This window comes from Brachypodium distachyon, chromosome 3, assembly GCF_000005505.3.
Source record: "Brachypodium distachyon strain Bd21 chromosome 3, Brachypodium_distachyon_v3.0, whole genome shotgun sequence".
NCBI lineage: Eukaryota > Viridiplantae > Streptophyta > Magnoliopsida > Poales > Poaceae > Brachypodium > Brachypodium distachyon.
In genome coordinates, this window is record NC_016133.3 from 41,818,562 (window position 1) to 41,957,619 (window position 139,058).

Sequence of the window (139,058 nt, forward strand, 5' to 3'; positions counted from 1 at the left end):
CAAGGAAGAGCGGCGGAGAGCCAAGCGAGCGCGCGCGAGCTGGCAGCGGCGAGCTTGGTGGCTGAGAACTAGGAACCGCGGCGGCGGAGGAGCTTGAAGCTAGCAGCGACGGCGGAGTGCGCAGAGAGCAAAGGGGCAGAGGAGAACGAGGAAGACGAAGAGTGCGAAGGATTTTTTACCCTTGCCCCTCCCTTCTATTTATACTGACGACGAAGTAATGGGGCGCGGATCCCCCGCGCCCACTATCTCCGTGGCCAACGGGAAGAATGCGCACGACTTGGGGGCAGTTATTCGCATCAAAGCGCATACGCTTGGTTACCGCGCGGCGTGGGACAGAGAATCCCGTCGGATCCGAGAGGATAAGTGTCCGCGTGGGAACCGAAATTCCCCTCTTAATGGCTTTGTCGGCTTTGTTGTCCGATGGAACACTGTGCTCGCCTCAAAAGGCGCACCGGCAGTAAATCGGATCTTATCCTCCCGTTAGTTTAGAGGAGTGCAGAGTCCAAGTCGTAGGTGGTGTCTCTATCGGCAGAAGTAAGTTTTCAACGGTCGGCCATGGAGAAGAAAAGAATCTCGGCTACGGGTTGGATAAGCATGCCGACCCAAAATGTCGGAATGAGCTGATCTCGGCTAGGAGAACTCGGGGCTTTCTCGGCATCCTTCTCGGCTAAGCCCTAGCGGGCTTTGGTGGTTTGTCTATGGAAAACTGTTGAGGCCTGACATTCTTCCTGCTGGACCGCAACAGCTTCGGGGACTAGTGTCGAGGGGATGATCCCGGGTAGGGTCATGACGACACAACTTTAGCCGCGATAACGGAGGCAAAGCCGGCATGGTAAAGTTAAACTAACACTAAGCCGGCATCCTGGATGTATGCCGGCATGACCATATTGTCTTATGAGCTTGCAGGATAAGGACGAGCACCTTAATCTCGGCCCACACCAAGATCTCTCAACGGTCTTATCCTGACCACGCGGCAGAGGGTAAAGCAGCGTCATCATTATCGTGGAAAAGGCAGTCGCCGCTTACGTACCGGTTCCAGGCGACTGCACAAGAGAAGCATCGAAAGAGAATCTCTGACGGCAGCCGGCAGAGGATAGTCGTACTTTCTGCAGGGTGCCAGGGAAAAGTAAAGTTGTCTTGTCTCCTATGGTGCCACCAGGAGGGAACCAAGCCACGTACCCGGCGGGGCCCAAGGAAGTTGACGTTAGGACTCGGCCCACATGTCAGTGTGACATGGGCGGCCTATAAATAGAACCTCACCCCTCTGTAGAAAGGGACGGAGCACTTAAGCATCTAGGGTTTCCCCTTCTTCTTCCTCCTCCTCCTCAAGAATATAGCTCAAGGAGCGCCATTGTAGAGTTTGTCTATCTCGGGTAATACAACAAAGCAGGAGTAGGAGTCTTATCTCGATAAGAGGGCTCTGAACCTAGGTAAATCTGTGCGTGTTTTCCTTCACGTCCTCCCTCCTCCGGTTCCTCCATCGTCCATCGGCCTCAAGTTAAACCATCCTATGGCATCTGGTGTGACACCACCACGACATCGCCCCTGGTTTTACGAGCTGCCCATGGTTTTACGAAATATTAAAATGGGTAAAGTTAGAGAACTGGCACACGCAACCATATTTATGACCGCTAGAAAAAGAAGCTACTAGAATCTGGCGTGTGCCAGTTGCCTCGCACCGTCTGAGTGGGGCGGTGCGGTGTCCGTTTTTTTTGTCATAATCATCTAGACGCTCTGTACAAGTAGATGGGCCATGTAATCACATCCTAAAAAAATAAGACGGTAAAACTGAAACTGTAACATTTTCAGTTCTTTGCATTGTATATGGCTGTTTTGTTAGATATTTGAATTATTTGAATGGTTTCGTGCTTGAACCATATGTTGTCGTGCTTCTATAATTTCAATCGATTTTCTCAGCATGTTCCAAATCATCTGAATGCATAGTAATTGACGTTCTATTGCCGAATTTGAACATTTTGTTGAGCAAATTTTTGTATCTTTACCTTACCTCACTCTTTGTTACTTAGAAAACGCTGTACGTGCTCCTCGCAGGTATAAGTAACGGAAGCCCGCTCAAAATCAATAAAACCCAATAAAATCTCGCATCGCCCTCGCCCCTCGCTCGTTCTCTGTCCCGTCGCCTGACCCCATCTCCGCCTCCACGCGCTGCCGGCGCCTCTTCCCAGAGAGTCGAAGCCCGCCCCCGCCGGAAAGCTTCCGAACCCCGTCGACTAGTGCGGCGTGGGTAAGGTTTTCCTCCGCCTCTTCAGTTCGCCCCCACCCGTCGTGGCCTCGGGACCCCCTTGGGCTGGATCTAGGGTTGCAAGGGGGCGGGTTCTGGAGGCCTCGGCAAGGATGGAGGTTGACGATGTCGCCGTCGACGAACGCACCTTCAAGGCCGACTTCACCGACGCCGGCGTCGACCAGCTACGGTTGCGCATGCGGGAGAAGCTGCGGGAGTTCAAGGACGCCGAAGAATCCCTGGTGGTAAGAGGATGCCACCCGCCCCCCCTTCCCTCCTACTACCCAGTTGCCTTGTTGGTGTGTGCTTATGTCCGTAGTTCTGCGAATAGTGGTATCACGTGTTCTCGCTTGGTTCGATTTCTATCACTTCATCTCTCAGTTGAAGAACTCTCATGACGCTGCTAGATCTCATGCGTTTGCAGCTTGCTTGTTTTCTCGCTTTCTGGGTTTTGGTCTGCGTTGGACTTATCAAGTTAGTATAATAGGACAGCTCAGTTAGTGTAATAGGCCATGGGCACTTAATGAAGTGCAATCATGCAAGAATTTTCTGAACTAAGAAAATTATTTCCAGCCGCCTCAGTCCTCTCATCTGAGGTATTTTTTCAGAAGGCAGTCCTAGACTAGGAAATTTAAATCTCTGTATTTATTTGTTTATGCATCTCTTTCTGCGTGATCCAGGCCTGGTTTATTTATTCAGTACTGCTAGTTCAGGAACACTGGATCATAGTCCCTACTTTCAAGTACTAAACTTAGTGCTAATATGGGCCACCCAAGTGCGATCATGTAGTGACTACCGAATACCGATCTTTGTATTGAGCGTGTGGCATGATGCTGGTGCTTTGCAGTTTGCATTTTTGTTTATCAGCTCATCAGTTCTTTTCTCATTAGGTGAATCTAGTCAATGGTAAATTGTGCTATTTTATCTTTGTATTTAGTGCAAATTACGGTGCACATTGTGTGCTCAAGGGCGGACATAGAGAGAGAATCACCCGTGTCCTCCGTGCAAATTTGTGTCCTGCTAGAATTTGTTTAGGGGGTTCACTCGTGTGAAATGCATGAGCTACAACAATCCTTGTCCCTACTTTCCAGTGCTAAAGTTCGTGCTAATATGCACCACCCAAGTGCGATCATGCAGTGACTACCGATTGCATTTAGAGCTCTGTGTTGAACTTGTAGCATTATGCTGGTGTGTTGCAGCTTGAACCTTGAGCATGTCTGTGCATCAGTTCATCAGTTATTTTCTTGTTAGGTAAATCTATTCACTGGTAAATTGTGCTATTGAATCTTCGTTTCTAGTTCAAATTATGGTACACATTGTGTGCACTGTGCATATACATGGATGGCTGCAGTGGTTCACGGATCTGAGAATGCAGTGCTCCTTCCAAGCACATTTTACCATGTTGCAATATGGATCAGTGGCTTTCTTATTCTAGAACCATGCAAGTATGTAAGCTTCCTTGGTTGCTTGTTAAGTAGCTCAAGTTCTTGCCTTTCCATCTTTTAATTCATATTACCCTAGCAAGTCCACTTCAATATCGCATGATGAAACTTCCTCAAGCCCACAGCTCTCAGATGGGTACCACCCAAGCATGGTTTTTGAGTCGCCGACTAGTCCCCTAGCCGGCGCAGGGATGGCGGCTCGGTGCTGGCTAGAACCAAAATTTCTTCGACTAGACGCGCGACTGGGGACGCCGCGAGCCTCACGACTTGACTTGCAGAGAGGAATTTTGGGGAGGGAGAGAAGGCACCGCATGGGGTGGGAGAATCGATCTGCTCCGCCATTGTTGTGGCCGCATGTGGGGAAAAGAAGGCACGAGGAAGGAGAGAGGAAACTGCTGCTGCTGGATGGCTTCAATCTTCATGGATGGTCAGGATGGTTTCAGGAAATATGGACGGTTTCTTAATGGCCCTTATGGGCCAGACATGCACCTGCTAGGCGCCAAGGCCTTCATCCTCTCCATCGAGCAACAGCACCACAGCAACTGTGCCCTCGAGCTTCCCCTCTGCCGCAACTTCTCCCTTTCCTCTCATGTCCTCTGCTAAACCCCCCTGGTTACTAGGCTCGACTAGGGTCGATTAGTTGAGACTAGTCTCCGACCAATCTCCAAGTCTGTTGAGTGGCGACTCGACTCGACTTGACTTGTCGACTTGAAAACCATGCACCCAAGCAGCACTCTGGCCTGTTGTTTTTTCATTGCTGTGATCGACCTACATACCCTGGCTTTATCACTGCAGCACACTTTTTCCAACACAGTCAGGTAACCACTACCGGCCTAAGTCGCTATCGTGGCGTCTCATTGCCGAAGGGACTATCTGTTGCGACATTGTTCGGTGATGGCATAGGTAACAAAAAGACACTTATTATGGATCGGAGGGAGTAGTAATCATAATGAGCGAAGTATGGTATTCCTATCCACAGAAGCGTCCTGTAGTGATATGTACATCACGCTAATACCACTTTTTTTTTACTATGTAATAATTTGTTTTCACATTGTGAAGCTAAAACATCATGCTTTCTTTCTCCTGTTGCTTTATTACATTGAGATTTTTGTAGAGAGAGCAATAAGTGAACCTCTATTGTTATCTTAAGTGCAGGAATATGTTATTGTGCTGCTCAGAAATGGTAGACGCAAGGATGAGGCCCGTAAGGAGCTCCATATTTTTCTGGGAGTTGATGAAAGTGCATCTTTTGTTTCGTGGTTAGTGCACATCACATGTGATTCACATTTCTCTCTGTGTCAACTATGTCCATGCCCAGTGACCAATCTCAACATGTTTTTCAGTATTTTTTCTGGTATAATCAATTAGAATTAAGTATTTACTTGTGGAGATATATCTATGTGACATTTAGACAGAATGATGCAGACTACATTGCTTTTAGCATTGGATCATTGCGAAATTTGCCAAAAGATGAGATAGTCTATAGAGTATTGTTTCACCCTTTAAAATCTCAACTTCAATACATTTTAGAGTAAATGAGAAGTTCTATGGGAATAATTTTTGTTCTTCTCATTCTCTATCATTTTAATGAAGTTTTAATTATATAGTTCTGTGGGTGATTTCTTTTTGTTTCTCATACAGCCAATTGAATTCGAACTTGTAGTTTAAACGGAGTTATGCTAAATTAAAAAAATCTAATGTTGGCTAAGTACTCAATCTCGTGGTTTGCACAATATGCCCCATTTACTCATATGTTGGATATACATTGCAATTACAAGCTACTTCATATGTTCCATAACATAAGGCATATTAGGTTTCATTAATACAAGATTTGACCAATAATTACTTCGTTAATATATCACTAGATTCGTTTTCAGAACTACTTGCTAATAATTATGATTTCATATCTTATAGACACATAGTAAAAATTTCTTATCAAGGCCTTGTCTTAAGGAAAACTAATTCGCTTTATATTATGGATGGAGGGGGTACTTATTTAGTTTTTGCATCGTTTTTTAGAAGTTGGCTACCTATTATACTGCAGTATGACACTTATCTGCAGTCATGAAAAGGTTGATTATTTCAACCAGTTCCTCTTTCTACCTGAATTATTCTGGTGTGTACTATAGCAACTATGGCAGTGAATAATTTGCCTTTTGAAAGTAGGTGTAGCTGGTATTCATATCATCTTATGGAGTGCATAATTAACACAGTACTGAATGTCCATGTAGGTTGTGGGACCATCTATCTTTAAATTTGCACCTATATGTGAAAACACAAGAAAAACGTGAGGTGGGGAATAAGGATGATGGAACCCCAAAAGAACTATATGGAGGAAATATATCATCAGAGACGCACTTGAGAAGCAATGATCAAACTCATGTTGAACATACAAGTGAATCAAATACGGCCACCAGAAGTCAGAATAAGAGGGAATGGAAGGTTATTGGTCGTGAAGGCAATAGAAACTTTCCACTTCGAAGTGTACTAACGGATATTTTGCATGGAGAAGAGAAAAAGCCGCAAAAGTCTACTGAAATACGTCAGCCTCCATCGTCTAATCAACGGAATGGCAGAAAGCGTGACAGGGAGGACGAACCACAACAAACAAAGGTGCGGATAGCAAATCTTTGTAATGGAACTGTTTTTGTTAACCAAAAGGATTACCTCCAACATTTAGCCCTGTCTATTTGTTCTATACTTTGCCATGCTTTGCTTCCTTTTTACTGTGTGTCCTTTCTCTGCATTTGGTTTACATTGTGAATTTCCAAATATTTTTGCTTCCCTCTCATAAATAGAAGCTTGTTAACACTGGCTTACCAATCTTTTAGGCAGCATCGGCAAGTATAATATAACAGAATTTAAATTCTAAGATTGTGGTTCAAAACAATATGACTGAAGTTCATTTCATTTTCCAACTGTTGTATTGCAAAAATAATTTTCTGGGTAACCAACAAACGAAATGGTTGCTTTCCATGAATATGATTTCATGAACTTTAGTTATTTTTCTACAGTTTTATTTTCCAGTTTGACAACTGATTGAGTGAACCGAGAAAGTCACCAAATAGACAGAAGAAAATCAGTATATTAACCTTAAATATTGCTTATATGTTACCTGGACAAGTAAATTGCTTGTGTTTCCCCAATCGGCATAGCAATGTAAGGCAGCTACCTAATTTCTTGTATAAGACTGGATGCATTCATTCTTAGTGCTTTTCTCCACTTGAAATTAATATGCCATCTGAGAACATTTTATTTATTTTTACCAGAGAGAATTGCCTTCTCGTCCCCTGCTTGGTGCTTCCCGCCGTCTCTTGCAATTTGCTGTTCGAGATGCTGTAAAGGCTGTACAGCCAACCAGCGGCTCTACCGAGACATCTTCTAAGCGCTTACGTTCTGTGGTTTCTACATCCACAGACAACATGCATGGTAGACAGTTAGAAAGATCTGCAGACAGCTTGCCTGACAGGAGATCAGAAAGATCTACAGACAGCCTGCATGACAGGAGATCAGAAAGAACTACCGACAGCCTGAATGACAGGAGATCAGAAAGATCTACAGACAGCCTGAATGAGAAAAGGTCAGACAGAACCAGGATTCTGCAAGTACCCGGAGCCGCTTTAGCTCTTAGAGCTGCCAAGGAGGCTGCGGCAGATTCTTCCAAGGCTAGATCTACCGGAAGTGTATTCAGTCGATTGGGTCAAGGGAATGTTCTGAATCAACCATCCCATTCTCGTGAAGAGAAGAAAGGGCATGAGGATATTGAACCAGCTACAACTGTAGATGGTCATGATTCTGATCATTATGATGATGATGAGATATCTGGAGATCTGGACATAGCTGATGGGGATGCTGAAATGAATGTTGATTCTACGTCTGATTATGATGTGGACATAGATGATGAAATTAGCAGGTACCAAAGTTCTGTTTCACATCGAGGCACCCTCTCTTCAGTTGTGGAGAAGAATTATATATCGACAAAATCCAGTGCTGAACTGGAGACCAACACAATGAGGCCTTCAAGTTTGACTAGTGAGGAGCAACCCCTTTCTTCATCACCAATAAGAGCAAGCAAAACTGCTGCTGCTCCGGTTAATCTCAATCCTGTGGAGCCTCCCAATAATGGAACCCTGAAAGATGTTCATCTTGTGGAGAAGCCAGACACCACACCTGTGAATGCTAATGTTACCTCTCCGGCCATTAATGTCAAAGTAAGTGACCTCATACCTTTAGTAAGCAATTAATCGATGCTAAGTTTCTCCATTTTTAGATACCTGTTCTAAATATTTTATTGAAGTTACGGAAGATCCACTGCAAATAAGCAGTTCCTCAGATCATGTAACTAATCTACATTTTCTGTATTTGAACTTTGAAGCTTGAACAAATGTTAATCAATAATAATAGAATGTATTGTATTTTGAGATGTAAATGAATGGCCATGTGAAAACAGCCACTTCTCTCTTTCTGGATCTCGAATATGACTTCAGTACCATTTTGTTATTCATTTAATCAGAAACATATTAATGTTTGCCCAAATATCCAAGGACATAGTTTTTCTGCTGGATGTTACATGCTAGTGACGGCTTGTACTCACTTGTCATTTGGGCTGAATACAGCAGTACGACTGGTGAATCATCATGTGAAAAAAAATACCATTATATTTCGAAGTCTTGCCAGTACTAGTGCCTACTGGATTGAATTGGACTTGTTTAGCTGTTGTAGAATTACTTTAGCCTAATTCTTTCTCGGTGTGATCAGTAGCAAAGGCCTGTGCTCATTTATCGTCAAATGAAAATTGGGATTTAAAGCCAAAGCTGTTGTTTTATATCTTTGCTTTTGTCTCCTGAATTTTAGACATAGTTTCTTCATTAGCTTTCTCTTGAATATTTTTGAAAATAGATTTTACGTTCTACTTGTTGCTCATGGTATTAATTGTTTCTGTTCTCAGTTCTTTTGGTCATTTGCCTTGAAGTGTATATTTTCACTTTGTGCCAATGTTTATAAATATATTTAGTAATCCTGTGGATGTGCTCTGAGTGTAAAACATTATTCAGGAATTAGGCCATGGAGAAGTCCAAAGGGATTCACAGCGACCTGCAACATCTGGTATGTGACAAAATCATTGAGTTTGATGTGATTTTTTGATACATGGATACATAATTTATTTGTTTTTGCAAATTGGAGATCTGTAAGGCACTTGTTGAAACTTTGTATCACTCATCAGTAGATAATGCTTCACATTTATTATTTGATTTAACATTTGGCTATCCTTGCAGCTGCAAGTTCGTATAGTACTGCACATCCCACTGAGGATGCAGATTCAAGGACCCTCTATGTCAGCAATGTAAACACTGTTGTCTTATCGCTTTTTTTATTTAATGTGCTTAGATTCTTCTATTTATCTGTCTATTTTGTTTGAAGGTTCACTTTGCTGCTACCAAGGACTCACTGTCTCGCCATTTCAACAAGTTTGGTGCAGTGCTGAAAGTAGTCATTGTTACTAATGCAGCAACAGGGCAGCCAACGGGGTTAGTTTGTCTCTTTTGCCAATGATTTCTGAGATAATATAGTTTTTAATGGTTCTGTTAATTATTTACTTATGACATAAAATTAACGTTGGCTGTAGAAAAGCAAGTTTCTAGGTCATGTTGGCATGTCTAGTTCCATTAGCTGCTGTTATGCCATGCCCTTTAATTCAAGATCCACATGGAAAATGTCTTGTCACATGTGTATGTGCATCTCAATTTGATTTATTCACACTGAATTAGTAAAAATGGAAGCAAATCGTAAATAAAAGGAGCATCCTGTAAAAGAAAGTAAACAAAAGGACACTGTAAGTTCATTTGGTATGTGAACTACGCGGCCTGCTTGATAGCATTGAGCAGGTGGTAGCAATATATGCGCCTCGTGTCCTCGTTGGCAAAACTATTAATGCAGGTTTTAAACTCATGTTGAGTTCTAGTTATATCCATGCAGTTTGGAATCCACTATTTAGGTCATAGCTTATGTCAATGTTTGACAAGTATGCATAAGGCCCATTAAATGGCTTTTAGTGGATCTTAGTGGAAGTAGTTCAAGAATCTTAGTGTTCAGTTTCAAGTCATGGTCCTAAGTGGAACATCAGTGCAAGTTGAGGGAGATAAAATAATGCTACTTCAATTCTCTAGTCAGCGATTCCTTGCCAATTTCATGGAAAGAACTCAATGATTTTCTTTAATCTGATACAGGTCCGCTTATGTGGAATTTTTACACACAGAGTCGGCTGAACGAGCTCTGTCATTGAATGGTACATCATTCATGACCCGCCTTCTCAAGGTATGATTGCTACCATCTTTTGAACTATTTTTAGCCTGTCATATACTGTTCTCCTTTGCTATTACTCCCTCCGTTCCACAAAACAACTCATATAGATTTTTTGGGTTTGTTCCACAATATAGCTTGTTTTTCTCTTGGCTCCCGCACCCAGCCAATAATAGTTCACATCCATTTAATACTAATCCAATATGAGTGGTCAGGCACTAGAAACGAGAGCTACTTTGGTCCAAGTGCACAAATCTATATGAGGTGTTTTGTGGAACGGAGGGAGTACTTTGGTTAATATAGAACAGCATCACTGTCTTGGTACTCGAGTAGAAGTAACATAGAGCACAAATCCTTGTAATTGATTCAGTTTGGCTTTCATATAATATATATTTCTGCGTTGGTTTTCCATGGATCTCATCGCATGTTTAGTTTCTATTACTTTGTGGGCTGGCTATTTGGGTTGCCGAAACCTCTGAGAATTGAGTCCACTGCATAGGTGACACTCATTCTGTTTTTTCTTGCATTGTAGGTTGTCAGGCGAAGCTCTCATGAAGCTTCTCACTTTTATGGATGGCCTGGTAGTGGTCGGTCATCAATGTATGCTAGGCATAGTAGGATGGCATACCCAAGGGGTGTTCTCCCTGGTAGTTCTTTTAGAGGGCGTACTCCGATGAAGGCCGGTGCCAGAAGTTTTCAGTGGAAACGTGAGCCTTCGGGCACTGATTCAAATCAGGTGCAAAACCCGACATGAGTGTGGCACTGTCTTCAGCTGAACAGGTGCTTCCACCAGCCACATATGAGATCATATTATAGTTGATCATGGACATGGTAATTGGTGAGAACCAATTGGTGTCTTTCCAATTGTGTAGCATATTTGAATCAGGACAATAGGGCCAATAAGCTAAGATGGTTGCTCCAAAAATGCTGCATAGCAAAAAGGAACCAGAAAACATAAAAAAAAGGAAAAAACAAAAAGGGGAAAGAAATTAGGGTGGAGTTCGATAAACTGGCATGCTGATACTTTATTGGGCTGCCGCAACAAGTTAGCATTTTTCATCTGCAGTCTGTAAGGGGCTTACTCGGATTTCAAATGAGCACAGCGTTTCCGTTGTGCTGGTGGCTGCTTCAATGAGGATTAGTTGCCACCAGACCAAAATGAGGACCAGTTTCCGGACATGATATTCTAGCGCGTAGACTCTCTTTTTGTAAGCCCTAATTGTATAGCAACCTATTTATTTGTACTCTACTCTCTGAACCCTCTCCCAAACAAAAAAATAGAGAAAAGAAAAGCAAGTCTCTGTTATTTCCAGTTGGACCAACTGTATTTATTTCTTAATGTATTGGTACTTTTTAGTTAGACATTCGTTGATGTGCTGAACATTACATTATCTCGAACATCCTTCCCTATCCATAAATGTATTGATTATTGAGCATGTTTACTAGAAAACCATGTTTCAAGGGTTTATAGTCATATTCCTTGTCAATCTTGCAAGGTGCAGTACCCGCCTTGTTTTTGTTGCTGCCAAGTCTGATTTTGTTAATTTATCTCTATGCTGTATGGTGTATGTATAGTGTATAATCTACTAACCTGTCTATGATGATCAGCATGCTGATTTTTGGCATTACCATTCGTTAAAGAGTGTTCGTTTGAGTGTGCTTCAGTGCAAACTGATATAAATGCACAGGAAGTTTCATGACAGATCTAATCTGTCACTAGCGCGGTTACCTCAGCATGCAATCCTTTGTGTGGAATTGGTCTTGTACTCTTGTCCTTGCGTAGGTTGCACCGTATGGGCAGGTTTCTATGTGCTGCACTCTTATATCTGCACTTGCAAGCGCCACAAAATCACCCTGTTTGCAAGTATGGGCACAGCATGCATCTTGCGATATAGTAGTACTAAAATGCAAGCAGAAGGAGCATCCTTGCAGAGCACGCGAAGCTAGTGTTTTAGCCTTTCGGTGCGTTAGCGGCAGCGGCATCAGTCTGCTAGTGGTTTCTCTGCGCAGCCCAGCGTCACCGTTCTGTCATGCGGATCCACAGATGATGTGGTGCTGTTGGCGTTAGGCCGGGGACCTGCTGGCTTTCCTTTGTGGACATCTTAGATTAGGATACTCCAATGGCGCCATTACCGATATGTAATCCCGTGGTCTATTAACACGGCAGCAATGCGTGTATACGTATCTCTACGTAGCTCGTCCCCACGTAAAGGACACAGAATTGTACTCCAAAACGGTCAATGGTAAACGGTCAATTTGAGCATGTGGTAGTAGTAATAAATTCTTGTTCCACACCACAAAATTACCACTAGACGTCTCGCGAACACACTATAGACGCCAACTCCAGTAATAAATTCTTGTTCCACACCACAAGATTACCACCAAATCCTAGATTCCAGCAATTAATTAAGGTTCCAGCCGTCGATAAGAACGGGAACATGGCCTTGTTGCAGCCTTTCTACATCCCTGGAATTATTTTATCTCTGTTCATCCATCCTCTCCTCCGTCCTCGCCAACAACATGACATGGTGATATGCATCAACGCATGTGTCACTGCTCCGTGGATCCATGTTCAAAACAACAATATCTCGTCCGATTTCGCTCGCCTGGGCGGGGGGCCACACTCTTGTGCGAAACAGCGTTAGGTCCGGCTTACGGGATTCTCTGCTGATAGAGATGCCTGGAAGAAGAAAAACGATAATATCACGCTTATATACTACTTACGGAGTAGCTCGTACAAAGCAGCCAGCGGCCACTTGGGCTGTCACGTCGACATATATATTTGGCCCCTCGTCGACTCTCGTCCTTGCGATGAATGGATCGATAAACAACTCGTTTTCTTGCATGCTGTGCTTTGTGGGGGCAACCCACTAATAAGCTTTCGTGCCTAATATATAAATTAGCCAATCTAGATGCGACCCGATCGGTGGATGGAATAAACGGAGCATTAGTCGGCAAGTGCTAGTATCTCTCTCCTGCAGGGGGCAGTGGACGGACGTGTTACTTCCGCTAGAAAAGAAAGGCTTGGATTTCTTCGTGCGATGTGAACCTACGTACGTATCGGGTGCAACTTGTTGTGGCCGGGTCAAAGTAGCTAATTAAGCAGCTGCCAGGGCAGCCAGTCCTGCCACTTTACAACCAGGGACCGGAGAAGGTAAGGAACCAGTACGTAGCCCGTGAAATTGTCAAACTGGCCTTTGTAACGTAGTCACAAATCAAACTACCCTGGTACTCTACTGGGCTAGTACTAATAAATCTAGGAGTAATCGAGAAGAAATTCCTACCTAAGACGATTTCAAGCAAACCGAACGACGGAGCCGTGCTGTGAGGTCGGCCGTCAATGGACGGACGGTAGAGCGTACAGGCGCAGCCGATCGTGCAGCCATGATTGATCCCAATCGACCGACGGATGGATCCGCTGTAGCTTCCTGCCTGCCTGCCCCAGCCGTTAGGTGGCCGGCCTCTGCGCCTACGGCCCTGCCGTCCTCTTTCTCCCCCAATCACGCATATTTTTCTTATGTTTCATAATATAAACTTATAATACCACAACCATCGGCCGTGACGGCAGGAGGTCGGCGATCATTGGCGGTCGAGACAGAAAAAAAAACACGCGGTAAAATCCCACTTTTTAACACGGACCAGCTAAACAAACTAAGCTGGCGTTTATTCTCATATTCTGTGCTCCTCTTTGGTCCACGTGCTTATTTGCGTCCAGTAGGAAGGAGGGCCTAGGCGCTCGACACGTGGACGCATGGGACAGCGAAAGGGCCCGCCCGCAGGGCACGGCAGGGGAGAGAGAAAAAGAAGAAGAAAGAAAGGCAGCAGCAGCTGCGCAAGCTCGTCAGGCCCAGCTCGTGCTAATCCGGACAGCTCAGCGGCGGGGACAGCGACACGGTGTGACCGGGAAAAAGAAGAGGATCCATCCATGGACGGACGGATGCCCACAACCCCGTCCTCAAAATTGTCTAAATATGAATGTATATATATATATGTTTAAAAATGTTTACGATGTCATCCTTAAAATTGTCTAAACATGAATGTATATATTTGTTTAAAAATGTCTGGATACATTTGATAAAAACAGGGTGGCATTTTTTCTGCCCGTCTTGTTTCTTTGTTGGGACCGACGAAGCGGGCGAAGGGGTGCCTGAGTGCGCGGGTCGGGTCGGTCAGATTTGGGCGGCTACGTAGAGGTTTACTTGGTACTGCTGCTAACATGTCACGGCCCAATCACGTGGGTGCGTGGCATGCGGCTGTCGCAGTCGGACACTTCTGCCCCTTCGCATGGGTTACGACACTTCTGCCCGTGGCATGCGGCTGTCGCAGGAGTACCAAGTTTACTCAAACTTGAACAAAATCTACCGCAAGTTATAACAAGTTTACTCAAACTGGAGCAAAGATTATCGTTGACCGGGGCGTTACCCAGAGGCCAGAACCGTCCTAGTAGGAGTACTATTACGTCAGTGCGTGTGCAAACTAGAGGCGTGGCCGCGTCCCAAACCACGGAAACGCACCGCATCATCCACTCGCTCATCACACAACACCACACAACACACGCTGTCCATCTCCTCCCTTCCATCCTAAGAAAGAGACCGCCTCCATCCCCAGGCTGTCAACCAAGACAAGTCCATTAGCCAGGTTACTCTGTTTCCCGATCCATCCATCCACCCGTGTGTGGTGTCTTTCCCTCCCAAACTCGTCATACGAAGAGAGCCAACCGGGCAAAGACCAAAAGGAAGGGGCAACACCGGCATTCCATTCCATCCACGCACGCGACACGCCGTGCCAACGCGGCCAGCACTGGAAATAACCCCGCGGCGGGCTGGCTCCAGCGGCCGACGTCGCTGTCGTCTCCCGAGAAGGAGAAAAGAAGAACGCGTACACCGCCCGCCTCCTTCCCAGGACCATAAAGAGCCCTCCCCCTTCGTCCCCCGCCCTCCATCCCACACAACCCATTCCCCAATCCCCAATCCCCAAACCTCTCTCCCCCCTCGACTCCTTCCCGTCCAGATATCATATTCCCTGCCTCGATCCCGTCCCGGCCGGCCGGCTTCCACAAGCTCCCCAGGCTCTTCGTCGTCGTCGCGCGGCCCGGGTGATCTGTAGAGAGAGCGTCTCGATTTGATTCCATGGCGCAGAGGGACAAGAAGGTGGAGGAGCCGACGGAGGTGCAGCTGCACGCGCCGGCGGAGATCACGCTCTGCGCCAACAGCTGCGGCTTCCCGGGCAACCCGGCCACCAACAACCTCTGCCAGAACTGCTTCCTCGCCTCCTCCTCCTCCTCTTCATCCACTGCCGCGTCTCCGCCGTCGCCTTCTTCCTCGTCCTCTTCGCCTTCGGCGCCGGCGCCGTTCCCGCTCTTCGACAAGCCGAGGCCGGCCCCGTCTTCCTCGGCGCCGGCGGCTGTTGTTGTTGACGGGCCGGGGCCGGCGGCGTCGGCGTCGCGGTCTTCCGTGAACCGGTGCCGCAGCTGCCGGAAGCGCGTGGGGCTGACGGGGTTCCGGTGCCGCTGCGGCGAGATGTTCTGCTGCGCGCACCGCTACTCGGACCGCCACGACTGCAGCTACGACTACAAGTCCGCCGCCAGGGACGCCATCGCCAGGGAGAACCCCGTCGTGCGCGCCGCCAAGATCGTCCGCTTCTGAAACGCCAAACCATCATCGTCGGATCATCCCATATACTATTGCTCCACCCAGAGAGTCCCAGAGAGAAGAAACCACAAATCTTCTGAAGTAAAAAAATCCCCTCTTTTCTTCTTCTTCCCTTTCTTTCCTTTTGAATGAAAAATTAAAGGCGAGCAAACTTGTTGCCGTCCATATTGTTCTTGAGAGTTTGTTTGAAGAAAAGAAGGTGAGAAAAACGAAGGGAGAGGAGGCAAGAAAATTAAAGGTGATACTAGAAGATGATTGGTGGCCGGCCACGACGGAGGAAAAGAAGGAGAAGAATAGTGCGATGATAATGTTGGTGCTGTAGGCGGTGGTTGAGAGGAGAGAAAGAGACGGGGTTGGTGTGTACTGTTTGTTCCACGATCTCTATTTAATTGAATTTCCCTTTTGTATAAAATTATCCCATTCGTCAATCCTTCTCCACTACTATTATTACGATGCTTTAGTAGTAGCTTTCTCCTTTTATTATGTGTTTTCTCTCCATTGGCTGCGATTTGTCATTGACAGCTCGATCATTGACGTCCGGGGCGGGGCGGCTCTATTATGATGGGTGTTGGAATCGCGTGGATTAGTTCCGCCGGCGAAGCTCAATTATTTGGGTGGGTGCACCTGCACCATACACTACGTACAAATCGCAAACGCAATTTGCAAGGCATTCTAAACAGGATTCGGCGTGTTTTTCAGACAAGTCGTACTGGTTCCACAACCAATTCGTCCAAGATTTTCTGTGGCAGAAATCAGAAGATCAATCGAGCAGCCCAGCTGATCATGTCTAGGTCGGCCAGCTGCATCTCGTTCCGTCCGTCCGCAGAGGATCCCGCGTGGACCTTTCCGCCCGGAGGGATCTTTCGCGGAGGGCGGCGGTGGCAGTCGCACCGGGGAGGGGCCCCACTTGCATGCACACACGGCATCGGGTGTCGGCAGCCGGACGATATTTCTATGCGTTAAAAATCTCGTGGCAGCTGCCATCGTGGACGGGCGGCGACGTTGCCCAGGCTGGAACGGAACGGGGGCCGCAGCCGCGGGCTTCTTCTTCGGCTTTCTCGTCGTCAGCTGATGAATTGAAATGCTCCCTCTGCTTTTGTTATTGCTTACCCGGTCGTTAAGTTTACGGGCTACGGCGTCGGCGGCGACAGACAAAACTCGGACAAATTATGATCCGTGGCGTGCGGGAAGGGACTTTGCTTGCTGTTACGGCCACACGGTGGAACTAGAGATTATACTACTACGAGAAGATTGTACACAGGGAAGTGAGATCGAATCTCCGAAAGCGGGATTATCTTTCTGATGATCAGGGGATGTTTGATGGGATGCCGGCGGTACAATGATTGGTGGATTCGTGAGGCGGCAAGCGGGGGGAGTACGCCTTTCGGCGGCCGTGGAAGGGCGGGGCAGATTCTGTGAATTCTGCTGCCGCCGCACAATGCTTGACACACACGGACGGACCGCCGGCCTCGTATTCCTTTCCTCAGGCTTTGAGCCGGCCAGTCGGGGCTCGTGTACCTTTTTCTGTGTCCTGTTTGGGGTTATTGGCTAGGTTCTGGGTGCATATTCTCGTGTACGTTTACGTTTTGGGTCGGGTCGACTCTTGACGTCTACTAGTGGCTCGCGGGTTCGGTTCGGTGCGGAGCAACTTTGGACTCGGTGGAAACCACGCCGCGTTGTGTGTCTGTAGTCTGTAGAAGGAAACCACGTAGCTGGCCACGTAGGCTGCGGAAGTGGAACCAACCACGGAAAGAGAAAGAAGGGTACGCAGCGCAGAGACATGAATTTATGAGTGGAGCTGATGCGGACGACGTGCACTGCAGGAACAGAGAGAGATGGAAGAAATGTTTCAAAAAAAAAAGAGAGATGGAAGAAAGGTTTGCGCAGCGCAGAGATTATGTGATGCTGCTCTGACATGCTTCGCCGTAGAAAGTTTTTTAAAAGACCGATTTGTTTTCTTTCTATTTACGTGGAAACAGTGTTTTTTTTTTAAAATAGCCTATAACTTTGTTCAAACATTTGGATCATAAACTCTAGAACAGCATGGCCACTCTTTTAAAAACAGTGGTAGTCCTAGCCCGTTCTAGCTGTTCCGTCGTTGGTTGGGCTACCGGCCGGAAGTTACACGGCCCAGGAGGCCATCATGGTCGAGAGAGAGCCCAGCAGCGTCCGGAAGCCCAGATCGTCCCACATGTAGTTGGCCAACCCGGGCACACGAGTCAAACGTAAAGAAGCCCAGATCGCCCCACATGTAGTTGTTGCCCGCGAACCCAACAAAAGAGACAGGCCGCCTACGGCCTACCACAGCGCTGGACGGGGATTTCGTGGAAAACGGATGGTGGCCTGGTGGGCATCATCACCGTGCCGCGCCGGATCGAGCGCACGTCTCGTGCTCGCTTCTCTCTCCCTCTGGTCTCAACCCTGTCTTCTCGTATTCTTCACTCTTCACTCTTCAGCACCTCCGAGGCCACCGGAATGGCCGACATCTGCAACTGCAAGTCGAAGGCAAGCCACGGTCTCAACTCCTTTGACTTACTGTAGCGTCAGCGTGCCTTTGGCTCACTGTCAAGCGGGACCCACAGATGGAAGGCCCACGTGTCAGTGACTCAAAGGCACTGCGCCGTACTGCAGAGGATCCACAGCGCTCAAGGTGCCGGTTTTGTTATTAAAAAAAAAGGATGAAAAAAAAATACTATGTCGTCTGATCGGCGTGTACATCGCTAGCCGCGCGGGCCCTCGCCCGTCGTCGCGTCTCAAGCTCTCAGGCTTAGGCGCTAGCTAGCTTGGAAGCACTCCGTACGTGCCCGTGTGGCCCTGCAGGCGTGCGCACGCCCACACGCGGGGTCGCGGGCAAATCGAGATGCGAGAAGCCGAGAATACCACCCATCCATCGTGGACGGCCGGCCGCGCTTTCCTTAGACCGAGGGCGTGCGCGGCATGCAGATGCCCCTGCGGCGGTGGTGCCACGGCGTCAATCGCTAGGCCCGCAGAGCGTGCGCATGCATGCCCTCGGAACGTGGCGCCGGCCCGGGCGCGGTCCTGCGCGCGTAGCGTGGTGCGTGCCCTATCGGCGCGCGCGCGGTCCTCACTCCTCGGACTGGCCGCAGGCCCTTTCTGCAACGCAGTGCACGCGCGCCCCGGCCGTTTGCGTTCGCGGTCACTAGCTTGTCAGCCGGGCACGGCACGGCACGGCGGTCGCGGCACACATGCTTCCGTTCGAGCCGGGGTGATGACCCCGGGACCCAGGTCATGACGACATAATTTTAGTTATATATGTCGGCATCATAAAATTGAAACTAACACTAAGCCCGCATTCCGGCCATATGCCGGCATGACTATATTGTCTTATGAGTTTATATGATAAGGACGAGTACCTTGATCTCGGCGATTGCTGAAATCTCTCGACGGTCTTTTATCCTGACCACGCGATGCAAAGTAAATCAGAGCCGTCATCATCTCAGAAAAGCAGTCAGCGCCTGCGTACCGGCGTCAGGCGACTGCAGAGAGGAAGCACCAAAAGAGAATCTCTGACGGAAGCCGGCAAAGGATAGCGGTACTTTCTGCAGGGTGACAGGAAAAAGTAAAGTTGTCTTGTCACCTGCGGTGCTATCGGGAGGGAACCAAGTCGCGTGCCCGGCAGGGCCCAAAGAAGATGGAGTTAGACTCGGCCCACATGCCAGTGTGACATGGGCAGCATATAAATAGAACCTTACCCCTCTGTAGTAAGGGACGGTGCACCTAGACAACTAGAGTTTCCCCTTCTTCTTCTTCTTCCTCAAGGATACAGCTCAAGGAGCGACATTGTTGAGCTTGTCTATCTCGGCTAATACAACAAAGCAGGAGTAGGAGTCTTGCCTCTGCAAGAGGGCTCCGAACCTGAGTAGATCCATGTGTGCTCGTGTGCTTTGTGCGTGTTTCCCTTCACGTCCTTCTTCCACTGGTTCCTTCTTCGTACATCGGCCCCAAGTTAAGTCATCTTATGGCATCTGCCGTGACACCATCACGACAGTTCAAGCCCCTTTGTCCTGATGAACTGAGGTGCGGTTCAGTTAATTACTCGCTCCACTCCGCGGAGATGCCCGCAATTCTTCTCGCGCAGGGAAATGGGATTTACGAATATTACGGCCACCCATGATCCAGCATTAGCAATTCCGTTTGCATTATAAGGTGGTGTTCGCAAGCAAGCTAGCTAGGCTCCACCTAGCGCTTTCCCGGAGCGTACGATGATACTACTATATCATCATGTTCAGTCCAGTGTAAAGGTATCGACCACATGTGACTCCTGGTTCTTTCCGAATGGCCATAGAGCTTAAAAGTTCAGATTTGGTGGCACTGATTGATCAGCACTCACCGCCATCATGTTTCTGCGCCAAAAGGCCAAAGTTTAATTAATTAATCCTCACACACCAAAAGGTCGCAAATGGTATACAGTGAAGAGATCAGAACAAAAATTTAACTAATGTGGCCTAATCAACACCTTTACCATGCATATGTATGTCCCCCTTTACATGGCCAAGAACCGTTATTCAATTGATGCCTAAACACCAAGCGTCTCCATTACCTCTAAACGATCAGTACAATGCATGGGCTTGCAATGCTAATGGCCGACCGGTAGAGCCATCCATACAAAAAACAAGAATACAATCTCTCCTGCTTTAGGCCTTCTGCATTGGTGGCCTAACATGCATGGCTAGCTGCAAGTGTCTGTGGTCCGTATTGCTTTACACCCTCTGCATTTCACTCGGGAATTGCATATAGTGGGGCTGCGTGAGCAGGTCATGTTCAACCAACGCAGGGAGTAATCAGCCTAATGTGCAATTTGGCTTCTTCCTTTAAGTTGTTTCAGTTACATGGAGACAGAGTAAAAGAGAAATTGTATTGTTCCAACAAAGTTGAACACAAGAGTAAGATATAACAAGTGGAAGTAACTTTGATTCTTTTGCTGTTTTAACTTGTAAGGCTTCCTTTTATGATCAGTTGATTCTTTTCCTGTGACTGGAGTCATTCTGATATTCTCTTTGCGCGAGGATTCTAATCATGTTGGAGCTTTTTGAGTAGTGGATAGCCTCTTACTTGATCTGCTGGGACTAGGAGCAAATCATCAAACATGGTAGGCTGTTCTAAGTTCCTAACAAGTCATGAGCTAGCTGGAGTACTAGATAGAACAATCACTTGAAGATTCTGTCCAGTAAACCTCCACAACAAACAAGGCAGGAAGATTAGTTGCAGAACCATCTGAGACAGACATGCCCAACACTACATTCGGTCATTCAGAGACGAAACGGCGGTCCGCTTTGAAACATGTCACCCACAACCGTGCAATCAAGCATTCCGAATCCCATGGCATGAAGAAGATTTTGCCATTGAACATCAAACTGCATGCGCATGATTGATTTTTTGTTTTTTATGAAAGTATATAAGCAGTTGAGCAGGTACATATCTGCCATGTTTGAGCACGTAATACTACTTTGGCTTGCCTATTTGTAATGGCCCAACTGCTAGAGATATGTCTGTTTCCAGCAACAGAATCCAAGGTGGGAGATCAGCAACAGAACACAATTGGTTGTTCTGCGCCGTAGCAGCACAGAAATTGAGGCGTTTTAAGAAGCATCAGAAATTGTGGCATGATTGGTTTTGAGAATAACTTTGGCCCCTTTTGAGTCGGACATGCTTTTTATTGATCCATGAATAGTGAATACTGCAGCATTTTTATGTAAAAAAAATTCTGAGTGTTTTACTTCCTCCTGTCTTTTGCATCATGTATCATAAGTTGGTATTACAAGAAATTTCAGGTTTGACCATTCAATTTTAGAAAGGATCAACATCTTCAACGGTAAATTTGTAACACTCCAATAAATTAGTATTTCTAGATTCATCACGAAGCAAGCTTTTGTAATGTTTATTTAGTTTTATTTAGAATAATATATTTATTGAAATAGATACTGAAGCCACATCTTGGAGAATTTAAATATACAGGAGTATTAATAAACGGCATATATCTTGACATTGGAGCATTACTTATGTAAAAAATGGTCAACTCCTGGTTTGGCTCTGTGTGATAATTATTAGGTAGGTCACCTCCAGCATGATTTCTCTCATTTCTTATAATACCACCTTAATAATTCCCCTAAATACCCAAATAGAAGTAACCTTCAGAGACGACATTCGTGGATTTTTCCCTCAATTTTTTCGGTTCACATATGAGAGAATTATATGACCTATTGCACGTGTACCTCTAAGGGTAATGCACAGAGATCAGATCAGCAATGGAAGGTTCGTCCAGAATTTTGTTAGATAGTAATATATGAATACGTAGTGGTTGGCTAGTTAACAGTTGGCTGAAATGATCGAATGTATTCTAAACTATACCAACTCTAGTTCATATATAAATCGGCATTTCCATACGTTGGAGTTCATACTCCTAGCATTTGTTCTTTCACTGAGCATTATCATGTTACTGATATCAACCAAATCACACAATGTAATAAATACTTAAGACAAGGAACCCAAAATTGAGCCGAAATCCAGCGAAACTACAAGTCTGTCAGTTTCTGGAAGCACCAAACAGGCACTAAGATTATTAACAGGCGCGCCTTATAGTGTTTTTTTTTGGCATCGTAGGAGGAAAACATGGTAGCCTCATCCAAGGCCAGAAGCTGCAAGCCATGTAATCTTAGCTGTTGCACGCTTTGCAACCACACTACTCCAAAGCAGGGGGTGCAAAGCAGCAGACAGAAGCAACTGAACTTGCACAAGCGGGTAATACTATAATGCAATCCCTATCAATCTATCTACTTAATTATACACTGTGATTGATTAGGTGTCAGCAAAGAATAATCCCAGCTCCATCCCTACCTATGATTCTCACCACATGCGGTTCATCGGGGAGATCATCAAGCAGCAGCTCAGTTCAAAACTGAGAAAAGGCAGGAGCAGCAGGGACCAGTGATGAAGCAAGCAGACCATGCATGCGTGCTCCAACTTAAACAATGGCGTGCATGGGTGCACTGGTGAGTGGTGAGGTAGCAGCAGCATATGGCGAGGCTAGCAATACCAGTGAACTGGCACTTGCTTGGTCTGTCTGTCCTGTATGCCGTACGTACAAGTGTGTTTAGTTAACTGTAGCCCCTCTTTGCGGGCTCTCCATCTGCCGTTCGATCAAGTAATCGAGCTCTCTGTGTGTCAGTGTGTTCCTTCCGGGAAACTGCAGCTGTTGTCTTGATTTCGAACAGGGTTAGTATTTCAGGGTGTTCTTTAAGTTCTTAACTGTAAGACAAGAAAACACTCACTGACTCACTGTTTGGGAGCTTATGCTTCTGAGTACTGGCTTGTCTCTAATTTATTATTCTCTTCGGTTATAGTCAGAAGTTCTTGATGAATGATGACACATAAACAATGAATACGCACTTGAACCTACTCGTAAATTTATACGCAGCCCGGCAGCCGTATTTATATGTCGTTGCGAAAGAACCGTAATACTATCAACTTCGTCGCCGTGAAGACGACAGAGCCGTGGGAGAAAGGAATCGCTTGGAATTATCGCCGGTGACACGGCAAACTGATGCTCTTTGCGCGCTTGTCGCCGTCGCTGCACTTTGTTTGTGATACCCCGTCCGGACCTCAGAATCTAGCTGCCAAGCAAGCAGACAGACTGAGATGAAACAAATGCTCAACAAATCCACATGATCGCAGCAGATTAACACATATCTGTAAGTCAGTAACACTAGAATACTTGAACTCCGTGTAACTTATCACATCAACGACAACGGGCCCTAACAACTCCTTGACCAGAACTGATTAAGCAATCGATCTGACTACTTAGATGGCGACAAGGTCGTTTCCACTCTCATTGTTGATGCATTATTACCAGGTTTAAGTATGCCCATCGACCCTTTCACTGAAATTTGGTCCAGAAAACTGAACCGATCCACTTTGTATTCTTCAGTCTTCACAAGGAGACGCATCACGAAATGCAGATATTCATCGATAATTATCCCATGCTCGCCTCCAAATCCAAATTCCTCTGTCTCTTAACATTGCATCACATGATTGCCGAGTTCGTCTCTAGCGGATCTATTCGATTCCATATTCCCTTTATCACACTTCGATCCACACGTGGAAACCCCCGCCTTTCCCTCCTTGAGCTCCACGCCCACTGCTGCTGCTCTACCTTTGCTGCATAATCAATCAAGCGGCGATGCAATTGTTTATACATAACCATCATCCAACCTGCAGGATTAGTGGATCGGCAACGGTGTCTGCTCGGCTATTTTAATCACCAGCGGCGCAGAGGGGGTTTGTGTGCTTATCTTTTTTTATTTACAGAGTCACGCCAAAAGAAAAGATCACTCACTATGGTTGGTGAGCACAATTACAAGTGCTAATACTAACATTCTTGCAAGGAAACTACTCATGCGTTATGTCTGAGCTGTGGAGTGCAATTGCAGTGAACATACCACTATGCTATAAACTTTGTTACTGTGACTCCCTCTGCTTTCTCAGTTGTACGTTGGTCAAATTTCGATAACCAACCCTAAACTATTTAGATTGTCAATTGGAAGCTTAGAACATTAAGAAAAAAAATCTTCACTGGAGTTTCATTGGAAACAAAACAATTTTTTAGAACAAAGAAACAATCAATTTTTCCCCAATAAAATTAGGAATGGGAAAAACTTGAGACTTCAAAGGCTACAAAAAATTAAAAAAACATAGGAACAACATATGAATCCTTGAGTATATTATTCTTATATAAGAAAAATGCCTAGGGTGCAGTTTGGATCAAAAGGAACAGTTCCTTAGATTCTCCTGAAACTCCGACGAAATGAGCTATTTCATAGGAATTTTGGAGGAAAACAAACGTGCCATCTTATTTGGTACATGATACTTTAATTCTCATGTTTTTTTGTATTCCTAGTTTTTTAGTGTCTGTGTTCCAAGGGGAAAAATCTCTGAGAATTGCTCTCTGCACTAAACAAGCAAAGGGGAGGAAAAAAATCTAAGTTTTCAGAAAGAAAGGAAAGAAAATGATTTAAGCAGAGCAGCATGTCCCTTTTCCCTCCCAAAAGCTTTGCCCTGCCCACCTCCTCCTCTTATATCTCCCCTCCAAACTCTCCTCACCTCTCCATTAGCGCACGCACGCACGCCCTCACTCCTCCCCCGGCGCGCTCCCTATTCTTAGGAGAGAGCCCGAACCAACGTACAAACCCGCGCCCGCGGCCGCCATTGCCGGGGCCAAGCCCATGGACGTCGACCTCGACCGCGTGCGCGCGCTGCGCGTCCTCGGGCGAGGCGCCATGGGCACGGTCTTCCTCGTCTCCGACGCCGGCTCCGGCACCCGGTACGCCCTCAAGGTGTTCGACAAGCGGTCGGGCAAGCCCGGCGCGGACCGGCGCGCGCACTGGGAGGTCTCCCTGCTGTCCCGGCTCGCTCAGAACCCGGCGGCGCACCTCCCGTCGCTGCTGGGCTCCGCCGAGACGCCCGACCTGCTCGCCTGGGCCGTGCCCTACTGCCCCGGCGGCGACCTCAACGAGCTCCGCTACGCCCTCCCCGACCGCGTCTTCTCCCCCGCCGCCATCCGCTTCTACGTCGCCGAGGTCGTCTCCGCGCTCGCCGACCTCCACGCCGCCGGCGTCGTCTACCGCGACCTCAAGCCCGAGAACGTCCTCCTCCGCGCCGACGGCCACGTCACCCTCACCGACTTCGACCTCTCCCGCTTCCTCCCCACCTCGCCTTCATCATCTCCCCCGCCGCCGTCTTCTTCACGCCCGCCCGTGTTCGCCCGCCGCCGCCGCCACGCCGAGAAGCGCGAGCAGCCGCCTTTACCATCCGCGGCCCCGTCCACGACGCCGAAGCAGCAGTTCCAGACCCTGGTCCGGTTCCTCATGAGAAGCGGCAACGGGGCCGGGGGCGCCATGGACAACCTGCTGGGGAAGAAGGCAAAATCGGCGCGCGTGTCGCCCGCAGTGAAGCCCGCGGCGTGCTCCGGAAGGTCGTACTCGTTCGTGGGCACGGAGGAGTACGTGGCGCCGGAGATGATCCGGGGGGAAGGCCACGGGCTGGCCGTGGACTGGTGGGCCGTGGGGATCCTGATCCACGAGATGGCCTACGGCCGGTCGCCGTTCAAGGGGAGGAACCGCAAGGAGACCTTCCGGAACGTGCTGCACATGGATCTCGAGTTCCCGGGCGACGCGCGGCGGCGGACGCCCGAGCTCGCCGACCTCGTGTCGCGGCTCCTGGAGCGGGACCCGGCGAGGAGGCTAGGGTTCGGCGGCGGCGCCGACGAGGTCCGGGCCCACCCGTTCTTCTCCGGGGTGGACTGGGAGATGCTCGCCGAGGTGTCCCGCCCGCCGTACATCCCGCCGCCCGCGGATCATCAGGACGAGGCCGCCGCAGGCGGAGAGGGGTTCGACGTCAGGGATTACTTCACGAAGCTGCACCAGCCCACGCCGCCGGAGTCGGGGAGGAACTCGTCGGATTTCTCCTCGGAGTTCTGACCGGCCGGCTTGTGTTAGCTAATTAACGTGGCAATCTTAGAGTTATGCCCCTCGGTAGATTGCTTGTGTGGCAACGAAGCGGGTCAGGGTTCGCGTTGTACAGAAAGTGGGGATGGTTGTTTGGGGGCGATGCTGTTGTAGTGTTGGGAGAAATGTGCAAACAATTTTGAGAGGTGCACGTTGACGTTCGGTCCAAAGCCCTCTCTGTCTCTCTCAAGATGAATTATTCGCCACGGGATTTCTGATTACTTACTGCTATCGTATGCCATTACCGATTGGAACACAAGCATTTGTGAATTCCATCCGGCTTGGAGGGATTGGTCGATCCGTGCTGTCTCGCGCTGTGAGTTGTTGAGATCCATGTGAAGTGCTCTCTCATGTGATGGTTCTAGATTTTTCAATTCACGCACATGCCCATGCGATTCTTTGAGCGTGCACGGGTGGCCAATGCCATTGAACTGATTCTTTCTCTCCTTCAAGACCATCTTGTGTTTTTTTTTCTTGTCAAAATAGTACTCCATCCATTTCATAATTTTTGTCGAAATATTACATGTTACCTGACCCTTTTTAAAAATAGATACATTCATTTTTTAACAATTTTCAGACAAGAATTACGGAAAGGAGGGAATATGAATTATACGGTCGTTTCTTGTTTATTAGATCGACGGCCATCATCCAATGCCTGAAATACAAATCGATCAAGCCTCGAAAAACAAAGAAAAAGGAATTCGTTGATATAACGATTTTTTGATTGGTGGTGTGTTTGATCGAATGATATTCGAACAGGTTACCTAACTACCTAGCGTCGTCGTACTAATTGGTGGGTACTCTACGTGAGCTTGCACTAGCTAGCGCGCGTGGCACGCTATTACGCAGGTAGGTTTGGTGTGTGGGCTCCTTAACTAAAGCCTTACCAATCCTTTTGAGGCCATCAATTGCTTAGTATACTACGATCTGTATTTTAATCATGGAGTAAGTAGTAACTTGGTACTGCAGTTGAGAGAATTTTGTGAAGAATGTACTAAGGATTAGGAGACACGTGGACTGTTGTTGTTCTCGACAACAATTAGAGTAAGGGGTACCAAATTTCGGTGGCACAAGTACGAGTATAAAAGTAGGGTGTGTACGCCGGCCTTATAGCGAAGGTCGCCGTATACTTGGACAGATTGACACGTCGATATTTTTTGAATAGGTTCGGTCGACACTGCAGGTGCGACTTAGTTTTATGTTAGGAGAGGCTTCGAGAGGGTCGTTAGCCAAAGCGTTCGTGTCGATCGAGACTCTCCGAATCACTTAGCGAGAGGTCGAAAGGGGCCGCCTCGTAGGCTTCCCAAGTAGCGAGGTCGAGATACCCTTAAGACTCTAACCCGATTCCCTCTCCTTCGGGCTCGGGCCGAAGGGGCTTCCCGAAATTCTGAAACTAGAGCTCATCTCAAAGAAACTCTCTAGGCCTCTCCCCCGAGTTTATTCAAGTGGGAGTGAATGGTACATGTCCCTATGGAGATATTTATAGCCTAGGGGTCCATGACAAAAGACCATGGCTACCCTTGGGGGAGAGAGAAAAGTGGGACAAAATGGTAAAATTAGCTTCTTGGTCCATAGCTTTTGTATGCACCATGTGGGAAAAGTGAGTCTTGGTCCATGGTCCATCATGAACTAAGGGCCCCCTCCTCACACCTTTTTGCCCCCTACTCTAGCTCATTTGACCCTTTGACCATGGCATGAGAGGTTTGACTTGTTGACTTGTCTTCCTTTCCCACGTAGGATTGACCGTGCCACGTGGACGTCTTCACTCGTGCTTGGGAAATGTTGACCCAGTCGTCGCCACGTAGGATTTACGGTCCGGCCCATATAGGGGTTTATTTTACTACAACAGTAGCCCCCTTGAGCTGAGCATTGTCTCCGTCCGGCCGAAGGCGTCACGGAGCTGAGCATTGTCTCCGTCCGGCCAAAGCCTTTTCTCCACATGATCGAGCCAAGGTGGGGGCTTGGCGTCGTTGCGAAGTTATGGGGACCAAGGTGCCACCGGTGCTTGCAGGTTATCCCGGGGAATCTTCGTCGGCGGCCGCGTCCTTTGTGCTCTTGTGAAGGTATGGCCAGCTCTCCTTGGGTCGAGCATTGAGCTCTCGGGTGTGGCTGGCCTCGCCGGTTATTTCGTCGAGCACATTTGGTGCGATCTGCGGCTGGCTTCGAGTGACGGAGCTTCGGGGCACCTGGCGCGGCAGGCATGGTTAGGACGCGGGCGACGTGCACGGGGGCGAGCTTGGAGTTGGTCGGCACGGAGCGGGCGCGTGGGCGCGGGCGTCGAGTTCACCGAGGCGCGCGCGGGGCGCGCACGCGGCGCGGGCGGCGTGCCCGGGGGCGAGCTTGGAGTTGGCCGGCATGGAGCGGGCGCGGGGGCACGAGCTTCACGTTCGCCAAGGCACACGCGGGGCGCACAGGGGCGAGCTTGGAGTTGCCCGGCACGGAGCGGGCGCGCGGGCGCGAGCTTTACGTTCGCCGGGGCGCGCGCGCGGGGCTTGCCCTCGGCGCGGGCACGGCGCACGGGAGCGCGTGTGGAGCGGCATAGGCGTGCGGCGCGCGGGCGCGCAGGGAGTGGCGCGGGCGGGCGAGGCTCGCGTGGCAAGACGTGGACGTGCCTGGCACGACGCGCGGGTGCACGAGCGGCGTGCGGCATTACGCCGAACACTTGGAGGGCGTGGCGATAGTTTTCTCCCTTTTTTTTTCTCTTTGCACGCGGGCGGGCCGAGGAACTGGTGGGCTGGAGGCCCGTGGAGCTCGGGCTCCCCTTTCCTTTTTTTCCTTGCGCGCGGGCAGGCCGAGGCCTTCGGCCTGGGCGGCTTGACCTCTCTTCCCGTTTTTTTTGCTAGCTAGTCTCTTTGTGATTTCCCCGTACTTCCTACTAACCGTTGTTGGTTCCTTGTTTGCATAGGTGAGATGGCGGGTCCCGACGCCGAGCCTGCGACCGAGAGGGGGGCGTCCAAGGGCTCCGCGGCGGAGCGTGCGATGAATTGACCGTCGAGGAAGAAGAAAGTCACCTTTCGCCCGCGTGGGGATCCTCCGGTGGTCCTGATGGCTCCGATGGAGGGTGGTTGGGCTCAGGACTACCTTCTCCCGTCTTCGACGAGCCCCGAGGACCTTGTCCAGCTAGAGGAGGCGCGATACTTCCCCAAGGGGGACGGTATTTTGCCCGACGGGGAGGAGTTCAAGCTCGACCACAAGCGGCGTCCAGGGTGCATCGTGGTGTTTTCGGCCTGGTTCCATGCCGGCTTGTGTGTGCCCGTCCACCCCTTCCTGATGGAGTTCTTGGAGACGTACGGCATCGAGTTGTCCCAGCTGCACCCTTCGGCGATTGTGAAGTTGAACCTGTTTCGCTGGCTGTGCGAGACGGCGCTTCACGAGGAGCCTTCAATGAAGCTGCCGTTGTTCTACTTCACCGTGGAGGTGAGGGAGTCGGTCACTCCTGACGGCTTTACCCTGAGCGCCTTCGGTTCGGTGAACCTGAGGCTTCGTTCTGGCTTTGGAGACGACTTCCTTCTCATGCCGGGGAGGAGCACGGTGAAGTTGTTTGACAAGTGGGAGTCCCAGTGGTTTTCCTTCGGGCATCGAAGACGCGTCTTCGACACTCAGGCGATCTTCCTCGACACTCGGGGCCTAGGGGCCTCAAGGAGGTGCCTCACCCAGGCGAGCTTCGGTCGACCGACCTTTGGAAGGTGACCAAGATCAAGGAGGTGTCCGCCGAAAGGAGCTTCCGTGACCTCATGGAGGAGATGGTGAAGGCGGGGCGCTTCATGATGAGGAGCCGTCCAAGGTCCGAGCTTGGGATTCCTCGGGCATTCCGTCCTCCGCATGCCGTCACCACACGTGAGTGCCACTTCCTTTTTCCTTTCGGGCCTTGGTTGTTTTTCCCTTGCGGTGGTACTTAACGACTTTGGCTTGTCTTTTTTTCAGCGACGTTTTCCAAGGAGAGGGCGGCGTTGTGGGCCGCGCAGCTGATAGGTCCGTACGGCGGGCCGGAGCACCGTGGCTACGAGACCAAGTTCAGCGGCGGGGGATGTCATAACATCATCGCGAAGTGCTTTGGGAAGATGGTACCGATGCGACAGAATCCGAAGTTCGGGCGCCTCCTTCGAGTGGGCGATCGCTACTCCCGCTTGGCGACACCGTCGATGCTGGCGGTAGGGTCCAAGTTGCGTGACACCTGCAGGAAGATGAAGACTGGGACGGCGGTGCTGGGCCTGATGGTGCCTGTTGCGCCGGTCCCGAAGATACCTCGTCCGTCGAGTGGATGCAAGATGAAGGCTCCCCCGCTCCTTCTCCTTCTTACGACTACGCCCCGGCGGATTCGGCGGATCCCGTCGTGGGTGAGTCGAGGTCCCCTTTGAGGGTGACCTTGGACCTGCACATGAAGGGGAATATTGGACTTGAGCACGTGCTTCCTCCTTCGAGCCACGAGGTTGAGGCTTGCACTCGCGAGACAGGGCTTCGGCTGCGGAGTGACTCGGTGGTGGAGTTGTCGACCGGAGCCAGCGGTGCAGGCATCCCGGTGTTCTCCATCGGTCGCGAGCGTCCTGAGGAGGATGCTCCTACCTCGGGTGAGTGCTTTTCTCTTTGGCGGTGTCGATCTTCTTTGAAGATTCTGACATGGTTTCCTTGGTTTGCTTTCAGGTGCGAGGGTCGCGGCTCCCGAGGTTCCGAAGGGCGAGCCCCCGACTCAAGCGAGGGGCGGAGAGCTTCCAACCACCGAGGATGGGGTGAGAGACCCTCTCGTGACACTGGAGCTGGTGAGCGTCCATGACATGTCTCCCTCGGTCCTCCGGTTTTGCTTTTGGGATAACTCCGTCTTCTTTGTAGGTGAGGGGTTTGGTCGAGGCCGTGGGCGTCCTTCCTGCCCTCAAGACTCAGGTGGGGGCGCTTTCTACCGCTTTGGACGTGGAGATGTCCAAGTCTACCCTTGCCTTGAGCGAGTTGGCTTCGGAGAGGGTGCGGCGTGAGGCCGTGGAGGCCGAGATTTCCCGCGTTTCGGCGGAGCTCGCGGCCATTTAGACCATGGCTCGGCTTGCTGAGGAGCGCCAGGCGGACGAGCTTGCGAAGACTCGTCGAGTCAAGGAGGACTTGGTGGTGGCCAACCTTGATAGGGAGCACGCTCGAGCGGAGGCTGCTTCCCTCAAGGTGGAGTTGGCTGCAGCGAGTTACAGCCCGATGCTCGCTTCTCGTGCTCGCCCTCCTTCGGATCGTCGTCCTGAGGTGGTTTCGCTTTTGCTTGCTCAGGCCACCGAGATTCCGAAGACGATGATTTGCTTGAGGAGCGTTTCCCAACTGGACCTTCCTCCGTGTCGCACGGTGGATGAGGCGAGTAAGGTGCTTAGTTCCCAGGTGGAGCTCATCGAGCCTACTGTGAAGAAGTGCCTCCTGAGTACCGGTACTCGACTTGTTTCGTCGGCGGTTGCGGCAGTCCAGGACGGCGGTGCCGGGATGAGCGGGCTTGAGGGTGAGATGTCTTATGGGTCGAAGAAGTTCCTAGCGGACCAAGGTGCTCCTCTTCGTGCTCGGGCTCGACGCTTCGTGCGTTGCCTTGAGCCCGCTCTTCAGGAGGGTGATGGTGAGGTGTGAGCCTCGTCGCCCTCGTAGGTGGTGATGTACCTCAGCTGCTTACTTATGCGATGTTGCATATCTCCACTTGACTTAGCCTCATGGCTAGCATGTTTAGGCTTTTAGTCGTAGCGGTTGTAAGGCAGCCTTTTTGTTATGTTTCATGCTTCACTATGTAGTCAACATTATCGGAAATGTTAACTTAGCTCAGCATGTATTTCTCATGTTTCACCATGTAGTTGACATTATCGGAAATGTTAACTTGGCTCAACATGTGTTTCTCGGAATACTACATTTCCTTCTTGTGAAGTATTATATTTTCTCAGTTTATACAGCTCGCGATCGTTCGCTATGATTACACTTTTGTGTCATCAATTGTTGTCACCGTTGGGATACGACTTGGCTTCGGTGCATTAGGCCATGGTTACGAGCCATGGGTCCTAGTACCGTTGTGAGGGTCGCTATCGATATGCCGGTAGTGATCCGGACATTTCGACCTGCCATTAGGGAAATTTCATGCGGAATTTTCCCTATTCGGACTTCAGGAAGCTATGCTTTCCCGCGATTATTATGGAACCTTAACCCGGTTACTATCATACAGGCCCGCGCGCGACGTCTCGCATACGGGTAGCATGGTTCTTCGAGGTAAGTAAGCTCATGCATAACTCGCTTATTTACGGTTCCCCTTAAATGCGTTTTAAGGAGCTTCCGGCCTTTGGGGGACTTGGTTCTACTTGGTGGATGGCCTCGATGCATGCTAGGATCCACCAAGGAACAAGTCGCTAGTAGCAACCTATGTCCGTGGACATTTTTAGAGGATGCTCGGGCCAACGGAGGCCTTTTCGCGTTCCTCGGTGAGCGGCACAGGGGCAGCGGCTCTTTTACGACGATGAGTCGTGTGAGTGTCTCGTGTCACTCTTAATTTGTCCTCAAGGACTTGTTTTATTTATCCTTACTTCCTTGTCTTAAGGTATGACCCGATGCGCACTTACAAGCCTTATGTAGACGTGGCCTCGTTGGCGCTTGTGATCCCTTGAAGTTTCGTAGGGAAGAGGCCAGTTGGGCGCTGATGATCTCCTTTCGGGAGCGGCAAGGATTGCCCTTGAAGGTCCTCCTTAGGCGTAGAAACGTCGGAGCTTGTCGTCGTTCCAGGCATGGACAATATTTTGCCCTTTCATATTCTCGATGTGGTACGCACCATTTCCCAATACTGCGGCGATGCGGTATGATCCTTCTCATTTAGGGTCGAGTTTGCTCTGGAGCTTTGGGTCGACATTCTTTTTCAGTACAAGATCTCTTTGGGAGAAGGCTCGTTCCCGCACCCTTGTGTTGTAGAAGCGTGCGGGCGCTTTGCTCGTAGACGGCGTGCCTCATGAGGGCTTTGTCACGAGCTTATTCCACAAGATCGACGGCCGTCTTGTGATGCTCTTCATTTTTGATGAAGGCAATTGGGGTGGCTTCTTGGAGCCTTTCGACCCGAGGTGAGCGGAACTCGACCTCGGCGGGAAAAACTGCTTCGGCTCCATACACCAAAGAGAATGGTGTTCGGCCCGTGGAACGGCTTACGGAGGTGCGTATGCCCCAAACCACGCTAGCAAGTTCATCTCCCCATGATCCCCTTGCTTTGCTAACTGTGTGCTCTACCCTTCGGCGGAGTCCTTGGAGGATTAGTCCATTTGCCCTTTCGCATGCGCCGTTGCTCTTGGGGTAAGCTACGGATGCGAAGTGCAGCTTGATCTCAAGGCATTCGCAGAATTTGATGAATTCCGCACAGTCGAACTGTTTGCCGTTGTCCACGGTTAGCTCTCGCGGGACACCATATCGGCATATGATGTTTTCCCAGAAAAAGTTTTGAATGGCTTGTGCCGTGATCTTGCCAAGCGACGCTGCTTCTATCCCTTTGGAGAAGTAATCAATCGTCACCATGAGATACTTGCGGCCCCCGTTGCATGCGGAGAAAGGCCCGAGGAGGTCCATTCCCCAGCGTGCAAATGGCCATGTTATCGGGATTTCTTCAGGGAAGTCACGGGTGCATGGATTGACTTAGCCATTTTCTGGCGAGCTTCGCATTTCCACAATATGGTGATTGCGTCTTGCACCATGGTGGGCCAATAGAATCCCTGACGTAAGGTTTTTGCCGCGGTGGCCCTTGGCGCAAGATGGTGGCCGCATATCCCTGAATGGATTTCCAGGAGGAGCTCGGCTCCTCGGTCAGGAGTTATGCACTTAAGCAACGCGGACGCTCCTTTCTTGTATAGGATGCCGTAGAGGAGGATGTACATCTTGGCTTTTGCGAGCGGAGTTTTGGTGCTTGGGCCTTCCGCTTCTTCGTCCACTTCGCCTTTCATGGCGCGGATAATCGGTGTCATCCAAGAGGGTGGAGCGTCGAAGACCATGCTGGTCTTTGAAGCTTCGTCAAGGGCGTCGGCTTCTTCCTTTATGGATGGGGCGCGAATTACTTCGAAGAATGCACCGGGTGGCAGCGGTTCTTTGGAACCGGCCGTTCGGGCTAACCTGTCAGCCAGGTGATTTTCTCCTCGTGGAATGCATCGCACCTCCATGCCCAGGAAATACCGTTCCATTTTGCGAACTTCTTCGATGTATTTCTTCATTCTTTCATCAAGGCATTGATATGACTTGTCCATTTGATTTATCACCAGTTGGGAGTCTCCCTGGACGAGAAGGCGTCGGACTCCCATGGCCTTGGCCAGTCGAAGTCCGAGAAGTAGCGCCTCGTATTCTATCATATTGTTGGTGGCATTGAAGTCAAGATGGGCAGCGTACTCCAAGATCTTTTCTTCGAGGCTGATGAGTATAACTCCAGCCCCCGCACCGTCGAGGCGCTTAGAGCCGTCGAACCTCATTATCCAATGTGGTTCGGGGGGCTCGGTCTTGGATGTGATTTCTTCGAACGGGGCTGGTGGAGCATGCCACTCGGCCACGAAGTCAGCCAGGACTTGGGATTTTATGGCTGTTCTCGCCGTGAGTTCCAACGAGAAATGCGCCAATTCCGTTGCCCATTTGGCGATTCTTCCGGTGGCCTCCTTGTTGCCGAAGACTTCCTTGAGTGGGAAGATAGTTGGCACCATGATGGTGTGGCCCATGAAGTAATGACGGAGCTTTCGAGAGGCCATGAGGAGGGCGTATGCGATCTTCTCGATCTGGGTGTATCGACCCTTTGCTCCTCCCAAAGCTTCGCTCACGTAGTACACCGGGCCTTGTGACCTATCTTCTTCGTTCACGAGTGCTGCGCTTATGGCGACCGGGGTCGCGGCGAGGTATAGGAGCAAAGGTTCCCCCTGTTTTGGGCTCGTGAGAAGTGGAGGGGTCGACAAATAGGTCTTGAGCTCTTTGGGCTTCGTCGATCCACTCAAAGTTGTTGAGGCACCTCAAGGCTTTGAAGAAAGGGAGACCATTTTCGGCTGACCGGGCGACGAATCGTCCTAGGGCCGCCATTCTTTCCGCTAGGCGTTCCACATCTTTGACGGAGTGAGGAGGTTCCATCTCAAGGATGGCCCGAATTTTTTCCGGGTTGGCCTCGATCTCCCGTTGGGAGACAAGGAAGCCTAAGAGTTTCCCTCCTCGAACTCCAAATGCTCACTTTTCCGGATTGAGCTCCACGCCGTACTTGCGGAGATTGTCGAAGGTTTCACGCAGGTCCTTGGAATGAGTTCCTACAATTTGACTTTTGATTGGCCTTCCTTGAGATGCTCCATTTAGGTCGGTAAAGTCGACACACATTCGCCACTTACCGTTGGCCTTCTTCACCAAGACAGGATTGGCTAACCATTCGGGGTGCCAAACTTCTTGAATTAGCCCGGTGTCGGAAAGTTTGGCGATTTCTCGCTTGATGACCTCGCATCGCTCGGTGGAGAGTTTCCGAAGTTTTTGCTTTACGGGAGTTTTGTCGGGCCTTACGGCGAGGCGATGCTCCATGACGTCGCGCGGGACTCCTCCCATGTCAGAAGGCGACCAAGCGAAGAGATCGGAATTCTTGCAAAGTAGGTCGACGAGTTCTTCCTCAAGTTTACTCGGGAGATTGGCTCCGATCTTCACCGTGCGCGTGGCGTCTTCTTGGGAGATGCGTACTTCCTTGAGTTCTCCTTCGGTGAGGGGCTTAGGGATGTAGCGCTCCGGGTGATCGGTTCTGGATGCTCCTGCATTCGAAAGCATGTTGATACTCTTGGATGATTCTTCCTTTTCGGCGCACTTGGTCTCATGGCGGTAGAGGGTCTTCTTGTCGGAAGATTGCTCGCCGCGGACCTCTATCACGCCTTTTGGGCCCGGGATCTTCATACACAAGAAGTTGTGGTGGACGGCGGCGCAGAGACGGTTTAGCGTAGTCCTCCTGAGGATGGCGTTAAAGGAGGCCTCCATGTCCACTACGTCGAAGCGCACAAGCTCGGTTCGATGATTTGTGGCGTCCCTGAAGGTCGTGAGGAGCTCAATTTGTCCGAGCGGCTGAATGGACTTCCCCGGTACAAAGCCGGTGAGAGGATAAAGGGATGGCTGCAATGAGCCGTTCTTGTATCCCCCTTGTGGTTCTGTCAGCTTCTTCAAAGTGCTCAGATATAGGATGTCGGCGGAGCTTCCGCCATCCACCAGAATCTTTTTGAGCTCACAATTGGCGACGATCGCCGTCACGAAGAGGGCGTCGTCGTGCGGGAAGCTTATCCCCTTGGCGTCTCCCTCGGTGAAGGTGATTGGCACGCTTGCCCATTTCGGTGGTGGTGTTGGGGTGAAGGTTTCCACGACATTGACTTCTCGAGTATACTCCTTGCGCTGTCGCTTCGATCCCTGGCCTGTGGTGGAGCCCCGAGTATCACTCCGACGTGATGCGCGGGTTCTTGAAATGGAAGGTTGTCTTCCTTAGGTGCCGGGTCAGCCACGAGGTTGTCTTCCTTGATGAAATCTTTGCGCTCCTGCGTTCGCCGTCGAATCTTCTGCTTGACGGGACGGGCGTCCAGGCGCACCGCGAGTCGATGCTCAATCACCTCCATAGGGACTCCGGGAAGGTCCGACGGCTCCCAAGCGAACACGTCGGCGTTCTCCCGGAGGAAAGTGATGAGGGCGCTTTCCTATTCGGCAGTAAGGTTCGCACCGACGGTGACGGTGCCCTTCTTGTTGCCGGCTTGGAGGGGCAGCTTCTTCACCTTGGTGGCCTCCTCCCGGAACTTCTGGCCCTTGCCGGGGCACGAGCTCGAGCCTGTGCTTCCCCCGGCAAGCTCTTGCGGGGCAGCGCGGGCCTTCTTCGTTGCCGGGTCGTCACCGGGCGAGCCTTCGTCTCCGGCAACGTCCTCATCACCGGCGTCAGCTGCGGCGGCGGCCCTGACGACCTCGCCAACGCACCAGGCTGCGTCCCTGAGGTCGCACCTGATGGAGAGGACTCCGTACACGGACGGCATCTTCATCACGCCGTAGGCGCAATGCGTCGCCGCCATGAACTTGATCAGCGCCGGCTGACCAAGGATCCTGTTGTAGGGCAACGGGGTGTGCGCCACGTCGAACACTATGTGCTCGGTCCTGAACGCTTCCCGGGACCCGAAGGTCATCGGCAGCGTGATGCGCCTTAGGGGACGCACGATCCCGGGGTTCACTCCCCGGAACGGGTCAGTGGGTTTCAGCTGCTCCACCGGCAACTGGAGTTTCTCCACCAACCTGGCGGACAGGAGGTTTAGCCCCGCTCCGTTGTCCACCAGCACCTTGGTCACCGTCAAGTTGCTGATGATCGGTGAGACCACGAAGGGTATGACCCCTGAACCCAACTGCCGCGCTGGAGGCGTTCCCACGATGCGCCATTCCAGTGAGCGCGAGCGGAAAAAGGTTGCACATCTCGACGGGACCTCCCCCGGCGGCCCGTATGGCTGTCGTCGCACGGGGCTCCGACACCGGGGATGCGTGGGCACCCCCTTTTTAGGTTCGGCAGTGGGCTACGGGTATCGCTCCGGCGATCGCCGGCGGGACCAATGCGAGGCGTAAGAACCTACCAAGAACGCATGCACACGCTTTTTACCCAGGTTCGGGCCACCTTGCGGTGTAAGTCCTGCTTGTCTGAGCTTGTATTACTGTGCGATTGGCTGTTTTACAGGTTGCCGGGGGGAGCTCCCGGGTGGTCTCTTTTTGGCTAAGTGTTCTTTGCTACTTCGAGCTACTGCCAGTGTTGCACTACGAGTTGGCTCAACAATCGAACCAACGAATCAACCAAGAAAAATCCAACCAGAAAACGAACCCTTTGACCGTTGGCGAGGGTCCTCCTTTTATAGCCAAGGGGATACCACAGGTGCCACGACGCATGGTTTACAAGTGGCGAGCAAGGAGCTCGGGCAGCTCCTCCTTGGTGCGTTGGCATGCATGCATGAGCGCCAACCCCGCAGCTAGGGGTACAGGGCCTAAAAAATAGGACTGGACAGCCAATGTTCGCCCAACTAGACGGATAACGCCCCTCCTGTCGGTTCATTAAATGCGTCGTGCGCTTCACTCCTTGCCCTGGTGAAACTGCACACTGGGCGCCTGGCACACGCCCACGTGGCCCCTCTGCTCTGCTCGCTCGGCCCCGCCCTCATGGCGGGAACCTGTGCCTGGGAACACCTCCTCCCGGCAAGTGCCTTCCCGGGAGGTGCCCAGGCGGGATTATTCCTCGAAGCCCCGCTAGCCTTGCCGTGCTGGTAGCTTGCCGGGCAGCCTGCACGTTGTTGCCCAGGGTGAGATCCTCCCGGAAACTCAGCGATGCGACCCACACGTCGTGCAACGGTGGTACTCCGGGTGCCACTGGTGCGACAATGGCGGTGGAGTAAACATCCAAAAATTGAAGAGGATTCGACTCCCCGTCGTACAGCCGTATTGTGGGTGGCTTGAACCTTGGCGGAAAAGGCGCGTCTTGGATCTCTCGTGTGAGCGGGTTGCAGGTCGGCCGATTCTTTTGGTTCCTTCGGTGGCGAGGTCCTCCCTCGTCGCTTTCGTCGCTACAGGGGTCGCTTGGAGAATGATCTCGGCGTTTTCTTGGAGGGTCGGAGCGTCGACAGGAATTCCTTTCGCCGCCGGCACGGGCTCCGGATTCCGCCACTTGCTCGTTTCCATGCATGCTGGGGTCTCATTCCTCGCGAGGCGCAGCTTGAGGTGGTACCTGGTGGCCGCCTTGTTCGACCCCGACGGGGGGAGCAAGGGGCGCTTGCGGGGCACTTGCAAAGCGAGGTTGATGTTGAGTGTGTGCGACTTGGAGAGCGCCTTGCGGCAGAAGCCCCCAATAAGGATGATACCAATGAGCTCCTTGGGTGATCGCGGCGAGCGCCAGTGGAGGTAATCCCGGGTTGCAGGGGTCGTAGGCCGGGACTCCTTGGTTTCCTGGCGCGGATCCTCCGACGTCACATTGTTTCCTCTTGTAGGTTCCGAGGGCAGGGTCACCACTGGTTGTAGGGAAGGTGGCGCGAAGCCCATCGAGCGAGGCATGCCGAGTTTCGTATCCCCTGCGGGGACGGCAACCGTAGGCAGCTCGCCGATCCTTGCCACTACGTTGGTGAGTGTCGAGGGACCGCCTACGACGGTTTCGAGCACCTCGGTTCCTTCCGGGACGGCCGGTAGCGGAGGGGCGACCGTGACTTCTGTCGGGGCGACCATGCTTGCGGCGACATCCAGATTGGTGAGGGTTCCTTCTTCCTCGGGAGCCCCCGAGGCACTTGCTTTCTTCATTTGCAACCATGTAGACTTCGCGGCAAGTTGGGGACCCGATGAAGTAGGCATCGTCGGGGCCATTAAATCTTCAATTGCGGCGAGGGTTTCCCACGGTCGGCGCCACTGTTGTTGTTCTCGACAACAATTAGAGTAAGGGGTGCCAAAACTCGATGGCACAAGTACGAGTATAAAAGTAGGGCGTGTACGCCGGCCTTATAGCGAAGGTCGTCGTACACTTGGACAAGTGTACACGTCAATATTTTTTGAATAGGTTCGGTCGACCCTGTGGGTGCGACTTAGTCCTATGTTAGGAGAGGCTTCGAGGGGGTCGTTAACCAAAGCGTTCGGATCGATCGAGACTCCCCGAATCACTTAGCGAGAGGTCGAAAGGGGCCGCCTCGTACTTGGGCCGAAGGAGGCTTCCCAAGTAGCGAGGTCAAGATACTCTTAAGACTCTAACCCGATTCTCTCTCCTTCGGGTTCGGGCCGAACGAGGCTTCCCGAGATCCCGAAACTAGAACTCATTTTAAAGAGACTCTCTAGCCCTTTCCCTTGAGTTAATTCAAATGAGAGTGAATGGTACATGCCCCCATGGGGGGTATTTATAGCCTAGGGTCCATGACAAAAGACCATGGCTATCCTTGGGGGAGAGAGAAAAGTGGGAGCAGAATGGTAAAAGTAGCTTCTTGGTCCGTAACTTTTGCGTGCACCATGTGGCAAAAGTGGGACTTGATCCATGGTCCATCATGGACTAAGAGTCCCTCCTCACACATTTCTTGCCACCTGCTCTAACTCATTTGACCATTTGACCATGGCATGAGAGGTTTGACTTGTTGACTTGTCTTCCTTTGCCACGTAGGATTGACCGTGCCATGTGGGCGTCTTGACTAGTACTTGGAAAATGTTGACCCAGTCGTCGCCACGTAGATTTACGGCCCGGTCCGGACTTTTATTTTACTGCAACATGGGCTAACTAGCTGGCTTTACACGCATATTAAGGGTTTAACCTATACAGCACTCCCTTTTCTTTCTAAAACGTTGTGGCGCAACAGGCCATGTGTCGGTAATCACTGGAAATGAAATAAATAAATCAGTATATAACAATAAACCATCAAACCTTTTTTTTGGCTAGGGCAATGAATCACCATACGTGAAAATGATTTTTTTTCCACGTGGGCACACAACCACACTTTTGAAACTTATTGAAATTAATCACATCTCTCTAATTTACAAAAATCATGATTAGAAAAATCAGGTATTGGGCAGAAATTTGTGCCCAGAATATTTTTTATACGATTATTTAGAGGTACGTGCAGGTATTTCTGTGGGACAATAATTCCACAAGGAATTATTCACGGTGCCCAACATGCTATGGTCAGTATCGAACGGGGACATTTCAGCATAGCATCACTACGTACTGGCTCTACATACACTGAACATTCATCTATCGCTCAGCTGGCTGATGTATTTTGGTCATCATCTTGGAATCTTTTACCTCCAGCTTTGGTTCATTATTTTCATACACGTCGACCTCCGATGTTAACCCATGGAGTCAACATAATATACAGGTCTTACGGCTGCAAGTTTGTGACCCTCAGAGTATCTTTTGATCCTCCTTAGTTCAACCAAATGAACTATTGCTAGTAGGTCTAGTAGGGTCAACATGTTGCACCTCCAGTAGGTCTACGTACATTGAATCTTTATCCTCGAATATGCATTACAATATCATAAAAACAAGAAAAAGAATTCATATCCTGTTTAGAGAGTTCGATCGAAATACCCTTTACTCTGCCTACAGACTTAGTGCAGATTTGGGTCAGCTCTCTTGGAACTTTATGTGTTCTAATCTCATGTTTATCGGATGTTAGTATATGCTTCCGTTTCGGAATACAGAATGTTTTTTTGTCTGCCTGGGCCTGGTATGGTAGTAAGCCCGGCTGAAAGTCGCGGCATTGCACATGCCACATGGTACTTTAGACCGGTCCGGGCTGGTAACGGCAGCCCGTGGACTGTTAAACCGAGTGTTGCATACGCTGGCCAGAAACGAGCCCATCCCGGCCCATAAGATGACCTTCCTAATGGGAGCATATAAAATCCTGCATCGGCAGCCGCAGTAGGGTTTTCCTCTCGCGCCGCCGGAACCAAATCGCAGAAGCAGGTGAGCGAGCAGACGAGGAGGGGAGGGATGGCGGACAAGAAGGGCGGAGCGCCGAGGAAGGAGGAGGTGGTGACGAGGGAGTACACCGTCAACCTCCACAAGCGCCTCCATGGCTGGTATGCTGCGACCTCTGCTCTTGCCACTTCCCCTTCCTGTCACAAGATCTGACGCGATCGAGCCATCCTGATATTTACCCATGCCCTTGCCATTAGTGATTTAGTGATATGATTTTAATTTATGGCGCCACATCGCGCTCGTCGCGTACTTTTTGCTGGAATAATTTTGTGATGTTGCTGCTGGTAGTCTGGTATATTTAAGATTTCCAAGTCTTGTTTAGCCGTGAGCCCTGATGCTAAATAGTGCCGTAGCGTCACTCCATTTGTCCATTTTACTATCAGAATTATAGCTAGCTCCAAGCGCGATTCAATTTCTGTTTTTGTCCCCAGAAAGTTTGCTATGATTAGTTAAAGCGCCTATTTGACATAGCTTAAGAATGTATAACCGGTTGAGTTTAAAAGACCTGTTTGTAGATAAGCTTTAGTGACTGTAATGGTAAACTCAATTTCCCTCATGAGACACTTGTAAGCTGGTTGGACCCGTGGCAAAGCAGGCAAGTTTGATTCTAGATAGTTAAGTTCAAGAAGAAGCTGTTTGCTTGGTGCGGGGTTGCTTAATTTAGGGCTACATTGGGTATCATTGATGGAAGCCAATCCCTTGTATGGAAATTAGTTCAATCTGTAGGTCTTGACTCTCGAGCCTTGTCCTGAACTGTCTTGGTATGAAGATTTGGCTACTTAATGAATTCTATGGATGCTCTATTTTTTAATCAGACAATGTTGTTTCCACTCGGTTTGAATGGAAAATGGGAGTAGCCCTGCTTTGAGAGAGAAAAGGACGCTCTATTTCTCTTACTGAATGTGTACTTAAGGGATTTGTTTTGATTCAGGTGATGCGTGTGGTATTGTTCTTGAAGTGAACTTTGTACTCTTGATTTCTTGTATTCACATAACATGGGTTTAGTCAATTCCTATTTAACCGTGCTATGGTACTCAACTTAAACGCTTCAACCCTGAGTTTTTTTGCCCCTCACAATGATGCCCGTATTTTAGGGAACAATGTTTACTCATATTGTAGCACAACCAGTTCGAATGAGGAATGTCCTGTGTTGAAGTTATACCGGTGCATCTTCACTAATTCTTTTCAAATGTTTGACAGTACATTTAAGAAGAAGGCACCCAACGCCATCAAGGAGCTCAGGAAGTTTGCACAGAAGGCCATGGGCACCACGGACGTCAGGATCGACGTGAAGCTCAACAAGCACATCTGGAGCAGTGGGATCAGAAGCGTGCCCCGCAGGGTTCGCGTGAGGATTTCCCGCAAGAGGAACGACGAGGAGGACGCTAAGGAGGAGCTCTACTCTCTCGTCACCGTTGCCGAGGTGCCTGCTGAGGGTTTGAAGGGGCTGGGAACCAAGGTCATCGACGAAACTGATTAAACTCACTGCTTTGCCTACATCTTTAGAAAGAGTCCTAGTTTTGTACCGCTGCTTCAAGCTTTGTTTTTTTGGTATCCCATAGAAGTTTTGGACCATGGCACATCACAAGCTTTTTGTTCACCTGAATTTCGAATTCCCTGGAATTGCCCGCTGTTCCTGTTGTGTTCATTGCTCGTGTTGTGTTCACTGCTGGCTCTGATCTACAGCTGAGTAAATACTCTCTGTGACAATTTGGAAATATGAGGTTTATGGTTAGTTTGTCGTTTGATAGTTGCCCAAGCACTGTTTCGAAAGGATTACATCTATATGATCGGCCAACGCAAGCTAGTCGCCGTGTTGTCGGTGCGACGGACCTCCAATCTACATTAAGTACAGCCTCACGTCAGGGCTGGCGAGTCCACATCGTCGGCGGCCATCCGAATGGTCTGACGACCCCGGTCAAAAAAAAAATGGTCTGACGACGGCGAGTGATTTCCGTTGGGCCATCGCATTCGCACCTATTCTGCTATTCATGTGTAAAGGCTAGTGGAAACAGCTCACAGGAAAGCGCCCTGAGCGCTGTGCTGGTCGATCAGATTCGTCGGCAGGAAGAGACAATATACAAGTGCTGACAAAATCGTGCATCGGGTCACACCATAGACCAAATCTTTTAGCTTCAAGGGGCCATAGAGTTGCTCATTTCTCTCCTCCTATACTACGAAAAGAACAACATATATAACACATATAGATAGGGATGTACAAGGACGGGATTGCATTTCCACCGTACCATTTTGCTGGAGGCAGTTCTGCTGCTACTACAAAGCAGCTTCTTTCAGGGTGAACACATCGCTAGTGTCGGTCTCCCTACCATTTTATGTATGGTACGGAGTATATAGCTACGTAGGAGGGATTTCCAGGTTTTACACGTTCCGTGAATCAGTGCCGCTCTGACCATACCTCTCTCAGGAGAGTGTACCGCGCGTTCTCCATGGAAGCTCCTCTCAGCTGAGCAGTGAAAGGCGTGACTCCGTTGGACGGTGAAGGTGGAGCGCTCTTGTCGAATAGGGATGCGAGGGGGGAGTCCAGGTCATCCAGATCGTCGTCGCTGGTGTACCCTCTCCTCTGGACCATGGAACCTCTCCTGTCTAGCTTTGCGCCGCCTCCGGTGTCCGAAACTTTCTCTGCTACATCCAGTTGGGAAGGGGGGCGGTACGTAACAGGAGCAGCGATGCATGGGAATGCGCTGGCCGCATCTTTTCCAATGGAACGCTCTAGCAAGCTCTGCATCACAATATCAAGTGTCGTGTTAACCACTACAATACTGATAAAACTCTAGAGTATTTTGGTGAGAGAGAAACAACACCTCAGAATTCAGCTCCTCTAAGACTATGCTAGGAACAGGATCAGGACAGAACTCATCAGGGGTGAAGTTGCATAGGATTCTTGTTACTAGTGGTAGGCCAACCGAAGGGCAGATCTGATAGAGATAAGAGATCAAAAGCTTAATAACAGCTTAAGCCAACAGAAAAAAAGTACAATATTTTGTCAGGACTACGTGAACTGACCTCTTTCCTGATGGAATTTTCAAGAAGCATGTCCTTTGGAAGCATCAGGAGATCACTCAGTTCATTAAGAAGTCGAAAAGATTTTCCTTCAGCTGCACCACTTCTTTCATCGTTGCCATTTCCTATGTCAAGACATTCATCCTCAGAGTCATCATCATCAATGCCCAAGTTATCTGTTAACCATCTCGACCAATTCCCAATCTGCATAGGCATTTATTTCATATAAATTGATTGTTTGAGGTGCAATGGCAGCTCCGCAACACATTCATAATATAGGTAACGCAGAATGCTTTTATCTTTTAGGCAAGCACCATCCTAACGAGTAACAAACAACTTCATAAACATTTAAGAAAAATATTGACAGATAACTTGAAAGGTGAATCAGGTACATACAGAGTTCTTCAGCTGTGCACCTGACCCAAAGCTTAGCTCGCCAGCTGGAATTGGCAGGACTTTTGGGTCGACAATTGGGTCAGATATAGGATCAGTTGGTATCTCACTAGCTGACTCACGAAGGATGGCATTAAACATTGCAACATCTAAACGGGCTACACATTGCTCCATCACCTGATAATAGAAGAACACGTGAATATTAGCAATAACAAAAGATGACCTTTCTTTTTGATGAATTAAGGATTCAATGAGTACCAGTTTTGCTAATACTGGCAAGCAGCCACACTCATGTCCACCAGCACGAAGGGGGCAGATTCTGCTGAATGCGTCATGAAATGCAGCCTTCCACAGGTTAACAGAAAATGTGCCCTGCTGCTGATCACCCAAAGAAGGACCTAACACTTTACCAGCCTTTGGTGTTGATGAACCTTCTGCCCGGGTTTGCATGTGAGGGGTTAGTGCCTGGAAAAAAAACACAATTCACATTGTGGAGAAAGTAGAGCATACTTAAAAACAGTATAGCGTTAAGAGAATCACAGCAAGTATTTCTGAAACACTGGACCAGGATTGCATGCCTAGTTTGGAGAAAGGGATGCTCTCAGTGAAAATGTCAACAAGGTTATGTGGTCTAAAGAAAAATTTACCTGCCACCACACAGTCTCGACAATCCGAGAAAATATCCAAGATTCAATCTTCTCTAATGCAGCCAAAAGTGTACTAGTTTCCTGCCAATCATCTAGTATCTGTATGGCAGCAAGGTTGGTTTGCTTGCCATTGGAGTTGTTGTTCTGGAGCATTGGCATGGATTTCCCATCAAACCATTTTGCACTGTCATTTATGTTTTTAGTTTTCATTGTCGGAGTCGACTGACGTGAGATGCCAAAAGATTTTGCAATTATCTCCCTGAGGACAACTGTATTGGAAAGCCAGAATGTCAACCTACATCAAAAGCAGATTGTTAATGGAGGGAATTTTATTCATAGGCCATATCTCATACGCTAAAGTCAGAATTGAGATGAAATATAGCCATATCCTACCTCGAAGCATCATTACTACAGGACTTCGCAACAAGAACGAGACCAGAAACAGTGTTTTTTGCTACTGAAGCTGTCTTATCTATGGGCCAAAACTTGGACGCATGAATGTACAGCCTTGAAAGACGTCGAGCTGGGGTATGCAGCTTATGTGCTGAGCTTCCATGTTCAGGCATTACAGAGTAAAGAGAAACTTCGAGTGCAGCAACTTCACGAAGTTCCTGTTCCAACTTCTCAAGTTTTGACTGTAGTTCTTCGTTCCTTTGATGTAGCACTGTTTTTTCATCATCAATTATCTTTTCTTCAATATCAACAATGTCATCATCAGTACCAGTACTCTGATCACAGTGTGGAGCTTCATCTAAGACGTCCATCTCTTTGGCCTCTTCAATGCCTCTATCATCAGTGGTTCCTGCCTCGCTAATTATATCATCTGTTTCCTCAGAAAATTCTGATGGAGAGCGAGAAGGAATTTTTACAACATCTGGTCTTCTAACTTCAATAGCTTTAGCGGCATTAACTGCTTTCCTAGGTTTTGGAGATCTGTTCTGAGTGTCGCTCAATGCTTTGTGTTGCAGCTTGTTCTGAACTTGACGACCGGTGTTGCTTTTGGCCATGCGGGGGCTACTTTCTTTTGTCTCTTTTTTCACGAGCTTCTTCGGAACCCCAGAAACTCGTCTCACTCTATTATCTTCATTACCATGAGCCTCTCCTTGTGATGAACGAGAAACTCTGGCTGGTTCATAATCTGGTCCAGCTCCCTTCTCATCTCTCACTTCTCCATTCTCTTTGGCACCCATTTCAGAATACCTCTAACAAATCCAATGCCTGGAGAAATAATAATTATATCATTCTTACTTATTTTGCAAGACAAGCATTGCAAGGTAAGGCTGAAAACATAGACAAAAGTCAAGTCAGAAGAAAACTACATGGTTCAAGAAAGAAATTTGAAAAACAGATCTGGAAAGTTTTCAGCATGCACAAGAAGAACAGTGCCACACTAGTTGATCGATGTCTAGTCCTAGAAGGTGAAGACACAACTTTCTGAACCGAGATGACCACTCTCATTTTCATACAATTGAACTCTTAGTACCTTCAAGGCTTCAACTCCAAGATGTGATGTCAAAATCAAGGTGCCAAAGGACCTCCGCTGATTTAGGCAAACCATCCATCCTATATTCCTTTTTTTTTACTCCATCTATCTTATATTCTTATGTGATTGGCGAAGAAGGTTCACGGTGACAGATTGGCGAAGAAGGTCACGGTTGTCACCGTGAACCTACAAAGGCACATGGGGCCATACTATCAAACCACTGGCGTTCCACTCTGGAGATCCTTAGGTCCAAACAAGTCCATAAAGGTTCAAGTTCCTGAATGGCAAGCATATATTTGTTCTAAACTTATATCAATAAAAAGATGGGAAATTAACCTGCTGAACTACTTTGCATGAAACGGCATAGCAGAGAAAAAGGAGTAACATAAACACCAATCAGCAAATCTTAACCCTTGCCCGAAATTACCAATCACCACGAAGAGCAACTAGGAAGGCAGGGGCAGGGCTTGCCAATAATTGCCGCAAACGGTGAATTCACTAATCAATGACATGGAGAAGGACATCTTAAGGGAAGAAATTGTTGTCAATTCGCCGGACGAAATTCCTTCATAAATGCAGATGGTAGACGAGCACCGACCGAACCGAACAGCCGCTACGGAATTCCTAACATATTCAATTCTGCGACCAACTCGGTCGTATCGTATCACAGCGAAAGCTCCCCGTGGACGAATGAATAGGGAAAAGCAAGCAAGCAAGAGCACGCACCGACAAACAGAAACTCAGGAATGTGGATCCCGAGCTACCCCCAAATCCACACCCCAAGTGCTCAATTCACCACGAAAACGGCAAAACTCCCAGGGGGAACCGTGAGAAAAACGAATCAATGCTGCTCGCGTCAACCAGAAATCCCGGCCACGAACTGACCGGCGGAACTCCAAGCAGAACGACCCCCAAGGGAATCGATGAGCAACTAAAAAGGGGACCAAATCCAGCCCCGGCAGAAACAAACAAATCGAGAGCCGAGAGCCGCCGCGGGTCAAATACGGCCCCGGAGATCCGGTGGAGGCCTCACCGAGCAATCTCCCAGGCTCGGGAGATCAAATCATAGCGCGGGTGCAAGGGAAGAGAAGAGCGGTGCTCACCTCCAGCAGCAGCACTGACCGCCGCAGCGTGGCGCTTTCGCGGTGGAGCTAGCAGAGCGGGTTCAATGCTCGGGCGCTCAGATTCCCGTTCCGGAGCGAGCAGGAACAGCGTCTTCGCGGCAGCTTCTGCTCCGCTTGGGGGTTGGGTTCCTGCGTGTGGAGGTAGCGCGGCCGTCGGCGCCAGAGATGGGACGCGAGGCGAGGCTCGTGGGTGAACTGGCGCTGCCGGCGTGGGTTTGGAGTGGTAGGCGAAGTGGTCGTCGTGGAGACACGGAGAGAGAGTGCGGGGACGGAGTCGCTGCCGCTTATATCGGCCGCCCGTCCAGTGTGTTTTACCTTTTCGGTTTGAACCGTCCAACGCGGCCGAGTGAAACCAAGTAGGAGTACTGTAGTAGTAGCAGCACTGTAGCACCTAATCTAATTTTATTTTATTTTAGATACTCCATTTTCTACTGTAGTATGCAACCATCCAAGTGCATCTTCTTTGCATTCCCCCCCCCCCCCCCCTCTGTTTAGACTTGCTGCATTCCAAAAATATAAACTATTTTGCGCTGAATTTTGTCTGGTGTTTGCTTGTTTTTCTAAATGTTTCGTGATGTTCTTCGAATTCTGCTTGGGTACGGTTTTTATCTATTTTTTTAAAATGAAAACCATTAACGAATAATCTTATATCTATACTTATACCTATCTAAAAAATACGGGCCGTTCCCTACACCATTGTCGCCTGTCAAACTTCGCTCGCCTCGCCCAACGCCCGTCTCACCGATCCCTGACCCGACGGCCGACGCCCCTGTCTCACCGCCGAGCAGGCCGAAATCATACACATACACAGCAGGCAGTACTTAATTGTTGTGCTGAATTCACTTGAGCTTCTATGTACATGGATACTTTCTGTTGGTCTTCACAACAACAGTAGTACATAGTTGATTTTTTTAATCTAGAGTTGAATTTTATGCCTGGATGACTATATGCACTTGTAGGTTTGAAGAATAGGATATCTAGAATATTTATGGTCCAGTCTCACGAGGCTCTTCTTCTGATGTTGCATTTGTGTGGGTGTGAGGACTAATTGTGGATTATTGGCAAAAAAATATTTCTTGAGTTGACAATTTATGTGGCATCGTCACATAGAGCTCATTTTAATATTAAGGATTGGGCTACTGATCGAATAAAATAATTGTATTTTACTTTCTGTTACCAATCACTTCTTTTCATTGGGAGGATTGTGAGGATTAGCAAACAATGATTCTGAAATGTTGAAAGATATTTTGTTTTCTTTTTAAAATTTAGTATCGTGAGCTTATTTCTTCGTGAAAAAGAAGTAGATTTCTTTTTCAAATTTGTATCACTGGCCGGGATCCAAGTCCGAGTTGACAGCCCTCATGGAAAACCCTCCGATCGCCTCATCTCAGGACCCGTGGCACACAATCTGTGAAGATATGAGGGCTCGAAAGAAAGAACTCAATGACGAATGCTATGTGATTTTCAGAAGGTATCGTCATCTTTTGATAGAGTAGAGTATAGAGAAAAAATCTTTAGAAGAAAACTTTTTTAAAATGATGTTTGTTGATTGTCAAAGAAAAACAAAATGAGAAATTATTTATACATCTCTTCGAGTGTATCATTTTATTTTGTTATCCCGTTGCAACGCACGGGCATTTCGGGCAGTATTATCTTAAAGAAATAAAGCATGGAACCATGTAACGGTCAAAAATAAAGGCGTCGAACAATATATATTCTATAGATTTAAAGTGGGGCCTAAAACTACTTCTCTCTCTCTTTTCTAGACAAAGGGCATTGTACTATAACTTCTCTTCTCCCTTTCGTGATCATCACTCACTTTGATACATTCCCATGGCCGGCTCTTTATTCTTCCCAAGCATACGTATATACTTGGATATATACGAGTCTATTTATAGTCTCTTGAAGCAAGGTACACAACCCATACATACATATACCATACTATATGCACCGGCCGGAAAGACATTCTGTCCCAAAACGTGCTCACCAGACTCGCCTACGGCGATCCTTCTACCCATCCCATAGAAGTCGACGGCGTTGTTTAATGACCACATCATCGAACACGACAACTTTGTGCGTACGCATCCGTGGACACACTCGGTGTTGAATGTGGACAGCATGACCGGCATACAATTTTTGGATCCTTGCAATGTTGGCAAGTAGTACCAGTACGTGTTTACTCTGCCTTTTCTTCAAGGGAATCAAGCAGTGTGCAATTCTGTTTACTATATAAATATACTGATGGTACAAGTGTTCGTTAATTGCATGTGAAATTACATCACCTTTGCATGCAAATGCATTCCCTCTTCTTCTTCTTGTCCGTAGACACCTCTGGAGCCCCATGGAAGCAAAGCCGATGGTACGCTGCAGAGTGGGCCAGCCACTGGGCAACACTGCATTTGTGTTCCTCCATGTGTCCACTTGTTATTAGCACTCTTTGTGATCGGGCATCCGGCGCCAGTGAATAATTATATTGCGTGATTCCCCGGCACACAAATAAAGAACAGATCAAATCTGCCGGCGTGCAATTATTTGGCCAAAAATGATCAGGACAAACGAACATATTCTTCACACTAGCACGGAGAGAAAAATACCAAGCAGACACGAAAAAGGAAACCCTTTTTCTCCATTGCGTACATTTTATTTTCCTTTTAATAAAGGGGAGGTGATCGACCGGACTCTGATGCGGCCCAAAAGGGTTCGGCTCGCGGTGACCGGCAGAGGCTGTCGGTGGCCACCGGCCGGTTCCGGTCACCGTGGCGCACTCAGAGAAAATTTGGCTCCACATATGAATGCTCCAGCTACGACGCTGTACTTGGTACTACTGGTATAGTATGCGGCTGATCTAGGACAAGGTTGTGAAGAAACGGAGCCATCCAAAACCAACCTCTCCAATTAAGCACCACCACACTAATAATACGACTACAGAGTCCCATTAAGGATGGCCTAATTGCAACTAATGCTGTTCAAAGTAGACCATGATGGTGCGACACGTGAATCCTTTAGTTTGCAGACAGTTCTTCATGTGTGTACGCCTCGGTGTGTGCTCAATCATCTCAGTTCTTTGGTCTCTGCTCTAAGCGGTCGGTGAGGGGGCCTTTTCAGTCTTCACTCATCACAATCATAGCATGAAAAATATTCATTTCGACATGATCCAAAGAGGCTTTGCGAAAGCATATTCAGAGACACATGGAATTTATAGGGTGAATTTGATATGCATGTGGGATCAAAACAAAGGAAATTTTAAAAGATATTCTTGTTTTTTGGGAGAGAGAGCAATAGTGCCACATATAAGGACATGCCAACAAGAACCCACCGTATTGCTTCCTTGCTTTACCTATACAGCTTGATCCCTATTGCTAGTGCCTGAACCCAAAACGCCATGACCATACACAGCCAGCCACAGAGGTAGGTGAGCTAGGTACTGACCTGGAGTCACGTTGGAGGCACGTCCAGAGGGCGAGCCAAGCACGCCGGCTGAAAAGGCCAAGAGACCACACATGTTTTTGAGCAGATACTACTATATGCCTCCCAGTATTCAGTACTAGTAGAATGCATGAATGATGATGAGAAGAAAACAGTGTCGCATTTGCCTCAATTTAGGGATGAACAGACCTGGGAATAGCTGTTTGAATGTGATCATGATATGCAGCATGAGAATGAAGCCAGCAGCGGCAACGGGAACAGGAAATAAAGGGAAACAATTATGTTGCAGGCACATCGGATGGAACAGCATGGGCCACTATGCTAATGATACCATCCATCCTTTGGCTCCAAGTATATGTTACTTTCATACTACAGGGGAAGTGGGCAGTGAGCCAGTGACTCCCTAACCAGAAATTCTCATCAATTTTTATCCCAATTTTTATTGCACACCTATATTCCTTCCATGTAGAACTACAATTAAAACGATCATCTCAAGATTAGTTGGAAAAGAAATGGAGAGTATTAGCTAGAGTTCTTTGAAAGCTACCGTCAGGTAAGATGTTAATGTCACAACAAAATCGGTTCGTAACCTTTTTGATAAACATTGTAAGCTTGCAACATAAGTTACTGCCAATGTCTAGCTTTGGAAGGTGATGTACCTTATCAGATCGAAACAAGAGGCATCCGGTAAAGAACTAAAGCTCTTTAGAAAGCTTTCAATCTATGCAAAAGTTGAAACCTGTACTCATATGGAGGTAGATATATACAGGCCACCGGAAAAGTTCATACATATCTGGAAAATGAAACATTCTAAAAGAGCACGCATCCAGAGCAGATCTACATCAGGGTGTTACATAAGCTGCCCAAAGGACTAAGGTTTACAGGCTGTAACGTTAAGAAGCAACAAGTTGTAGATGGAGATACATCTTCTTTATTTGGTAGACCAACAATTCCATGAAATCGACTCTCCACAATTGACTGGCAGTACTGTGCATCAGAAGGTACCGACAGTATTTAGACACAGCCATTCAGGTTAAATGTACAAACAAGTGTGGTGTGGCCTTAGTTATATAGCTGCTTGTTACCTGACAGAATGTGAGGTATTGAAATATAGTCCTTACAGTAACCACATTTCAACTTGAGAACTTAATAAGACATTAAATAAAAGGCCACTGCCGCATGTGCATGCTTGTGGTCCATAGCAAATGGAACTAGATCTATCATCTTCACTACTTTGTTTAGCAAAAAGTCAGCAATTCAGGAACATCATACAGGTTAAACATTTTCTGGTGTATTAAAATTTATCTAGTTAAAGTTAAACGCATTTATCATAACTAGTAGGAGACTGACAGTTCAAAGAATCTCGACAACTGAATTCATTTACCAGTTTTGTTGGCAAAATTTCAACGTCATCAAAGATGCCTGTAACTATGACTAAACAGTAAAACAATTTTAATGTCAAATCATAAATAAAAAGGCATGCATTGAAATTCAGGCAGGGTTGCACCAAGAGGCAAGAAATTTATGTTACCAAAGATGCAAGTGCTACAGAGGGCAATCATATAACATGAGCAAGCGCAGCGCATGCCTGGACATCAAAAGCTGCAGTGACAGTATAAAATGCTTTTTATTACTCTTTTCATGGATAGTATACAAGTGTTTTTTGTTGGTAAAGAGGTTGACACTGATCCGATCTAGTAAACCACATGATGCTCATGTGTCAGGATGAATTGCAGTAGAAAGTTGCGCAGCTCTAACAGCGGTTTCCCAGAAGGCGACGGTTTGGCTGGAATTTTGAGAAAGATCGGGGCCACGAACTGCAAAATTTGAAAATGTTCACATGGACACCTAACTGACAGCCAGTAAGATAATGACACTTCATGCATCAAGTGCGAACTGAACCGACCAGATAAAGGCAACACATTTCAGGTAACTAGTAACACAACATATGTTTAGTCAAGGATAGCATGTGCATCTGAAGGGCCCAAAAAGGAGAAGACAGTAGTAACACATATTTTAACATTGCTCGAATGGACAACACCAGCCCGCTAACCATAAGCACAACCAAGGATTCCGTTGGATAAACAATCATGACTCCAGGTTTATGTTTCCAAGGCACCCCAACTTATCCATCCTCTGGCCTGGTGCACCGAAACAATCTGGGCCAAGATACAGCATGGGCCTTTTTTTAAAAAGATTTCTGGCTTCCTTTGGCGCCACCTAACTGGGCCAAATAAATATCAAGACATAGCACAATCTTGTGGTTAGATATTCGCATGGTTTATGAATTATGATGGTTGGGCCAGAACATATACAACATATAGACAGGAAAGCCGCCTGCCTACAGGCTTTGACATTTGGTGAAGATTCCTTCATATACGAGTATGCAACATAGACAGGCCCTAACCAAGAGGCCCAAGACCAAATCGCAACCCAAGGAGAGTTTGATTGGCTTAAATGCAAAACTTCTCTATGTGGAGTATTTTCATATTTTCACAAGTAACCAACCCTGTTGGCAGCTTGTGGAAGAAAACGTATCAGAGACACCTAAACACAACCAGAGAGATCCACTAAATAAATTTCAGCGATATCAGTTTTGCTAATACAGAAACATAGGGTTCCTTTTTTTTAGAGCAAATACATTTTCGACAGGTTCCATTTCATGGGAATGAAACAGGAGTTTCAGGTCAGTGCATGCATTTGCCACCCTTAATAGGATCAAATACTTGGTCACATTTCATCAGCAAGAATTAAGACCGCCACGGTGCCAAAGGACGGCGCATTCCACTGATAAATGGAGAATTCAAGCAAAACACAAGGATACATGATAATTCACCTAGCGCGGCCACGAAACAGGAACATGGATGGATACAGGTCTCAACCGCAGCCCCAACCGTTGGCGGAAGGAACACAACTACAGTACTGAACTACACAAGCCAGACAGAGACAGCCATCTTACTAGCGCCAGAACGGACAGAAAAGTCTAGAGTTCGGGGAGACACCTGACCAGCGAGTTACTCGGCGCCGGCTTCGCCCTCAGCGGCGTGCTCCTACTGGCGCTTCTTGCGCTCGTCCTCGTATGCTAGCCAGCACATGCCGCAGAACCACATGTCCCAGTCCTCTTCCTTCCAGTCCCCAAACCCTGGGCTGCGGCGGCGGTTTCCGGCTGAAGGCTTGGCCTTTGTGCGCTTGGGCCGCTCCTCCTGCCCTAGCGTCGCCCGCCCCCGCCCCGCTCCCTCCCCGCCGCCGCCGCGCGCGCAGCATTCCCCACGCCGGCGCGGCCGTCGAGGTCGCCCGCATCGAAGCTCTCCGGCGGGGCGTGCCGTGTTCGAGATCGGGAAGCGGTGTGCTACTACAGTACTGCTGTCGCCTGTCGTGGAGGTGGGGAACGAGAGGAATGTTTTTTGGTGTTTTTTTTTTCTTGACACAACGGAGAGGAATTCTTTTTTGGTTTTTTTAGAAGCTACGGAGAGGAAGGTCAAGTAGTCAAGAGGCGGAGACGGTGAGACGTCGGCTTCGGGCAGTAAATTGGCATTCCTTCCGTTCCATAAATGTATCTGACGGGTTTTTTAAATAAAAAGAAATTGATACATTCAATTTTGGACAAATTTGAGACAGAAATTATGGAACGGAAGGAGTACGCTAGAGCTAGATGTCAGGTTCGGTTAAGAGTAAAATACATCAGAGGTCCAAATTCTTTCGTAAAAGTTTCGAATTAGTCCTAATTTTTTGAAATTGTAAGTTTGAGTCCCAATTGTTTCATAAGTGATTCAGCACAGGTCCGATGGTGTTCGGACGTGTGACTCCTGCCGACGTGACTATTTGGTCCCACATGTCAGGTGCCAAGTTGGACATTTGTTTGCGAAAACCCCCCTGACTCCTCTTTTCTCTTCCAGTGCCCCTCTCCTCTTATTCCTCTCTCCTCCCCGATGCTCTCCCCCCCTCTGTTTTTTCCTCCCCAACCACTAATTCCGGTGAGCTCCCTCCCCTCGCCGCGGTGGCCCGCCCTCGCGCCCCTTCCTCCCCAATCCCTTGCTCAACGCCGCCGGTGCCCCTGCCCCTGCCAAGCGGCCCCCCCCTCTGCCCGTGGCCATCATCACCGCCGGTTCCCCTGCCCCTGCCAAGCGGCAGCGTTGCCGCCTGGCCCCCTTGCCCATGCCCAACGCCGCCGCTCCTGCCCCAAATCGCATGCGCCGCATGCAACATGCCCAGCGCCGCCATCTCCTCGCCTGCTCCCCCCGCGACATGCCCAGCGCCGCCCCTACTCCATGCCCAGCGCCGCCATCTCCTCGCCTGCTCCCCCCGCGACGTGCCTAGCTAGCGCCGCCCCTACTCCATGCCCAGCGCCGCCATCTCCTCGCCTGCTCCCCCAGCAACATGCCCAGCCGCGCCTCTCTCATTCCCATCCCCAGCGCCACCAGCACCCAAATCAAGGAGACCCCGAGCTCGAGATCCACACCGCTCCTTCCTTCCATGTGCGGCAGCCGGCGGCGAGGGCAAAGAAGAAGAAGATGGCGAGGGGAGGGAGGTCCAGGTGACAACGTCCCCGCACGGCATTTCGTCGAGCAACGCCCATGCGATGGCGGCGCGCGACAGCTTTGATGTGCGCGGCGAGGACCGCGTGCAGGAGGAGCACGTGGAGCGCGTCGGCGCGGCGGGGACGCGGAGCAGCGCGGCGGAGTTGAGGACAGGCCGGAGGGTGTACTCGTCGGCGGGGAGCTCGCCGGAGTTCGTGGCTTGGAGGAGAAGAACAGATGGGGAGAGAGCATCGGGGAGAGAGGAATAAGAGGAGAGGGGCACGGAAAGGAGGCAGGTGGGTTTTTCAAAAAAAAATGTCCAAACTTCGCACCTGACATGTGAGCCAATAGCCACGTCGGTAGGAGACACACGTCCGAACCATCGTAAGACCTGCGCTGAACCACTTATGAAACAATTAGAATTCAAACGTGCAGTTTGAAAGAATTAGGACTAACTTGAAACCTTTACGAAAGAATTAGGGCCTCTGGTGCATTTTATTCTTTGGTTAATGTGATTTTCTTGTTTAAAATGGTTTATGTATTTTGGTAGATACGATTCGTTTTCGGTAATGAACATATAGTTTCAGGTTTTTTGAGGAAAAAACGGTTGTTTACGTCATTCGATTAGAAGGAGTGAAACTGTACAGAGGCGGGCTCCTAAAAGCTTAAGAAGAGGGGAGGGGAGAAAATAAAAGAGAGAAAAAAAAACCCAAGGAAGGGGAGGCTAACTGTCTCCCGTGGTCGAGAGAGATATAGTTTCAGATTAGGTAATGACATTAACCAAAATTAATCAAAGTTGGAGTTTTTGAGCAACACGTAATTGTTTGTCGCATGTTCTAAAACCCAAATACTCTATCCATGTTGGAGTAACACATAAGTTGGAGTACCATGTTGCTGTTGTCTTAACCGCAGTGAGACGGCGCAAACATTTTTATTTTGTAAAGACGGCACAGACTATCCATTCTCTGCGAACAAGAATAATAAGCTGGCTATTAAGCTGGCTCTATACTCTTGACACGTCACCTAAAGTCATCGTAAGTAAGCATTGGTATTATAGGCTGGCTACTAGATGGATCTATTGAATCCTTGGCATTTAATGCTTGCATGTACTTTACCAATGAGAAAACGGATCTGCCGTAAAAAAGTGAGAGAAAGAAAAGAACCACCCGCTTGCAGCCAGCACCGGGCTGCATGCTAGCTTTTCCTTTCCGTGTTCTGTGATACATCCGGACGACTCAGGAACAGCCCGCTTCATTCTCTTTCATCCTTTCTTGCTTCTCCCGATGTGTTTTTGCTGACATGGAATGTGTTGTAGCCTGCTGACTGGGACTATTAAACTTGCTCTCAGTGTGAGGCACGGAAGACACGGCCCCGGCCTTTTGCTGGTGGGCTGGACGGCTGGCCCACTACAAGCAAGAGTGGTCCAAATGTCCATTTACATTTGCTCAGATCTTGAGCTACAAGCCTGAGAAATAGGCTGTCAAAGTTTATCAAAAGCAAAAGCTCTGTCTGTGTACGTGGTGGCTAGCAGAGCAGTACTGTCTTTTTCATGCGTTCATGCCTTCATTCATGGACCGAGCACGGCACATGCAGCATTTAACAACGGAATGCCCCAAACCATGAGCAGTTGAAGTGTGTTTGACTTTCTGTCACCTGTTATCACGAGTTCATAATACTTTCTGCAGGTTTACCACAAGATCAAGGAAGATCGCGATTACTTCATCTTTCTTGTTATTCCTCGAAATCGATTATAGATTAATTCTCGTAACTTTCTATCAGCTGTTACTGATTTGATCATATCTTTTGATCTTTTAAGTCCAATTGAGCTAATTCTCGTTGCGTTGGTTAGATAATTTCAATCCTTTCTTTTGCATACTCATACGTATTTTCTGGTTCATCCAATCAAAAGTTACGGCTGTTTTACCATCACGAACAGAAAGGTGATTTAGGATTTGAACTTTCAGGAAAAGTTTTAATTTGCTTCCGCACAATCATTCACCCCCCTTCTGATTGCCTATCTCGATCTCACAGTTACTATCCAATACAGTAACAAAGTTAACTTCCTTTGACAAGGAAAGGATCATATCAAGTAACAAATCATGGAGACGACAACCAGTTATGATGCCTTCACCTGGGATTTCTATCGGTTGGATCATACTTCTGTTTATAAGCTCGTTGAAGTATCCCTCTCCTACCTCAAATAACCTTTTCCTTGGTTCCTCACAGATAAATCCTTCGGCTACCCACTTCCATATCGAAGTTTTTTTCTCTATCTCAAAATCTTCAGGATAGATGCCTAGATGCAATAAACAAGTCCTCAGATAGCATGGAAGATCATAGTAGCTAAACAGCAAAATCTTCCTTGTGTTATCAACCTGGTTGTTATCTCCATGCCCAAAACCAATAGAGTTATACACCTCGGACCAATCCTCGTTGGGTCTACTGACCCACAAACTAGCTATTGTAATAATAGCTAATGGTACACCACCACATCTCTGTAAAATCTTTTCGGATACTTCAACTGACTGATCATAGGAGTTTCCACCTTTACCAATAGCTAATCTTTTATAGAATCATTCTATTGATTTATCAAGAGACGGCGGCATACGCCGCACACCACAACAACCAAAGAGAGAAGGAGGACAGGTTCATGATCGTGGGCGAACAGGAGAAGACCAAGAGCCTCCGGATGGGGACCGGAAGGCAACGGACGTCGCGCCCAGACGCACGCATGAGGAGATCGAGGAAGATCAGCAGGCAGCGGACGATGCGCCGATCATGAATAGGTCCATGGACATCAAGGCTATGCGGCCGCCTTGACCGCGGCCAGCCACGACGACACGCACTCGTCCAAAGGGGGCGCCGTACAGGGAGATGACGTTCTTCTTTCACCATGGTACGTAAAGATCCATCTACCTTCCTCTCTTTCTCAGGTGCCATGGAGATAACGCAGGCGGGAGGCATGCCCTTGTCTCTGGAGCTTGGCGGCGTGATTTTGCGACCACCTTTTGACGTGGTCGTCGTGACTGCCGTCATGGGCCGTGCGTCCTGTTCTGGCGCCCGCTCGTTGCGGGATGTCGTCTTCATCAATAACTAGCACACGTCCGTCCACAGCGGTGGTACAGTCGTGGACGATGTCTACGTACTACACACCCTGGCAGGGTGTTCTTCACCAACAAGTGCCATCATCAAGGCATGGTAGCCATGCCCATGTGGTGTCCACTAAGACACCGCCCTATATGGCGCCAAACAGGTGCCTTCTCTTGCTGCCTCAAGCACAACAACGCACACACGCTCAACCTGCAAGGGCAGCATGCACGACAAATACATGTTGAAAAGCATGCGTTCTTCTTTCATCATGGTAAGTACGGTTTCCTCTAGCTTTCTCTTATTCTTGTCTACCCAGGTGCCATGGAGGTGCATGCAGGAGGCATGCCATTGTCTCCAGAGCTTAGCAACCACACTCTAACGCCCGCCCGACGCGGGGTGCTGTCTTCATCAATAGCCCGTCAACGGCCGCCTAAGCACCTTCGTGTGCGACGGTGCGGAGTGGGGCGACGTCTACACAGTGCTCGCCCCGGGCGAAGCGCTACCTTGCTGAACAGGGCGTGGTCTCCATCTACAAGCTAGTCAACATCCATCTGAACGCCGCCGCCATTGGCGGCACATTTGTTGGTGATTTCTGCATCATTCGTGTCATCGGGAGGGGCCCGTCGACCTGCAGCTCTCCCCCATTGTCAAACGACACCGCTCATGCCGGCCTTCTACGTGGTGTCTATCAATACACCGCAATACAGGGCGCCCTGCTTACATGTCCTTCATCGACCCGGCGTCGTGACGCCGCCAAACATGGCAGCCTTCTACCTGGTGTCCGTCGAGACACTAAGCCCGTCTTGCCGCATCCTTCATCGACCCGACGTCATTGCTCACAGCGGCCTTCTACATGGTGTCCGTGGAGACATCGCCATACACGGCGCCCGCCTTGGCGCACTTTTCAACAACTTCATGTCATGCATGTCACCACTCGTGGCGGCCTTCTACGTGGTGTCTGCTGAGACACCGCCATACGGGGCGCTCGTCTTGGCGCATCCTTCACAGGTTAGTGTTGGTCCTGGTGGCCTTCTACGTGGTGTCCGCTGAGACATCACTATGTACACGGCGCCCGCCTTAGCGCAGTCTTCACCAACTTGGCATCAATACGATGTCGCTCGTGGCGGTCTTCTACGTGGTGTCCGCTGAGACACCACCATACACGGCGCCCACATTGGCGCACTCTTCACCAACTTCGAATCAGCATGCCGCTACTCATGGCGGCCTCCTACGCGGTGTCCGTCAAGACATCGCTACACGGCGCCCTCTTGGGCGCATCCTTCATTGACTCATGGCGAGGTCTCTTGCACCTCCGACAGCATCTACATCATCGTCTTCAACATCAAGTCTACTCTCTCATCCGCATTGCCGATGGCATTCCGACATCTAAGCATCTTCTCCAACACCGACTAAGCACCGGCGATGCGAATCCACTCCACCGACATGTCCTTGTATCGATGAAGTGCATCACCACACCACATGCTCTTGCTTGGCACCAACGCTAGGTGACGGCAAGACATCCTGTCCGGTCCGACGAGGCGGACATTTTACAGGCCGGGTACTGACGAGGCGAAGGCCACTTCATCAACCTGTCTAGCTGACAAGGCGCGTGTCAGCTAGACACTTCATCATACAGCGACAAGACGGCGTAGCACGCCGTTCAGCACCTGCACGGTCGAACGGTCGTGGCTTAGCATCGACGGAGCGGGGTCGTACCACCCCTCTCTTCCTATTCATCACCACCATCTTCTGCACCAAGCACAAGGAGAAGACAATACTTGAAGACGACACCATTGCAGCAGCTTAATCGGAGTTGGTCTGCAGGATGTAATTAAGCGGGAGCTTTTCGAAGCCCTGTGAACCAAGAAACCGCAATCGCCTATGTCATGTTGGCCGTGTTAGCAGGCCACACGGAGCGCATGATGTATAAGGGAACTTGTAATTTCGTTTCTCCATGATGAGATTAATAAAATACATGCTTTTCTACTTTGTTTTATTTATTTGTGTACATTAGTACACTGGCACGCCCGCACCTTTTTCTTTTTCCTGGAGCGTTTGAGAAAATACACTGTCTGTCTTAGAGTTTCGTTATTTTTCTCGCCAAACAAAGTGGTTTATTGCAGCTGTGTGTTGGCTAACAGGTTAAGGAACAGGAACAGGAAAACGGTGGTGCTGCCACTGCAGAAGTGCAGATACATAGGACAAGATATCACACTCCCTGATCATATGCTGCACAGACTTTTAACTTGATGCAGTCCACTTTTTCGAAGCAGCTGCACTCTGATAGCCAAGAAAACAAATCACTAGTAAAAAAAAGGGAGAAGAAAAGAAACGAAGAGAAAAGAAGGCCAGGGGAGTTTCATTTTCCTCGCCGCTAATTCGTCGGTCACTCACACGAAACGCCAGTACAATTTGTCTTCTTGACTTGTTCTATACCCAAACCTATTAGCAACCCAGGTTAACTCGTATACGAAACACACACACAAGTAGTCGTACACACAACCGTTGGTACGTGCAGACCGTACACACACCTCTATACAGTACGGAGTACGTCGTTACTGCACGGTACACCACGCGGCCGTCGCCAAATCACCGGAAGACTCGTACGTTTACGTGCACTTGCCGAGCGGGCCCCCGCAGAGGCAGCTGTTCCCGGCGAAGGACTCGGCGTCGAGCCGGTCGAACGGCGGGCCCCTCGGGATCTCCCCACAAAGCCGGTTACGGCTAAGATCAAGGTGCCCCACGTACGCCGCCGAGGAGAGCGACCGCGGCACGCCGCCCGTCAGCCGGTTCCGGGACAGGTCAAGCAAGATGAAGTACGAGTCCTTCGTGAACACGTCCGGGATGGGGCCTTCCACGGCGTTCCGGCTCAGGTTGACGATCCCGAGCCCTTTCGTCCTCAGCAATCCCGCCGGGATCCGGCCCGAGATGCCGCCGTTCCCGCCCAGGTACAGCGACGTCAGCACGCCGTTCTTCTTCCCGGAGGTTCCGAGGGTGTCCGGGATCGGGCCGCTGAGCCGGTTCTCGGCGAGGTCGAGGTCGGCGAGCCGGGTTAGTAACCCGACGGAGGACGGGATCGTCCCCGAGAGCCGGTTCCGGCTGAGCAGAGCACGGCTCAGCATCTTCAGGCTCCCGAATTCCGCCGGGATTGACCCCGTGAGCTCGTTGTTCGCGAGGTCGAGGTGCTTTAACGAGCCCAGGTTAGTAATCTCGCTCGGGATGTTGCCGGATAAGAGGTTATCCGCGAGGTTGAGCACCGCGAGGCGGGAGAGGGTTCCGAGAGCCGGGGGGATTTCCCCCGAGAGGCGGTTGCCCGGGAGCTCGAGGACTCGGAGCTCCGGGAGCGATTGGGCCCCCAGGCAGGCCGGGATTGGGCCGGAGATCTGCTTCCAGTCGGCGATGACGAGTGTCGAGAGGCCCGTGAGGATGCAGACGCGGTCGGAGATGTAGCCTGACATGAGGCCGGACGCTGGGATGCCCGAGAGCGCCATGACGGCGTCGAGGGGCGCTTCGCCGCGGAGGATCAGGGAGGTGACCCGGCCCGTGGCTGGGTCGCAGCTCACGCCGTAGTATGTGGAGCAGCAGTTTGTGGTGTGGTTCCACGTGGAGAAGACGCCCAGGTTGTTGGAGTCTGAGAGTGCCGCCCGGATCGAGAGCAGCGCGTCCCGGTCGGACTCCGAGCATGCCGCGGCGGCTGCGGAGACGACGAGCGTCAAGAGAGTGGCGAGTGGGAGGAGGAGCGGCGTTGCCATTGCTTTGGGAGCTCGACCGAGAGTGGAGAGCGGACAGTGGTGAGTGGTGCACGTGAGCTTGCAGAGCTCAGTGTTTAGTAGAGGCTGGCTGGCTGGCTGGGATGATGACCGGTTTGCCCTTTGGTAATAAGCGCGTCCGTCATCATGCGTTCTTGTGTTACAAGTTACTCCAGCTTCGAGACCATACTTGGTTGCAAACTAAAGTCGGGTTCAGAGGAACTGCTCGATCTAGACTTTCAGAATCTTCAAGGGTACAAGCGGTACACGAGATACGTGTGGGTGGGGACGGGGACACGATCGAGTCCCAGCGGGGCACGTGCAGTGCCGGGTGAGGCGCACCCAGAGCGCCTTAAATCTCCTCTCGCCACACACCGTGGGGAGTGTCACTGTGTCAGCGCGTGCCATACTGTTTTTTTTTTAAGGATGCACCAGCAGGTACATTGTCGATTAAAAAAGAAAAACCAGAAAGTTAGTATAATATCATAGGCAAAACAACGTCACAAAAGAATGGCCAAAAATAAGAAAAAAACTACTCGCTGTCTTATCCAACCAATCGTCGCACTAGTCGCAAACAGAAACCCCTGCCCCTAAGGAGTCTCGCGTGCTCCCAAGGCACAAAAGCCATACTGTGTTCTTCGCGGCCCAGAGATCTGGATGGATGCATGAGTACTGGACCGAACCCTATTCAATGCCACGCCACGACGCGGCCCGGGGCCGTTGGATCTCGATGCGCACGGCAGATTGACAGACGGACCCGTATGTTTGCTCGCCGATCGATCACGGGGACCAGCTACAGAAGAGAAGCCAGCGTCTCTTTCGCCAATCTCGACAGGTACCTGAATGTATTCAGCAATTAACGAATAGCACGAGCGATCGAGTGCATGGCACCACCGAGATATGACCATTGGCTAGCACACAGAAGGTTGAGCTAGATACAGTACGACGGTCGGCCCCGTGCACATGCGTGGATGAAAATGCATGGATGGATGGGCTCGATCGATCGCTTCACGTTCTCGTATACGGTCAAGATGGACAACGTTGATCCATGCATTTCTTTGAAAGTCCAGTGTAAAAACTTGAACAACAAGGGACATCGCTGCTGCGTGCTTTGGACACATGGTGGGTCACTCTGTCATGTCATGGCCACGAGCTAGAACGCAGATGCAGTGTAAAGTGACAAGTCTACAGCAATATCTGTATTACGTGTACAGTTCAAAACGCACATTATTGCAACAAACATGACGCACGTTATTGCAACAAACATGGATATTGACATCGTACATGCTAACAATCTAACATGCGTGGATCGTGTACAGGAGTTATATATGCAGGAGTAGCCAGCATATATACACACACTGCTAATATGGATAATTCAACCTCCGCTAATCTAGCACAAAAGAAGGGTAAGACGAAGGATCGAAGAAATCACTCGATTCCGAAAGAAGTAATCCATGCACGCGCGTTCATGTTCTGAACGGTATATCTATCCGTATCTCACGAGTACGTGGCGTGGCCTTGTTATTCGCGAATCGCGATCCACGTGGAGCATGATATGCATGCAAGCATGGCTTAATTCGTGCACCGTAGCTTTAATTAGCCCGGTTCTCGGTCTGTAGTACATGAACACACTTTTAGTCTTTTACTGTCAATAATATATCTGACAAAGATATAACAAGGCCACACACTTTGCTAAAGCTGACGCAATCACGCAAAGAGGTTATGCTAGCTTGGAAATGCACTATTTTCTTTAATGATGTAACCACATGAAAGTGTACCCTATATATGTGATCTTTTCTTGGGGGTTTTGCGGTGCTTTTTTCTGTTCGCTACCCAACCAATGACTGATGCGTGCATGTTAGATTCGAGATCAATCGTATGCTGCAATTAGCCTGACAGGTGACCATGCTCACAGATGTCTAGAAGAAGGATGCATGCTTCGACCGGTCGCTTTGGTACCTAGCTGTGGGATTTGAGATTCCACTGTTACAAAACACAACATAACTGACGGGTCATCAGTGACGGGCCTTCCCCGCCTGTCACTGATGAATCTCATCAGCAACGGGCGTATAAAACCCGTCACTGATGAACCCTCGTCATATCTGAAAAATCGCAAAATTCACCAAAACACAGATTAGTGGGGCTTTACATCTACGCCCGCCACTGATGACCCCTGGAGACCTTTAAAGATTGAAAAAATCATAACTGATTCATAAAAAAATCAGAAAAATGTGATTCTTTTTGCTAAAGTCTTTTTTTTTTGCTTAACATAGTGGAACAATAAGATCATATGGTAACATTTGAAAAAATGATCTACATAGTACAATCTTGTTATTTCTCATAGTTGAACTTTGGGTTTTAAACAAATGTCAAAAAAGTTAATTCTTTGACATGGAGTCCTCTTATGTGTACTAGTTGCTAGGAAAATTCAGAAACTTGAATTTTGACAAATGTTTAAAAAAACTTCACAAAATGAACTATCATGTCTGATGTTTATGTGTTTCAAGTCAAATGACCAAAGTCACAGCCATGTATATAACATAGTTCATGATGATGTATTCATTTTTCGTATATAGGTGCATCTTCTCATGTCAAACAATATTGCCAAAGACATTTGTAAATGTTAGGTTCAAAAAATATGAGTTACCCTTTTTTATATGTTATTATTCATATTTGAGACCATCAATAACGGACTTTTACCTTTAGACCCGCCACTGATGCTCTCTGGATATTTCCTGCTAATAAGCACAGATCCGTGTGCTCTCACCCTATTGGCCTAGCGACGAAGGCATCGGATCCACTGGCCCACCTCTCTTTCTCTTCCCATCCAAGCTCCTCCTGAAACCTTTTTACTCCTCATCTCCCTCGTTCTCCTCCCGATCTGGCGTCTCCATTCTCTCTCGCTTCTCTCCTGCGTGGGCGCCCAAGCCTCCGTCCCAATCCCCCTTCTCCCTCCCTTCTCTCTTCTCCTTCTGCCGCGGGCGCCCAAGCCTCTCCCTTCTCCTCCTGCCGCGGGTGTCCAAGCTACATGCCCCTTCCCTCTCCTCTTGCAGCAGGTGCCCAAGCTACTCGAGAACCTGCAGCAGCGGCGAAGCTTGGCGGTGCCGACGGATCCACCGCCCCTGACCTTGCTCGCGGCCGACCCGGACTTCCTCGACCCCGCCGCCCCCGGATCCGGCGCCCTCGACCGCGCAGCCGCCAGATCCACTTCCCTCGAATCCCGTCGCCGCCGGTACTCTCTCCCTCTCTCTCCCTCTCTCTCTCTCTCTCTCGCTAGTGCAGAAGTGATTTTCTATTGTGTGCATCGATCTGGGACTGATTTGGGTACTTTGTGGACGTACGCCCCTTCTATCTCTCTCTCTGATTTTTGTACGTGTTGATGTGCAACACAATAATCTGATTTCTTTGGTGTAGAAGCAACGGGCAAGAGAAAGGGATTGCAAGAAATTGTGACTTGTTCTTGGTGTAGAAGCAACAGACAAGAAAAAGGGATTGGCGGAAATTGCGACTAGTCCACGTAGCCCGTCTGTGACTGCCGCCGGCCGAGGCCGGTCTTCTCCGGCAGCCGCCGCCGCCGCTGACGTAGGGCACGACGAGCAGGCGTCCACAGGGTGGGATCTGGGGCAGGCCTGGGGCCTGGCCGTGTTTTTTTTTATTTTCTCCGAACTGCATCAGTGGCGGGCGGGTGTGTGTGACCGACAGTGATGTCTAGGTACATCAGTAACAGTCGGGGCGACCGTTTCATCAGTAACACGAAGTTAGTAACGGCGGCCCCGACCGTTACTGATGTTTTTTTTCGACTGTTACTGATAACCCTTTCTGTAGCAGTGTTCGATATGAAATTCATTCATGGATTTGGGGAAAGTGCCACACTGCCACTCTGTAGTTCGAATGGGCAAGAGGTTTTTGACAAATAGAACATCATGCATGAATACGTGGGGTCTGGACTCTGGACCACGAAAGAACACGATGGTCAAATCTGGATCCGGGACCCAGGAATTCTCGACCCTGTACATGTTGGCTGCCGACGTATTTTCGTGACAGCAGTTGCATTTGTTTGAACTAGCGGGGTGACTCGCGCAGTTTGCGCGGCTAGAATTGTATAATGAAAAATGATATCTATATTGATTTATTTATGCAATTCAGATGTATTTTTGTTTGGGTACGATATTTTTTTGAAATATTTGATTTCTTTTACCTACCAAAATATATGAATATATGGTTTTGAATGCTTAGAGTGGTTTTAAGTTTCCACAGGCGATCGACGAATCGATCTGTTGCTCTACGCGAATATCAGGCGCATGACGTAGCTGATTCGTCGGGCTAGAAAAGGACATCAGATTCAGCTACTTCTGGATAAGCTGCTCATTGCGGTAATCAACATATTATTACAGGAACATCTCAAATTGCTTTGCATGTACCTACATGTGACGGATTTAAACAACGTGCGTAAAGAAATTGGACTGTCTATATTATGTTGCGCCAAATTTAGACCCAAACAAATTTAGACTATCCGATAACTTTAGCGAAATCTAGATCACAGAATTTCTGCTACTTTAGTTATATATTAGATAATTAGATTATTTTAAGTTGAGTTAATTTTATAAAACCACATATTTTGTGGCTATGGTATTAGAGAACCACACTTATACTAATTTTTTAATGAAACCACAACTCTATTAGGTAGTGGTTCTTCTCAAATAAACCAAGTCTGCCAGTTTAGTGCGTTTGACAACGTTTTTGACATGTGTGGTTATCTAGTGCAATTTGTATCTATTAGGCGTAGCCACGACGCTCCACATGAATTCTCCCTTATTCCGCCATGTTGCTTCCGTTTCGGCAGCCGGTAGCGAGAGTGTGTCCGACTTCAGTCCCTGGTTGCTATCATGGTTGTGGAATTAGGTGTGTCTACAGTAGATCGGCTTCCGGCTGATGCTACCGGTCGAACAGTGTTGTCGCGGGCATGAATTTGGCGAGGTGTATCTGCGGATGGATGGAAGCCCAAGGTGCTTGGTACCCATGTCTTTTCATCGTATATAGAAAGCATCATGTAATCCATGTTGTTTTATTTTCTTTTTCTTTTTTTGAAAAAGATCCCTCTTCGGCTATTGATTTCCTATTTGCCCTATCTCTTCCGATCAGTATCCCCATAAGTACGATAAAACCTGTTTTACTATTTGCCCTATCTCTTCCGAAGAAGGGTGTTCGAGGTAGCTTCTGGAAACCCATCAAATCACTCATTAACACTGCCTGGAAAGTGGCGACCAGGGGAAAACTAGCTGGTTAAGGCTATAAAGACGAGCCTCACCACAACCACAGGTTCCCTTGCCAGCAACAGCCGCTTGGCAGTGTGTTCTGTGGCTACTATTGCTGTCACATCCTTATGGAGAATGCTAGCATGTTCAAGCCTGAGTGGAAGGGGTCAGTCGCGGCGATGGAAGAATACTGGCGGCCCCGAATGATAATGGGACACCGACCTAAATGGGTCGTGTATAACATTCAAAGAGAGTTCGCCCATCTCATCAACAATGAGGTCATCAAGCCTAGTGGGGACTTCTACGAACGCGTGGAACAAGTGGTGTCTAGGGTTCACCCACAACATTAGGACCTAACTTGAAATGAGATACATTTGTATTCTTTATATGCTTCTATGAAATTTTGACACTTTGTAATCAATGTCGTGAAGTGAGATATTTTTGTATTCTTTATATGCTTTAAATGATGCGCCTTTATATACATTTGTATGGTTTAAATTATGTGATGTGATGTGATGTGCTGTGATGTGATGTGATGCGGCTTTATACGTATTTTTATGTGCTGTGTTGTATATACAATCTGTGATGTGTTGTATATACAATCTGTGATGTGTTGTATATACACTTATGTGTATTTCCTGTGGTTTTAATTAATTTTTTTTAAATACCGAAAATGTATCAGTGTCGGTTGTACATATACATCAGTAACGGTCGCAGAGACCGATACCCATCATCAGTAACACGAAGTTAGTAACGGCGGCCCCGACCGTTACTGATGTTATTTTTCGACCGTTACTGATAAACCTTTCGGAGCGTTGAACGAAGGCAAAGGCCGACAGAGGGTTTTGGAATTTTCCTTCATGAATCGCCTTCCGTCTCGCCCACCAGATCGCCCACAGCGTTGTAAGAATAACCGCCATCTCAGACTTCGGATTGACTCCAAGAGCATGAACAACCAAAGCTTTGCATCAGGCAAAGAGTTCATAATGGCATGTTCAGTAAGTTCGTCGTCCATCAGCGCCCACACGCACTTGGCCATGGTATAGTTTATTAAAGCATGACGCCACGAATCTTCAGCAGCATGACAAATAGGGCAGAGCGAAGATTGCACCATGTTTCTATGGTGCCGCACAGCCTCAGTTGGAATCGAGTTCTTTGAGAGTCTCCAAGCGAAAACCTTCAGTTTTGCTGGAACCGGTTGTTTCCAAAGTAGACTCCATTGCCGCTGATCCCGAGCAGTATCCGATCCTGCAGGACGATGCTCAATCCAATCTTCCCTTCTTCTCTTAGTATGAACAAGCATTCGATACGCCGAGCGAACGGAAAACACCCCCTTCTTCTCGAAGTGCCAGGCCCAAAAGTCAGAACTGGCCATAGAAGGTAGAGGAATGTTGATTCAGCTTCACCATATCCCAACATCTATTCGCATCAATGAGCTCCGAAACAAGAGCAGGCGGGTTAGCAGATTTCTGTGCCACGGGCCGTAGAAGACTATCACGCGGCAGCCAGTTATCTGTCCAAATACAGGTCTCCTGCGCTGAGCCGATCCGCTTAATAAGTCCCAGGTTGAGAACCCTCTTCCCCTCATACACAGCACGCCAAACATGAGGGGGATTGGCAGATAGAGGGGAAATATTCAGGTCTATACCTCAATGCAGTTTTAGAGCAGAACTACCCTGTGCTGAGTGCAAGCGAAGCTACGGGAAGCCCAACTTGCCGCTTCTGCCACTGAGTTTTTTTTTTCATCGGCCTCTCCGCCAAGTGCATTTCTGAAGGCCCATTACACATGGCCCACGAATATAAGGCCCAAACTCTACTCGCGTGTCGCGTGTCGCTTGCATGGTCGATAGGTTTGGTTGGCTCTCGAATACTCCGGAGTCCGGGACCGCTTCCTTCCGCTAATGGCATCCCTTCCCTCCTGCGGCCATTGTTGCGGCTCGAGGCAGTAAACCCCCGTCTGCTTCGTTGCCCCGCCGAAGTCCCTTCTCCTTTCACCCCGCTCTCACTTCTCCCCACCACCCAGGCAAGAGAGGAAAGGCAAATCTTATAGGCCCCTCCGTCCCCGCGCGGTTCCCCCTTCGCTCGCCTCATTGGGAATTTATCGCTTCCCGTAATTCGCTCTGATTCAGCGGTACTATGCAATTTCATTTTTATATCATCTGCTTGTTGTTATTGCTCTGTAGTGTTTCACGGAATGATGGATGTTCTGTAAAGAGGGTGGAGATTCTAGCCGTGTTCTCCCAAATTTGTTTGCTGCATTTGTGAGCAGAGCGGTGGCTGGTCTGGACCAAGTTGGCGCAACTCGTATCGTGCAATTTTCCATTTAGGATCCGGTTCTGAATCATTTCGTGCATCTCTTCGCGGTGGATAAGCTCAGAATGGGATAGCATCTGAATGTTGCCCGATAATCCTTTGCTTTCCATGTCTTTGTTGTTTGAGGGATGCTAATTTAGTTTCCATGTTTTTCGTCAAGATGGCATGGATTAACTTGTCTGGAGCTACCGTAGAATATGGGTGTTGAGTTGTTCAGCAGGCAACCTCTCTAGAAGTCTATATTTAGTTCTTTACTACCGTGCCTTGTCTAGTGTACAACTTTGTTATTCTTAATTTCCTCTGCATATGTTCAGCTACCTTAAATACTTGTCTCGGATAGTGTTTCGGCTGAACATCGTTAGGGTCTCTTTGTGTTAAGATTCTAAAAATGCAGAAAGAGGAAACCGACTAGGATTAAGATGCCATGCGTTGTTCAAATCTACAGTAAGTCAAAACAAAAGAATTTGCAAAAGTAGTTGTTTGGATGCTCCACAGGAAATCGCCAAGAGTGCTGTCCATGCTAAAACTTCTTAGTTCCCAATTTCAATTGTTGCCTATTAGAGTATTCATAACTAGATGCCAACTGGACTAGGATCGACCAACTTCAGTCTTCATGGTAATCTTATTTTAAGGCTGTATTATGTTCCACCAATTCCTATATGGCAGTTATCCATATATGTGCAGGTGAAACTACTTGAACTGGATGCGGCTCTATTCACCTGCAAACTGTTTGAGGCGATCTGCGTCCAGTAGCATGCATTGCTCTTCCAATCAGTTTCATGGAGGAGTCACCCAGAGCATGGCCTTACGGAAGTGCTCCTGGTCAAAGTCAAGCAGTTCTCATTCGAACTCGGGATTAGTCAATTTTTCTCTCAATAGGAATATAAGGTCTTCTGAACCACTCAATCTGAAGTACTTTGTCAGCTTAGTGGGCCGACAATTCCGTTGCGGACTATCAACCAGAGAAGGTGCTCTACGTATAAAGCTTGACATGCTTTCACGTGAAAGAATTTCGGGTATTAGTTGGAATTGGAAAGGCATGCATCAAAAAATAGGAGGTACAGCCGGTGGACTTTGCTTAGGTTTTTCGGTTTCAGGGATAGCAAAAGCTGAGATGCCTGCGGACAGAAAGATCAACTGTGCAGAAACATCAGCGTCATCTACTCACGGGAAGAAAATATACACAGATTACTCTGTCACTGGTGAGACATGAATTGTGCTTGGTTTAGTAATTTGATTGTTAAAGATACTAGCCTTATCATATTTATATTGCTGATGCGTCAGATCAAGCTAACTACTTGTGACTGTTTTACCTGGATTTGCTAGGTATTCCTGGAGATGGAAGATGTTTATTCCGCTCTGTGGTTCATGGGGCATGTGTCAGGTCCGGGAAAGCCATACCTAACGAAGATCTTCAGAGAAAGCTAGCTGATGAATTGAGGTCAATGGTATGTCTGTAATTTTCCTAGGCACGTTGGCTATTCCTGTTATTGCCTTTCATTCTCTACAACAGCTTTATAAATGCACCATTGTACAGGTCGCTGATGAATTTGTCACCAGACGGGAAGAGACTGAGTGGTCAGTTGATACACTGTTGCTGCTATGTTTGTTCTTTCGATTCTAAAATGAAATTTAGTCATGAATGGTTATTATTGACATGTTTTGAACTGTTGCATTTTCCTGTAACTCCAATTGGCAGGTTCATTGAGGGTGATTTTGATACCTATGTTTCCCAGATTAGGCAACCGCATGTTTGGGGAGGTGAGCCAGAATTGTTCATGGCTTCACATGTTCTTCAGTAAGTAATTGGATCTGTTATTCATTTTACTTCCATGGTATCCAATATAGCTACCAGCGATAGAATGTTAAGTTTGGACCATGAAAAGATGGTGACGTCGTTGTTTAAATCAGTGTTGTATAGATGGGCGAGTCATAAGTTTAAAAGGGATAGGCGTTTTGGGAGTCACTGCATGTAGTTTCTTTTGGGTTTGGTCTTTCATTGTGTTCTAGTCAATAGCTAATATCTATATTAGTTAGGTATCCCCATAAGTTAAACAGCTTTACAACAAAAGTACACGTAAAACAAAGAATGGACTCTTTGTTTGTTTGTGTCACTTTTTCCTACTATGCTAATGTCAAATCACTCGCAAACCTCCTATGTTATTAGAGTTTTTGTTCAAAAGGTAGTTTTTGCATTCAGTCATGTTGAATAAATTTCTGATGGTTGTTAAAATTAGATAGCTAAGAAATTCTCATGTTAATTAAAAGATATGGACTACTTTATTTTATGTATGTTCAGTTATCATGTATATAAACAGCTCTGCACATGAAGAAGTAAGAACACCATTACTTTATTCACACAGGATGCCAATAACTGTGTACATGCGTGATGAAGATTCAGGTGGTTTAATAACAATTGCTGAATATGGCCAAGAGTATGGTAAAGAAGATCCAATAAAAGTTTTGTATCATGGTTTTGGCCATTATGATTCTCTACAGATTCCAGCAAATATGGGCCCAAAGACAAAATTGTAGAATTCAAGATACAAATGGTAAGTTCAATATCTCAATTTTCCCCTTCCATTTCATACGGATATATTGTTGGGTTACCGATGATATGCATTTTAAAAAGAATTGCTTATATAGCTTCAATGGGCACCCCAAACTTAGGAGTTCTAACTTATGTGGATATGCAAGATGGCTTTCTTGAAAAATAGTTTGCAGCAAAATACTGTTATCATGTGGAGTACCCCATTTACATTACTCAAAGTTGCCCATAATATTTTACATTATGGTGACAGGCTTGAAGGCTTGAAAGCCACAAATCAAGAATAGTTTCTATATTTAAGATTTTAATCTGTTTTTCCTTAAATAGTCTGGAGCATATGGCATGTCTGTTTATGGCTTAAATTTGTTACCGCTTTAGGGATTTTTGTAGATACTGCTTCCCTGAAAATATTTTGCTTCTTGCCAAACCTTTGCTGGCAGGCACTGGTGGCATTTAACCATGCTCATTGTTCCAATGGCTTTGTCTGTGGGCACCAGGCTCATAGAAGATGATCAGAGATACAGGACACTCGATTCTCTGTATGAATCTGTCGAAAGAACCGAAGTGTTGCAATCCACTATAGCGTCCCCACTTCTTCTGAAATGGACAATAAGGTTAACATCATCCGAGAACATGACTGGATCCTGATGCTGGTTGTTCATGCGCTCACTGCAGATTCTAGGTGCACCTGTTTGGCTGTAACTTCATGTAATCTGCTGAATCCTGGCTGTGCTCATGCGATGGCAATAAAAGGGCCCACTATGGCTTTGTTAGGTTTGTTGGGCCTCTACGGAGGACCCACCTATCAGTCCAGCCAGCCCAACAAGAACGAAAAGCGTTTTCCTTCAGTTTGCTAGATCTCAACTAGGACCGCTACACCCACTCAAAAAAGAGAAATCTGAAGAGCCTGCATTTTACGGCGCGACTTGAATGTTGACAAAACTTGCAAAACAAGCTGCTGCCAGGAAAAAAAAACTTCCAAAGAGAAAACTAGGTCACAGTAAAGCATAAAAGCAGCCTTTCCTGGTTGTCGCCGAGTGGGAGTGGCTGGCTAGCTTGGGCCCTCTTTGTTGTTGCACCGTGGACCTGCGTGCCTACGTAAGCAATTTTTACATGTCAATATGCTAAGAGTAACCGATTAAGTCAGCCAGCAAGAGCTAGTCACCCACTCAGACACACTGAAGATGCAACTGTGTATGAATGTTCTTGCATCTTGTAATGTCAAGCAAACCACTGTATTCAAACGACAACAACAGCAACAATATTTTACACAACGTTGCACGAGCACGATGAACTACAGTACTACTACACAGTACTTCCTTTTTTTTTTGCCTTTTTTTACTAGCAGCTGCCTGTTTTTACTAGCTGCCCCGGTGTCACTTGCCCCACCTTCTCTTCTGGCGCTAGCCCTGTCGCATTGACGCTGTATACCACGCCGGGATTCCCGATGCCGGGTTCACAGGTGCGCCAAGCCGCTGCATCCCTAGCCTGACTGACAACGGGGACTATTTCTCGTTTCTGATTTTTCGAAACAAGACAAGAAACCGTTGCTCAATCCCAATTACTACTCACCTGAATGAATCCGCAGTTTGCAGAGAAATGAAAGCAATCAAAGCTCCGGAAATCTCATCACAGATTCAAAATGAGCAGTAAACGTGGCAATTACTACAGTATTCTCTTAAACGTTGCAAGGAGGAGGACCTAGCAGGACGACATAATCCAATTCAAAAACAGGCCACGCACTCCCACCCCATCATGATGAGCCGGCGCCTCAAATTCAAAAAAATGGATCAGCACTGACACTGCGGGGCCCACCGCACAGCGTCACGAGTGTAGTAAATCACCCGATCCCTCCAGCAGCGCAACAGACAGACAGTACAGGCGCGAGTACTCCATCATCAAACACTAATCCTGGGGATTCTGAAACTGTAATAATCCTTGAGATTTGACCCACATGCAAACACGGCTCGATTGCTAATCACTTTAGCAAAAGCCGCCCCGAGCAAAGGAGGTTCGAAATAATCCAGCACACCCCTTCCAGCGCGGCTCCCCGTGAGCCTCTGCGTTCGAATCTCTCTGCCGGAAATACCCCCCTCTTGCCCCAGAATTACGTGCCAGACCAAGGAAGCGTTGACTAGTACTCCGGAGGGCTATTTCCGTCATTTCGTGTACTAAATCTCACTGGCCCCTAAACCCAGTCCTCTAGCACTCCGCTGTCTTCTTCCCCTCGTCTCCCTTCCATGCGGCAGAGCTAGACTGCAAGACTGTGCGACCTCACGTATACTCCCAAGAAATGGCAGGGCTGTAGTTTAGTGGAGTAGTTCGCGGAGACAGAGAGAGTGAGCGGGACTCCGAGAGAAGAGTGCTTCCTCCGTAGCTCGCAATGGCGGCTGCGATGCGTGTGCTCGCAGCAATGGCGGTGTTGGTGGCGGCATTAGCGTCCGCGGCGAAGGCGCTGAACACGGACGGGCTGGCGCTGCTGGCGCTCAAGTTCGCGGTGTCCGACGACCCCGGCAGCGCGCTGGCCACGTGGCGGGACGGCGACGCGGACCCCTGCAGCTGGTTGGGGGTCACCTGCGCCGACGGCGGCGGGGGCCGGGTCGCCGCCGTGGAGCTCGCGAACCTCTCGCTGGCCGGCTACCTCCCCTCGGAGCTCTCCCTGCTGTCCGAGCTCCAGACGCTCTCGCTCCCCTCCAACCGCCTCTCCGGCCAGATCCCAGCCGCCGCCATCGCCGCGCTGCAGAACCTCGTCACCCTCAACCTCGCGCACAACTTCCTCACCGGCCAGATCCCGCCCGGGATTTCCCGCCTCGCGTCGTTGTCCCGCCTCGATTTGTCCTCCAACCAGCTCAACGGGACTCTCCCGCCGGGGATCGCGGGGCTGCCGCGGCTCTCCGGGGTTCTGAATCTGAGCTATAATCACTTCACCGGCGGGATCCCGCCGGAGTTCGGGGGGATTCCTGTCGCCGTGAGCCTCGACCTCCGCGGGAACGACCTCGCCGGCGAGATCCCGCAGGTGGGGTCCCTCGTCAACCAGGGCCCCACCGCCTTCGACGACAACCCGAGCCTCTGCGGATTTCCGCTCAAGGTCGAGTGCGCCGGCGCGAGGGACGAGCCGAGGATCCCGCAGGCGAACACGAATGGGATGAACCCTGGCGCGGCGGCGGCGGAGGTGGGGAGGAGGCCAGGGAAGAAGCGGTCGTCGTCGCCGACGCTCGCGATCCTCGCTGTGGTCGTGGTGGCGGCCATTGTCGCCGGGCTCGTGCTGCAGTGGCAGTGCCGGAGGCGGTGCGCCGCCGCGGGCAGGGACGAGGAGAAGGAGTCGTCGGCGTCGTCGGCGAAGGAGAAGAAGGTAAGCGGGGCGGCGGGGATGACGCTCGCAGGCAGCGAAGAGCGTCATCACAACGGCGGCAGCGGGGGCGGGGAAGAAGGGGAGCTGTTCGTGGCCGTGGACGAAGGGTTCGGGATGGAGCTGGAGGAGCTGCTCCGGGCGTCGGCGTACGTCGTGGGGAAGAGCCGAGGGGGCATCGTGTACAGGGTCGTCCCCGGCCGCGGCCCCGCCGTGGCCGTCCGCCGCCTGAGCGAGCCCGACGACGGTGAGGGCGAGTCCGGCTGGCGCCGCCGTCGCGCGTTCGAGTCGGAGGCCGCCGCCATCGGCCGCGCGAGACACCCCAACGTCGCCCGCCTCCGCGCATACTACTACGCCCCCGACGAGAAGCTCCTCATCTACGACTACCTCGCCAATGGCTCCCTCCACTCCGCCCTCCACGGTAAGTAAACCAGCTCGTAGCTCATTGCTTGCTAGTACTTATTTCGTTTGGCGTTTGATCTGGAGATAGCGCACTGTTGCTTTGTTTGTTTCAGGGGGGCCGACGGCGTCGCCGACGCCATTGCCATGGTCGATGAGGCTGTCCATCGTGCAGGGGGCGGCAAGGGGTCTGGCATACTTACACGAGTGCAGCCCGCGGCGGTACGTGCACGGCTGCATCAAGTCCTCCAAGATCCTCCTTGACGACGAGCTCCGGGCGCACGTGTCCGGCTTCGGCCTGGCACGCCTCGTCGTGGCGGGGGCGCACAAGGCGCACTCGAAGAAGCTCGCCTGCGCGCTCCGCAACAACGGCAATGGCGCTGTGCCGTACGTGGCGCCGGAGCTGCGGGTTGCAGGCAATGGCGCTAATGGCGCGGCGGCGGCTACGCAGAAGGGGGACGTGTTCGCGTTCGGGGTGGTGCTGCTGGAGGCGGTGACGGGGCGGCAGCCGGCGGAGGGGGAAGGCGGGGCGGAGCTGGAGGCGTGGGTGCGGCGGGCGTTCAAGGAGGAGCGGCCGCTGTCGGAGGTGGTCGACCCGACGCTGCTGGGCGAGGTGCACGCCAAGAAGCAGGTGCTCGCCGTCTTCCATGTCGCGCTCGGATGCACCGAACCCGACCCCGAGATGCGGCCCCGCATGCGCGCCGTCGCCGACAGCCTCGACCGGATCAACAACTGCTAGCCCGGCCGTCCCGTCCATTGATTCGCCAACCGCAGCTGCTGCTCCACCGGATCGATCCAGGGAAGAAGAACGAGGAAAACAAAAGGCTAAGAAGACCGTTTTCATCAGCAAAATCTTTAGCTCCGCAGATTAGAGAAGGTAGAATTAAGCAAGAAGAAACTGATGGTCGTTCGCTGATCTGCACTGTTAGTAACAAGTTAATCTGCTAGTATTCATCTAATCATGTTTTGACTAGCTGCAACCTCTGCAGCCGTGCAAGTGTAATTGACGACCTCTTCTGGACAGCTCTCCAACTGCTTTTCTTTTTCCCTAGCATTGTTCGAAGTTTGCACTTCTCGTTTTAGGGAAAACTGAGAAAGAAAACGCCTTAGGCTTTCTTGGAGTCCGGGAGCTCGGTGAACGGGATGCGTCTCGTGTTTTTCGCTGTGTTACCTTTGGGTGAGTCATTCAGTTGACTCTGAAAAGATGCGACAATGGCAGTATGACACAATGCTGTTGGTTGCCTCCATCTGTGTCACAGTGTCAGTATGCTGTAATATTGGTTTTTAACTTGTGTCCTGCCGTGTGGTGCTTGCACAGCAAGCAGCAGCACGCAAGGGCAGGAGCTGCAGATGGATGCAGAAGATTGGGGCAAGAGGGGGATGGGTTCAGTCTTCAGTGTCGTCTATCTAGTTAAGGCCCCGTTTGGATTGCAGTATTTTCACAGGAAAAACGTAGGAGGTGTGGTTCCTATGGCATCTCTTTTTTTGCTTTCACGGGAATTGCACAGGAATATAAACATCCACTGGCATCTCTTTTTTTCACTCGTAAGTGTAAGACCGAGGCTGCAGGTGCCTTGTGGGCTTGTGACATACAGAACCAGCCCGTACTGAGAGGAGACAGGAAGAGAGGGAGGGGAAGAGATGAAGATGTGCCAATTAATAAAATATGATTGTGATTCTATCAACTTGATTAGGAAATATGTCAATAATCTTAATATATTTTTTCATGTGTTCCAAACTTTCATGACAAGTTTTCTATGCAAATGCAATCATTATCTAATATAGGGAAAATGAAATGATTAATTATACCTTAGTTTATGCTTATGTAGATATATCACCGTGTTTTCAGTTTTCTGTGTTCCAAAACGTTTTTGCAAAACTTTCCTGTATTTTTGATTTATCTGTTTTGCACATGCATTCCTTTCATATACCTGTGTTTTTTTTCTATTCCCGTGTTTTGAATTCCTTTGTTCCAAACGGGGCCTAATAGTACGGTTTCTAAACTTCGTGTTGAAGGGAGAAGGAATCCTTCTCAACAACCTGGTATTCTTGCTGAAGAATGGAATGGAGTGGTCATTGCACCGCAGGGATGGGTTGCTGGGCATATCATTGGTGCCATCATGGGAATCCAATGTAAAACACACAATCATTGCTCATTAGGATCAGATCTAATTGGAAGTCAGAGCTTTGTTTAGATCCTTGCATTGTAATCATCTCAAACTGTGGCACAGGAACTAAAAACAAAAATGAAGTGCTAGTTTCAGATGCGTCCATACCCGGAAATCTGACAGAAGTATGAAGGCCGGATATACGAAAAACGGGTTACTGTTGCACCCACAGCATGAACATTCAAACTTGAAAGATAGACGCAGATGAACTCACATTTACATACCCCCAGAGCAGCTGATGGTCCAATAATTCACTCAAACGTGACTGCTAGTCAGCTACTCACAGTGGGGACTGTTCAACCCGTGAGCTGACACAGAGGTTTTAAATAGCACTGAATTTCTTCACCAACCTGCCTCGCCTCGCCATACATCAAACCCAAAAGAATTAAATCATCTGCATCAGATTAACAAACGTATTGATGGCTCGGTACAAGTGAGCAGCTCAGTGTCTAAGTCAGAGAAGGTACAATGACTCTTTGGTCAATCCAGCACACATTTTGATTGAGGCTGTGAAGAAAACTTCGATAGCCGGATCAAATGTTCAGAAAATCACAAGCCACACCAAACAGCAGAAGGAACTCTTGATGTGTTCAAGTTGGAAGCACCATACCCTGAAATGATATTCAGTCAAGTGTTCGTGTTCTCATCCATAAATATCCTCCGCCGGGAATAGTCCACGAGCTTCCTCCGGGAGATCAGGCTGGTACTGCAGCTGCTCGTAGTTCAGCTGCCTGGCCGCTTCGTAGAGGGCTACTCCGACGCTGACAGACAGATTCAGGCAACGGACGTAGGTCTCCACCATCGGAATTCGGATCGTTCCGCCACCTATGGCTTCACCGGAACAGTCTTCCAGGACGTTATCTGCTAGCCCTTTTGTTTCAGAGCCGAATACTAGCCAGTCACCTGGCTTATATGAGAAATCCTGAACCAAAGATGGGCATAATAAGCACAGAAAAATCAGCTAAGGGTAAATTTGCTCCAATACATTAAGACCCACTACCACAATGTATTATATGAGTATATTGCATTCGTTTATATATGAATGTGGTGATGAGGATATGCAAGTCAATTTGCTCCAATACATATCATGTTTGCACATAACAGTTACACAGTGTTATGTACCTTAGTCGATGATAACAACCTTTTGATTCAATCATTGAGATTCGTGTAAGATTAATGTAGGTCCGATGGATAAGAAAATCTTGATTGGATGGCTACGATTGTTGACTGAAAAATAACTATTTCTTAGGCGACTGAGAAATAGACAATCCCATGAGTATATTGCATTCGTTTATATATGAATGCGGCAATGAGGATATGCAAGTCAATTTGCTCCAATACATATCATGTTTGTACATAACAGTTACACAGTGGAAGATCTAGAAAGAATTTGAAAGGGTGAACCGCACCTAAAAACATGTAATACTGAAGAGAAATGCACATTTTAAGCGTCAACAATTTAACATTAGATGTCAAATGCACAACAGAAAAATGATTAGGGATCAAAGTGCTAAGCAAAATAAAGAGACTCAATTACCCATTAATTATACTGAAGAATGGAATGAAGGACCAGATCGAAAACCAAGGTTTTAAATAGCGATTTCTGAGGCAAGTCCCCAATAAAGCTACAGAAAGCTATGTTGGTATCAATTCCTTATTTCGTCTTAATATCCAAATAGAAAATAAAGCAAAAAAAGAAGATAAGTCACATAAGCCGAGTGTCAAGTAAAAAAATACTCGTACATGTCCAAATGACTCTAGCATTTTACCTCATATACTTAATCACCAAGATATGATTATCATAGCAACATAAACATCCATGTGCCGCTGGTTTGATACTAAAAGAGGCACATCTATGCATCTATGGGCTATACTAGGGTGTGAGGGCATATCAGATAACACCCGCCTTGGTATCCCTTCAGTGACAATTCACAACCATCCATACAGAAACTCCCAATACTTTGAATTAATTGACAAAGTGGGAAGTACATGTAAATATATAAAGATTTACTTCAACCAAATGGATTTGATTAATATGGTTACTCACTGAATGGATGTTTGTGCCTCTTTTGGTAAAGGCCAACAACCTCTTGTCTCCATCCTGGTAAAGAAAAACACTTAATTAAAAATTCACGTTTATTCAGTAGTTATATTGCTGTAGTAGGATAAAACTGCAGTACCTGCTTCATGAAATATTCTCGGAACTCATCCCAGGAGTCATGAACCTTGACAACAACATAACTTAGTAGAAATAGTTAAGGTTGAGAGTGAGACTTCCTACCTCAAAAGGAAAGATGGAAACGGAACATTCATACATGAGGTCGCAAGCAGACCATTAGACCAGTAGATTAAAAGATCTGGGTTTTCAGTGCTTTGCAAATAATGAGTACCATACAAATGGAATACACCCAACTATAGGATACGGCCAATAATCCAATCCAGCACGCTTCAGCTTTGTGTCATCTACATTATAACCTAATGGCTGGAAATATCAAACAATAACCTTTTAGTTGAAACCAATACTATAATACTATATACATTATGCATGACAAGCAAGGAAAAGTGTCAACATTCTATGTGCTATGACTTTTGGCTAGAGGACAAAGCAATGAGCACTAACCTTACCCCGACAAGATGAAGGCCAACTGCCGATGCCGCGCATGTCCTCGCAATTGATCCTGTATTTCCTGGGATCTATGAGGAAGCATAGTTTATTTTTTGACAAGCAGCTGACTAAAAATTGCAAACAATCAATTCAACAATTTATTAAGGGAAAATGTGCACTGGTCTTCTGTATATTTTACATCTAGCCAAAAAGCAATGCAGGTAATCTCAGAGAAGATAGAAAGATCAATACATGCCAGGGACCATAGGATGCACTGCACACTAATCCTCCTTCCATTTTTGCAGTCGTAGTTTATTCAGCAGAACTAACCGATAAATTATCATTGATTCTAAGCGACATGTGACAGTTTTGCACTTAGTAACAGACATGTTGATTAATTCGTAGGGGCTAGCAAAGTAGCAGTGCTTAGAATTTTGAACTCTCAACCACCATGAACAACAATACTAAATCTCCATCCCAAATAATAGCACAGATCGCAATCTGTAGAGGCCAAGCGGAGCAGTTTACCATAGGGGAAACCAGCACCACGTGGAGCATCCTCTTGGCGCGTGCGACCTCCACGCCGCTCCCCACGGGTCCAGCCGCGGCTCCGTTACCACCAGCACTGGCAGTGGCAGCAACTGCAAACGCACGCGGCGACCACGGGAAACGTTAGAAAGGGGGCGGCCGCAAGCCTGCCGGGGAATAATAAGGAGACGAGCTCGTTTAGTCGTGACGCACGGGAACACGAGGCTGATGAGGAAGCCCCACGTCGCGGCTGGCGGCAACCTCTGCCGTGCGCGGCGGCCGCCGGGAAACCGCTGAGGGTGGCGCGGAAGCCGGTGAGAGCGCGCAGCCGCAAGCCGAGCTCCATTTCGGTTCCCCTGGACGGCGGCAGCGGCGGCGGCGGGTCTCCCTTCGGGCGCTCACTTGCCCGGGATAAGGTGGAAGTGAAATGTGAGGATTCAGGATTATTCTGCTTGCTGGGCCTTACGGGCCTCCAGCTTGATTTTCTTATTACTACTCCGCCTTATGGGCCTGGCTCTTTGATAGCTTAGGCTGAGATATGGGCTTAGGTCAGAAGCTGAGGTCCAAATTGGTAATTGTACTTTGCAAAGCCCGATTCGTCCTGCGACCCCAACCCATTGCACCCGTAATAGAAACTGATTTATCCCTTGCTGTCAAAAAAAAAACTGATTTATCCCTCTCAATTTTTTGTACCCAATCTAAGAATTTTCCCAAAGCAATCAATCCAGTGTGTAATTTAAAAAAAATATTGACTGTAAAATCCACCTGTGCCAAACAAGCCCTAAGCGTGAAACAAGAGTTTGTTAACTTAAACAGCAGCAAGGACTATGCAAAGCATCCGGGACAAGGAGCACTAGCACTGTAACACGTTGACATTATAGCATATGAACTGCCTAAGAATGATAACTCGGGGAGTACATGTTCACATTCGTCAAATGTTTAGCGGCCAAACATGATACGGTACCAATTCATTGGACTGGCTGAGTTACACTATTGGCTATTGGTGTTCCCGTCCCTTGGCAGGAACAGAGAAACGATTCTGAAGAAGAAGATAAGAAATTGATTAAAGCAGGAAAAGGGAACACAGGAAGCACTGACAGTGACGGGAGAGGGAAAAAGCGAGTGCTTCCAAACACATCGAATCGAGGCTTTGTATACAACACGGCGTTCTTGCCGGTGCCTAATTATTCAACGGGTAATTGCTCTCCAAAAGTCGTTCTCCGGATCAAGACTACCGGGAATTCCCTTTTTGTCTCCATAATTATGTTCCCTTGTGCGGCGTCTACTAGTTCTAACAGTCTGAAAAGGTTGAAAAAAAAATGGGGATTCTAGCAGTCTGAGAGGAAGCATAGCATCCTTGGATACGGCGGATACAGCCTCTCGTCTACGGCACACGATTCTCAAGGTGCCTATTCACGTAGCACAGTAGAAGAGGAGTATGTTGCCTATTAATCAAATTCTTATACTCTAAAAGGAAAACTACAGATGCTAAATGTCACTGTGAAACTATTTTCTTCGTCCAGCATACTCGGTTCTCACTACTGGCTGGCTACAGGAGACGAGCAAGGTCTGAGCTTTCTCCAGATCAATCACGAGTCATGACATATTTACACCTGGAACGGTAACCAACAATCGTTGAACCGATCCCAGATATGGATCGAGTTGCATTGACATTTCGCAAGTGGGGGCAAGAGCAGCTCATGATAGGCTCCGCTGAGCGGCATCCAACCATTGTCCCATCACCCAATAACTAACCCTTGGACTGGCTACTTTGGTCGTTCTGTTTAGCCAGCACGGGGTCTGAACAGTCTGCCGGCCCCACATGGCAGCGACCCCAGTAGGTTCAGCATCTCAGGTCTAGGGGGCGTAATTAATTATGCATGATCACTACTGTTTTTCATTTGCTGAAATGACTTGAGTAATCTTATTATGATGGACAGGTGGAGTACAATGCACTAAAAATGCATCTCTACTCGAGCTGTGATCGACCAATCCTCTCCTTTTCTCGCCGCACGTGCGGCCCACGTGAACACACTGATTAATTTACACCGATCATGTCCCTTCGAACAAAAAAAAAACTACCTTTGGGAGAGATCCATGACCAGTAGATTGGATCTCCATGCCCCCATCTCCCTCAGTTGTATTGAGAAAACAATTCGTTTCTTCCTGCTTGGTTAGACCGTGAGGCGTGAGCTAGCGAGTGATGCTCCGTCTGTTCGAGTTAACCTACGGCTTTTCTTTCTGGTTAAGCTAAGATTCAGGCTCAGGGGGCGTGTCGTCTTAGCCAAGGACAAGCAAACAAATTTGTCAGTGAGTTCTGACTTGTGAGTCACAGGCCCGCTCGATCAACGTAGCACACAAGATATTCCTTTTTCCGGTTTTCCTCTCATCTACAGATCTTAAGATCGCATCTCTTAGTCTACAGGAAGAAAAAATACATGTGCGAACGCTAGCTGAAGTTAATGGACTCCGCCGGACACGAAACATGGCCAGGGTACGCAGGCGGTACTCCAATTATTTAAGCGGCCATTGAGAAACTAGAAGTGAGCTGTGGGTCAGTTGGTGTGTCATGTGTGTGGCTTGAAGCGCCGTGTCCCCGAACCCAAGTGCAGGAGGCCCAGACGGCCAGGCGGTGGCTGCGATCGGATTCATCTGAATCGCCCTGTCTGCCTCGTGTCCTCCACATCTGGCACATTTCAGGTGTTGCGGAGTTGGAAGAACAGTGCGTGCGCCGATGCCATCCATCATTACAGCATGCTATCGTCTTCTGCCTGCCTAATCAGTACTCACACACGCAGAGAGCCCCGGCGGCACACGCTAAGTTTTTACGGGAGAAGTAGTCCTGACTACGCGTGCTCGTAACCGACCGCGGATGACGGGAGGAGTTTACGGCAAGGACGTTCGTACGCCGTGGCTCTGACTCAAAGCGCTCGCCAGGGCGCCAGGGCAGGCTGCCGCGCGCCGGCCTTCACGCGGGCGCCCCGGCCGTGAATCCGCGAGGGAGAGTGGCAAGCAAAAGATTGGGCTACTTTGGGTCTCTCTCGCCGCCTCGACTGATCCCGGCCGGACGCCGCCAGCGTGGGCGGGGTTGCTTAGTTAACGCGACCCTTTGTAGTTTTGTTGCGCCTGCATCGGGATACTGGCTACGAGAGAGTTCTCTCGACGTTTCGGGGCGCACGATTGGTAGATGGGTCAGACATGGGGACTAGCACTGAGCTAGGCTTGGCGTATGTGTTCATGTCATGTATGTATTGGTACGGCGTGGGTGTCGTATAGCTCGGAAAGGCTATATATGCAGGCCACGAATGACATGAAGAAAATTGAGAATTGCTCATTGTTCGTGTCTTTAAAAGTTTGTACGAATTTGTTGAATGTTCAAATTCCATTTGTACCTACCCCCTAAAGTATAAAATCGATACACAATGAAGTATATAAAATATTCGACTACTTTATACGATATTTCGACAAAATATTTCGACAACAAATATGGATCGGAGGGAGTAGTAAAACTCAGAAAACCATTACCAACAGTCAAAGCTCAAAACCCTCGTTAAACAATCATATGTGGCGAGTCAACTACAGATCCGAGCTAGCAGCACCGCGTCGCGGATGACTTTAAGAACTACACATCCCCTGCCTCGTGCTAACATATAAAAAACAGCCGGAGATCAGTAGTAGCACTACACTGCCTAAGTGGCTAATATAAGCGCCTATGCAATCATGCATCCATGACCATGAGCACACATTAAGCCATTGACTAACGCTGCATCCATGGCCGGCCAGCTAATCATTTCCGAATTAACCATGATAGTACCCCTGCCTAGTTCCTAAAATCATTAGCTAGCCCGGGTTTCACTTTCACGCCCTCATCCACCATGGTACGTAGCGTGCAGATGAATCCTGCACCCGCACGTACGTACGTGCGTGCAACCGACGGGTGGGGACGTACGACGTCGCTGCCCATGTCATGCTCTCGTCGTGTTCGTTTTGCGCTGATGATGGACCATTCTTCTTTTGGTATCTCTGTTGCTTCTAAATACGGTGCGGGTGTCTTGTCCTGGTCCGATCGGGGTCGGTGGCGAAGACGTACAGGAACGACTTGTCCCCGTACGTACGTTACGGGCGTGGCGGGGTACACTGGTGCATTGGAGATCTGGAGATTTTTTGTGTGTTGTTTAAAATCCTGGAATAATCCAATTAAGTCGGCACTCCTGTTTCTGGCCCAGCAAACAGAAGAAGCATATACCGCAGAAAAGATGAACGAAATTCCCGATGTTTTCCAAAAGAGAAACAAACTCAGACAAGCGGGGCCCGGGCGCGCGAGCCAGCGCCGGAAGTCGGGGAAAGAAGGAAAGGGACGCGCGCGCCAACCCCAGCCAAGCAAATCTGCAGAGCACACGTAGAGCGCGCGTCGATCCACCGATCCCTTGGTGGCTCTGAACTTCTGATAGATAGCGTCAAACCTCTGCCCGCTGCCGAAAATAGTCCGCTCCAGGCTCGCTCGAATTGGCCTTAAACTTTGGTTCGGTCTCCTTTCTCTCTCACACAGTCTCTCTGCTCTGAAAAACATGGCTCAGGTGCGCTCTGCCGGCCGGGGGCCACCACGGCCGCCGCCCGTACGTGCGTGCCGCGTGGCCAGGCAGCTTACTTATCTTTGCGTGTTTAGAGCCCCCACTGGATGGATGGATGATGATGGTGGCCTTTTTGCACGTTAAGCCGTTTCTTTGCTTAAAGCACTCCTAGTGGGCGGGCGGGCTTCTTTATTTCTGGTACCGGTGCCTGTTTTTGCTCCTGGTTGTTTCCGTTTCTTGTTTGGAAACTGCCTAATTTAGAATGACCGTGGAGTAGTGCAAGTGTGCATGCATGCATGCAAGACGCTAATCATTGTTATGTAGGAGTACTCCAGTTTAACACACGACCCATTGCAAGTTGGAGGAGATACTAGGACTGAGATATGCATGCTCTGTCTTTGTGAGGAAAAACGGAGGGGGATATTCAGCGCCACTTGCACGGGCCTGACTGCTGTGCGACGACAGGGCTTGTTAAACCTGACCTTCATCAACTCGCAACCATTTGACTTTCATTAAATACCTTATGCTTCACATAAAAACAGGGTGTGGATATATCCAGCCGTTTAATTTTTGGTCGATGTATCAGAACTCTTGGATTAAGTCTTCCCCACTCTTCACTTCACGCCCATCGTTCCAAATCTTAAAGCATACACCAAGTCTCATGTGTGAACAATTAACCAATCTATAAGGACAGATGATTCGAACCAGAAATAGCAAACCCGTAAAAACAAATAAAAAATTTACCTAAAAAATAAAAAATACTACTCACTCCGTCCAACAAAAGATGTCTCGTGTTTGTTAAAAGTTGGATGTATGTAGACATGACTCAATATATAGATGCATTCAAATTTGATCAAAACTGAGACATTCTTTTTTTTGAGGAAAGAAGTATTCAAAGTCGATGAAATGTAATTATTTTCGACGCGAAGACTGAAAAGGGAATAGTAAAACTGTTCACTGGAGGCTGAGCACTGAAGTTTGGACAAAACCACGGAGTACAACACAGACGGAGATCTGGACGCCCGAAGCGTCAACCGATCGAGGGCATTTCGGTAAACCGCGATACCGGCGGTCACCTAGTCGGCTCATCACGGTATTGCCCTTGGAAACAGCTCACAACGGAAAGCGCGACAGCCAGGGTACCCTCGTCATTTCCCACCTCTCCCTGCACGGCCGCAATACTAGCAGCGCTCACTCCCAGACCACACGGAGTATTTTGCTCCACGCACCCAGAAAAGATGAATAAAATTCCCGATTGTTTTCCAAAGGATAATGACGATGGTTCCCTTTTTGCTCGTTAAGCCGTTTCTTAAAATACTGCTCGTGGATTTGCTTCAATTAGCCCCCTAGTGGCCGGGCTTCTTTGTTTTCTGGTACAGTACCTCTGACTGTGTTTCGCACACCTGGTTGTTTCCGTTTCTTGTTTGGAAACTGCCTAGTTTAGAATGACCGTGCGGAGTGCAAGTGTGCATGCAATGCATGCAGACTAATATGATTGTTAGCGTAACACTCGGCTCATGCAAGTTGGAGGACATAGTACCAATGAGATATATAGTTAGTACACATGCACGAGTTTTGTGAGGAAAACGGAGCGGGAGATTCAGCGCCACTTGCACCGGCCAGACTGCCGCGCGACTAGACAGGGCTCGTTAAACTTGACCGTCGAGTCTTTTTTTTTCTAAGAGCACCACTGATCAATATTTTTACTGCTCTTACGAAAGTTGACCGTCATCGACCTGTCAATCCCAACCATTTGACTTTTGTAAAAACCTTTAGCTTTACACGAAGGATGTCTATTTCTCGGTCGTCAGATTTTTAAGCAAAATGCTCAAACCTCAATTGACATATCATAATTGTTGGATTAAAATCTGAGAGTCATCTCCACTCTTATCATTGATTACCTTGGAACCACCTACAGCTTCAGGTGGCGAAGAGCCGACGGCCAAACACGTCGACTAATTTCTAATGAAAAACATGCGACTTCTCAATAAGAATCCCAAAAATTAAATGCTGGACGTATACAACATAGAGCCTTCCGGGGCAGCTGCTCCCACTCAATTTTTTCACTCTCTTTGTACCAAACCTTTGTATAGAGAGGCTGCCCCGATCATCAATTGACCGTCTTGTTCATGAATATATTCTTGCCGGCCTCTGAATTTTTAAAATCCGAGTCAGTTATTTTCAGACGAAGGAAGTACTTCCTTCGATCCTAAATTGTTGTCGAAATATTACATGTATTTAGACGCTTTTAATAATAGATACATTCATATTTGGCAAATTTGAGTCAAAAATTTAGTACGAAAGAAAGTATTTTATAGCTAAGACTGAAAACGCAACAGTAGAACTGTTTACTGCAGACTGGAGTTAAACACAGAACCGAGGAATTGAACGCCCGGGCAGACACACCACCATCTTCAGGCCACAGGGTCAACCGATCGAGGTCGAGGGGCATTTCCGTAAACCGCGGCCCCGGGGTTCACCTAGTCGGCCCATCCCGGTATTGCCCTTGCAAACCACTCGCAGGGGAAGCCACCACACGGAGGTTACCCTCGTCATTTCCTCCTCTCTCTCTTTTCTGTCACGGCCGCAATACGAGCGCTCACTCCCAGACCACACGGAGTATAAAATTTAGCTCCACGCACACACAATCACAGACCCACCAATCCGCGGATTAAACTAGTCCTCCCCCCGCAAAAGCAGAAGCCACCACCACCACCGCTGGACTTCCTCCTCTTTCCTCCTTGGTTTTGCTGCTCGGATCGATCTCCGCTCACCTTTTTTTTTTTCAAGCTCGAGTCTCGCCGCAAAGGAGCGATAGGTGGATAGGAAGGAGGGAGTAGCTTAGCTTAGCTTGGGGAGAGACCGAGAGAGAGAGATCGAGCGGAAAAAGCAATCGAGTGCTTCGGCTAGCTTCTCCTCGGCTGGAAAGTCGCCCGTCTTTTCTTCTTCTTCTTCTTCGTCGTCCCCCTTGGCGGCCGCCGAATTGAATTGGATTGGTCGATTGGTTCTCTTTGGCTTTCTCTGCGCGTGTGCGGTTGGATTTGTTGTTGGTTTGTTGAGGGGGAAGGAGAATTGGTGTTTGGGAGGAGAGGGGGTGGGGGGAAGTAGCTGATGTACGGCTCGCCGGTGTCCAAGGATCTGAACCAGCCGCCGCCGCCGCCGATGAACTCCTCCGGGCTGCTCAGGTACAGATCGGCGCCGAGTACTCTGCTCGGCGAGGTCTGCGAGGAATTCCTCCCCCGCGCCGCCAGCCCCGACGCCGGCGCCGACAACGTCTTCTCCCGCTTCCTGGCCGACCACCAGATCCGCGACAGCAAGCCACCGGCGCCCCCTCCGCCCGTGCCCGTCCCCGCCGGGGGCCACTTCCCCGATGAAGCCGCCATGGCCTCCCAACAGCAGCAGCAGCAGCAGCAACAGATGATGTTCCACTCCCAGCAGCAACAGCAGCAGATGGGCGGCGTGGAGGGGCTGTACCGTACCGTCAGCTCCGGCGGGATGGACTCCGCCGCCGCCGCGGCCGCCGCGGGAGCCAGCAGCCTGATCCGGCAGAGCAGCTCCCCCGCCGGATTCCTCAATCATTTGAACATGGACAACGGTTGGTACTTACTTCTCCTTCCTTAATTCGGCCTTCTTTTGGTACTAGCAGCAGGTTCCTACGCGCAGCAATTATTACCCGCAGCTTCCGCTTGGCGAGTTCTTGTTGGAAACATGTCTATTTCTGGAACTAAATCCTGTGTCCTGCGCCGCGCAATTCAGGGTACGAGAGCATGCTACGGGCCGGCATGGGCATGGGCTTCAGAAACGGCTCGACCCCCGCCGCCGTGGATTCCTCCGGCAGCGGAGGTAGCCGGCTCAAGGGGCAGCTCAGCTTCTCGTCGCGGCAGGGCTCGCTCATGTCGCAGATCTCCGAGATGGGCAGCGAGGATCTCGGTGGCAGCAGCCCTGAGGCTGCCGGAGGCGGCCGGGGTTACATGCCTGGGTACCCGATGAGCTCCGGCTGGGAGGAGTCGTCGCTTATGTCGGAGAACATGTCCGGGATGAAGCGCCCACGGGACTCGTCGGAGCCCGCCCAGGTTCGTCTCCGGCTCCGGCCGTCGCTGCTGTCGATTTTCACCACCGCACTAGGACTAGCATTTCATTCCCTGTTTACAAAGCACCGAATTAACTGTTCCATGATCCATGGTTGGTTGCTGCAGAACGGCCTGGCGCACCAGTTCAGCTTGCCCAAGACCTCGTCGGAGATGGCCGCCATCGAAAAGTTCCTCCAGTTCCAGGACGCCGTGCCCTGCAAGATCCGGGCAAAGCGGGGATGCGCCACGCACCCACGCAGCATCGCGGAGCGGGTAAATTGACGCTGTTCTTGCACTTGTTTCCCCATCCAAATTGACAGTGTTTGCTTTTCCTTGCACACGATTCGCTAGTTTTTGTCTTAGATCAAGCTGATCATCAAGAGGTTGATGTGGTGATCTTTGCCCAGGTGAGGAGGACGAGGATCAGCGAGCGAATCAGGAAGCTGCAAGAGCTCGTCCCAAACATGGACAAGGTACGTACGTACCATCCTCGATCGTCTCTCCCTACCATCCCCAATAGGAGATAGAACAGTGTACGGTTGATGTAGTAGTAGCAAATTTGGTATGCAAGGACCACCCCAAAATTAACTTGTCTGCAACCTGCAACTCCATTTCCATTGCAGCAAACCAACACAGCTGACATGTTGGATCTGGCTGTCGACTACATCAAGGAGCTCCAGGAGCAGGTTAAGGTGAGCAAATCATCTGATTACGATAATACTTTTTGCACAAAGAAATTTAGAAGAAAAGAAGCATCTACTGGTTTAATTACTGTGCAAGCGTTTCCTAGCCAGTAAGGTCTAAATCAAGAGGCCGCTTTGCCCTGTGACTGAGGGCGAAGGGCAACTTTTTATTGGTCTCATGATCTTATCTGAATTACATGATCCAAAACCAAGCTTTAACAGTTAACCTCGTTTTCATCTTTTCCATTTGAAGGTGATCAATGAAAGCCGCGCGAATTGCACCTGCTCAGCGAGCAAGCACTAGCAGTGATTCATCCTATTGAGACAGATCTCTTGAAGCTCCGTTGTACAAGACCTGGAGAATTTAGAAGAAACAAGATTATTTTTGGGGGGGGGGGGGGGGGGGGGGGCGGGGAATGCATGTTAGTTTCTCATTTTCTTTGGGGCTTGGGGTAGGCATGCATGGAACTGAAAGGCCTGCAGTGTACCATCAGGACTTGTATAAGCAGAGGGAGGGCAATGGAGCAGTGGCATCATCAAGGATTCAAGTGACGCACAGGAGAAAGAAAGGGTGATGGGAGGAAAGAATTGTACAGTTTTGCTGTAACTTAGCTATATATACCCCCAAAACCATGCCCATGTCCAGTGCATCCCCATAGAAATTTTACGGTACCAAACTAGCACCGCTACAAGCTCTAGCTAGTCTGCAGTTAGCCTCTCATTTTAACACCATCACTCACACCCCCATCGCCAATAAATATTTGCACCGGCTTTTCTCCTCGCTTTGAGGCAAAGCTGTTGTTGCAGTAGTTCAATTAATAATTATCATCAGTTCTGAGTCAGATTAAGCTAGAAAGACTAGCTTGACAAGGAAAGGTAATGAGGTTATTACATCTTGTTGTTATCCAATTGTCTTACTGTACCGTTTTTGGGGGCAAGTCTGAAAAAGGTTGGCCGGTGAGTTCACGGAGCTAGCAGCGAAGAAAGTTCAACGATCCGGATGAGAATGCATGGCTCCTTTTTATTATGCTGTGAATGGTCACTGTCAGAGCTCATCTACTCCAAAAAAAGCACTACACGTCTGTCTCAATTCTCAGCCAGGAAAACCATGGGCGCAATGAGAGCCCTGCAAACTTCCAAGAATTTGGGGCTGTGGTTTCTTGGCCCTTTTCCGCCCATGCTCCTTCGATCTTTCTAGTAGAGTGCCAAATTTTTTTAAAGAAAAGGTCGATGGATGGATGGGTGCCAATCGTGAAAGCAGCTTGCATCTATCTCCCGAGGAACGAAATCTTTGTCTTCTTTCTATTTTCTGTAAAGATTGTGATAGCTCTGGCTGTGGAAAAGATGTGGCGGGCAGCACCGCCGGTGAAAAAGGCTGCCTTCCTGCCCGTGAAACCAACGGCTGATATTAAAAGCACCGTTCGTGTGTGTGTGTGTGTGTGAAATATAATCTGTTTTCACCGTGGGTTGTTTTCAGTTAACCATTTCTGGGGGGAGCGGATAGAGTCAAATTTTGCGGACTTTGGATCGTCGACGTTGACATGTGCGTGATTGTGGACTTATTTCATGGTCCAAGACTAAGAGCGTACGTGTTGCAGTGAAAAAAATATAAACCCTTAGATTAGAAATAGAGAAGCCTTCTTTAATTTTTACCTGCCAAGTTTCCGTCAACGTGTACGTATCGCAAAGGTGTATATATACGGAAGAAATACCAGGCCTTTTCTCGCACCGGATACGCCGTATATCAGCAGCATGGGTAAGGATTTACACGGATGGACGGGACGAGATCCGGCTTTGCGCGTACTTAAACACTTTCTTAACCCACACGCGACGCCATGAGTCCATGACCTAGAGCAGAGCAAAGCAGAGCTGACGCAGCACAAGGCTCTAAGGCTGAATAATCCGGGGTTCCCCGTACCGTACTACGTGCGGATCACTCCGTCGGCCCCGGACAAAACGGAACGGGACGGGACGGCCCGTGAGGGGAGGAGAAAGCGTGCGTGGGCGGGTCGGCGGCCGTTCCGTGGAAGGGAGGGGTCCCGAGCGAGAGAGAGCGACGCGTCTCTGATGATCTGCCCCGGCCGTGTATTCTGCGGCGTGCGTACTCCGTGGTTCGTGGCGGAGCGCCGTTTCCAGGGCGCTGTCAGCGGGGAAACTTTTTTTGTTTTTTGTTTTTTGTTTTTTGTGGGCTGTCACGTTTGTTGTTCTCGACCAACGTTATCATCTTTGAAATCTTTTTGGGCTTTTGAAAGAATCATGGGGACCTTTGGTCTTGGGAAAATGTAATGGGAAGGCAGCAAATGGATAGGCTTGCCCGAGACCTAGGTTTGTGGTATTGAATTTGAATCCCAATTTTTCTAGGCCGGGATTCGTGGTGATATGACCGCAGTAATATGAAAACCCTGACTATTTACTTGGAATTTTTTATTTTATTTTTTCTGTATTTCAATAAATCTTGAAAGTAGTGACTTGCGAACCTCATAATGACCATGGGACGGAGCCAAGATTCGATCGCAGGGGAGGCAAATTAAGGACATTGGAATATTGGAGGGGCAATCAAGTTTAGATTCGACCAATTTTACAACTTTTTACTGTCATAGCACTAATATTTACCTTCCAACAGAATTTTAAGCACAATATCAAATCACCCCTCTTTGGAGAGGATTGAAATTATGAAAGCCCACCCGCAAAAAAAGAAGAAGAAGAAGTTATGAAAGCCGACCAGCCAATTCTTGATGGACACCCATATTTTGATGGGAGTGTCAATTTCTCAGTCGTCTAAGAAATAGTTATTTCTTAGTCAACAATCGTAACCATCCAATCAAGATTTTTTATCCATCGGACTTACGTTAATCTTACACGAATCTCAATGATTGAATAAAAAAGATGTTGTCGTCGACTAAGAAATAGTTATTTCTCAGTCGCCTAAGAAATAGCAAAACCGTATTTTGATTGGAGAAACTGCAGGAGAAAAACAGTTAAGCTGCGGTCTCCGACACAAAAATGACATAGCCCGCAATTCGGCCAACCACGACGCAGGGGAATTGTTCACCCCAAAGACTAATTGACAAACACTTTGCACACAATTTTTTTCCGTGTGCTTTTTTACATACTCCTTCCGATTCATATTAGTTGTTGAAATATTACATGTATCTTTTTATGCATAGATACATATATTCTGACAAATTTGAGATAATTAATATGGATTCAAATTTGAGATAATTAATATAGATTCGGAGTGAGTACCACAGTTTCTTTTTTCCTCAGGACCAGTGATCATCATTACACAACAGTAAAAGTGCGGCGCATTGTAACGCTGGGTGCCTTTCCTTTTACTGTAGGAAGGCGAGTGCGGTGAGCCGTTTGCTATACAAAGAGGAAAAAGGGCAAAAGTGGTTGAGAGAGGGAGAGAATAGGGTAGGCGCTCACGCTAGGCAAGGTCGGTGGAAGATAAAAAGCGAACCTGAGCATTTGAGCCAGACCATCAGCAACATATTTCTCCCGGCCTTTTTCCATGCATCCATGTTTCTTTCCCATTCTTGTCTACTGAGAGCACCTGCCCCCCCGTGCTGCGTCCCAAGTTCCCAATCCTCGATCCCATTCGACGCACCTGGACTAGTGGATGCTTCTTAATTTGATGGTATCACGGGCATAACCATAATTGGGCTGCCGACTTGTGCGACGTAAACGCTGCCATTTGCGTGTAATCATCCTTCCAGGTCTAGGCAGTAAGATTAGGTTGAAAGTCAAACACTTATAAAAACGAGCCTTGGTAGAGTCAATAGTCCACCATGGACTTTGTCAACCCCATAAGTACGATAAAACCTGTTACCCGGCCAAGTCAACCCCGGCGACTTTCATTTGAGTACGGAGTATTTGACAATTAAGGACGAAAGCTTCCTGCAACCATGCATCGATCCTCAGCCACCCCCTCACCCCCCGCATAATCAACTCAAGTCCTTGCAACTTGCAAGTACGTCCGCTGCATCACAAGAACGAGGAGCAGGAGGAGACGGAGAAATGAAAGATCGAATCCGTTGTCGACGCTGCTGATAAAATGATTCTGAGCCCAGAAATTGAGAATTCAGATTTCGGTTGCATTGGCACGTACGTACGGTACGACGGACGAGTACGTACACGTAAGCCGTGATGGATCGTGACGCACAAAGGTAAAAAAAAAAGCGCCGGAGCGGATCCAACTCTCAGCCACAGACGCAAAGCAAAAGGCTCTCGGCCGGCCGGCCGGCCGGCAGCTCCCCTGCGCCACCACTCGTTTCTTTCCTTTCACCGACGAAGCACTCCCTCCGTCACACGTTAAGTGTCGAAATATTACATGTATTCAGACGTTTTCTAGACACAGATACATCCATACTTAGACAAATTTGAGACATTTAATATGGGACGGGAGGAGTAGTACGCTCACGGCATCAACCTCTGGCTTCCCATCCATCCATCCATCCTATACTAGGTGCGTAGAGTGGTAAACGCAGAGAATATCACGGTGCTACCGTCTATGTTTCCACGACGGATCGAAAGGAGAAACTTTTTTTTTCAACCTGGGATCTCTTTCCTTTTCATTACTTTCGTAACGGAAAAACACACAGTCTTGAACACAAACAAGAAAAAAATCGAGGGATAACGAGAGGGCAGAAAACCTATGGACCAAACATTGCAATCAAGGCTTGACTATAGGAGGAAAACCTGCCCCTAACCTACGACCTAACACACAGCAGCTTAAGGGGAAACCTAAACTAGCTAGCCGTGTCGTCGCCTCGTACGTACGGAGTAAGTACGAACGCGTAGTGCGCGCGGCATTTCCGTGTCACCGGTCCATCGAGCAAGCAAGCAAGGGACAAATAGTGCGCAGCACTTTGTATTCTGGAACAGTGCGGGCGGTTGTTGGATCCGCCGGCCGGGAAGCACTGAGGCTAGCTCTTGCGCGGGGGGCTGGCAATGAAGAGTTCGTCGACCTCCCACTGTGCAGTAGTACCAGTAGTACAATTTTCCCGTTAGGTAGCTGCGTCGATGGGTCACTAGCTCAATAGCTGGGTCTGGGTGCATTGCACACTGAAGAAAGGTCTCGAGAGAGCTCTCTGCTCTGGGGCGTCTCGTGTGAAAATATGAGATTATAATCATAAATTGTATTCCAGGATATTTCTTGTTGTATTGACGTGATCCTCGTATGGGTATCTATAGAGATACAAAAGGGGAGATAGAATTAGAGTACAACACAAGTAATTTCGTTTAAACTAATTCTATCTTATCTTTAATCCCAACCGTATTATATGTCTGAGATCTCGATCTTTACGTGCCTGTACGTTGGGTGTTAGCCCAGGCACGGTGAGATACTCCAGTAGATAGTGTGGTGTAGCTTAGGTTGGCAGTGATCGCTGTCAGGATAGGAAGGCAGGTATTATCGCATACCGATCGAGTACAGGACAGGACCACGAGCAGACCGACGACTGTGCGTGCGTGTGGACCGTTGGATGGATCCTGGTGCGGGTGCGGGCTGACGAAGGGAAGCAGCTAACAGCGACGCGTTTCAAGTTTGAACGCTGCTTTGGAACGGAAAGCCTATAGTCCGGTCGGCACGACAGGCACCAAAAAGATGGGCTAATCTAATCCCACGGCCCGGCCCGAAATTCACTGGGCTGCTAGGCAGGCCTGCATCACTGGGCTGCTACTCTTGTCATGGGAGCAAGTAACACATCGCCGGAGATCGACGGAGAAACATGACCCCGTCTCCATGGCCTCAGCCCTCAGGAAAGGGCTAGCTATCGAGGATGGAACTGGACGAAGCCTCCATCAACCAGTAAGAAACCTATGCCGGGATGATCCTGGAACTGAAGCAAATCTGGAAAGTCCTAAGAAGTGCTCACATATCTGGCTGAAAGTCTGTTGAATGGCTATCCTTTTTTATTTTCTGCGTTTTTATTGCAACATCTTGTTTGGCTTAGAAAGAACTGGAATGTACTGCTATTACTTTAGTGCGAACGCTCGATCAGCTTTTATTGGGCCAGACAGTGCCAGAAGCATAACTGCATTTGGTGTGGTTGCTAATTTGAAGGTTCTTGTTAGAATACTATTATGAAGAACACATGCACATAGAGGAGAATAGTATTTTGACTAGGGATAATCTTCTCCATAGAGGGTTGGGAAGGCCCCAAAGAACGTGTTTTTTTGTGGAACTGATGAAAGTATTAACCATCATTTCCTGAAATGTCCGGTTGCTAGATTTGTTTGGGGTGTACATTTGGTATTGGTTCCTTTCCATCTTATATGAATGAGGTTCATGGATGGCTAGCAAGCTTCCCTGTTGCGCTCAAGAATTTATTAGTTATTGGTACTTCTGCTCCGTGTTGGTCCGTTTGGATAGCACAAAATGCTATTCCTTTAGTGTGGATGCTCAATCTTGGACCAGATAGCGCCGGAAGCATAACTGAATTTAGCGTGATTGCTAATTTGAAAGGCTCTTGTTAGAATACTATATACTACGAAGAACACATGCACAAAAGCACAAGAAAGGGACACCATTGTTGTTCACGAGGTTTTCTAATCTATATGATTGCAACCAAAGTTGCCAAGTCTAATTCGCTATCTGTTCTGTGCACTGTTTTTTTTTTCCTTGTAAAGGTTGTTATGTGTACTGAATGCACCATTCATCGACAACAAGGATCTTCTTGAAACTGGCAGTACCGGTGCTATGTCAAGAGATTTGATCAACAAGGTTCCAGCGATCATCTTTACAGTTCTGTTGTTGTTGCTGAAGATTGAAAACCTTTGCAACCTTAGGATCTCATGCTGTTCTTCACAAACTAGAAATGGAGGAAACTACCTGTCAAGAATGTGCACAAATACATCTCTACAGATTGTGAGGTGAATCAACTCAGTTCTGACAGTGCTGTATGTTTCTGCAACTTAACATACAAACAGATGCTACATCATGCTAGTACTAACAACAATCAGTCAAAACAAAATCACTGAGAGGCACCTCAGCTCACCAAGCATTGTACTACAAGGGACAGCGGGACTTAGCTGTATCTGCAGATTACCCTGTTGAATAATTAGATAATTTCGATGAATATTTAATTCAGAAAAATAATGTGTCAAACAAGTAGCATATTATATCATGCAAAGTAGACAAATTAAATAGCAACGCACAGCAATAAAACTCATCTAATTTCATGGCATGAATAATAAAACTACTAATCAAAATCAACAAGAAAGAGCAGATTACGTACGGTGCTGTATTTTTTTCTTGTGTTTGTTTGTTGAGGTCGGTGACGAATCCGGCAACGTCGCTGTTCACCCCGGCAGCAGCAATTGCCCGGGCTTGGAGTTGGGTAGCCTGCTGCTGCTGAGCTAGAGAGACAGTCTGAGCCGCGGGATCTCCGAGGTCGTCGGCCATTGGTGATGAAGATGCCGATGAAACAGGGACATGAAGAAGCGAGCACTCGCGTGAGAACGCTACCCCAAAACCTTATTGACCGCCTCCCGGGCAGGATCTCGAAGGTCGGGGTTCCGGAGGCCTGCTCTCCCGGCGATCTGTGCATGCAGTCGACGGGATGGAATAGCAGTTGGCGGCGAACATCGGGATTGGATCGTGGACGTGACGGCTAGGGTTGTGACGTGGTATGTCCGGAGGCCGCGGTCGTCTTATTATATAGGCACGCATGCGGACTTCGGTTCAGTTTAGGAAACCAAACTGACTCCGCAATTATCGGGATTTGTTACGCGTCCACAACGGATTTCGACTGCCAAAAAGATAAGCACGACCCCGCCCTGCACCGACCCGGCACGGCTCGAACTCGAACTCGAAATCGGTCCCGAAACACGGCGCGCGCGCGTCGTGGCGAGGCGAGGCGAGCGGAGGAGGAGGAGGAGCGCGCGTGGGGATTTCTTTTGCTCACTTGCTCAAGAGGTGAGAACCAACATACCTTATATATTAGTCCAACTCCCCCTAAACTAGCAAGGTGGGACTATTCCCACTTTCTCGTCCCACTCCATGAATGGACTTTTGAGATTTTCCAGGAATTAATTTCAGATTGGACCTTGGGCCTAACCCAAAATTCCAACAACCCCCCACAATATCTCATAAGCACATAAAATTGGCATTGATCCAAAACTTTGTTTTTGATATACCAGTGTTTCAGTGGATACCGGTTAAGGTTGAACATCCACCTAAACAAATAGCTTCACTCACGCACAACTAAACAATGGAGAAACCTTGAATTGTCAGTTTTCTGTGTTAGAGTTTCACTAAATTGTTGTCTGGTACTGGATTGCCGAATGCTACCCCACGGTGTGGAGCATATCAGTCATTCTCCAGGCCTTTTCATGAGCTTATTAGAGACCACCCAAATCTCATAGACTGCGACCAACAGTCAGGCTCATATAGGTGTGTTCTTTAGAGACTACTCTGTAAAACAGTATCTCCCTTGCAAATTAATGCAACACGTTAGAACACATTAAGTTAAACAACCTACCATACAGTACACGAGAGTAATGCATCGTCAACGGAGTGGGATAAAGAATGTACACTCTCCTCAGTTATCCAATGACTTGTTTCCCAGGTCCTAATTCACGGGATCTCCGATCAAATAGGTTGGTTTACCGCCATGGTAACTCAAGTGGGTCGCAACCCCATCTCCCTTGATGCAGATTTTATCACATTCCTTGATAGACCCTTTGTAAAGGGATCTGTCAGATTTTTAGCCGTTGGGATATATCCCAATGCTATTATTCCGGAATTTCTCATTGCTCTGACAGATTTCAGACGTCTCCTGACGTGTCTTGATGACTTTATGTTATCTTTAGAACTGTTCACTTTGACTATTACAGTTTGATTGTCACAGTTCATAAGAATCGCCGGTATTGGTTTTTCAACAATCGGCAAGTCCATCAAGATCTCACGAAGCCAGTTGGCTTCAACCGTGGATATATCTAATGCTGAAAGTTCTGCTTCCATTGTTGATCTGGTTAAGATCATTTGCTTGCAAAACTTCCATGAAACAACGCCCCCTCCGAGTGTGAACACATATCCACTCGTGGCCTTTAGCTCATCAACATCAGATATCCAGTTTGAATCACTATAACTCTCAAATATCCTGGGGTATCCAGTATAGTGTATACCATAGCTCGTTGTGCCCTTTAGATAGCGCATGACTCTCTTGAGTGCACTCCAATGATCATCTCCCGAATTCTTATTGAACCGACTCAGTTTGCTCACAGCAAAAGAGATGTCAGGTCTAGTTGCGCTAGCCAAATACATGAGCGAACCAATAATCTGAGAATATCTCAGTTGGTCTCTTCCAATTCTGTGATTCTTTCGAAGCAGAACGCTTGGATCATAAGGAGTTGGAGAAGGTTTACAATCAGCATAGCTGAAACGACTCAAGATCTTTTCCACATAGTGAGATTGCAACAAAGTGATCTCAGCATTGTCGCCTCTCACGAGCTTGATGTTCAGAATAACATTAGCTACACCAAGGTCTTTCATGTCAAAGCACTTCGACAAGAAAGTCTTAACCTCTTCAATCACTTTGAATTTAGTCCCAAATATTAGTATGTCAAACAAAGTATAACTCCCTCACCCCCACCATGGCGGTAGTATACACATTTGTCAGCTTCGTTTACAACAAAGCCGACATATGTTAAAGTTTTGTCAAACTTCTCATGCCATTGCTTAGGAGCTTGCTTCAGGCCATATAGAGACTTTAATAACTTACCCACTTTGCCTTCATGACCCTTTATTACAAATCCATCTGGCTGGTTCATGTAAATTTCCTCGTCCAACTCTCCATTAAGGAAAGCTGTCTTACCATCCATTTGATGGACGATTAGACCATATGAGGCAGCCAGTGATAGTAATACTCTGATTGTGGTCAATCGAGCTACAGGTGAGTAAGTATCAAAGAAGTCTTTCTGGGTAAAACCCTTGGCCACAGGCCTAAGCTTTTTCTTGAATATCCACTTGCATCCTACATGTTTGCACCCGTACGGACGGTCAACGACCTCCCAAGTACCATTAGCCATGATAGAATCCATCTCACTACGAATGACTTCCTTCCAATAGTCTGCATCCGGAGATGCAAATGACTCATTAATGGTTTTAGGGGTGTCATCCACAAGGTACACAATTAAATCATCACCAAAGGATTTAGCAATTCTTTATCTCTTACCCCTAATAGGGGATTCATTGTCATACTCCTTAGGAATCTCATCAAGTGTTTGTTCAAGATTCTCCACTGGGATGGCGGGTTCAGGAGCTACACCATGATCCTGATGTTCCTCTGAACTGACGGGTTCAGCAGGTACATCATGATCCTCTCTAGATGTGCTATGCATATCTCTCATGGGAAATATGTCCTCAAAGAATGTAGCATTCCTGGACTCCATAATTGTACCGACGCTCATGTTAGGTACTCCAGAATTTACAACCAAGAATCTATAGCCAACACTCCGAAGTGCGTAGCCAAGAAAGACACAATCAACGATTTTTGGTCCAAGCTTACGTTTCTTGGTAATTGGCACATTGACTTTCGCCAAACAACTTCAAGTCTGTAAATAAGAAAGTGTGAGTCTCTTCTTTTCCCACAGCTCGTATGTGGTGACTTCTTTATCTTTTGTGGGAACACGATTTAGGACATGACACGAAGTCAATAGCGCCTCCCCCCACCATGCCTTGGATAAATCAGCAGTGTCTAACATGGCGTTGACCAAGTCAGTCAGCGTGCGGTTTTTCCTCAGTAACCCCGCTTGACTGGAGCGAATAGGGAGGCGTTCTCTCATGGACTATGCCATGTTCCTCACAAAATGAATTAAACTCACTGGAGAAATATTCTCCACCGCGGTCAGACCGCAAACGTTTAATTTTCTTTTCAAGTTGATTCTCGACTTCAGCTTTATAGATTTTAAAATAATGCAATGGTTCATCCTTTGATTTTAATAAATACACATAACAAAATCTAGTCCGTCGCACCAGTGGCACCCGGGGTACCACCGCTGCGCGACGCGTGGGCCCCGTTTCCAAGTTCCTGGGAAGGTTTCATCCCGAACAACGTCTATGAGCAGCCCGGCAAGCTACCAGCCCGGAAAGGGCTAGCGGGACTTCGGGGAATATTCCCTCTGGGCACCTCCCGCGAAGCTGTTTCCAGCCAAGTCATTCTCCAATCTGCTGCCAGCCTCCATGGACTCTGGAAACACAGAATAGGCAAGAAACTCAAGGCTGGGCATAGCACCCCGCAGAAACCTGAGCTGCGCGCCACTGGAGAAGTGTCCCAGCTTGGGGAATGCACCGCTGCCCACGATGTCAGGAAAGACCGCGCCACAACTATGGAGTTTGAGCGTAATGAGCTCTGGGAACCGTCCAAGAATCTCCACATCCTGTGGCTCCACGTTCTGCACATTCAAACGCAAATGGCAGAGATGCGGGAGAAGCAAGGAGTCAATCCACACCGGCAGCCTAGGATACATTTGTCCCAACGTCAGACGACGGAGGTGCCGAGGAGGCACATAGCCTTCGTAGACGGCACGCTCAGTAACAGGAAGGAGACAATTAATTTGCAGTGATTGGAGTTCTCTGCCAACTTGCCTAGCTCTTTCACAACCTTCAAGGAGACATAAGTACTCAAATATAGTTCTTCCAGAGATGTTAGGTTCCCGATCCAAGTCGACACAGTTGTCAATTTATAAGTAACGTGCAGGCACCTCAGTTGCCTTAGAAGACCAATACTCTGTGGCAACTGGTTTGTCTTTGTTTTTCCCAAGATGAGTGTCTGCAAAAACCTTAGATTCCCTATCTCTTCCGGGAGCTCAGTAAAATCCATGTCTGGGAGCCCAAGGTACCTCAGCTGAAGTAACCTCCCAAGCTGCTCAAGCTGATATGGTCAATCCGTCATAAAAGTACATCCTTCTAAAGTTAGGATCCGCAAAACTTGAAAGCTTGAAAGCAATGGCATCATACCACGACTACATGTGGTGGCATTAAATGACCTCACATGTCGCACACTTGTGTTAGCTAAATTAGGGTAATCTACCACTGTCTTCTGTATGGCTAACCTTCGGGCATTGCTTTGTGAAGATGAGCATTGCGTGTTACTATCCAATACAGTAACAAAGTTAACTTCCTTTGACAAGGAAAGGATCATATCAAGTACCAAATCATGGAGACGACAACCAGTTATGATGCCTTCACCTGGGATTTCTATCGGTTGGATCATACTTCTGTTTATAAGCTCGTTGAAGTATCCCTCTCCTATCTCAAATAACTTTTTTCCTTGGTTCCTCACAGATAAAACCTTCGGCTACCCACTTCCATATCAAAGTTTTTTTCTCTATCTCAAAATCTTCAGGATAGATGCCTAGATGCAATAAACAAGTCCTCAGATAACATGAAAGATCATAGTAGCTAAACAGCAAAATCTTCCTTGTGTTATCAACCTGGTTGTTATCTCCATGCCCAAAACCAATAGAGTTATACACCTCGGACCAATCCTCGCTGGGTCTACTCACCAACAAACTAGCTATTGTAATGATAGCTAATGGTACACCACCACATCTCTGTAAAATCTTTTCGGATAATCATAAGAGTTTCCACATTTACCAATAGCTAATCTTTTATAGAATAATTCTCTTGAATTATCACGAGAAAGTGGTTCATGCCTATAAACATGCTCGGTCTCTTCGGCGACTTTGAGAATACGAGTAGTTGTGATTATTAAACTTCCACAATTACTATCAACCCATGCACATCTGATTATTTCCCATATGTCATCAATAACAATTAGGTACCTATGGACCTGGCAGCAAATCATGCATCAGTACAGCTGTATATATAAATTGTATAAGCGATAAGAAACATGCAACCACCTTGGTTGGTATTTAAAAAATGACATTACACAATATACATCAAGGTGTTCCATGAATCCATGAAACAGTTAAGACCTGAGAAACAAATAAAGACATGGTTGGGTTTGATTGATTTCCCCCTAAACTAATTCTGATAAATTTTACTTCCCAGTTTAAATGTATTATGTACCAGAAAGTAATTGAGGGTGGGAGAGAACGTTTGAAAATCACATGGACTCAGATGTGGTGAAGAACACAAGTATTATTTTTAATGCTTTAGGATTTATGTAAGAACATGCATACCCGATCGAACCCTGATGTTATTTTCTAGTGAATAACTCTTTGCAATGGCATAGAGCAAAGTCTCTCATAAGATGAATATTAGGATGGGTTAATGGATCATACCTCTTGTCCTCAAGCAATCCTCGGAGTTTTACGATGAGCTGCCCCTCATCTAATATTGTTGCATTTGAACAAGAGTCCTTATCAAGTTGGAGCAGAATATCCATGAAAACTTTCTTCAAGTTAGGATTCTGACCCACTGAAACAAAAGCCCTGCGAACAAATCCTGCTTGTAACTTGTCGTAGACTGCTTTGGCAAGAGTTGTCTGCCAAGTCCTCCAAATCCGAAGATAGAGAGTATCTTGAACTTCTTCTGCTCGGTGTTGGATACACCATCTTCATCTGTCAACCTCTTGATGAGCTGGTCTCTTGGTTCCTTGATGCCAACGAGTTCTCTCTGATCTTTGAATAGAGCCATTATGCGAGGATCAATGGTCGTGGTGGTGCCTGAATTAGCAGCTGCAGCATCGTCAACCTTGTACCTATCACGTCGAGCTGCCACCTCCTGGACCTGCTCCTTGATGTCTTTGATGGCATCAGCGATCTGGTGCCGAGTCTTGCCCTTCTTGAACAAGTTAGCCATCTTCTTCATGAGCCCCTTGAATCTATCTGGATCAGCGGCGGGAGCAGGACCCTCAACGCGCACCAGGAAGCTGTCAACGACATCCTCCATCTCGTACGACAGCTCCCTGACATCGTCGGCCCAGATCTTGACCTGCTCATCGAGCTGGTCACGCGGCACCCTTGCCACCTTGCAGAGGGCAGCACCCATGCTCTTCATCTCTCTCTCAAGAAGCTTGACGTCTTTCCTCGTGCCCGTCTGCAGGTTGTACTCCCCCTGGAGGAGCTCGAACAACTTGGGCAGGAGGGAACCGAGGGCCCCTGTCGCGAGGTCCATGGTGAGCTACCTCTCGCTCTCTTGTTTGTTGCTTTACCTATATTTGTGGATGTAAACTTGTAATGTGGGAGCTGCAAGTTTCGATCGCTTCTTAATTTATAGAACCGGAGCTATAGTTCTCTTGAACATTGTATAAGGTTACATGCGTACCAGGCAGATCCAGGCTTGATTATGATAAGTGTAATCTGAATGGATGCAGAGACAGAGGAATGGTAAATATGAAGGCCAGATAATATTTTCTATGCACGAAAATATAGCTCCATCGATTATCTATTAATATTGGCACAAATGAATATATAGTCAACTGGTCTAGTTGTATTCTTCATCAGAACCAGCATGTGCAGATGTAATATAGAATTTCCAGGATTAGTGTGAATGTGATGTGTTTACCTCCTCGAGATTCCAACAGCACATGCTGTCCACTTGCTGGCATTTGTGAAACTTTTGGGGTTGACCGGCCAGCAATAATCAGGTATTTATGACTAGAAAAGAGGTTATTTATTTTGGATGCCATGTTACCTGTACTTATTTGATCATAAAACTGAACCCTCGTCTAATTTCTTGTTATGTGAGCTTATCCCCTGCTTCATTTAAAGAGAACGCAGGGGTGTTTGAAGAGGATGCCAGATCTCATTGATATTCCATCGTCGATAAGACTAGTCATAATGCAAGTAACTTGGATAGTAACATAGATGCCAACTAGGCATTTTGGTGACATGGCATGTCAGTAAATAAAAGGTAAATTTCACAAAACCACACATATTGAGGCAGGCTTCTCACGGAGGCACAACTTTTGCTAATTTGCCCAAAAAACCACACATTTTGAGCCACGATGTACCAACAATCCCGAAACGACGTGTTTAGCGCATTTGACAGTATTCCTTACAGGTCGGGCCCACCTGTCAGGTGACACGTCGGACAAACCCGACCCGATAGCCTGGTAAGCCCGGCCATTTTTTCTTTTCATTATTCCTTTCTCTCACTGCGCACTGGGACCCACAATCTTTCTTCCTGTTCCCTGTCCTCCCTTGCATCACGCTGGGCAGAGAGCATGGGCGCCACGTCAGCTCACGGGCCAGCTACAGGGGCGGGGCGACGCTTGGGGGCCAGCGGCGGCGGTTTGCGAGCAAGTAGCCGGGGGTGCGCGCGGGCAAGCGGCGGAGGCGCAGCGCGCGGGAAAGCGGCGAAGCTAGCCACCTCGGAGTCCTCCTCCTCGTCATCCTCCTTGCGGTCACCGAAGAGAAGGAAGAGAGGCGAGGCCGCAGCGGCGGAAAGGTCTTGCATTCGCTAGGAAGCCGCGAACGATGCCGTCGACGAAGCAGAGGCACGGCAGCGCCGGGTGTGCGTGCTGCTGCCGCGCCGCACGGACGACCGCCATGAGCGAGGACGCTGGCTGTTGTAAGCGCGCTACCGGGAAAGAGAACATGATAGAGAGACGCGGGCAACGAGCTTAACGGGCTATCGGGTCAGATCAGGTTCGTCCGACGTGTCATCTGACATGTGGGCCCGACCTGTAAGAAAAACTGACAACTCACTTAAACACGTCATTATGGGCTTGTTGTTACATCGTGACTCAAAAGTGTGGTTTTTCGGGCAAATTAGCAAAAGTGGTGCCTCCGTGAGAAGTCTGTCTTAGTATGTGTAGTTTTGTGAAATTTACTCTAAATGAAAAGAGAGATGGATGTGGTAACTAAATATGTTACCATAACATCACACGAATGAAGACAAGATGAGTCTATGACATAATTAATGACACAATACATGACACCACACATAAGTTACATGCCAATCTAGTTATCCGTCGTAATTTCACTTGGGTGGGTCAAGATAGTCAGCTTATACTCTATATCAGAGCAAATTATATCAGAGCAAATTTCCTTTTTTTTATTCAAGATATTTAATGCTTTGAAAAATTAAAGCACGATTCCCCATAGAGATTACCCACTATGGAAGTAGTAACTTAGACTAAGGCACAATCGATTATGAAGAATGTGTCTGATCGCGCTGGTTTACGGAAGAGAAGCTTGAGAGACCACCAGTGCGGATATTGCTACGGTTGACATCTGAAGTCTGAAGTGTCTAGCGGGACAAGTGGGCGGGTTAGACAGGGTGCTGTAAGGTCAGGATGTACTATGATGTACTTCCTTCGTCCCATATTAATTGTATTTCTATTACATCTATCTAGACGCATTTTAAGTATAGATACATTCATATTTGGGCAAATTTGAGTCACTTAATGATGAGATGTCGGATGTTTTTTTCCTGGTCAAGGCTGGTGTGTTTTGGTTTCTTTAGTTATCCTGGTTTAAGTTTCAGATAAGGGGACTAGAGCGAGGTTGAGTATTGTTGGGTGTTTCTCTTTAGCTACACTCATCCTGGGCATTGCGTCAGTCAGCACGACAATAACTGAACTGGATGCTTAATAGTTTCCGGTCTTCATACAGAGTCACGGACGTGTTTATTCCTCGAGAGTCTATGCCTATTTAAAATATACGGACCGTTCTTTTCACCGTCGTCTGTCAAAGTTCTCAAATATTTGTGGACCCCTAAAATTATATGTATATTAGGCCTACTAAGCCGGCTGGCCCGTTAACTGCACCAAATTAGACTGGAACTACTAAGCCGGCTAGCCCGTTACCTGCACCGAATTGGACTTGAACTCCGCGAGGGAATCCATCGCCAGCGGGATTGTTACGAGAGTCGGGCAATAACTCCGAATCTGACGAGAAAAAGATCGCTCCAACGAAACACTACGGGAGTCGGAAGATGAGACCCAATCGGGCACCCATCGAGCAAGGAACCGAAGCCACGGCCGTCCCCTCTGTCTCCTAGGCGCGGCCACGGCTGGTCCCCTCTTTCGTTTCCCAGCCACGGCCGCCTCCTCCTATGGCTAAATTACACGAGGAGATGGCGAATTGTTAGAAGAAGCTAATGAGACAGACTGCGAGAGAGAATGGTGACGGCGCCTAGGACATAGTAGAGAGAACATCCAGCTGCCAAAACATAAAGTTGTTGTCCCTTCTAACTATTTGTTTTAACGGGTGAAGTGAGATAGTGGAGAGAACTAAAAGAATTAAGTGATTCCGTCTCAAAACTTCTTTGACCGGGTGATGTTATATAATTTTCAAAAGAAAGTGTATTGTTCTATTTTGAGAGATTAGAGTATAGAGACACAATCTTCGGAAGAAAAAAAATTAAATGGATATTTGGTGATCGTTAAAGAAGAGCAAAGAGAGGTTTTGATGCATGTTTTTGAATGTATCATTTTATTTTGTTGTTCCGTTACAACGCATGTTCATTTCAGCTATATGTACAAAATTCCGTAAGTTCAGCAGATGCATGGCATTGTGGTTGGTGTGTGGTTTAGGTAATCCAGTTATTTTAGTTCAAATTTGAACAGAAACCTCGACAAGAATTATGTAACGGAGGGAGTATTTAATTAGGGCAACCTATCGCGTGAATCCGGCTATCATCATGTATCCAACTAGTGGTCGCACGCGCACTCGCGAGATGTGATTGCCCTCAGGATTTCGAGGAAGAGATTTGGCGCAAGAGGAAAGAGGACAGTTGATTCTAGTAATCTAAATAGAACTGGTATCTTCAAAGTTCAAACTAACCATGATTCTGGGTTGAATCGCTGCCGGTGCCGGCCTCCTCCGCTGATTAAGCACGGCGTCGCGTTATGGGCTCTCTGATGTCTGATCTCAAAACCCTCCGTGCCTCGCCGTTGCCGATCCAGGCTAGCTCTCTCCCGTCGGACTCCAGCAGGTCCCTTGCCTGAATAGTATATTTCCTCCAACTCATATTACTTGTCTCAAATTGTTTAAAGGTAGATATATCTATCCAGGGACGGACTCCGCACCGCCCTCACGAATCTACCGAACCTTAATCGTAGGAGGTGAGCTACCGAGGTTTTCCTAGTCACAGACCTAAAATGGAGGAATCTACCTGTCTAGAATTTGCACAAAAAATACTCCCTCCTCCCATCCTCCTCCCATATTAAGTGTCTCAAATTTGTCCAAATATGGATGTATTTATGCCTAAAAATCGTCTAGATATATGTAATATTTCGAAATGTGGGACGGAGAGAGTACATCTTTGCAGATGGGAAGGCGAACCAACTCGTTCTGACAGTGTTTGGTAAAAAAAAAAACTCGTTCTGACAGTGCTGTATGTTTCTGCAACTTAACATACAAACAGATGCTACATCATGCTAGTACTAACAACAATCAGTCAAAGCAAAATCACTGAGGCATCTCAGCTAACCAAGCATTGTACTACAAGGGGCGGCGGGACTAGCTGTATCTGCAGATTACTCTGCACTTGAGCACCCGGTCTTGGACGTAGAACCCAGGCATCGCCATGATCTTTACCCGAGACGGGTTCCGCGGCCGTTGCCTCTCGACCTGGATTTCCTCCATGTACAACGGGTCGAACGCCCGGTCCTCCTCGACCCGCAGTATCACCAGTGGCGGGTCAAAAGAGAAGGCCAGCAGGTGGAGCAGCCAGATGCACTTGGCGGCCACAAAAAAGCACTGCAGCAGCTGCTCCGCCCACGGCCACGACCAGCTCAGTGTCGACACGATGCAGCTCATCTTCTGGTCGCAGAAGCGGCTCAGGTCCTCGCAGTAGTACTTGGTGCCCTTCTTCACGACCTCGTTCCAGCTCAGGTTGCGCAGCGCCACGAACGACGCAAAGTTCTCCTGGAGATCCTGCTTTGGGTCCAGGCACCTGGGCGACCCATTCTTCTGGAACGTGCAGTTCTCGAAGTCTTGGTACATTGCTTGGTTCATGAGTGCTTCAAGATGATACAGTATGAGTTTTGAGGGCTTTTCAGTGAGTGCGAGCTGATATGGCTGCAGGAGTACATTTAGCCTATCTGACAGTCCGTTGTCGGCATCGTCGACTTGTTGGATGAGCACCTTGCAGAACTGTTTGATGGAAAGACGGGCTTCCGATACTATCTGCAAGAACCCTTCCACCATTACTTCGTGACTGACGGGCAATGAATCGTCTCTACTGATGCCTGATGATCTAGCTGATCTCTTTGAGTGCGAATGCATGCTTTTCGTGCTTGTCGCTTTCTTTAGCGCCTTCTTCAGTTCAGAGCAGTATGCTTCCAAGCCCAGCAGCTTGCTAGTTAGCTCTCCCAAAGATGATCTCATCTCTCCAGCTTCTTGTAGAGCAGCGTCCCTGTGCTCATTGGCCTCAGCAAGCTCCTTCTTCAGAGATTCTAGTGAAAACACTCCCCACTCCTTCAGAAGCTGCGACATGTTCTCACACTCGGTGGTGTTCGGTGACATGTCTGATTTCGTTTTCCTCTTTGACTTTGGTAAGAGCCATGCAAGCATGTGTGTCCCTTTTTGCCTTGTCCGTGAGCTGACAGAGGGGTTGTAGTTCGACAGTGGCGCTTCGCTGCTGAGGTTCTTCAGAGCATTGGCATCGGTATCAGCGGCCCTACTGATTGTTGCAGGCTTGCAGGCGTTGCAAGTCGTCACAGCCTTTGATTCTGCCAAATCTGTCCTCCTGCTGGCTGACTTAAGCAAACTGTCGGCAGAGAGAGCAGGATGAAGGAAGGAAGAAGGATGGTTTCTTCGTGTGATTCTGCTCCGCATATGTTCGTTTGATGATGAGAAGTGAAGCTCGCTGTTTGATGAAGAGAAGGTGTTGTGATTGTCGAGATCCGAGAATGCCACCTCATCTTCCGGACCTTCATGGTCTAAACCAATTCCGCTCCAGTTCTCAGATAGGCTCCTGTTGTCTTGACGGATGTAGTTCATTCCACCCAAAGGCTCTTCACTATAAGCCTGAGGTAATTCATCAATCAAGCAGCAAGTTTGAATGTTAGAAGACGATTGACAAAGCAAAATGAATGTCATTCATGAAAAGATGATGTACCAACAAGATACAACACAGTTCGAGTAAGAGTGTAACATTTTATTAAAGACATGCTAAAATCAAGTTAATCAACTCTGCATAAGTTTGCAGGTCCCTAGTTTGTCAATGACTGTTTCAAGTACTAGTGGCTCCTGCTTTGTAATGTGTAACCGAACAACATTTACAACCAACTTAACAACCTGGTACTATGATTCAGTATGGTTTCCACTTTGTAATGTGTACCAGAACAACATTTACAGCCAACCTAGCAACCTGGGAGCACTATGATTCAGTATGGTTCCCACTTTGAAATTTGTACCGGAACATCATTTACAGCCAACATAACAGTTTGGTACTCTGTAGTAATGATTTTAGTACATGTATTACACTGCCGGGAAGTTAGTTCATTAACCAATTGGCACAAATAGGCTGCTCTAAATCAGAGGGAAAACAGTCTAGGCACTCTAAAAAGGACCCTTGCAGTTTGTATGCGTAGAAGGAAATAATCTTCATATTTTTCTAGGTTGTTTCCAACCTGGCCCCGGTAACCGAAAACCCACAGACAGTAAAACCTGTCATTCACCATGCCAACTAAGCCAGAGCTTGCCCTTAGCAAAATCCAATCAACGAACCAAGTTTAAGCACACTGTTTTTGCTTCCATTTCCATCAAGGTGCATCAACAAAAAAAGAGCTAAATTTCAAAACGCGCTTGTCAAGTATGAGCTAACATTGGTGGCCTACCAACCTACACAAGAACAGCCTCACAATAAGAACAAGCAAATCCTGCAGCTACTACCTACCATCACGACAGACAGATGCAGAAATGTGAAACTTTTAGCACTGGGGACAGTCGGACAGATAAGGTAAATATAGCACCAAACAAACTATATTCCACACACACATGCTCCATGGACCAAGAAACGGTGCCCAAATCACACATGATTGCAGGGTAGGAGTACTGCGAAGAGGTCCAGAGCTTGCTCACCGGGGCAAAGACGGGGTAGTCCTCGGCGACGGCGGCGGCCCTGGGGACCGCAGGCGACGCGGCGGGCGGCACGCGGATGACGGCGGGGCTGCGGCCGGCGCTGGCGAAGGCGGCATTGGCACCGCCCTGGAGGAGCGCGGCGTGGAGCGCGCGCAGCTCCGTGGCCTTGGCGATGGCCGCCTGGATTTCCTGGCGCGTGGCCGGGAAAGCGGCGGGCATGGGAGGGTGGGAGGAGGAGGACGACGAGGCGGAGGCGGTCTCCGCGGCGGCCATGGACTCGCCGACGGCGACGGCGCGAGGAGCGGGTCAAAGGTCGAGTCTCTGGCTTTGGCTTTGTGCAGGACTTGTGGCTACTACTGGAGGAGGAGAGGGAAGAAAGGAATACTGGCTTCTTGTATGCTCTGTTTGAAAAGGAGAAAACTTACAGGTGCCAGTTTGTGTATCTCATGTGTATTTTGTACAACTACAATTAGTACTGCACAGTAATCATACTTGGTACAGTACGTAAATGGGTACAGGGTACTGGTACCAATGTAATGCAATGCAGGACCAGCATTTGATTGGATGTTGGGGGTGTCGAGAGAGGAGGCTGGACTATATAGAAGTGCCGCCAGAACGAGAAAAGGCACATGGGAGACAATAGCTTTACAGATGATAGATGCTCACGCTGGCATCTATATATCTATTTAAAAAGGAAAGGAAAACAAAGAATGTTGAGCAATCTTATCTTAATACTTCCTGTATAACAGTGCTGTTACTCTAGCTCTAGCCTCTCTCTCATATACTTTTTGTCGCTGGGCATGCTCCAGTGCGTAGAATAGGCAGAATGCTGAACACCGTGCTGTGCACTGCAAGCTTCACTACTTGCTGAAGTTTTGTTACACGGACTGTTTGCAGCCGTAGATGTCGTAATTCAGCGGCAAAGCAAAGTGGCCGGGACAGAGAGCACAGGCCACAGGGAACAGAAGAGGCAAAGCACGGCCACATGGCTCCCACAGATTTGCAGCGGGTGAGCGATCGAGCTGATTGATGATGGCAGTCCTGCCCGTGCTGCCGCTGCCTGCGTGCGATTCACTTTCCTTTCGGCGCTGGGCGTCTGGGGTATGTGAGCTTCAGGAATCACCGGCATCCTCTGCACTAAACAGCAGTACTGATCCACGAGGTGTCACTGTCAGTCAGAAGCAGTAGCAATGTTCAGAACAGAGATCAGTGAAAATTCTCCCTAAAGAATATTAATCTGCTGCTGCTAAGTTAAATTTCAGTCACTTTTTAAAGCTTTGGATATATACACTCACTAGGTAAATACACTCGGACTGGAAACTGAAGTACTGGAGTACTCGTAGTAAATTATGCTCTTTCATTTCAGACTGCAGATTTTACTCCAAAAGAAGTGAGAATTCTGGGTGATTCAGAAGTAAATTTCAGATGATTCTGCAGATGTTATATTCCGTTGGAAGTTAGGAAGGTGTGGGTCTTAAGCTGTTAGTCCCTGCCGAAACACAATCATGCAGGCTGCCGCAAGTTAGTAGTGGCTGGGTTGAGAATGAAACAATAATTGAGCTTTGCGAAAGCGCCCTAACCAACACTTATCCAACGGGACACGCGCCATTTATTGTGATGTGCATCTTACCAATCGACTCCTTGGTTAATGTGTACAAGCCGGTTGCTCTCAGCGTCATGTACTGTAGTAGTAACCCCGTTGTTGCTCTCAAACGTACACCCGTCCTCCTCCTAGAGTAGCTATCACAAGGCAATGATGCAACGAGACTTGACTCCACAGAAATCTGAAGGATTAATGTTCTTAGGAATCATTTTCTTACTCCCTTTGAATCAAAAGTGTCGTCCACTTAGTACACAATTTGTATACTTAGTATAAAATGGACAACACTTTTTATGTATCTTAGGAAGTATATAAGAGTAGATCGTTTGATATGTAGGATTGTAATTCATGAGAATTGTCCATACAGATTCAGCAGCCCACACAACACTGCAATTCATTTAAACAAAAACCTGACTCAGACTTTATGTGCCAAATTTGATGGAAGGGAGGGAGGTACCTGAAATCATGCAAGTAAATAAAAAACTTGAAATCATGCAAGTAAATCATCCAAGTAGTGTCCAGCCTCCACGTGAGGCCTGAGTCAAGATTGGCAAAGTACTTCCATGCCTTTTGGCCTCGCCTCGCGACACGAGCTGAGGACCAAAAGAACGTATCAGCAGCAGGATCAGCAGGCATGCAGAATCTGGGAGGTGTTCTAGGTGGAATGAGGTTGTTTGCTTGATGATTATCCTGCTGCCTCGGTTTTTTGTTAAAAAATACTGTTTGATTCAGTTTGTTATAAACCCCACATGATGCCAACCACCAGTCCAGCCGAGAAGATATCTCCAGCAGCGTCCAGTCCTAGGGGCTCGCGCAGGTGATCACGAGCCCAACAGAAACACTGTTCGCCGCCCGAGCGAGCGAAGCTCGTCGTGGCCGTGGCATTCAACGAGAAGGCGCCAATACGTAGTACTCCAATCGCACCGACGAAGCGAAGCACTCCCCTCCAATTGTCTGCCACAAGTGCCCCACGACCATGATGTGATTGTGAGTGGCATGGGTGCTCCGGTCAGTGCAACAGCGGTACGTAGCTCGTGCAGTGGTCTCTTGGTATGGCTCTGCTTTGTGTTTAACGGAGTACTCTATCTACGAAACGTCCAGAATTCCTTCTGCAAAAACAACACACACACACGAGATGTTAAGCCAGATTTGATTACCGAAATCATCGCGCCTGCCCGCGTGCCTGCGTGCTCCGAGGATTCTTTCGGGTTGCGCACTTGAGCTGCACGACGCACGCTGGCACTCAATCCATCATTCAAATTTCAGGGCAGAGGCCTCTCGGACTCTTCGAAAAGCAAATACTGTGTGTGTGTGCCCAGGCCGAAAGGCGAAAGCGATGCGCGCCTCGGCCTGGAAGAAGCAGAGCCGGGCAGGGTTGCGTTGGAGACTTGGAGCACTGGAGCGCCGCGTGATGAAGAAGGGCAGCAGGCGCGCGCGTGTGGTGCGGCTTCCTTTTCGTGGACCCGTGGCCATGCCCACCACGACGACCGGCCGATCGGGTCGGGTCGTCCAGTGCTGCTGCCTGCTGGGGTCGACACGAGGTGCGGGAAGAAGCGGGAGAAGATGCGGCTACGGATACTGACGGGAAGGAAGATGCCAAGGCACGCAGCGTCTCCCTGGTTTACTCCTCGGTTCGGCTTCACTGCGGCCGTTTTGTCCTCTCCAGAGGCCTGAGATGTTTAGACTTGGCTTGTTCGCTCCCGACGAACCGCTACACGGCAAAGCAAAGCATTGCTCACGCAGCTGCGCTTCCTGCTGCCTCGGTTCCATCTCCACACACATGCTCTGCTGCATGCTGGCCCGCTCGAATGGTTGTTGTGCCTTGTGTGTACATGCAGTGCATGTGTAGTTTTTCCAAACTTGACTTTTCCGAGAGATTTGTTAACTTGATTTTAAAGTGCGTCGCTGCCCTGTAGGGTGAAATTGAATGGGGATCCATCCGAAGAAGTCACTCCGGCTAGGAGGCTACGGCAGGGGACCCAATCTTCCCATACCTCTTTTTGCTCTGCGCCGAAGGTCTTTCTACCCTCATTTACAAAGCAGAGTGAGATGGGCTGATTGGAGGGATCAAGATCTGCTGCTCTGCCCCCCGTGTTTCACATCTGTTTTTTGCAGATGACTCTCTCATTTTGTGTAGAGCTAAGGAGGGCGACGCGACTGACCTTGAAGAAGTCCTTCGGTTGTATGAGTGCTTCTCTGGACAGGTGATCAACAAAGACAAATCTGTCATCATGTTCAGTCCAAATACGGGAGGGGCAGGTAGAGGAAAGATCATGGAAATTTTGTCAATCCAAAAAGAAACGATGAATGACAGGTACTTAGGTATGCCAGTCCATGTGGGGAAATCAAAGAAGAAGGTTTTCAATTTCTTGAAGGACCGTGTGTGGAATCGCATAAGGGTTGAAGGAGAAGCTTTTGTCCAAAGCAGGAAAAGAGATCATGATTAAGGCCGTGGCCCAATCCATTCCGACCTACAGGATGAGTTGCTTTGATATTACGAAGGGGATTTGTGATGATATTTCCACCATGATTTGCCACTATTGGTGGAACCATCAGGATAAGGACAATTCAATGCATTGATTAAGTTGGAGAAAACTCACTAGAAGTAAGGATGTCGGGGGCCTCGGTTTCCGAAAGATCCACTCTTTTAATCTGGGCATGCTTGCTAGACAAGGTTGGAGGTTGCTGCAAAATCCAAATTCTCTCTGCTCTAGAATTCTCAAAGCTCGCTATTTCCCTAAGTCAGGCCTGCTGGATGCCAAGCCAATGCCGGGCATTTCTTATACTTGGAGAAGCATCTTGAAGGGAATCGATACTCTTAAACTTGGAATTATTTGACGTGTCGGCGATGGCAGTTTTATTAATATTTGGGATGACTCTTGGCTGCCGAGAAACAACTCCAGGCGCCTAATGGCCCCGAGGAGGAACAGTGAACTTCAGATGGTTTCAGAGATTTTGGATCCTTTTAATGGTGGATGGAATGTGGGCCTTATCAGACAACTTTTTTGGGAGGAGGATGTTGAGTTGATTCTGAAGATCCCTGTTCATCCGGCCTTCAGTGACACAATAGCTTGGCATCCCGACTCGAAGGGCATTTTTACTGTGAAATCTGCTTACTATGCTTCTGTACGTAACGAAGAGGAGAAGAACAATGGAGGAGATGGTGAGTGTTCTGCAACCCATGGGGGAGATATTAATTGGAAGAAGCTGTGGAAAATCCAGGTGCCAAACAAGATTAAGCATTTCTTGTGGAGGCTCGCGCACAACTCTATTGCGGTCAGAAGGAATCTCCAGAGAAGAGGGATGGATGTGGAAACTGTTATATCTTTGCAAACAACTAGGTGTAGATCAATCGTAGGAAACTGTTTCTTTCTGTGATTCAATTGGGATTCGGGTAAGGGCCGAGAGAGACAGAGAGGAAGGGGAGGAGGGGATTACCTTCTCCTTGGCTGGACGAAGAACTCGGCGGTGCGGCCATGTCGACGGAGAGGGAGCGACGGCGAGAGAGAGTCGGCGGCGGGGAGCGACGACGTGGACGGAGCTTCCTGTCGCCTCTGCGCAAACCCTAGATCGGTAGGTGTGTGTTCGGTGGGGGTGACGGCAACGCAGCGAACCTCATAGTGCGTGCCCCGGCCCCCCACCTCTTTATATAGCGCAGCGCGACAGGGGCCCGCCAACCATATTGGGTTGGGCGCCCCCGATCAGGGCGCGTCAGATCTAGGCCCGATGGGCCGTTGGGCCCACACGGCTGGGAGATCACTCTAGCATTCTCCCCCTTGATCTCAACTTTCTTTTAACTGTATACCTTTTGCTTTACTCGTTTCACCACCGATTAGTACGTAGAGCATGTTTCATCGTCTCAGCTCAATTGCCGATAGAATCAGACAGCTACGACATACCTTTCCATGTTGAAACAAATTTTGTTCTTTTCGGGCCATTCTTTATCCAGGAATCATAGTCTTTCCCTTAAACCCAAGCCGGCTAAGTGTTCCTTGAACACACTGGGTGGTTGGCCTTTCGTAAGCGGATCCGCAAGCATATCCTTTGTCTTTATATGCTCGAGACTTATAGTGTGATCTTGGATTTTATCTTTCACAACATAATACTTTATCTCTATTGGTTTGGTAGCATTACTCGACTTGTTGTTGTGAGTATAAAACACTGCGGGCTAATTGTCGCAGTACATCTTTAGTGGTTTGTCGATACAATCCACTACTTTCAAGTCGGGTATAATTTTTTTTTAACCATATCGCCTGCCCCGTGGCCTCATAACATGCTATAAATTCTGCATACATCGTGGATGATGCAACTATTGACTGTTTGGAGCTTCTCCACGAAATAGCCCCGCCTGCGAGAGTGAATACATATCCTGACGTGGATTTTCTATCATCTCCGTCTCCCGCAAAGTCTGCATCTGAATACCATTTTATTTCTAGGGAATCAGATCTTCTATATGTTAGCATGAGGCCTTTTGTGCCTTGCACGTAACGCAATGCTTTCTTTACCATTTTCCGGTGCTCTATGCCTGGATTTTCTTGATATCTACCGAGTACCCCGGTGATAAATGCGAAGTCAGGGCGAGTGCACACTTGTGCATACTGTAGGCTTCCAACAGCCGAAGCATATGGAACCGCTTTCATTTGATCGATCTCGTATTGACTTTTGGGACATTGAAATTTCCCAAAACTGTCGCCTTTAACTATAAGAGCAGGTGTGGCATTGCTCGCATGCATATTGTATTTCTTTAAAATCTTTTCTAAATATGCCTTTTGCGATAGTCCTAGCACCACATTTTTCCTATCTCGGTGAATTTCTATGCCCAAGACATACAAAGCTTCATCAAGATCTTTCATATAAAAATTTGAGGACAAAAACTTCTTTGTTTCTAGTAGTAGACTCACATCGCTGCTAGCAAGCAGGATATCATCCACATACAGAATTAGGAAAATATATTTCCCACTTTTAAACTTTGCATAAACGCAGTTGTCCTTAACATTCTCATTAAACCCAAATTTCTTAATAGTCTCATTAAACTTTAGATACCACTGTCTTGAGGCTTGCTTTAATCCATAAATGGATTTCTTTAGGCGGCGTCCCATGTTTTCCTTGCCTTTCATGATAAAACCTTTGGGTTGTTTCATGTAGACCTTTTCTTCTAAATTCTCGTTTAGAAATGCCGTCTTTACATCCATCCGATGTAACTCTAAATTAAAATATGCCACTAGTGCCATTATTATTCTGAAGGAATCTTTGCATGAGACTGGTGAAAATGTCTCATTGTAATCTATTCCTTCTCTTTGTGTAAATCATTTTGCCACGAGTCGTGTTTTGTATTTTTCTATATTCTCTCTAGAGTCATATTTGGTTTTGTAGACCCATTTACAGCCTACCGTTTTGGTTCTTTTAGAAATTTCCTCTAAATACCAAACTTCATTGGAACTCATCGATCTCATCTCATCTTCCATGGCCTCCAGCCACTTCGATGAGTGAGAACTACTCATGGCTTCTTCATATGAAGTGGGATCATTCTCCATATGAACTCTTTCCGTATTATAAACTTTATAATTTTTTTGGATGGCTGACTTTTTAACTCATTGAGACCTTCTAGGGGCCTCATTTTCTGGCACGTTCTGTTTCTCTACATGTGACGCATGTTCGGGCTGCTGCAGCTCCCTTTCATGTGCAACAATGGGTTGAGTCGGCTCCTGAAGGACAGGTTCCGGACCTTCACTCATTGTTGCCATGCGTGGAGTCGCAACAAGTGTCGGCACCACAATCTCAAGGATTGTCGGTGCGGTAACAACAGGTAGTGAAAAGAATGGCTCCTGAGTCATCGGATTAGGTGCATGCACCATCTTCTCCTCAAGATCAACTTTCCGAGCTACCATGCTCCCCCTCATCATTTCGTCCTCTAAGAAGACGGCGTGTCTCATTTTCACAAACTTTGTGTATCTGTCTGGACAGTAGAAATGAAAACCTTTTGATCTTTCAGGGTAGACAATGAAATGGCAACTTACTGTCTTGATATCCAATTTTGCAATATTTGGGTTAAACACTTTGGCCTCAGCCGGGCTCCCCCACACCCGCAGGTGTTGTAGAGAGGGCACTCTTCCTGTCCACAGCTCGTACGGTGTTTTGGGCACCGAATTGCTTGGCACTCTATTGAGAATGTGAATGGCTGTTTTTAAAGCCTCCATCCACAATCCCAATGGTAATGTGAAATAACTCATCATACTGCGCACCATATCCATAAGAGTACGGTTACGCCTTTCAGCTACTCCATTTTGCTGAGGCTGGCCCGGCATTGAATACTGGGCGACTATTCCAGTCTCCTATAGAAACCTTGCAAAAGGTTCAGGAACTTGGCCATATGGTGTATGCCGACTGTAGTACTCCCCCCACGGTCGGATCTTACTATCTTTATCTTTTTATCATGCTGATTTTCCATTTCAACCTTGAATATTTTAAATTTATCCATGCTTCTGACCTTTCTTTTATTAGATAAATGTAACCACAACGGGAGTAGTCGTCTGTGAATGTTATGAACGAATCATAACCATCCACACTTTTCACAGGAAATGGTCCACAAATGTCAGTGTGAATAATTTCGAGTGTGCTGGTGCTACGTATTGCACCCTTTTTTATTTGTTTTACATACTTTCCTTTAATGCAATCTATGCATTGATCTATTTCTGAGAACTTTAATGGAGGAAGAATTTCTGTTTTAACAAGTCTTTCTATTCCCCCCCTCAAAATATGGCCTAAACGACAGTGCCATAATTTCGATGATTCATTGGTCCTTTTTCTTTTCTTTTGTACTTTCTCCGACGCGGCAACATGTTCATTCACTTTACACACAGAATGTACTTTTTCACGTATGGATAATAAATAAAGCTCATTGTGAAGGAAGTCAACACCCACACAATCATTATTAAACCATATGGTACACTTGCCATGTCCAAAATGACATTCATAATCAACTTTGTCCAAACGTGATACACTAATCAAGTTTCTGTGTAATGAAGGAATATAAAACATATCTCTAAGCAGGATCGTGAATCCATCGGGAAGCTCCAAGGAGATGTCACCGACAGCTTCTACGTCCGCTTGGACTTCATTTGCAACTTCAATGCATCTTTCGTTTCTTTGTGTAGTCCACGTCGAAAGGAATCCCTGTAAAGAATTTGCAACATGAACAGTTGCACCAGAGTAAATCCACCAAGTAGATTTCAAAAACTGTGTATACAGGGATTCATTTACAAAGGAAATGGATTTTATACCATTCTTTGCCATGATTGATTTTAGCCATTCCGGACAATTTTTCTTGTAATGCCCGGTCTTCTTGCAGTGGAGGCATGTATCTTTATCCACTGGAAAAGACTTTTGCTGTTGCTGATGTTGCATGGGAGCTTTACCATGTGGCTTTGAAGGGGAACTTTGATTGCCTTGAGGGAAGTTCTTTTTCTTATTATCCCTCACATAGTTTAGGGAACCACCATATGATGATTTAATTCTGTCCTCTTCTTGCACACACATGGCTATAATCTTTTTCAATATCTCACCGTTCTGGTTGCATATTGTAGTTGACAACAAAAGTGTCAAACTCTTTTGGCAATGAAGCCATAACCAGGTGAACAAGCATTGCAGGCTTAAACTCTAGATCAGCATCCATGGGCTTCAACTTAGAAGCCATGTTGCTCATCCTGAGGATATGCTCTCTTATGCCATGTCCTTCTCCTGTGTACTTTTTTGTCACCAGCTGCCGAAGCATATATCTTTGAAGAACCGGTGAACTGGCTTTTTATCTTTTCAAGATACTCCCCTACGGAAGCACACTGCAATTGAGCCCACAATAGCGTGCTCAATTGTGTTATTTATAAAAGCCATGCACTTTTTGTTGGCGGTGAGCCACTTTGTTCTCGAGGGTGTATGACATCTCCAATGGAGCATACTCCCTCTTCTTTTTCTCCCAAGCATCATCATCATTTTTTGCATCCCTCACCGGCTCTGTAGGCTTTGGTGGCTGTGGAGTGTCAACCACCCAGTCCACCTCGGCACAAACAAAGGCCAGGTCACAATTGCATGCATTAATCCAATGTTGGTCAAAATTCATACATACAATTATTTGTGCAATTTTATCTATATCATTGTTGGGCAGAAAATAGAATTAAATGCATAATTTTACCATTAATCATGATCATGCTATTATTGACGTTGGTCAAGAAAAAATAACGCGGTCACAATTAACATAATAAACACTTTTAATCACGTTCTTTTGATTTAAACAATACTTTTCAACTATTTGCAACGAAAACTATGAATAAAAACTATAACTTTATACTTTTCAGAAACATCATTTTGCACTTTACTATTTCCTAAAACAAACATGTCGTTGGTTCAGTTTGAATAGGATAAATTTTTTTACCAAAATTCATGCAAAATCTGAATTTAAACAGTCAAAAAATGCTTCTGTGAAAAAAAACTCGGTCTTTCGGCGCGCAACCGCGCACGCGGCCCACGGCCTCTTTCGCGCGCTCGCAGCATGCGCGGCCCACGGCCCGCTCGCGCTCGCGGGCGGCCTTCTTCTCGCGCTGGGCTGCCGCGCTTCCCTTTGCCCGCGGCCCAGCAGCTGACGGCCCAAAAGCCCAGCTAGGGCGCACCCTGGCCATTGACGATCGCAGCCGTCCATCCCAATCGGACGGCTGCCCGTCACTTTAGCTCCCTTAAAGGAGCTGGCCGAAACCCTAGCCAAAATAGGTTTTACTCCCGTTTGTTTGACCTTCACTGGCGGCGGCAGGCGGAGCTTTCAGCCGCCGCACCAGCGACCGCCCGCCGGCGACGGCGAGCCGGCGGCCTTTTTCTCCCGCCCCCCTCCTTCCGCCGCCTCTTTCTGCACCTCTGAGTGATGCTTGCGGCGCCCCCCTTGCCCCCTTGCCGGCGTGCGCGTGCACCCGAAGGTGCGCGCGTTTCCGTCAAGGGGCTCAACAGCGACCACCTCTTTGCCGGCGTCCTTTGACGTCCGGTGGGAGCTTCTCCGGCGGCGCATGCCGACGGCCTCCTCTGTTCTTTCTCGGGTAAGGCTAGGGTTAAGAATTTTTTTTTCTTTTTCCTCTTTTCTTCTTCTTTCTCTTTTCTGACGAGATCTACAACTCTAGGGTTGGCTCGTATACCATTGTTAGATCTTTGCAAACAACTAGGTGTAGATCAATCGGTAGGAAACTGTTTCTTTCTGTGATTCAATTGGGATTCGGGTAAGGGCCGAGAGAGACAGAGAGGAAGGGGAGGAGGGAATTACCTTCTCCTTGGCTGGACGAAGAACTCGACGGTGCGGCCATATCGACGGGGAGGAGCGACGGCGAGAGAGAGTGGACGAAGAACTCGACGGTGCAGCCATATCGACGGGGAGGAGCGACGCGAGAGAGAGTCAGCGACGAGGAGCGACGACGTGGACGGAGCTTCCCGTCGCCTCTGCGGAAACCCTAGATCGGTAGGGGTGTGTTCGGTGGGGGCGACGGCAACGCAGCGAACCTCGTAGTGCGTGCCCCGGCCCCCCACCTCTTAATATAACGCAGCGCGACAGGGGCCTGCCAACCATATTGGGCTAGGCGCCCCCGATCAGGGCGTGTCAGATTTAGGCCTGATGGGCCGTTGGGCCCACACGGCTGGGAGATCACTCTAACAGAAACCAATTGTGTCATGTGTATCTCCAAGGATGAAGACACCGGCACCTGTTGTTTAAATGTAAACATGTGAAGTGCTTATGGCAAGCCCTGGATCTTGAGGATTTGAGACAGAATCTAGCTGATAAGGTCACTACTGCTGATGTTTTTGATGTCATTCTGGGCTTAAAGGAGAAGGATCAGGCACTCGTTGCTAATATTCTTTGGAATTGGTGGATTGAAAGAAACAGAGTCCGGGAAGGGGGCAAGGCTAGGCCAACGGATGAGCTGGTGTATATTGTCAAGAATCAAACAAAGGCATTTCTGGAGGTGGTTGCAAAGCAAACGCTAAAGGTTCCAAAGCCTATCTTGCGATGGCGAAAGCCTGAAGGAAACTGGGTGAAAATCAATTGTGACGGGTCTTTTTTGGAGACCTCTGGTTCTGGTGGATGGGGGGCTGTGATGAGGGACAATCTTGGTTCTGTGCTTGCTACTGGGGCTGGCAACCTGCCTTTTCTCCTGGATTCCCTTCAGGCAGAGGCATGTGCTGCAAATCGTGGACTCCTGCTGGCTGCATCTAATGGAGCTTCTAATGTGATTTTGGAGATAGACTCGTTGAACCTGATAGAGGCGTTGCTTTCTGAAGCTGTCAACTGCAGCAACGATCATTGAAGAAACTAAGCTGCTACTTTTGTCTCACTTTAATTCTAGTCATATCACTTTTTGTGACAGGTCATGTAATGTTGTTGCCCACAAACTTGCTAAGATCAGGCGATCTTTACCTATGGGAACCTCTCTGCATGCAGAGGGTGCCCCTGTTGCTGTAATGTCTGCAGTGGCAAGCCATTTGGCTTTGCCTACTAGTTAATGCAAATCTGCATTAAAAAAAATGTTTCCGGATGCCAGGGCGTTGTCAGGGAGTACGGAACGACTTCGAGGAGGTCAGGAGCTCCATTGCCATAGGTTGTGCGCAGGCATGGGCTGGGTTGATTCGTTGCCAACAAGAAGGGCCACCACGGTCAAGATTGGCCTTTTTCGAGCTACAATGTGTTTTGCTTTCCGCCTCTACCCGATGCCGTAGGCTTTACCTATAGTGTACACACCGAGGTATACCGACAACTTTCTGTCTTTCCAATAGATCAGGGGACAATTGGGGGTGAATGTTCATGTTTTAGCAAACGAGTACTTCCCCTGAAATTCCCCAAAAAATGAAAAAGTACGCCCCCCCCCCCCCCCCCCCCCCCCCCCTAAAAAGAATGATTTTACTGATGTGTTAAGTGTAGCAACAAAATACTACTCCGTGAAAACGAACGAGAATGTTCCTCCAACTAAGGCAGAGGGTTTACTTCAGACTGTCGAAGTAAGTTACTCGGATATCAACTGCATCTCAACAGAAGAGACGGATATGGAATGCTGATAAATATGGTTATTGGTTTTATCGACAATTACAAATGTTCCAATGCCAACTAAATAAAATAAATGATCTGCTCCATAGTTGATCTGAAAGACATGAAGCAGCACACATGAGATACATTCAGAATAATTTAACGAAATCGCTCTGCCTTGTCATAACAGTGCTTAGAATAAGGAGATACGCATTTTTAATGTAGGAGCTGGCTCTCGAGTTACATTGTAACTTCCTTTTTTCAGAATATAAATGGCATCCTACAAAAGTCAAATTTATCTAACTTTGCCTATCTATGTATGAAAAACTGTTTTCATAAACAGAGGCTAGTAAATCTTTTTGCTCAAAAGAAAAGGATTATAGCAGATACCTTCACTGAAGAATGAAATTTTAAAAAGAGAAAAAATATTGATTATATTTAAGCCAACAGAGGAATATTCAAATTGAGAAGACATACACTGATATCTGCTAGTATTAACTTAATACGCTAGCAGTCACATGTTTAAATCATTGTCGCAAATAATGACATACAGCCAATGTAGCAAGGGTACCCACAAAATGGCACAACAGTGTATCATGAAACATGGGTTCAATTAAGTTCTTCTAAAAGTTTCTACCGTCTGGTGGTAGAAACTTCATGGATGAACTGGCGCGCGCCACCAAAAGCTAACAGAGAAACTAATAGAAAGAGATCTCACATAATGCCACCATTTCGGTGGAATGTAAAGGAGGTCACCTTCCTCCAATATGCTGTCCATGAATTCAAGACCTTCTGCCCTCGGGAACTCCTTTAGATCAATGTTATCAATATCTACCTGCAGAGACATTGTTTATCCAATAGTCTCATGAAGATCAATGTTATTCAATTAAGTTTAGTTCCGTAAAAGAAATGATGGAGCACATAGCTTCAGGCCAAGAACAACGTGTATGGCTTGCACAATTACAATGCAAGGTTGAACAGGAGGACCAGAAGAAAATCTGGTACCATGGATAGTCAAAAATTGATTACCAAATTTGCTCTACTTTCAGAATCTCAGCATCAAGGTTGCTTGCAGCAGATTTCAGAACAAATTTGGGTATGCATGGAACTTTGTAACTGCAGCTTCCGGAAAATAACAAAAGGCAGGTAAAGGAAATAGTTATGTACTACTACAGGTGGAGGTTTAGCTCCATTTCTTGCTTGTCAATTTTTTTCAATCACATATTTGTCTAGATTGATCTGGAAAATACATCTATTCCGAATATGTAGTTATCTGAAAGACCACGCACCTGACTAGTATTGCTTAGCATTGTATCCGTGTGAGGGTACAAATCCTCTGAGATGGAAGGGTGATAGAGTCTGATATACTTCCTGCCCAAGACCTGTCAAGCAGCAACAACCAGAGCATATCAGTTTTGTTTAGAGCCTAAACAAAATCAGTAACTTCTGTTGTCACAATTAGTCAGTGGCTGATTTCAATAGAGCTAAAGGAACTGACGCCAGAAACAAACTAACAGTAGCCTAGAATCACAGAATCAGGCATAGGTGTCAACATGCAGAAAAATAAGATTTTTCGTAAGCTTTAAGTATATTGGTTACACGGGCTCTCGATCTCATTACCCAATTCTTGTACTCCGTAGCATTCATTGTTATACAAGATGGAAAAGAGCAAAGATTTGAAAGCAGTGGACACAAAGACTAATGACATAAAAACTAAAAAGTAAGAAAAGCAAAAGCAAAAGCATCGAAAAAGAAAAGCAAATGATGCCCCCAGCTCTTCATCAAAGGCAAGCAAAGAATCCATCGGTGTTGCTTCTTCACCATATTAGCACTCAAGTGCTCTTGCCACTGTCACTTGTATTAATTTCCACACACCTGGCCTGTTTGCAACAGGGCAATGGCGCTATCGCGTCCGTATTACATCACCGCATTGCTCACTCTATGCGCATGCTCCATGGCGGCGCCGGCCGTCCTTGCTGCCAACGTGCCGGTGACAACGTGTCGGTCCTTCTGCGGCAACATCACGGTGGACTACCCATTCGCGCTCCGCTCAGGGTGCGGCCACGCGGGGTTACGTGACCTGCTCTTCTGCATCAACCGTGTGCTGATGTTACACCTCCCTTCAGGCTCCTACCGCGTCCTCAACATCGACTACGCTTATCAGGGCCTCACTCTGCACGATCCGGCCATGTCCGACTGCCGCGCGCTCGACCGCTCCCGGAGCGGGCGCGGCAATGGATTCGTTCTTGAGCCATGGCGAGCCACATTTCTGGCTCCTGATCCAGACAACGTGTTCCTCCTTCTGGGCTGCCGCGCCAACTCACCACTCTTCCAGGGCTTCCCTGACCGGCCGCACTTGACATGCCGGAACAACGTGTCTGGTATGGGGTGTGGGGATTACTATGGCTGCCCGGCTTGGGACGACTACGGTCAGAGGCCATCTGGATCAGCATATGGGTTGGCTGTGCCACCTGAATGCTGTGCGATGCCATGGGATGCCATCCGGGCAGTGAACGTGAGCCGGCTCCAGTGTGAGGGGTACAGCAGCGCATACAGCCTGGCACCTGTGCGGACGTCGGAGGGGGCCCGTGGATGGACATATGGTATCCGGGTGGCATGGCAGCTGCCGGAGGCCAACCGGGGGTTCTGTGGTGCGTGCCTTGCCACGGGAGGGGTGTGTGGTCATGACAGGGACAGTCACGCTGACCTGTGCCTATGCGGGGACTGGAACTCAACCTCCAACTGTGACTCCTCCACAGACGCAGCAACGTCAAGCGCGGCGGCCATTACAGGCGTGCTTTTCTCTGCCGTTCTTGCCTCAGGTAAATGTCATTAGTTTCCCTGGATCTGGACATGTGCATAATGCAGAGCTACTTTTTACGGTGAAGGCATAATTTTATGCATATACCGCAAGATCTCGACTGTAACACGGGGATCGACTAGATTTAAGGCATTGTACAAATCCAAATTGTGACCTAGTGTCAGGTTTGTCCCTTTCATTTCATTTTCTGATACAGATCGTGTCACTACCTTTGGTGCAGGACTGTCATCTCTCTGGTGGTGAACGATGAATCTGCGTCTGTGATGGCTTCATGTTATCGAACAGCGATGCCATAGTTACTTCTGGCAAGTTTGTTATACCTTAGGTTGGACAAAAAACAGTATTATAAAATGTCATCTGTTCATTTCTTACATCTATATATACCGTTACAACTGTTTTGCTATTTGTAAGGCCACTGAGAATTTCTTATATATCAGTCGATGCCAAGAGCAGTCCGATCAGCAAAGAAATCCATGCAAATGGTTTGTTTTTGTATTGTGTGATAAGGTGCATAGGCTTTTCCTTGCTCTCTTCTTGTCTTGTGCTGAGTCGCGGGGACGCGGGCCACTTGGGATTTGGGCAGTATTCCATTTGATGGGACGCATGGCTTTTTGTGCGTTCCTTTACCATAATGTAGGTTAAGCTGGACCAAAGAATTCCACGGTACACACGTCTTGTAGATTGGAGCGTGCAACTAATGTAATACCAACAAGCCCCCTCCCTCATTAAGAAAAAACTATGAATAGCATGTGTTTTCAATGAAGAAATAATGAATTCAACAAGTTTGCAGTGTACTGGTCCGCACAGTGTGTTTTATATTTTTCGGTGCAGCTGGACCTAGGTTAGAAAAACTCCACTATTGAAGTTTTAGCAAAATACAACAAAACATTAACGCGATTCATTAGATTTAAATAATTATGAAGGAAAAAATATCAGGAAAATGTGGTTTGTTGTAGCAGCTGGCGATAGAGATCATGCAATGTATTTGCCTTCTTAATATGTACTATTCGTATTTCAAAATGGAACTCCAGAGCATCAATCAATGAAAACAAGTGAAGCATACAATTCTCAGAATGTTTGTGTGATCTTTCCTTTTCATTGATTGATCGCTGTTCTGAATTAAAGCCATTTGTTTATATGTTGCTATTAGCTTGTTTTAGTGGCCTGTTCTTTAAGACAGCCATTTAAACTCAGATTGCTCGTTTCTGTCAGAGTTGACTGTCTCTTACTGACAAAGCTGGGGAAACAGAAAAGAAGACTAGTATGTGAAAACTCATATCTAGGATCAGTCATGCAAAGAGCCAGAGATCAATAAGGTTTGCTTAGATCAGATATAATTTCCAAATAATCCCAATCGTATGTCAGGAAGTATCGAAGGTTCCTAAATTCTCAAAGCACACCCAATCTAATCGACCCATCCCTCATCTACTAATCTTGGGTGAATGCACCTAGTATGTGCCTGCAGACTTTGCACTTCATATGCCCATTCCGTGAAGTTGTCCCATTCTTCAGAGATAAACTCTCTATATAGAGTATGGACAATCGGACAGTTGCAGCCTTTTCAAAAAAAAAACTAATTTGCTGTAATGCCAGTTTGGTAACCATGCATCAACATTACTCAAAACAATAAATATAGAACTATATACATGCAATACCTGAGCAAAAAGGTTGTGATGTGGGTCATGATGCAGTGGTGTCACTGTCCCATGAGGACCGAACCAAGCATTGAGTGTTTGGAGTTCCCCACCACCAGCATAACAGTACTCAGGAATCACTATGTCTTCACGAAGCTCTTTGATCTACAAAATATTGTAAAATAAACTCCAATAACAACACAGGTAACTGCTAAGTCCACATATTAAAAATCAATCTTCTTGAGAATTGGTTACCTGGTCAAACAATGGATGCTGTGCTAGATATGTCAAATTCGCAGAACAGTCAGGTGACCACATCCTCTCAAGAAACTGAGAAAATGTGATAAGATCCTGTCTCCACTCGTTAGAAACATAATGTTTCCCAACCTGAGCCACAATTAGTTATACCAGTGTGCTGAGAACTTATATAACAGAAGAAAGGTGCATACAAACAACAGTCAACAACAAAAGTAAGACCTAACTGGCTAACTCATTGAAGGCAAAATACTCAAGAGGAGAACACAAAGAAGCCATTGCTTCTACAATGACTTGTTAATTTATTTATTTTGTGAGGTACTTGTTAAATCTTTTTATTTTGACTATTGTTCAGTTAGCATTTAATGGCTGGTTAAACGTTGTCAAGATGAGTAGTCAAATGAAAAACATTTATGTAATTGCATGGAAAGAAAGCAGATTTTACACAGATGTTTGGAAGATAGGTCAGATACTTAAGCTGACGCTCAGGGAGTTGTCTTCGGTACACATATAATACCACTACAAAGTCAAAGCTAGATATCTACAAAATTACAAATATAAGCTTGGTAAATGGTATAATAGAAATGTATGATTGCTATATGAACAAAAAAGTGTCAAATCTGGTTTACATAAGTTTGTTCCAGATCATTATTAATTTTTAATATAGTAAGAAAGAGACGAAGTGAACTTCACAATACAAAAATGCTTTTATTGGAAAAATAGTAAGAATAGATTGCTTTACAGGATAGGTATAAAGTGTAACTGTGTAAGTAGTCACCTCAACAGGAATGGTGCGGTCTCCAGCTATCCTCTCTAGGTATGTTATGTCCCTCCACTTTGTCCTCGCAGGCCAATGATCAATGCAGCCACTGAGTATAACAGGGGATTCGCGTAAAAAGTAATCATGTATAAATGCCTCCAAAGAAATGCATGCCCGCCTCTCGATTTGCTTACAAGATAGGGATTTCACAGGCAGAACTTTGAGCGCCTGAAACAAATTAGCGTTAAGAACATTGCAACAAGAAACGGGTAATTAAACATCTTTATCATAATGAAAAATCAGAGAAATTACAACATAGTCCATAACTTATAATCCTATCATTATTCCAAACATATGCTTGAACTTGGTGGCAGTGCCAAACCAAAACCCTGTGGGGTGGGTAACCCCTGTAAAAACTTCCAAACTTGATGTAGTTTGATGCATATATAAAAGAAATAGCACTGTGTTGCAAAAAACTGTGGGAACTGATTTTAAAAAACCCGACAGAACTGGCCCTACAAGCATAATTGCATAAATCATGTAGAACACGGTTTACTGCCAATTACAAGACGGTTCACTAGCTAGTGTGCTCTGCATATCAAGCTACACGTCTACCAAAAAGGCACTAAATAGCATAATACGTGTTTCTAATCTATTAGGACACATATCACCTTTTTTGGACATCCTTCACCTAAAATAATAAATTGTACTTGGATGTCCCAAAAGTTACTATCATGCTCCATGCCAGTTCCATCTCTTGATCTGGGATAATCTAGCAGGCCCCTGAACTTCTCACTGCTGTCATATTGCTACTATATTTGCTAAGTGACTGTTAGGTGTTGGAACTTTGTGATACTTCTCTAGACTTGATACATCATGGAAACCCATTAGGGCCGTATAACATGGAAATCAAATTGACTGACCTGTTGAGCCAAACAAATTCAATCTTATGAGACAGATAGAACTCTAGGGACATAAATAGGAGGGAGACGGCTCGCGTGTCTCTCTGCAAATGGTCACAACTGCACAAGTTTAAGGAACCTGTGATGCAATATTCTCATGTAAAAAGACGCGCAGCCTGCAACATGATCTGAAAATAGTGCAGTGGCACATTCCACTAGTCCAGGCTTCCAGCCAGCGATGCAGTGAATGTTTTGCAGAAAATGTGTTACGTGAGCCACTCGGTCGAACAATCACCAGGCAGCAGCATTAGCAACCAACTAGTGTGACCATTGGTACGTTGACACAAAATCCTCCGCAGACCGTAGAACTTCTCGATCTAATTCTATCGAAGCATTTCATGCACCAGTCTCAAATGAACTCGTAATCCTCACCCGACCAGAGATGAAAACCTAAAACGGTGGCAGCCCAACAGAAATACTCACATCGGCGAGGTTTAAGTTCCTGCCGAGTCCTTCCGCCCACCTCTCCACGTCACTGCCGGCGTCTCCCGCGCCGTCGCCGTCGCCGTCGGAATCACGGTTTCCGCCGGCGGGGACCAGCGAGATGGCTTCCTCGAGCTCCGCGCGGAGGAGGTCGCCGCCCATGATGAGGCCCATGTCGAGCGCCCGGAGCGCGCCGCGGCGATCGTCGCCGGCGCGGAGGCCCGCCACGTGGAGGCACGCGAGCGCGTACGCGTCCCTCCACGCGGGGCCCACCTCCCTCCAGGGCCCCGAGTGCAGCTGCTCCCACGCCATCTCCCGCGCCGCCTCCGCCGCGCGCAGGTCCCCAGCGGCCGCCTTCTCCGCGGACGCCGCGAACGCGAAGCCCCCCTCCTCCGTGATCTGCCGCAGCAGCGCCGCCCTCTTTCTCGCGCCCGCGGCCGCCGCCGGCTCGCCGGTGTCCATCGCCTCCGCTGAGCGCACCCCCCCACCCCCACGCTGGGAAAAAGCGCAAAAGCGGAGGCGCGGGGGGCGTGTGCCGTTTGGAGAAGGGGAGGAAAGGAGATATTTCCTGTGCGGTCCACCCGGGTGAGGTGGAATAGCGGGATTTTATTCCACGGGAAGAAAACAAAAGTGGATTTACGGTTGTGCCCTCGCTCGTAGCCAGTCTTTCAGATATTTTTGAACCAGATATCTGGGCTCGGACGTGAAACGGAGAAGCAACATTGACGGTTTTGCCCTCCGTCCTCCTAGCCAGACTTCAGATATTTTGTGTGAGCGACTAGGCCCGCTGGTACCAGCAACGTTTTTACGGTTTCGTCCTCGATCCTAGTCAGAGTAAGATATTTCAGAGAACTCTATCCCGATCGCCCCAAACCTCCTCCCCTCTCTTCCCCTCCCTACTGTTCACAGAGAAATCCCTAAATTTTGTCTGGAGCCCGGCCCGATCCCGTAACCTTTCCGCCTGCGAGGCTGGTCGGAAAGGGGATGGCTCGCCGGCGGAAAGGGATGGGGGAGGTGCTCGGAGCTCCGAAGTTGCTAGGTTCCCCTTAGGGGTAGTCGGCTTAATGCCGGGGTGTGGCGTAATGCCGTTAGGAAGATGGCCGTGTCTGAGTTCGAGCATAAGCCGGCGGCGTTCGGCGGCGGCGGTTCCCGTGGTGGCCAGTGGGTGGCTGACGCGGAGATGGTCGCCGGCGACATCTCAAATAAGCTCGAAGTCCCTTCTTTGCAGGGGATTTGTTTGCCTTCTCCTTACTGTTGGAGTCATCATGGAGATGGCTCTCTGGCGAGGAGATGGCGGCGGATTGGAGCAACCACTCCAAGGTCGAGCACATCAGCGACGGTTTCCGTGGAGGAGATTCGGCGCCATCAGCTCGTTGCCGGCTCACACCGTGTCGTTGCATCCTCAGGCCGAAGGGCGGCCATATCAATTCCTCCTAGCCATGGTGCAGAATAGGAGGCAGATCTACATCCATCTGGTGGCCATGGTTACTTGCTGTGGCAGCTTCGTCGTCCCAAGTGGCGTAGTCCCCGGCGATGGCGAAGAGATCACCGGCGAGGTGTGGTTTAGGACCCGATTGCGTTTTTCCTTTCCTGATTTGGGTCCTTTCTGCAAAGTCTAGGGACTTGTGTGTAATTTTAGATCTTCAGTGGGTTTGGTTGTAATCTGTGTGTTGTTCTCTACTAATAAATAAATATGGGATCCTTCTGGATCCTGCTTTTACAAAAAAAAAGAGTAAGATATTTCGAAGCAGTAAGATATTTTGTTTGAGTGGATGATTTCCAGTGGGAGCGCATGCCATAAAGAGAAAGTCTACAGAAACGGGTTTGTGATGCCCCTGCCCTCTCCAAGAACGGCAACGTTGGCAATCGGCTTTTGGCGATCAGCGATCTGCTTCCTTGTCTCGTCACGCGTGCATGGCTGCACGTACACCCCGTTGGCCGTTGCTATGTTGTTGACGTCACTGGAAGCCGTGAACGACCACTGGTACAAAATAAGCCATACGCGACCTCTATCAGTGGAGGGTCCCTAAAACCCGCCACTGATGGGCCACTGATGACCGCCCATCAGTGGCGGGTAAAAAAAAACGTCACTGATGGCCTCCTCATGAAACTCGAAAAATGATTCGAGGGTTTTCGACTAAAAGAGAGCACGGGGTGCACCAGCGATCTCGTCGACTAACAAAGACTAGGGGAGTCGCAAGGTTTACCCAGGTTCAGGGCTCTCGAAAGGTAAAACCCCTACGTCCTGCTTTTGGTGTATTGTATTGATCGAGATTACAGAGTAGTTATGAAGTTATAATGCGCAGATGGATCTAGCGTGTGTCTTCCTTCCCGACTCCCCCTCCTAGCCTTATATACTGGCGATAGGTCTCGGACGTGATAACCGGGAAGGTTACAATCAAATCAGTTTATTCTAGTACAAAAAGATCATGCTCCTTTACTTGAACCTCACTTTGAGGGACTCGACCTACATATGCTTGATGGGCCTTCGAGTGGACCCCCTGATGGGCTGTATCAGGTATATGAAGGTTGAGGATTTGAAGAGTTATTCCCTCGTCAGTTGGCCCCCGAGTCCCTGTTTGAGGTGCAGCCTCGGGTAGGGACTCAAGAGTTTTTTTTGTTTCAGTAACTTGATCACACGTCAAGATGCAGATAGTTTTCTGGTTTTAACTGTTCACCATTCAATTGATTCGAACGTTTATCAGACCTGAATTAAAGGAATCCCTAACTTGTGATTTAGAAGCCACAGAGCATTTCTATGATTTGTACTGATACTGTGTTGGATGGTTGCATAACGCGCCTGGAATACTCGATCGGTCGAGTCCAGTTAATTGCGTCGGGGCAAAAACTCTGTTAGCATACATCAGCACTCGAGTCCCCAGGCTCGAGCCTGGATAACTAGCGGTATTCGGGTCAAACCTGCCGGGGTTTTACAGACTCGAAATCTAGTACTATAAGGCGATCAACCAACGCATCCGTTGGGATCTTTTCTTCATGCAAGCGCATGGATAGTCTGGAATCGCCTGATGATGCTGATTTCTAGGCCCAATGAAAAACCATCGGGTCTTACATTCACGTTATGAACGTGGCTTCGGATTTGTTTCGCAGTCTGTGCGACCTGGATATTGCTGTCGAGTGCCCATGAGTGGGGTACACTTCGAGTTCCTGTACCGTTGGGTGGCAATCCCGAGTTTTCTAGAGCTTGACATGACGTCTCAGCTGATGCTGTGATTAAAGAAATAATATGGGCAGTTGATGGGATGTACCTTATGCTTTATGCACAGACTGAATTGAATTCTGTGGATGTGGTCAGTTTGATTTGACCATACGACGTGCACGAGATTTTAGGCGCAATGCTAGCTGTAGTGGGTTCCTGAACCAACGGGAGGGGGAACGGTTCATTTCTGCCGGGGCCACGCGTCATACAAGGATGTGATACACGTGGCACCATCCTAAATCGTGCAGCGGTGATTCCACTTCGTGCTGTTACCAATCGTCTTCTTCCTTCCTCAAATCACCCCTTTGTCTCCCCCATTTCACTGCATTTTCCTTCTGCGCTCTGCTCTCTTGCCCAAAACCTAGCCTCCGCTCCGTCGCACTTGCTCCCCACTTCCTCCACCACTGCCATTGCGCAATCTTCACCATGGGCAGAAAGAAGATCTCCTCCGCCGCCGGTGATAGTGCTGCTGCTGACGGCAAGAGGGCGTCTCGCGACGCTCCCCCCGCCTTGGACAAGAAATCCAAGAAGGCCACTGATGCCGCGCCCGGCGGTGACAAGAAGACCGGGGAATGGAAACGCTCTAGGATCATGGCGCGTCATCTCTCGGTGATGCGGAAGCACGGGCTCATTCCCGGCGAGGACTCCGGCAAGGTTCACGTCCCGGGCAACGAGGTAACTCCCCGTCCCAAACCTGGGGAGAGAGTTGTGTTCTATGACTTCGTGATTCGCGGTCTCTCTCTTCCCGTCCACTTCTTCTTCCATGCGCTGCTGCTAGCATACGGGCTTCAGATGCACGATCTGACGCCCAATAGCTACCTTCACATTGCGTGCTTCATCACGCTCTGTGAGTGCTATTTGGGCGTGGAACCGCACTGGGGTTTGTGGAAGAAGCTGTTCATCATCAAGCGGCAGGGCAAAGGTGACTGGATCTACAAGACCGGCGGCACCAACATCCAAGTCCGCGGAGATGTCCAGTACTTTTCCCTTCACCAAATCGAGTCAGTACAACAGTGGAGGAGTTGATGGTTTTATCTCCAGGATGAGCCAGTCGACGGCAAGGACTTCAGTCTGCCGAGTTCTCCGCCTCTGCTCGAGTGAGAAAGTTGAAGTCTTGGAATCACGAGCTGACAGCTGAAGAGGATGCAGAGGCTACTGTTCTGCTAAAGCAAGTGGTTGAGCTTCAACAAACTCCAGAGAAGGAGGTGAGTGGTCTGCAACTCATCGCCCTATTCATGAAGAGGCGGATTCAGCCGATCCAGGCCAGAGCCCACTCCATGTGGGAGTACTCGGGGGAATCAGACTCCACTCGCATCTGTGCGCAAGATTTGTCGGACGAGGACCTTCTGACCCGAATAGGGGTGGTCACCTGAAAAGAGATCACCTTGGAAGATCTGGAGTCGCCTCTGCCGCCTTACGGACCCGACCGGGCACGTGTAGAGGTGACTTTTCCTTACTCACTTGCCATTTACTACTCTGCATCTTCCAAGTTAGTTTATATTGAATAAGTGTTGTTGCAGGGCCACCCGGAGCTTATGAGCCAGCCTCCACTGGACGAAGGGGTGCCAGTTGATGATGATGAGCCGGTCGACTGCTCCAACTCCGACGCCCTTTATGAGGACGACGCGGATGAGGAGGAAGATGAGCATCAGTCGCACAAGCGTGGTCGGTCGAGTGAAGCAGAGTAGTCGACTGGAGGTTCTCATCAGCACGAGGTGCCTGAGGAGACGATTCCGTCGCGTGCCACGGCCGCATCCGACGAACCGAAGCTCCGATCACCGTCCCCGTCGGCTCCCCTGACCAAGAAAGCCAAGGTCACTGTCAAGCCGAAAGGACGCCTTCGCATATTTGATGTGTCGTCGAGTGGCTCCTCCAGATAAGTTCAAAGACAAGTTCCTTTGTTGGTTAAGAATTCTTCTGTCCAAGTTCATAAATATCTGAAATCCACAGTGATGGTGACCCTGCAGCCAAGAACTCCCGTGCCGTTTCGCCAGCCCGGAGTCCCTCAAAACCGAGTGCCTCCTTGGCTCGCTGCGAGGCGCGATATTCTTTGCCGGCTAGGAACTCACCCGCCAAGCTTCCTGAGACAGCCATGACTCCGACTGTTGCTCAACCGTCGACTTCAGCATCTCAGCTTCGTATTGGGGCTTTGGCCCTGGAAAACCATGTGAGTATTCTCCCGATGGGAGTGTTGAGTGAAACATCGTTTCGTACTAACAGCTTTTTCTCATATTTCTGTCCATTGCAGCCTTTTGTTGAAAGGTTGGTGGACCTTGGCGACCGCTACCTGGTACTGGAGGAGGAAAACCAGCAGCTGCGCCTGGAGCTGACCCAAGCGAAAGAGGCCGCTGCTGACGCCCATGGTATGAATTTTAACTTGTACTTAATCCCTGTCTGCAATGTCTGTATGGACTTGGCTCCTGTTAACCTTGCTTGTTTTTACAGGATTGACTGAACAGGCCAACCAACTACATGACGTGGCGGTTGGTACCAGTCAAGAGTGGCGGTCGAAGTATGAGCAGCTGGTTGCTGACTCTGCCAAGGAATTGGCTGCTGCTCGCGCCGAGGTGGACGTGGCTGTCAAGCAGGCCAAGCTGGAAGCGCAAGAGAGCTTGGCACTCGAGAGGAAAGAAATTGCCTCTCGAGATGATGAGTTGAAGATGCGACTGTCGGCTGCCATCGACGCGCTATCCGGTGAGTTTAACCGTAACTGACGTTGTTTCCTTGCCCCTTTGATTTCTTCGACTGACCTGATTTTGGCGCAGATTCCCTCAGCTCACTGTCTTCTCTTCGCGGCAAACACCAAGTCACTGAATTGAGTGGTGTGGTGGGCTCCGTCGGGGAGTTGTGCAATCACGCGGGTGACATGCTCGCGAAGGTGACTTCCTCGCTGGGGTCATTATTTACGAGCATGTATCCAGACGTTGAGATGCGAAGCTCACTCGGCAGATTGCTGAGTTTCTTTGACGGTGAAGATCCACTTGAAGACATCACTCGGGCATAGACCCAGGCAGGTGCTGAGGCTGCATTCATCCTTTCGCTCGTGCATGGACTCAACCAAGCGCTGCTGCAGAAGGTTGCTGATGGCGCCCCCACGACTCCTGATGGGCAAGTTGTCGAGTTGAAGCGCTTTGTTAAGCGGGGACGCAAATTGGCGAAGAAGTTCACCACCGTGATCGAGCAGCTGAACGCGGCGAATGTTCGATCCGCGCAGGAGGCTACGGATGAGGTGGGAGCTGGCCCTTTGTCGTGAAGTTTGTTTTTGCTTTACTGTAATAGTTGGTAGTATTGACTTTGCCAGGATTACACTTAAGATGACTCCGTACTATGGTGCTTGCAATATCTTCTTTTGATGCAATATAAATCTCTCTTGGCCGTCTTTTGAATATGTATGTTCTTTTCTGTCTTGCTTAGCGCTGTAGAGCGACGACGACGAAACGTGCGAAACACCAGTTGCCCAAGCCGTTCCTGCGCAGTCGCAGCCAGTGCCCGCTGCCATGGCGACTCCAGCCCCCTCCCCCGCTTCTCTTCTGGACCCGACGATACTGAGGGACCAGCTGAAGGGTCTCGAGCAGAAACTTTGGGTGGTTACGGGGGAGTTGGCCGTGCAGCGAACCAAAGCCAAAGCCGCCACTGACCGTGAAGAATTTCTGATGAAAGAGTTGTCGACGATGTGCAAGAAACTGGCGGGTAACTGAATTTCTTTCCTTCGATTGACCGGCTTCTTTGCAACTGTTGTCGTTATTGACTCTGACACTCCAGGCCTTCAAATTGATCCCCAATCGGAGGCCGAATGGGTGGACTCCCGACTGAGCAGGCTAAACACGTCGAACAGGTCATCCTTCTGGTATGATAGAGAAAGGGGCCGAGCTTTGGCATTGATGCAAGAC

The 139,058-nt window shown here is 48.1% G+C and overlaps 13 protein-coding genes, 1 long non-coding RNA gene and 1 pseudogene across 17 annotated transcripts; 8 read left to right on the top strand and 7 right to left on the bottom strand.

Annotated features, from left to right (window-relative positions):
- Nucleotides 1-2,078: 2,078 nt before the first annotated feature.
- On the top strand, nt 2,079-11,434 carry LOC100844096. Its single transcript, XM_014901438.2, has 9 exons — nt 2,079-2,487; nt 4,840-4,943; nt 5,916-6,297; nt 6,954-7,895; nt 8,739-8,790; nt 8,961-9,028; nt 9,106-9,212; nt 9,912-9,999; nt 10,517-11,434. Exons 1-9 carry the CDS (start codon nt 2,356-2,358, stop codon nt 10,736-10,738), a joined length of 2,097 nt encoding a protein of 698 aa, XP_014756924.1. The 5' UTR covers nt 2,079-2,355; the 3' UTR covers nt 10,739-11,434.
- Nucleotides 11,435-14,905: 3,471 nt separating this feature from the next.
- LOC100844393 (zinc finger A20 and AN1 domain-containing stress-associated protein 11) lies at nt 14,906-16,076 on the top strand. Its single transcript, XM_003574690.4, has one exon. It carries the CDS (start codon nt 15,114-15,116, stop codon nt 15,627-15,629), a length of 516 nt encoding a protein of 171 aa, XP_003574738.1. The 5' UTR covers nt 14,906-15,113; the 3' UTR covers nt 15,630-16,076.
- An 8,647-nt stretch (nt 16,077-24,723) lies between these two features.
- Nucleotides 24,724-26,451, top strand: LOC100844697 (serine/threonine-protein kinase UCN). Its single transcript, XM_003574691.4, has one exon. It carries the CDS (start codon nt 24,875-24,877, stop codon nt 26,126-26,128), a length of 1,254 nt encoding a protein of 417 aa, XP_003574739.1. The 5' UTR covers nt 24,724-24,874; the 3' UTR covers nt 26,129-26,451.
- Nucleotides 26,452-41,499: 15,048 nt separating this feature from the next.
- On the top strand, nt 41,500-43,307 carry LOC100845317 (60S ribosomal protein L31). Its single transcript, XM_003574694.4, has 2 exons — nt 41,500-41,662; nt 42,762-43,307. The coding sequence occupies exons 1-2, from the start codon at nt 41,574-41,576 to the stop codon at nt 43,039-43,041; spliced, it is 369 nt and encodes a 122-aa protein (XP_003574742.1). The 5' UTR covers nt 41,500-41,573; the 3' UTR covers nt 43,042-43,307.
- A 342-nt stretch (nt 43,308-43,649) lies between these two features.
- On the bottom strand, nt 43,650-48,496 carry LOC100845006. Its single transcript, XM_003574692.4, has 8 exons — nt 48,209-48,496; nt 46,016-46,840; nt 45,623-45,917; nt 45,234-45,440; nt 44,979-45,152; nt 44,586-44,786; nt 44,384-44,497; nt 43,650-44,301 (listed from the first exon to the last, which is right to left on the bottom strand). The coding sequence occupies exons 2-8, from the start codon at nt 46,810-46,812 to the stop codon at nt 43,957-43,959; spliced, it is 2,133 nt and encodes a 710-aa protein (XP_003574740.1). The 5' UTR covers nt 46,813-46,840; nt 48,209-48,496; the 3' UTR covers nt 43,650-43,956.
- Nucleotides 48,497-50,420: 1,924 nt separating this feature from the next.
- On the bottom strand, nt 50,421-51,961 carry LOC112271487. Its single transcript, XR_002964557.1, has 2 exons — nt 51,659-51,961; nt 50,421-50,743 (listed from the first exon to the last, which is right to left on the bottom strand). It is a non-coding gene; the product is annotated as an uncharacterized LOC112271487 (long non-coding RNA).
- Nucleotides 51,962-61,459: 9,498 nt separating this feature from the next.
- LOC100833707 (DNA damage-repair/toleration protein DRT100-like) lies at nt 61,460-63,123 on the bottom strand. The gene has a single exon (XM_003572312.4). The coding sequence runs from the start codon at nt 63,012-63,014 to the stop codon at nt 61,872-61,874; it is 1,143 nt and encodes a 380-aa protein (XP_003572360.1). The 5' UTR covers nt 63,015-63,123; the 3' UTR covers nt 61,460-61,871.
- Nucleotides 63,124-70,125: 7,002 nt separating this feature from the next.
- On the top strand, nt 70,126-73,900 carry LOC100846939 (OTU domain-containing protein At3g57810). 3 transcript variants are annotated; one of them, XM_010236991.3, is made up of 8 exons: nt 70,126-70,397; nt 71,264-71,595; nt 71,677-71,781; nt 71,906-72,027; nt 72,117-72,157; nt 72,279-72,377; nt 72,943-73,131; nt 73,568-73,900. In XM_010236991.3, the coding sequence occupies exons 2-7, from the start codon at nt 71,283-71,285 to the stop codon at nt 73,112-73,114; spliced, it is 852 nt and encodes a 283-aa protein (XP_010235293.1). In that variant the 5' UTR covers nt 70,126-70,397; nt 71,264-71,282; the 3' UTR covers nt 73,115-73,131; nt 73,568-73,900. The 3 variants fall into 3 exon arrangements, with proteins under 3 accessions (XP_010235293.1, XP_003574746.1, XP_024316419.1); XM_003574698.4 differs by having other exon boundaries at nt 71,264-71,781; XM_024460651.1 differs by lacking the exon at nt 70,126-70,397 and having other exon boundaries at nt 70,405-71,781.
- A 1,328-nt stretch (nt 73,901-75,228) lies between these two features.
- On the top strand, nt 75,229-77,996 carry LOC100834516 (receptor protein kinase-like protein ZAR1). Its single transcript, XM_003572315.4, has 2 exons — nt 75,229-76,897; nt 76,992-77,996. Exons 1-2 carry the CDS (start codon nt 75,511-75,513, stop codon nt 77,612-77,614), a joined length of 2,010 nt encoding a protein of 669 aa, XP_003572363.2. The 5' UTR covers nt 75,229-75,510; the 3' UTR covers nt 77,615-77,996.
- A 1,363-nt stretch (nt 77,997-79,359) lies between these two features.
- On the bottom strand, nt 79,360-82,616 carry LOC100846630 (putative tRNA (cytidine(34)-2'-O)-methyltransferase). Its single transcript, XM_003574697.4, has 7 exons — nt 82,390-82,616; nt 82,177-82,289; nt 81,669-81,737; nt 81,467-81,525; nt 81,224-81,284; nt 81,091-81,144; nt 79,360-79,965 (listed from the first exon to the last, which is right to left on the bottom strand). The coding sequence occupies exons 1-7, from the start codon at nt 82,520-82,522 to the stop codon at nt 79,687-79,689; spliced, it is 768 nt and encodes a 255-aa protein (XP_003574745.1). The 5' UTR covers nt 82,523-82,616; the 3' UTR covers nt 79,360-79,686.
- Nucleotides 82,617-89,370: 6,754 nt separating this feature from the next.
- Nucleotides 89,371-92,963, top strand: LOC100846325 (transcription factor bHLH130). Its single transcript, XM_003574696.4, has 6 exons — nt 89,371-90,342; nt 90,504-90,820; nt 90,944-91,090; nt 91,225-91,290; nt 91,441-91,509; nt 91,754-92,963. Exons 1-6 carry the CDS (start codon nt 89,859-89,861, stop codon nt 91,802-91,804), a joined length of 1,134 nt encoding a protein of 377 aa, XP_003574744.1. The 5' UTR covers nt 89,371-89,858; the 3' UTR covers nt 91,805-92,963.
- Nucleotides 92,964-103,115: 10,152 nt separating this feature from the next.
- Nucleotides 103,116-105,661, bottom strand: LOC100834818 (annotated as a pseudogene).
- A 4,025-nt stretch (nt 105,662-109,686) lies between these two features.
- On the bottom strand, nt 109,687-115,431 carry LOC100835122 (IRK-interacting protein). Of its 2 annotated transcripts, XM_003572316.4 has the most exons (3): nt 115,210-115,431; nt 112,453-113,620; nt 109,687-111,396 (listed from the first exon to the last, which is right to left on the bottom strand). In XM_003572316.4, exons 2-3 carry the CDS (start codon nt 112,723-112,725, stop codon nt 109,885-109,887), a joined length of 1,785 nt encoding a protein of 594 aa, XP_003572364.1. In that variant the 5' UTR covers nt 112,726-113,620; nt 115,210-115,431; the 3' UTR covers nt 109,687-109,884. The 2 variants fall into 2 exon arrangements, with proteins under 2 accessions (XP_003572364.1, XP_024316420.1); XM_024460652.1 differs by lacking the exon at nt 112,453-113,620 and having other exon boundaries at nt 115,210-115,233.
- A 10,073-nt stretch (nt 115,432-125,504) lies between these two features.
- On the bottom strand, nt 125,505-132,520 carry LOC100835429 (lysine-specific demethylase JMJ30). Its single transcript, XM_003572317.4, has 6 exons — nt 131,952-132,520; nt 130,585-130,794; nt 129,807-129,938; nt 129,573-129,716; nt 126,386-126,478; nt 125,505-125,931 (listed from the first exon to the last, which is right to left on the bottom strand). The coding sequence occupies exons 1-6, from the start codon at nt 132,411-132,413 to the stop codon at nt 125,752-125,754; spliced, it is 1,221 nt and encodes a 406-aa protein (XP_003572365.1). The 5' UTR covers nt 132,414-132,520; the 3' UTR covers nt 125,505-125,751.
- LOC100821126 lies at nt 126,930-128,442 on the top strand. Its single transcript, XM_003574699.4, has 2 exons — nt 126,930-127,918; nt 128,138-128,442. The coding sequence occupies exons 1-2, from the start codon at nt 126,994-126,996 to the stop codon at nt 128,158-128,160; spliced, it is 948 nt and encodes a 315-aa protein (XP_003574747.1). The 5' UTR covers nt 126,930-126,993; the 3' UTR covers nt 128,161-128,442.
- Nucleotides 132,521-139,058: the final 6,538 nt, after the last annotated feature.

Bases quoted from the DNA above. Each gene is read 5' to 3' on its own strand.
- LOC100844096 (XM_014901438.2), top strand. From the start codon at position 2,356: ATGGAGGTTGACGATGTCGCCGTCGACGAACGCACCTTCAAGGCCGAC. The intron at 8,791-8,960 runs GTATGTGACAAA...CTATCCTTGCAG, and splicing joins ACAGCGACCTGCAACATCTG to CTGCAAGTTCGTATAGTACT. The intron at 9,213-9,911 runs GTTAGTTTGTCT...AATCTGATACAG, and splicing joins GCAACAGGGCAGCCAACGGG to GTCCGCTTATGTGGAATTTT.
- LOC100844393 (XM_003574690.4), top strand. From the start codon at position 15,114: ATGGCGCAGAGGGACAAGAAGGTGGAGGAGCCGACGGAGGTGCAGCTG.
- LOC100844697 (XM_003574691.4), top strand. From the start codon at position 24,875: ATGGACGTCGACCTCGACCGCGTGCGCGCGCTGCGCGTCCTCGGGCGA.
- LOC100845317 (XM_003574694.4), top strand. From the start codon at position 41,574: ATGGCGGACAAGAAGGGCGGAGCGCCGAGGAAGGAGGAGGTGGTGACG. The intron at 41,663-42,761 runs GTATGCTGCGAC...AATGTTTGACAG, and splicing joins CACAAGCGCCTCCATGGCTG to TACATTTAAGAAGAAGGCAC.
- LOC100845006 (XM_003574692.4), bottom strand. From the start codon at position 46,812: ATGGGTGCCAAAGAGAATGGAGAAGTGAGAGATGAGAAGGGAGCTGGA. The intron at 45,441-45,622 runs GTAAATTTTTCT...TTTTTTTTCCAG, and splicing joins TCGAGACTGTGTGGTGGCAG to GCACTAACCCCTCACATGCA. The intron at 44,302-44,383 runs GTGTTGTTTCTC...ATTGTGATGCAG, and splicing joins TAGAGGAGCTGAATTCTGAG to AGCTTGCTAGAGCGTTCCAT.
- LOC100833707 (XM_003572312.4), bottom strand. From the start codon at position 63,014: ATGGCAACGCCGCTCCTCCTCCCACTCGCCACTCTCTTGACGCTCGTC.
- LOC100846939 (XM_003574698.4), top strand. From the start codon at position 71,283: ATGCGGCTCTATTCACCTGCAAACTGTTTGAGGCGATCTGCGTCCAGT. The intron at 71,782-71,905 runs GTGAGACATGAA...TGGATTTGCTAG, and splicing joins CACAGATTACTCTGTCACTG to GTATTCCTGGAGATGGAAGA. The intron at 72,158-72,278 runs GTCAGTTGATAC...TCCAATTGGCAG, and splicing joins AGACGGGAAGAGACTGAGTG to GTTCATTGAGGGTGATTTTG.
- LOC100834516 (XM_003572315.4), top strand. From the start codon at position 75,511: ATGGCGGCTGCGATGCGTGTGCTCGCAGCAATGGCGGTGTTGGTGGCG. The intron at 76,898-76,991 runs GTAAGTAAACCA...TGTTTGTTTCAG, and splicing joins CCTCCACTCCGCCCTCCACG to GGGGGCCGACGGCGTCGCCG.
- LOC100846630 (XM_003574697.4), bottom strand. From the start codon at position 82,522: ATGGAGCTCGGCTTGCGGCTGCGCGCTCTCACCGGCTTCCGCGCCACC. The intron at 81,738-82,176 runs GTAAACTGCTCC...GCTTCCTCATAG, and splicing joins TGGTGCTGGTTTCCCCTATG to ATCCCAGGAAATACAGGATC. The intron at 81,526-81,668 runs GTAAGGTTAGTG...TGATATTTCCAG, and splicing joins TTGGCCTTCATCTTGTCGGG to CCATTAGGTTATAATGTAGA.
- LOC100846325 (XM_003574696.4), top strand. From the start codon at position 89,859: ATGTACGGCTCGCCGGTGTCCAAGGATCTGAACCAGCCGCCGCCGCCG. The intron at 90,343-90,503 runs GTTGGTACTTAC...CGCGCAATTCAG, and splicing joins TCATTTGAACATGGACAACG to GGTACGAGAGCATGCTACGG. The intron at 91,510-91,753 runs GTGAGCAAATCA...TTCCATTTGAAG, and splicing joins AGCTCCAGGAGCAGGTTAAG to GTGATCAATGAAAGCCGCGC.
- LOC100835122 (XM_003572316.4), bottom strand. From the start codon at position 112,725: ATGGCCGCCGCGGAGACCGCCTCCGCCTCGTCGTCCTCCTCCTCCCAC. The intron at 111,397-112,452 runs GTGAGCAAGCTC...GAATTACCTCAG, and splicing joins ACTACCCCGTCTTTGCCCCG to GCTTATAGTGAAGAGCCTTT.
- LOC100821126 (XM_003574699.4), top strand. From the start codon at position 126,994: ATGGCGCTATCGCGTCCGTATTACATCACCGCATTGCTCACTCTATGC. The intron at 127,919-128,137 runs GTAAATGTCATT...CCTTTGGTGCAG, and splicing joins CTCTGCCGTTCTTGCCTCAG to GACTGTCATCTCTCTGGTGG.
- LOC100835429 (XM_003572317.4), bottom strand. From the start codon at position 132,413: ATGGACACCGGCGAGCCGGCGGCGGCCGCGGGCGCGAGAAAGAGGGCG. The intron at 129,939-130,584 runs GTGACTACTTAC...ATTGTGGCTCAG, and splicing joins ACCGCACCATTCCTGTTGAG to GTTGGGAAACATTATGTTTC. The intron at 126,479-129,572 runs GTATTGCATGTA...GCTGCTTGACAG, and splicing joins ATCACAACCTTTTTGCTCAG to GTCTTGGGCAGGAAGTATAT.